General features: G+C 37.3%; 10 protein-coding genes across 22 annotated transcripts in view; 6 read left to right on the top strand and 4 right to left on the bottom strand.

The window, feature by feature from the left end:
- Positions 1-1,903, top strand: part of LOC116724917 (sodium/glucose cotransporter 1-like) — a 2,516-nt gene extending 613 nt beyond the window's left edge. Inside the window, exons 2-7 of the mRNA XM_032570709.1 lie at positions 541-646; positions 764-823; positions 910-1,011; positions 1,100-1,197; positions 1,482-1,552; positions 1,665-1,903. Of these exons, the coding sequence (XP_032426600.1) occupies positions 541-646; positions 764-823; positions 910-1,011; positions 1,100-1,197; positions 1,482-1,552; positions 1,665-1,903 (676 nt within the window). The remainder of the gene's footprint in view (positions 1-540; positions 647-763; positions 824-909; positions 1,012-1,099; positions 1,198-1,481; positions 1,553-1,664) is intronic.
- Positions 1,904-9,769: 7,866 nt separating this feature from the next.
- Positions 9,770-18,663, top strand: LOC116724386 (sodium/glucose cotransporter 1-like). The gene is made up of 15 exons (XM_032570041.1): positions 9,770-10,041; positions 10,351-10,422; positions 11,784-11,888; positions 12,025-12,084; positions 12,173-12,277; positions 12,366-12,471; positions 12,888-12,968; positions 13,064-13,272; positions 14,326-14,461; positions 14,556-14,663; positions 14,749-14,899; positions 14,986-15,154; positions 15,950-16,165; positions 17,369-17,483; positions 17,596-18,663. Exons 1-15 carry the CDS (start codon positions 9,904-9,906, stop codon positions 17,811-17,813), a joined length of 1,989 nt encoding a protein of 662 aa, XP_032425932.1. The 5' UTR covers positions 9,770-9,903; the 3' UTR covers positions 17,814-18,663.
- A 3,865-nt stretch (positions 18,664-22,528) lies between these two features.
- LOC116724387 (sodium/glucose cotransporter 1-like) lies at positions 22,529-39,038 on the top strand. Of its 4 annotated transcripts, XM_032570044.1 has the most exons (16): positions 22,548-22,662; positions 22,774-22,915; positions 30,485-30,556; positions 31,903-32,007; positions 32,144-32,203; positions 32,292-32,396; positions 32,487-32,592; positions 33,015-33,095; positions 33,191-33,399; positions 34,450-34,585; positions 34,680-34,787; positions 34,876-35,026; positions 35,113-35,281; positions 36,072-36,287; positions 37,498-37,612; positions 37,726-39,038. In XM_032570044.1, the coding sequence occupies exons 3-16, from the start codon at positions 30,488-30,490 to the stop codon at positions 37,941-37,943; spliced, it is 1,848 nt and encodes a 615-aa protein (XP_032425935.1). In that variant the 5' UTR covers positions 22,548-22,662; positions 22,774-22,915; positions 30,485-30,487; the 3' UTR covers positions 37,944-39,038. The 4 variants fall into 4 exon arrangements, with proteins under 4 accessions (XP_032425934.1, XP_032425935.1, XP_032425936.1 ...); XM_032570043.1 differs by lacking the exon at positions 22,774-22,915 and having other exon boundaries at positions 22,529-22,662; XM_032570042.1 differs by lacking the exons at positions 22,548-22,662; positions 22,774-22,915 and adding an exon at positions 29,914-30,175.
- rnf208 (ring finger protein 208) lies at positions 22,598-53,954 on the top strand. 5 transcript variants are annotated; one of them, XM_032570055.1, is made up of 3 exons: positions 42,599-43,238; positions 50,423-50,560; positions 51,831-53,954. In XM_032570055.1, exon 3 carries the CDS (start codon positions 52,810-52,812, stop codon positions 53,584-53,586), a length of 777 nt encoding a protein of 258 aa, XP_032425946.1. In that variant the 5' UTR covers positions 42,599-43,238; positions 50,423-50,560; positions 51,831-52,809; the 3' UTR covers positions 53,587-53,954. The 5 variants fall into 5 exon arrangements, with proteins under 5 accessions (XP_032425944.1, XP_032425946.1, XP_032425947.1 ...); XM_032570056.1 differs by lacking the exon at positions 50,423-50,560 and adding an exon at positions 43,350-43,491; XM_032570053.1 differs by lacking the exons at positions 42,599-43,238; positions 50,423-50,560 and adding an exon at positions 22,598-22,662.
- A 1,470-nt stretch (positions 53,955-55,424) lies between these two features.
- LOC116724389 (serine/threonine-protein kinase phg2) lies at positions 55,425-59,559 on the bottom strand. 3 transcript variants are annotated; one of them, XM_032570048.1, is made up of 6 exons: positions 58,845-59,559; positions 56,554-56,706; positions 56,296-56,452; positions 56,123-56,205; positions 55,914-56,011; positions 55,425-55,824 (listed from the first exon to the last, which is right to left on the bottom strand). In XM_032570048.1, exons 1-6 carry the CDS (start codon positions 59,460-59,462, stop codon positions 55,737-55,739), a joined length of 1,197 nt encoding a protein of 398 aa, XP_032425939.1. In that variant the 5' UTR covers positions 59,463-59,559; the 3' UTR covers positions 55,425-55,736. The 3 variants fall into 3 exon arrangements, with proteins under 3 accessions (XP_032425939.1, XP_032425941.1, XP_032425940.1); XM_032570050.1 differs by having other exon boundaries at positions 59,028-59,559; XM_032570049.1 differs by having other exon boundaries at positions 56,296-56,434; positions 58,845-59,557.
- Positions 59,560-61,322: 1,763 nt separating this feature from the next.
- cimip2b (ciliary microtubule inner protein 2B) lies at positions 61,323-67,253 on the top strand. The gene is made up of 6 exons (XM_032570051.1): positions 61,323-61,766; positions 62,561-62,727; positions 64,334-64,488; positions 65,183-65,309; positions 66,744-66,935; positions 67,070-67,253. The coding sequence occupies exons 1-6, from the start codon at positions 61,705-61,707 to the stop codon at positions 67,153-67,155; spliced, it is 789 nt and encodes a 262-aa protein (XP_032425942.1). The 5' UTR covers positions 61,323-61,704; the 3' UTR covers positions 67,156-67,253.
- Positions 67,248-78,918, bottom strand: LOC116724385 (iporin). Of its 2 annotated transcripts, none has more exons than XM_032570039.1 (10): positions 78,667-78,918; positions 73,900-75,173; positions 73,174-73,384; positions 72,177-73,055; positions 70,856-70,932; positions 70,536-70,710; positions 70,337-70,442; positions 70,197-70,261; positions 68,956-69,607; positions 67,248-68,478 (listed from the first exon to the last, which is right to left on the bottom strand). In XM_032570039.1, the coding sequence occupies exons 2-10, from the start codon at positions 75,145-75,147 to the stop codon at positions 68,367-68,369; spliced, it is 3,525 nt and encodes a 1,174-aa protein (XP_032425930.1). In that variant the 5' UTR covers positions 75,148-75,173; positions 78,667-78,918; the 3' UTR covers positions 67,248-68,366. The 2 variants fall into 2 exon arrangements, with proteins under 2 accessions (XP_032425930.1, XP_032425931.1); XM_032570040.1 differs by having other exon boundaries at positions 70,197-70,243.
- Positions 78,919-80,666: 1,748 nt separating this feature from the next.
- LOC116724399 (liver-expressed antimicrobial peptide 2) lies at positions 80,667-82,131 on the bottom strand. Its single transcript, XM_032570065.1, has 3 exons — positions 81,620-82,131; positions 81,364-81,503; positions 80,667-81,075 (listed from the first exon to the last, which is right to left on the bottom strand). The coding sequence occupies exons 1-3, from the start codon at positions 81,683-81,685 to the stop codon at positions 81,054-81,056; spliced, it is 228 nt and encodes a 75-aa protein (XP_032425956.1). The 5' UTR covers positions 81,686-82,131; the 3' UTR covers positions 80,667-81,053.
- A 121-nt stretch (positions 82,132-82,252) lies between these two features.
- Positions 82,253-93,293, bottom strand: scarb2c (scavenger receptor class B, member 2c). The gene is made up of 11 exons (XM_032570064.1): positions 93,067-93,293; positions 92,409-92,566; positions 91,541-91,685; positions 90,968-91,251; positions 88,983-89,102; positions 88,183-88,361; positions 87,966-88,084; positions 85,707-85,780; positions 84,617-84,668; positions 83,857-84,009; positions 82,253-83,554 (listed from the first exon to the last, which is right to left on the bottom strand). The coding sequence occupies exons 1-11, from the start codon at positions 93,187-93,189 to the stop codon at positions 83,516-83,518; spliced, it is 1,446 nt and encodes a 481-aa protein (XP_032425955.1). The 5' UTR covers positions 93,190-93,293; the 3' UTR covers positions 82,253-83,515.
- A 2,835-nt stretch (positions 93,294-96,128) lies between these two features.
- On the top strand, positions 96,129-138,522 carry rai14 (retinoic acid induced 14). 3 transcript variants are annotated; one of them, XM_032569814.1, is made up of 21 exons: positions 96,129-96,397; positions 98,042-98,126; positions 117,050-117,180; positions 120,241-120,329; positions 120,492-120,556; positions 121,688-121,745; positions 121,927-121,997; positions 126,437-126,543; positions 126,671-126,855; positions 127,364-127,389; positions 129,453-129,539; positions 129,825-129,914; positions 130,508-130,633; positions 131,151-131,246; positions 133,599-134,294; positions 134,439-134,917; positions 135,376-135,544; positions 135,653-135,820; positions 136,056-136,214; positions 136,317-136,382; positions 136,797-138,522. In XM_032569814.1, exons 2-21 carry the CDS (start codon positions 98,091-98,093, stop codon positions 136,881-136,883), a joined length of 2,991 nt encoding a protein of 996 aa, XP_032425705.1. In that variant the 5' UTR covers positions 96,129-96,397; positions 98,042-98,090; the 3' UTR covers positions 136,884-138,522. The 3 variants fall into 3 exon arrangements, with proteins under 3 accessions (XP_032425705.1, XP_032425706.1, XP_032425707.1); XM_032569815.1 differs by lacking the exon at positions 129,453-129,539; XM_032569816.1 differs by lacking the exons at positions 96,129-96,397; positions 98,042-98,126; positions 117,050-117,180 and adding an exon at positions 117,845-117,874.
- The last annotated feature ends 2,802 nt before the right edge of the window (positions 138,523-141,324 follow it).

The following is a 141,324-nucleotide window of genomic DNA, read 5'->3' as shown; positions in this document are numbered from 1 at the left end:
TCATCTCAGTCGTCCATGTCGGTAAACAATCTATAATCTGCATTGCTGGTCGTATGATTTAGTCTCATATGTGGAAATTTTCCAGCATCTCCTGTCTGCATAAGATACGTGGATTAGAAGCTATAAAAGGACTTGCATTTCTTTTATTGCTCTCTGTCCCCGATCATCCCAGAAGCTAATTATTAACAGACAGCTAAAAATAGTTGTTTATCTAGAGCGTTAAATCCCATTATAATAGGGTGAAGGAAAGGTTAAAAGCTATTTGCCTATTTTACACTATTGTACCACAATCTTTTTAGACAATGTTCAGAGTAAAACACAACCAATAAACATGTTTTATATTGGTAAAAACTCAGGACTCAAGATGGCAAAGAAAAGTTAACCCTTCGACTTCCTTTGAGAAGAGATTGTAAAAAGCAAGGTGACTCAAGTTACTCCACTGTACTGCTCATCAGCAGTGTTTCCTTAAATAACAATCTATGGTGTTAAATGAAATTTTCAGTTATTGTAAAATATAAAATTTTTCTAAACTGTCTATAGATTGGAACCTCCCCTCTTTGCCAGCAACATCGGCAGCGTCCACTTTGTAGGCCTTGCCAGAACCGCAGCAGCTTCTGGGATAGCTATTGCTGGATTTGAATGGAATGTGAGTAATTGTTTAAGTGTGTTAGCATAAAAAATAAACTCATAGCCTGTGAGTTAATAGTAGATGTGGTTTGCAGAAGCTAAAATTAAAGCTGGAAACTTGTTTTGTGTGTTTCAGGCACTTATTCTTGTTGTAATTCTGGGATGGGTCTTTGTACCAATCTGCATCAAGGCAGGTGTAAAGAAGAAGACGGAGACCAGATCTCACTAACTATCAATTATTGAGCCTTGAAAAGGCAAAGTATCATTTTTATATTTGTCTAGGTGATTACCATGCCTGAATACCTGAAGAAGAGGTTCGGAGGAAAGAGCATTCGCATCTATCATTCTGTGCTCTCCCTCTTGTATGTCTTCACTCAGATCTCTGTAAGATTATGTGACTGCCTCAAAAAACCTTCAGTTTGAAGAAAAGGAAAAACTTCTTCACCTACCATTTTGTTTCTGTTTGTTTCAGGCCGATATTTTCTCTGGTGCCATTTTCATCCAGCAGGCTCTTGGGCTGAATATCTATGTTGTCGTTATTGCTCTACTGGCGATAACTGTCTGTCACAGGTCTGTCCTAAGGAGGATTTCCACTTCCTTCTCTGATATAAATGTTTCTGTCATAAAATAAGAATCAAATAGTTCTTATCTATGTAAATAACACCATAACAGTTTGTATTCCTTTCAAGGCTGTACGTAAGCCACAACATGTTCAGCAATCATGAATTCACAGCTGAATATACGTTTTGCAAGATAAGTGATAAAAGAACAGTTACATAAAAATACATCAGCTTGTTATCTTTATTGGGAATATTTGAATTTGAATCAGATTTCGTTTCCACTTTGTACCTCAGGTGGACTGGCTGCAGTGACACTTTACAGACCGTCATAATGCTCACTGGATCCTTTATTCTCATGGGTTTTGGTAATATAATGTTTTCTTTGTTCATCATTTCACTTGCAGCTCTTGGCTTTAGTACTACATTTCTGATAAAAAGTAAAAGTGCAAACTAGTTAAAATTTCAACACACCTTCAGCTTTCGCTGAAGTGGGGGGCTATGAAAGGTTCCAGGACCTCTACTGGACTGCAATCCCCTCAGTCACTGGAAACATCAGCGCAGAGTGCTATCAGCCTCGGTCAGACGCCTTCCATCTTTTCAGAGATCCAGTAACAGGAGACCTGCCTTGGCCTGGCATGGTGTTTGGACTCACCATCCAGGCCACCTGGTTCTGGTGCACTGATCAGGTTGCCAAGAAACATGATCATCTGCTTTGAGCATGGAGACCTTCCTTCACTAACTCAGTAACAGGTTTTACAACATAACAGAAACAATGAAAAGTCATAAACTCATTTAGTTGATTTTACATAACTGTGCTTTAAGCCTGCCAGTTTTTAAACTACTTTCATAAGAACCCTTTAAAGGATCATAATCATTGATCTGAAATGCAACTCCCTTGGAAATAATCTCCAATTTAATAATAGTAAAGTTGTCTGCATGCAAATTCTTCACTTAAAATTTTTTTTTTTCTTTTACTTTGATGGTTTTGTTCCTGGGAAAATGGGAAACTGCAGTTTGAGCTCATGCTTGGTATATTTGTTTATGCAAAATTCAATCTGACAAACATAAAAAAAACTCACAAAAACAGATGAAAAATCTGGTTTTATCCTTTTGGTACAAAAATATAGTAACCTCAGCAAAAGGTCACATTGAGGCTAGGTTACTTATTACTTATGGTTATTTAACGCACATGGTAAGCATGCTGTGAAGTGTGCATGTTGTGTAACACAAAAGACTTGAAATAGCCACATCGACCATGCTGCATTAATTAACAGAGCACATAATCAATGTAGTATTCCAACAAGGAATTTTAAAATTTTCATTTAGTCATATTTACCCAAATGAAACATTCAATAAAATTTCACTTTCAGGTCAGACTTTAAATCTATCACTCACAAATGTGCTGTAAGCCTTGCAGTCAGCTTAAAGTTTTCAGTGATTGAAGCTGACCCATTGCTAATAGACCTCTGATCCATCCTATCAAGCTGTTAGAGTCATAACTCCCATAAGATAAAAGTGCAAGACCTGATTGTCGGATAAGTGAGATGTAGTTGTATACAGGCACAGCAGGAAAACAGAGCACAAGTGTAAAAAGACATGCATGTAAGTGACAGCTATGAAGAGATCTGTTTTAGTTCTCAAAAATAGAAATTTAGGCTTCGTTCTATGATTATCACACATTTATTTCTAAATTGTCAATCATTTTTAGCATGTTGTGTTGTAGCTGCATAGATTGTGTTGGAGCTTGAGAAACAGTACAGAGGAGAGAGTGGAAATTGAAACAGATGACTGGATTAATAATGAGGAGAATTAAATGGAAGTAGAAGGTAATAAGCATATTATTACATATATATATATACAGTATATATATACAGTATATATATATATATATTTCAGTAACGGCAACTTCGTAGTGACATATTTACAGTACTTAAATTAGGAGGGTTTTTGAAGTTTTATTAAAAGTTTTAAAATAAAATCTTCCATGATTTGTAGAACCTAAGGAGGAATCTGACTTCTGTAAGAAAGCACTCATGTGTTTTTGCAGATTGGAGCAGAAGAAAGCTGTGAAACCAACTCCAGAGCTGGAAGCAGAGCTAAAGAAGAAGCTCAGTGATACAACAAAGGTCCTTTTTGGAAGAAGGTTGTCAACACAAACGCCGTCATTCTCCTTTGAGTTGCTGTGTTCTTACACGGATACTTCGGTTAGACAAATGGAGAATCAATTATTTCTGGATAACTTAATTTATGAATAAGTGACAAGGTGGAACATGTACATGACTGATCTTCAAAATGCCAGTAAACTTACAACTAAACGCATCTTCATAATAGGGTGCTCAGTATTTCTTTTTATGAAATATGATTATATATTTGGTTCTTCATACCAAGAAGGACAAAGCACAAAAGAAACAAAATAAAAACAAGCTAAATAAAAAATGTTTCGTAAAAGCTTGTATCCAGGAATAAATCAGTACCGTAAGCTTTAATGTAAAACCAAATTAACTAGTCAAAACGATGCATGAATCCTCTTACATTATATGTGCGTAGAAGGTTCTAAGTGAAATTTTCTCTTTGTGTCTTTTGTTGATGTCTTTTTTAAAGGAAAGTAGCACTGCGGAGTAAAACATCTCACAAATATAACGCTAAGTTGACTCTTTTTTATTGCAATTTAAAGAAAACGAATTTGTTTATTTTTTCAACTGAAGGTACAATATAATTTTGATAATTTCACATGCAATTATGTTGAGCTGCACTGATTAACTTGGCTTATCAGCAACTTAAATGGTTATAAATTTACTGGAAATCTATTTATGATGTGCCTCTTTCTTCTTTATCAGTGATTTCTCAGTGATGTGTTCAAAGGCCAGGAATACAATTTCTTCTTATACTTGCATTTTAATGCACGTGTTTGGTGTGGTTGTTTTTTTGTTGTTTTGTTTGGGGGGAGGGGGGTGAAAGGAGAGAAGGGGGGCTAATTTTCTTTAGACTGTTCTCCATGTTGGTGTTTATTAATTTGTAAAGAAAATGTCAAATAAACATGTTTTTTCTGCATTGTATACTTGGGATTTCTGGTTAAAAGTAATCACATTAAAGCAAAGCAATGTGTTAATTAAAAAACAATGATGAAAGCTGGACAGTTTTGGCATGGCCTAATCAAACTCCAAGTTTATAACCCACTGGAATACAGTGGCATATTAAAGATTTTTATGCTAAAAAATCCTCCAATTTGGCTGAATCAAAGGAATTTTACCAACAAGAGAGACACAAAATCAACCCAGAGCAGTACAAATTACCCACTGACCAATATAATTTTACTAGTTATGATGCACAAAGTGTTTCTTTTTTATTCTCATACCATTAGGAATTATGATAGTATATTTGCCCAAAATACCTGTAATAATTTTATATATAATCTGGTACATTTTTAACTTTGATACTTTTTTGTGATTAAGATGAAACTAGAATAGGAAAATAGATAAACATGGACTGGATGTGCTGACCATGTTTGCTGCAGAATGTACTGGAGGCTGAGTAGAAATTTGCAACGTACAAGGGATTAATATTTTTGTATTTATCTTTATTCTTCAAAGATATTGCTCAAGTCTATAATTTATGATTTTCTACAAGATTATGTTTAACCAAGGTATTCATACTTTGCAAACCAATGGATATCTTCTTGAGCTTGACCACCAGATGTCACTAGTTGACATTTTATCGCATCTTTTCAAAAGCTGTTATTTTAAAGTCCTCATCTGACCCCCAAATATCCACTAATTTGTCTAAAAATAACTCAAGAGTACTTTGAATAAGAAATTTATTTCTGCACACAAATATTGGCCTTTTATTATATAAAAAGACATATTATTTTAGGTCTAATATCACAAACAAGACAATGACTACAATAAAATAATGTTTAAAGCAATATTGAACTTAATTTCATGACAAATTTCTACATATTTTTTTTTTCACTTTTATGGTGAACGGCTGTGCTTTAAGGGCATATTTTACTAATACATTTGCATAATCTGAGATCTGCACACAAGTATAAGCTAATCAAGATGGTAAAGAAGAGATGGGGGTTAAAAGTAAGCCTTACTTCCTAGATAACATCCTCTGAACAACAGTAAATTTAGTATTTATCTCCTAAATTATAGGAGAGACATCCTGATATAACCAGGCAACCTTTAATCCTTATGTATATTTAGCATATTTTATCTCCAGCTTGATTCGTGTTGACCTACTAAGACAATTTTAAAGTTAAAGAAAATATCTATCCATAGTCTGCAACTATTTGGGCAAGATGCGAGCTAAATCAAAGCAGTCACACATTCATTTATAAGGGAAATAAGATTAACATACGTATTTTTGACAGTGGAAAGAACCCCGAGTGAACACGGGCATGGAACATGGAAGCTCAATTCAAAAACACCCTAGTCAGGATTCAAAGCCAGGACCTTCTTGCGTCAATGCACAGAGACAACAAAAGGTGCACCACCGAGCAGCCCTACGGTCTCAACTAAGATCTGGCAACGAATTATGTTTCACACTTGTCTTGTTTTGTTAATGAGATAGGCTATAGCTAATATTTATGAGAGTTCCACATTCCAGAGTTTGCATAAATAACCAGCAATCACAATGACAAGTTGAGTTAGGCCTTTAAGGGAATACAAAGGACAAACACAAAATCATGCTCAAGTTCTTTATTTGTTTAAAAACCAAATCATTTTCTTGGCTGAGAATAAGATGAGAGAGACAAAACCTTTGGCTCATTCCTTTATTTCTGGGTTCTTCAGGGAACTCTGACCATCCCTACACCTGAAACATGTTACACTGAATTATTTACTGCATGCAGTCCCTCTACGTCTGAGGCCACAGTCACTAAAACCTCTCATAAGAGCTAATCTGAGCAAAGCACCCAAAAATTGAACCATGACTTGGACCAATTTGTAATTTTGAAATGTAAACAAAAACATATATATCATTATGACAAGAGTTCTGAAATGGTCCCAGAACTTTAAGATAGTACTTTGCTGGTAGACATGGTACTTCATCGTATTTGTTGCACACTCGAACAAAAGTGATGTCGAGACAAGCGGTGGTTGTAAATTTCCTTTACTTTCCTTTTACTATGAAAATACAAACAACATTCATAAATCCGACGTGCGTCACACTATGGCTGCTATGTTCTGCTGAGCTTCTTCAACACAGAGATTTAGGACCCAAGGCTGCCCTAAGCGCCTGTTCAAAACTGATGCCTTTCTAAACTCATTTCACTCTCAGCCAGAATAGTTACCAACATATATATATATATGAATATTCAGCTTAACATGGACAATGAAACACATTGCTTTTTAATAACAAAACAAAATATTAATAGGAAAGAGAATAGAATCATATTTTAATGGAAGGGGTCGGAGGGGGGGTTCTTGATCTAAAGTCCCCAGCAACTGGTCCCCCACATATTACAACAAATATTCTGGTAATTTATTGAGATTTTATGTGATGGACCAACACAAAGTTATGTATAACTCTAAAAGTGTAAGGAAAAACATATTTGGATCAGAAAAATCTGAAAAATGTGGCATGCATATTTATTCAGTTCTTCTCGCAAAATTAAAATCCAGCACAATCTTACAAAGTCAACAGTGAAGTATTTGAGTCAGTTAATAAATCTGGAGTAATTATTTACTGTTATTAGAAAATATTGCTAAAAAGTTAGACAAGAACCTGAAAAGCAGCTTGAAATGCACTTTAGTTGATGATTAAATACATCAAGAATAACAGACGAAGTTGATAAGATTGTTCTGATATAACCTTTGATTTTTAAAAATTAATTTAATGAAACAATAAAATAGCTTCAGAGAAAGAGGGAGCAAAAAAAGTTTTATAAGAAAGGATGCCTACAAGAAGCAAGGGATTTAAATGCTTTTGTCATGAGTTGCATAAACACTTCACTTTATATGTCAAGGCTTTGAGACAGTCCCATAGAATTGGTTTACATGTCTTATTGTCTTTAGCATTGTCTATAAAAAGATGAGGATCATAATGGCCATTTAAGGACCATAATGTCTGTTTATGAGAATCTGCTTTTTTAAACTGAAAATTTTCAAATTGTAATTATTTACAGATTGAGCAAATAAAAGGGTGATATTCAATTTATTCTCATTATACAAAATCAAACAAATATTTTAATTGCTGTTTTACTTTAATTAAAAGTATTAAAAGTCTCAATACTTTTAATTAAAATAAAACAGCAATATAAATGTAATATTTAGCATCTCATTATGCTAAATATTACTGGCTGGAAGGGTTTTTCTCTTTCTTTTTGTATCTTAGCTATCTCGTCTTTTCCACGAGCTAATTATTAACACACAGATAAAATTAAATGATTATCAAGAACAGTTAATGTTCATACGATGGGTTGAAGGTGATACAAGGTGCTATTTGTTTGTGATATACTTCCAAAGTAAAATCCACAATCTTTTTTGGCAGAGCCGAGAGGTATCAGGGAGTAGGCCTGTCACCATAACAAATTTTGCTGAACGATTAATTGTCTCAAAAAATTATTGCGATAAACAACAATATTTTTTGAAGCCCTTTTTACACTGATTTAATGGAAATGATGTAATAATGCATGTGATTTCTTGCCAAAGATAGATACACTTTATTTTCAAAAGAACACTTAGCACTGGGGCTGATAAATAAAATAAACAAAACAACCAAAAACAAAAATAAAATGGATTCTCAGTCTCCATTAACAAAAAATGCACTTGGAAAAAAAACTAAATAACATAAACCCAAAGTGGAAATAAATACTGCATTCAACCAAGAGAGTGCAGATGATGAAGTCTGTATACTATATTGCCCTTGGGCACATCGACTACCTGATGCAATAGTTCACACTACGGTTTTTTTGCCCCTATTTTTCCCTTACGATTTTGTAACCGATCCTCCTGTAGTGTTTGGTGTGTTACGGAAGATCAGGATGCTCAATACGTGGATCGCGGGAAGGTTTTGAGTTGATCTCGGCAGTAGGTGACAAACTGATGAGACCAGCACTTCCTCTACTGACGCGCTTCTCAAAATATTCACTAAGATCCTAAACCTTTGTAGCTTCATTAAAGAAATTTTTTTTTTAAATCAACAAAACCTGTTAAAATTTATATTCTCAGTAATTATTGTTTCAACAAGGTGTTGCGCAATTCAGTGCGTTTCAGTTCCATTAACAAAAAAAAAACAAGGCAACTCAAAGACCGACTGACTAGCAGAGCAGGAGTTTACATTAGCTAATCAACCAATAATGAGAAATAAATATCAAGCCTGGAAACTTGACATCGTAATGGACTGAATGTTACGTTTTTGACGTCGCTGCTCCGTTGCGGGGCGCAGGTGGTTGCCACGGCAACAGGTATGCTTAACGACAAAGAGAGAGAGAGAGAGAGAGAGTAAAACGGTAGGAGAATCTCACAGAGGAAGAAATATACAGCATTAGGTTTTCTATCACTTTATTATTTCTGCTATAACTGATGTATATTCGCATATAAAATAAGTCAATAGAGTTTAATTTACAATTTTTATGTCTTTGTGTCATGAGGTAGATCTCAGCCGGCTGGTGAGAGAAAAAGTAGATCTTTGTCTCAAAAGGTTTGAGCACCCCTGCAGTAGATCGTCGTTGCCGCTCCGATCTAAATCAGGGTTTTTTCCCGACTGGGAGCCCATTGAATGTGACAGGGAGCCAATCAGAAAGCGCGGATTCTCCTCAATGTTTTCTGAGGGGAAATTACGGAGGGGAATCCCAAACAGCTGACACGGCGCAACCCGAAGTCCAGCAGATATTGATATGTGGAAACAACATTAATGTTTATTCAACATTTTGTGCAAAGAATATAGAAATGACAAGGAGAGCAGTTGGAGCGAAATTGCTATAAACCCTGTAACTTTTCAGCTGTTCTTCCTTAAGGTGACATAAATAGGTTATAATGATTTTTATTCAGTCAGGACTGACACTAGCCACATGCAAAACAGGTAGATTGTAGTAAAGCATTGACTAATGCCTTGTTTTAAAATTAGTTCACTGAACTTGTAGCTATTATTTTGTTCCCATTGTTGGACACCACATGGCAGGAACGAACCGATCGAACAGTTATACCAAGGATTTCTGTCGGCTAATGTGTGGTCTGTCAGGTTTTGAAAATGGGCCGACATTCGACAACTCTAAAATCCTGTTGTGTGCGCTGGGCATTTAACTAGGGAAACGAGGAAGGGAGAGTCAGTAGAGAGCACCGGAGTTAAGCCTTTTTTATCATTTAGTGTCATTAACAGAAAGAGAAAAAGACCGGAAGAGACAATAATGCCGATAATTAAAATGACGTCGATAGTTGTAATTTATCGTACGATTAATTGATTTATCGTTTATCCCGACAGGCCTATTGATGATTAACCTTATCTTTTCCAAAAGGTTTACACATTTTGCTGCATTACCATAATGTTTATAACAAAACAGCCTGAAAGTAAAGCTCTGTTTTCACATGCTGTACAACCCCTTTCCTTCCACCTTTCTCTCTTTCTCCACGTACACTATTAACCAGCCCTCTCCCCTCCCTCTTTCTGCCCCACACACAAACAGAAGATATAAAGCTAAGTGTTGATAGTGTGCTTCAGTCACAGTGGACTCATTGCTACAGCTTTCCTATCCAACACTTCCACTCTGAGCAAAATGGCCTGGGAATATTTTGGATTCTCCCGCTCCTTAGAAAACCAAAGGAGTCAATCTCCCACCACCCGCATCAACAATGCAGCTGACATCTCTGTTATTGTCATCTACTTTCTGGTTGTCTTGGCTGTGGGAATTATTGTAAGTGTTGCAAACTGTCAACTTGTTGAAAGTCTGTTTACATGATTTATTTACAATTGTGTAGCTATGAGTTGTAAATTACTTAAGCAAACTGCTACAAAAATGTAATGCTTTTTTTGTTGCTGCTTTAGGTAAAACAAACAGATTAAACAATTTTTTTGCACAATAATGGATCATAAAGGAGTGTCATGGCTAACCTGTATACCACTCCTGGTGTTCTGTGCTGCTCAGTGTATAGAACACTAACTTAGAGCTAAAATATATAAGCTTGTTTTGCAAAAGTTTATGTATTTCCTTGTCCTGTTGCAGGCTATGGTCCGCACCAATCGATCCACTGTGGGTGGCTATTTCCTCGCAGGGAGGAGTATGGTGTGGTGGCCAGTGGGTATCTGACAACAAATGAGAAACATGTTTTGTTCTTTTGCTATTTTTTTTTTGTTTTGTTATTTTGCTACTTCTCAGCCTTGAGAACTATTACAGTTGTGATGAAAAATAGGTATGATTAAAAAGAAGTTCACTCTTCTTACCAGGGGTGACATGTTGGTCACATACACGTTAGATTGGATTGAATGGAAAAGAAGCAGCAAAAATCCAATTTTTTGTTTTTGTTCAAAATAGGCTGGAAACTTTTGAAATGAAGCTGAATCTGTAGCTTCACAGGCCCCAGCATGGCAAATATGAATTGAGGCCTTTAATAGAAGAATTAGTCAGAAGAAATAATGAAAAAAGAAAGATATAAAAAAACAAAAAACAACTACTGAAGCTTGGCTTGTTAGGATGGGCTTGCAGGAGAATGCTGAACACTGAAAAACCAGGTTTGCAAAGTGGTAACAAGAGTGGAACCATGAGACTTTTGTAAAAACTAACAGATGAGACCAAAGACATCAGAAAAAAGAATACATTCCTGTAAACATGACCAAATTAAACAACGCTGTAAATGAGGTGGTTTAGTCGATCTTGTCTACTCCCGAGTTAACTTTTAACCTCATAAGAAAGACAATGATCTCCCATCTATAAAACATAATGAGGTGAAGTTTTTTATTGTCACAGTTTAGAGGAGTTGAATATTGCAACATAATCAAAAAGTTAATTGTATTCAATAATCAAATTAAAAAACTTACTGCATACTATGTATATATGTTAGTGAATAGGGTTCATTATGATGATTTTAGCAATGATAAATGAACTACCCATGCCTCCCACAAAATAAGAAAGAAATAACACCAATAAGAAATGGTTTGGCAAAGTTAAGGCCTACACAATCTTATGGAGGATTGCTGATTTGACAGATGTCTAGCACAATATCAGTCAGGGAAGTCACAAAAAGTTAATGCTAAAGAAGCTGAGTGTTTACAAAGGATTGTATCCAAACAGGTTAATAGAAAATTGACTAGAAGGAAAAAGTGACATAGAAAACAATTTTCCCACAACTGTAAAATCCACAACAACAGGACTGACAAGCAGAGCCTTTTCAATCTTTTTTATTCGGAGATTCATAAGATGTGGGCTGTGGTCAGAGTTAGAGTCTCAAGAGCCTCCACACACAGTCTCATCCAGGACATGAGCTACAACTTTTGCATTCCTTGCATTAAACCTGTCCTGAATGAGATGTCATATCATCTTTTCTGGGCCTTAAAGACAGAAAATGTTCCAAATGTGTTTATCAGCAGAGCAAATCATCTGGTATTTATTGATTGTTTTGGGACCCCTTTGTAAATTAAACAGATATTTCTTTTTTATAGATCGGAGCATCGCTCTTTGCCAGCAACATTGGCAGCGGCCACTTTGTAGGGATCGCTGGTACTGCTGCAGCTGCTGGAATTGCCATTGGTGGATTTGAGTGGAACGTGAGTATTTGTGGTCTGTTTTCCAAATAGGAAATTCAAGATCTCATGATGCAAAAAAATTGAAAATTAAAAATTCTTTTAATGTTTAATATTTTCTTGATTGTTTCAATGTTTTGCCATGTTTTGTTTGTTCCAGGCTCTTATTGTTGTCGTTATTCTGGGATGGCTCTTTGTGCCGATCTACATCAAAGCTGGGGTAAGGAGCATGTGTATTTTCTGTTGAAAAATGCACCCATTACAGTCATTGTGCCTTGATAACGCAAAATATCATCAAATTTGTCAAGGTGGTCACTATGCCTGAGTACCTGAAGAAGAGGTTCGGAGGACAGCGCATTCGTATTTATCTCTCTGTGCTCTCCCTCTTCCTCTACGTCTTCACAAAGATCTCTGTATGTTTTTTTTCTTTTTCTAATCTTTGAAACTTTCAACAACGCATTTAACAAATTAAAGTAAAAGATCCTTTCTGTCTCCTCCCAGGCCGACATGTTCTCTGGTGGCATTTTCATCCAGCAGGCTCTTGGACTGAACATCTACGTTGCTGTTATCGCTCTATTGGCGATTACTGCGCTGTACACCGTCACAGGTGCATCCTGAGGAAGAAATTCACTTCCTGTTTGGAGATCAACATTTTCCTCATAAACCTAGCCTACAAATAGTCTTATCTATGACACCCTGAGTGAGGGTAAAGTCTTCTCAAGGCTGAATGCACTGGGTAGATCAAAAAACACATGTAAAAAGAAAACTCCTCCTTTCCTGGCTTGTATATTTGTGGTGAGTTTGTGGTTAATTGCCCATGGACTACAATAAGACTCAAATAGCCCTCTAATAATTGCTGCTCTGCAATAATCCACACATACCTTCACATAACTTTTACAACACAAGCGGGAAAGGAACACTTACATAAAAACAAGATAATCCTATTCTCTCTAGTGCACATGTTACTGTCTACGCTTCTGAATAAAAAATGTTACATATTGCTAACGCCATGTTTTATCTCAGGTGGACTGGCTGCAGTGATATATACAGACACCTTACAAACAATCATCATGGTTATTGGATCCTTCATTCTCATGGGTTTTGGTAATAAGCAATAATCCTTATTTATCATTTTATCTTGCACTATTGATTTGTTTTATTGTTTTATAGTCTAACCATCTCTTCCTGTCTACCCTCAGCTTTCAATGAAGTGGGGGGCTATGAAAATTTCGAGACACACTACATGACTGCAGTTCCCACAAACACCACTAACATCAGTGCAGAGTGCTACGAGCCTCGGAAAGACGCCTTCCATCTTTTTAGAGATCCAGTAAAAGGAGACCTGCCTTGGCCTGGCCTGGTGTTTGGACTCACCATCCAGGCCACCTGGTACTGGTGCACTGATCAGGTTGGTAAAAATACAATCAGTACATTTGACTGTGTGGATGCTTTACTTCCACTGACTCAGTAACTCAGTTTTACTGCATACCAGAAACAATCTAAGGCCATAAACTCATCCAGTTGATTTTTACATAACCGTATGCGCATTCACGCTCTTTTATCTCGCCTGTTTTGGACAGAATCACTGAGGCGGTCTAAGGTTGCCAGCTGATAGTGAAGAGCCATGTCATATAACAGCCCTTTGGAGTAAAAGAGTGATCTATGAGCTGAATTGCAATTACTTTACAAATATTTTGCTAACCTCCTGAGATTTCTTGGACCTGTAGTTGCCTAGACACAAATTCTTCAGTTCACAAATGAATACTGGCATCTTTTTTTTAACTTTAACACCAACAGTAAATGTAAAACAGAGCAAATTTGACCGATTTTCAGATGAGAGAAAGTACTTGTGTGTGTCTCTGTTGGTTAGCTGTTATTGAAATAATGTTAGTCATAGTGAATGATGTTTATGTTCTGTTGCTATGTAATGTGCACGACAAGCTATGCTAAATGTGTCTAAAGTGTAGGTAAATGGACATACTGTATGATCTAATCTAAAGACTGTCAACAGTCACGTCTGCCATGTTGTTTTTTTTTAACAAAAGATAAGAAATGTCCAGTGCATGTAATTGCATGTAATAGTCGTTACCCTAATATTACTATGAGTCATACTTCTACTTAGCTTTTGTTTTCCAACATTGCCATTTATTAATATATGGCTCAGTTAAAATGATTCATCTCAAAAGCCCCATTTGCCTTAAATTGAAATCACCAATATGTTTGTGCTTTATCTGCTCACATAAAGTTGCATGCACCGAAATAGTTATTCATTTTCAGGCACATCCACCACAACCATTTTCAATTTATTGAAATTACTTTAGAGATTTTCTGAGTGAGGAAATTTAAATGACATAAAGCAGCAACAGCTCTGCTAAGACATTCTAATATTTTTCTTGATACAGTAGAAGTATTAAGTATTTAACACCTCTATGTTCAATATTTTGTCCATCTTTTTGTGCAGGTGATTGTCCAGCGTTGTCTCTCAGCCAAGAATCTCTCTCATGTGAAAGCAGGTTGCATTTTGTGTGGTTACTTGAAGCTGCTGCCCATGTTTCTCATGGTTTTTCCTGGAATGATAAGCAGGATCTTGTATCCTGGTGCGTGTTTTGATGTTTCCAAGTTCTGTTGTCTTGAGGAAAAAATCTGTTGTAAAACAACAATAAAGTCTAAACAATTTCTTAAAACATTCAGATGTGGTGGCATGTGTGGTCCCAGAAGAATGTAATAAATACTGTGGAGCTAGCGTTGGATGCAGCAACATTGCCTATCCCAAACTGGTTGTGGATCTTATGCCAAATGGTGAGCGAATCAACATTGTCTTAAAATTTGAATCAACACATTTGTGTCTTTATGTCTTCTTTAACCTTTGTCTATCTCTCTTCAGGTCTGAGGGGTTTGATGCTGTCAGTGATGATGGCCTCTCTAATGAGCTCCCTCACTTCAATATTTAACAGTGCTAGTACTCTCTTCACCATGGACATTTACACTAAGGTCCGTCCTCGTGCCAAAGAAAGGGAACTGATGATTGCTGGCAGGTAAAACCGTTTTCGCTTGATTCTAATATGATTATTTTTTGTATGCTTGACTTTAGCCATGACTCTTTGTCTATTCTACCTTTCAGGGTGTTTATTGTAATCCTTATTGGAATAAGCATTGCCTGGATTCCTATAGTGCAGTCAGCCCAGAGTGGTCAGCTCTTTGACTACATCCAGTCAATCACCAGCTATCTCACTCCACCTGTGGCCGCTGTCTTCATGCTGGGCATGTTCTGTAAACGAGTTAATGAAACTGTGAGTTTCCTTTTAGTTTACAGTTGATCTTATAGTTGCATGAACTGAGGATATTACCACTTGATAGAAAAAGCACTTTATTGATCCCTTGAATTTAGTCATCTGGACAAAGAAGGCAGCCTCTTGAGACATGAAGAACAGTCAGTCACCATGACTGAGGTTGTTAAAAAGCTTCTTATTGGAAAGGCTCTGCACATCATGGACCTGCAATAGTTGAAATGCCTGTTTAATGCTGTGAGAAGAATTGTAGCTGTGGAGTAACAGAGCTGGATAGTGGTTCTAGTCTTTAAGAGAGAAAACCAATGAATCACTTTTTTAGCCTCCTCATAAAGAAAAAATAAGAAGATATGGTAGTTTTCGTTCCAAAGTGGCCATCAGGTAACAAACTATGGGTCCTATTGGGTTTGTTATTTACTCAGTTTTAAGGCTGTGGACCCACACCAGTCATCCAGAAGTGACTATTTCCTAACGAAACACAACACAAATATACTTTATTGATACTGTAATTTATAGCCACAAAAAAATCTCTGTTTTGTTATAAAGAAAAGGTATTTTTAGTTTCTGTCACATCAACCAAAGATGATGTAACGTTATTTGGGAGGGTTATGTTGAAGGAGGATTTTTGTTATCTTTTGACAGAATTAGATGTCTTACCTGTTTTAGCTTCTGTGTCAAGCCAAATTTATTGATGCAGCATACCATTACAGAGTTGTATTGATTTAAGCTAGACATCAGTAGGTGGATTATTGTTTTAATAGTGTGTCTTCTTTCCTTCTTTCTTTCTTCTTTTTACAGGGTGCCTTTTTCGGACTCACAATTGGCCTAGTAATAGGATTATCCAGGATGATCACAGAGTTTATCTATGGGACAGGGAGCTGTGTTAACCCGAGTGACTGTCCTACCATCATCTGTGGAGTGCACTACCTCTACTTTGGGATGATCCTGTTCCTTGTCTCTTGCATCCTCATACTTGGAATCTCCCTAATGACCAAGCCCATCGATGACAAGCATGTACGGGACAGCTTTGTGATAAGAGTAGCTTAATCTGTAACTTTCCAAATCAGTAATTGTTCACAGGAAGACTATCCACTGTGAACCTCAATCAGCAGAAAGGGAATATGAACTTCCTGCACAAACTCTTTTACATTTTTTCTGCTTATGATTACATTATATCCAAATTCTTGTTAAAGTAAAATAATAGAGTAAAATAAAATGTTAGTATGCAGTTTCTAGGTGAAGTTCAAGATGGTGAAGAAGTTAGCAGCTAAGAATACTGTTCTTTTAAGACTTTTTTGCTAATTTATAGAGTCTCCATGAACTTCAAGATTTTCTTTATTACACCAATCAAAAAACAAAATGCATTTGCAGAAGAATTCATGTTTATATCAATTGCAGCAATCTCCAGTTGCTAAAACGCACTTCACTTACTTTGTTGACTTTGTTCACTGAAGGCTGCAGCATGTAACTTTTATAAAAGTATGTTTTTTACATTTGTTAAAACTGTCACCATGTTGTGACAGTATAATATGAGACAGGCAATCTGTGAAAAAGATAACTTCCTCTTGTCATCTGCAGAAATTCACCTCTTCCAGTCAGAAACAACCAATCAGAGCTAAGAGGAGGATCTAAGCACCGTCAATCACCTCATGTACATGATGCTCAATGTGCAACAGCTTCCTGTTTTATGAAAACCATTTATCTGCCATCATCGATGGCCATGCTAACTAGCCTGAGCATTCATGCAGTCTTTGTTGTGGTGAACCAGCTGTAGTGCATCAGAGAGAAAGGGGGAGTGTGTTAGGGGTGGGTACACAAGGTGTTTGACAGCACCAAGACCCTCCTCTTGGCTCTAAGTTCCTTCTGACAAAGCAGAGTATTTGTTCTTTTTTCACATATCATGTGTCTCGTTCCATACTGTCACAACATGGTGATAGTTTTAACAAATATGTAAAAAAAAAAAAAACATCCAACTTCCCATTAAACATATCATGGATAAACATATTATCCAATATGTCTATCCTTGTGGGGTCAAGAGGGGTGCTGGGGCCTCACTCTAGCAGTCAACAGGCAAGAGTATAAATCCGACTGTTTTATAAAAATTACATCCTGCTGCTTTAAACCTATACAACATACATGATTTGTGCTGCAATAGTTGGACATTTTTATGAGCTCTGAAAAGTTTGTCTCACATAATATGTTGTGTTATTTTCCCAGCTGTACCGATTGTGCTGGAGTCTGAGGAACCGTACAGAGGAAAGAGTGGACATTGATCCGGATGACTGGATTGGGGATCATGATGACGACGACGACAGTAAAATGGATGTAGAAGGTATAGAGAACACGTACAGTTTACACTTCATAAGATTGAAGTTGCTTTAAAGATAGCTGTATGTTTTACATGACTTTATTTTAATACAAAAATCTCTTTGCCTTTATTCCAGAACCTAAGAAAAAGCCAAATTTCTTCAAGAAAATGTTAATGTCCTTCTGTGGCCTGGAGGAGAACAAAAAGGCACCAAAACTTACTCCAGAGGAGGAAGCAGAACTGAAGAAGCAGCTAACAGATACAACAGAGAAGCCTCTCTGGAGGAACATTGTCAATGCAAATGCCGTCATTCTCCTGTGTGTCGCTGTGTTCTTTCACGGATACTTTGGTTAGTCAAACCCCATAAACATTAAGTGGTCCTGGATACTGTATTTTGCATGGATTTAAATTATAACAAAACCATTAACGCTGATCCTGTGTGCTATCATTCTTCCTGTATTGGCCAACTGATCTCACAAAGGACACAGTGTATTTTTCTCAAAGCATCTTCCTTTTCAGTTTACTTTTTCCTGGTATTTGTAACCTGGAGTGAACCAGTAAATAATGTTGTAACATATTAACACATCAAACTTGTTAGGATGTCCAAATTCTCACATATTTATTCTGACTTCCATATCATCTTATCATATTTGTACATATTACCGTTATGACCTGGATGGTGTCTTTTTGTTGTGGTGCAAAGAGAGAAGCTCTCTAATTGAGAACAGCTTGTATAAGTACCTTCAAACTTTCTTCTTTTTATTTTCCCATGAAGTTAGAAAATGTATTTTTTGGCAAATGTTCATTGTGATACTGCACACATTAGGCGATAATTTGTTTTATCTGCAGTTCCCTGTCTTTTGTGACTGAAAATATAAACGCCTTTTATTTTCTTAAGTTTACAGATAATTGCTGTTTATATCACCAGCTGCTACATTAAGTCATTATGAAAGAGGGACAACGTGACAAAAACTATGTACCTGGAAGAAGTTAGTAATATTTAACCAGTAAAGGACAAACAAGATGGTTGTAAATTCCCTCAGAATGTATGTCTGCTACCTCATTCATCGACTTCAGCTGGGTTTTCTCATATTGTGTGCTCAAAGTCCACAAGTGCTGCCACTTCTAACATCCATACACATAACAGTGTGTGTTGTTTTAGGTGTTAATGAATAAAGCCATCTCAGGGAGAGAGAGTTAGGAATTATTAGAAAGTACTCAGACTCTCTTTGCTTCCACCTAGTGGTGTAAAATGATTTGTAAGTAAAAGAAAAATGTAAAATAGATTTTCACTGTTGTCTGTTTTGCATATTTAATTTTTTGCCTAACTGTCATACCACAAATGCTTTTAGTCACCAAAGAAATGTGCATGCCTACGTGACTATTTTTTAATTGCATATATGATGTATCATGTTTCTTAAAAATATATTTTACGGACGTGCCGTGGTGGCGTAGGGGATAGCTCGACCCATATGTGGAGGCCTTGAGTCCTCCACACGGCCGTCGCGGGTTCGACTCCCGGACCCGATGATATTTCATGTCTTCCCCCCTCTCCTGTTTCCTGTCAGCTTACTTTCATATAAGGGACACTGGAGTCCGCAAAAGGCCCCCTTGAGGGGTAAAAAATATATATATATCATTTACAGCATTATCTTGTTCTTTTTTAGCTAACTCTGTACATTTATTCAATGCAACCAGCATGCTGTTACCAAATGCTTTATTACCATTGCCTTGACAGTGGTCACGTTCTTCCATAAGATTTCCTCAGTCATCACCTCCTGATCCAGGAACTGTACATGACTGCATAACTGATAAGACTATCAATCAGATTGTGTTATCTAAGAATTAGCAAGTCAAAGGTCATTAATTAGTATTTATTAGACAGAACATTTTGTCTTTTACCAATAAATCAAATGGTAATTATCAGCTCAAAAGATTTTCCAAATATAACTAATGAGACTTAAAGAGACCAAGTTTACATTTTGATTTTGTTTAACCTCGGAGCTTCCTCCTCACAGATCACCCCTTCCCCACACAGCTCCACCAGACTAGCGGCAGCAGAAATCAGCAAACATTCAGTTTATGGTTATAAACAGCATAACAGAAAGACATTGCTAAGTCTGCATAATGATATGAAGGCAGCGTTAGAAAGAGCAGTAGCTTCTTCAAGAAACGGGCCAATTTCCAGGTGTCATATTATGAAGTCAAATTACTTCTAAGTAATGTTTAATAATTATAGCATTTTTATAGCAATTCAAGGTAACCTAGTTACCAATGAAATGGAAATGTGCGATGAAATGGAAATGTGCCTGGAAAATACATAATACTGTCCCTTTAAAATAATATTAAAAAACTCTCTCTACTCAGCACACAACATTTCTGAGCATGTACAGTTTATGTATATGTTCAGGCACATCAAGATAACAACACTATTATCAGCTGAGTAGATTTGAAGACAAAATTTTTGCTGTGCAAGAATAATTACTAATAAAAATACATTTCCTGCTGTTACACTCAACACTAGACTCCTAGACAGGATTAGCTTTAACCTTGGCTGCCATCTTGATTGTAGGCACCACAAAGCAACTATTTAGGTGTAACAGGTGTACACATATTTGTATCCGTCCAAAACATCTGGTACTGTGCTGTCAGTTTGATAGTTTTTTACAGAAACAAACTTCTTGGTTGAATAAAAATACTTCTAGACCTAATTCTTTCCGGCAGAAGAATTATGTTTTTGGCCCAATTTCATGTGGTAACAAAGCTGGTGAGAATGTGTCTTTACAGACATTTAAAAGAGTCCTGAAACAATGTGGGGTGGAAGTCCAGATTATCCCAAAAATAATATAGAAAGCCAGATTACACTTTACAAATGCACTCAGCAGTAATGTGCTTTTTACTGGACACATATTTTGTGGCCTGATGACACAAAATGTGATGTTATACTTCAGGTAGTACTTGTGCAACTCATGTAATTTAGGAAGTTAAAGCCTTGGATGAATTTGGTCTGTTAAATGCACAATGTTTAGGAATGTCCATCAGAAAGCCCTGACTACAGCAATTTATCCAAGCAGGGTCAGTATATCCTATAAATACAATGCACAGTAAATTTCTTCCTACAAAACATTTAATGATTAATCTTTGTGGGTAAGAAAAGTGTTAACTGTTGCCCCACACTGAGAAGAAATGCTGTATCTGATGTGATGCTGATAATAATAATAAGAAGAACAACCACATTACTAAAAACAGAAAAAATGTGATACTAAAGAAATTCTCACTAAAAATCATTTGAGAAACCTTCAGCATGCTACAGCAATGATGAGTGTGTGCTGTGTCCCTTCCCCCATAACATCTGAGCAACTTATAGAACCAATTCATTGTACTGACTGCTGAAACTCTGAACTGATGCTCAGTTTTCCAGTCGCTCATGACATTATGCAACGGATGTTCATATGTTTTAATTCTGGTTTGTTTTTGTTGCGCTTTGATCTCGGGATTATTTGTTCTGTCGGTGTCAAAGCTTCTTGAGCGGATACAAAACGTAACAAAATCCTCGTTATGCAATGTTGTGGCCATTTATGCTAAAGTTTTGTAGTTTATAATTTCTACCAATTTTGTTTTGTTCTTTGGGTAGTTAGAATATATTTAAGTTAATTTAGAATCAAAATTTGTAATTTTTATATTTGGAATTGTTGAGATTACGTTGTTGATTGTTAGATCCTCCCATTAATTTGAGTAATTAAGAACACACTGGGTGCTTGGTGGAGGTGGATTGTTTGGTAAATGTCTGGTGTGGACGGGAGGTTTTGTAAAATGATTTTTTGACCACTTGTTTGCACTTGTTTACACCTTTTTATACCTTCAAACATTAAATTGAGATTATTTTTCGTTCCGACTAAGTTACAAGACCTTTTTTGGTAATTATTTTATCTCTACATTTACAATAAATGAATCAATTCGGAAGTGTGTACAAATCCAAAACCACTTGTTACCACCCACAGCCTTTATTGGAATTTTTGGCTTTTTTGGAACGAAAGGCTGAGACATGCAACATCCCTGCATGTTTGGATCTGTGAGAAGAGCTTAGGGTGCTGGTTTGAGGTTTTTGAGAAATTTTGTTTCAGGCTTTAGGAAAGATAAATGCTGTCTGTGATGGAGATGCTGGGTCTGTTTTTCAATGTGTCCAGTCTGATACAAACCCCATTAGGTGGTAAGCTTATGTGTCTCCTATCTAAGCCTCACAAGCTCTCCGTGTGCCTGGCTGGTGCTGCTTTACCATATGCCAGCATATAAAGTATGATTCATTGCTTTTGGTTTCTTTTTGCTTCTCAGAAAGGGTTTGTGTGTGTGTATGCATTTGTGTGTTTAGATGGGGGTGGGGAGTACCATCCTGATTGGCTGAAGTATTTTCTCTGGCAACGAGTAAACGTGATCCCGCCTGCAGAGGCACTGCAGTGAGTGCTGCAGTGAGAAAAAGAGAGAGGCAGGCAGGAGGGGGCGGGCAGGCAGAATAAACTACATGAATAAGGACTGAGCCAGAAGCACAGAGGAGACAGAGCACTGTGTGTGTGTGTGTGGGGGTGTGTGTGTGTGGGGGTGTGTGTGGGTGTGCGTGCGTGCGTGCGCATGTATGCATGTGTGAGAACACTGCGCATGTGTGACTGAGCGGACTGTGCAGGAGAAAGAGCAGTAATGAACGCCAGCTGAGGGATGACAGCAGGGGAGAGGGAGAGAAGGAGAAGACAGAGGCTCACCTGAAGAGGAGAAGAAGGAGGCAGTGAAAAGAAAGGAGGACATACTGGGGCGACATTTGAGACATAGAAGAAGCTTGGGTCTCTGCACAGAATAAGATAAATGATGTGTGAGTAGAAGCAGACAAACTGGGATGGAGAAAAGGACACGGGAAGAAAGATTTCAGCTCCAACTCGAAGGAAAAAGACTGGAAGAGTGAAGGAGAACGAGACCAGAGAGCCGATGATGCTGAGCTTGATGAAAGCAGACTGATGTGTCCACCTTGCAACAGCTTCCTCCATCTTAACATTTCCTCCATGTTGTTGATGCTCTGAGAACAGAGATGGACAGGAGAGAGGAAGACAGCATCCTCACCCAGGCAACAAAGAAGGCAAAGCAGTTTGTCATCCAACACAAGCAGCTTGTTGAGGCAGCAAACGAATGGACTATGACAACCACGTAAAGCGGACAGGTGAGAATGAGACAAAGCTTTACATCTCTTTCAATGTGAAGATTTGTACAAACATGGGAAAGAAGGAGGCTTGTGTTTTGTTTTGGTTTGTCATTGCCATGTTTTGCTCAGATGTTTCATCATGTCGATCTGGGTCAAAGGCATTATGTTCACACGCTGATGTAAAAGTGAAGACAAACCAATCACGCCCACCGAGCCACAGCTTCTTACCGGCAGAGATGAAAAGCCTATCAGACGGAAACGATGACTTGAGGTAGCTCATGTGTGAGTTTGGTTGGAGATAATGTAGAGGGTTTCCTGTGGGCTACTGTGACATTTTCCAGATGTCTGCCCAGGCAGATAGCAGAGTTGGGGGGGAAGCAATAGTCTCTTCTGTATTTGTCAGCAGGCACAGATGCATCTCCATAATGGCCAAGCATCGGCGCTGCAGTGAGAGCACCCTGTGCACCACGCTGCTATTGCATAACTGCTGCTTCATCCAAACTGCACCCCTCCCATTTGTGCAAAGCCGTGTGCGGCAGCAGCTGCTTCGTTGCCTAAAGACCCGAGCAGTTTGACTCTGCAAAGTCTCACAAATGCCGTCCACTTTAAAATTGCACGAGACATCCTTAATTATTTGCTCTCATCGATCGAGCCGCGGCCGTTATTGAAAAGCCTGGGCACTTTTCCTCATAAATCTTCAATGAGGTCTGTGTCAGGAAGAGGGATGCGTTGTTCGTGCTTTTATTTTTTTTAGCAGCATGTGCAGCTCTGCCATGTTGGCGTGGGAACAACACAGGCGAGAACAAAGAGCAATTGGCTTTAATGAATTGAGAGGCAAAATGGCCGATGTCTGCTGCCATGAATGACAGCAGACTGTTATTCAAATCAACACCTCGGCAAGATAAAAACATAAACATTGGACGGCATTATACAGTGGAAGTGTGAAAAATCGGCAAGAGGGCAAAGGGTTATACAACTTTAGCATAAAGTCAGTCCTGTTCATCATCGGAATTTAATTATATCCAGTGATGGAAAAACATAAAGTAAATCATGGGATTTATCCTGCTAAGGTGACCAGCAGGGGGGGTCTTTTTAAACAAGATGCACCAGAACATGGAATAGTCCACAATATTTTATTTAAACCATTTCATTAAAACATTTCTTTTTAAAAACATGGCTCCGGGCCTACTACTCTGTCCCTGAAAAGAAAGGGATCATGTGAAATAAGGGACAATTTGAATTATTCCAAAAAAATAAATGAACAAACAAAACATGCAATGCAAACAAAAACAAATTAGTAAATCAAAACAAAAGAAACCAAACTCATTAGTAATTTCAGTAATAAGCAAACAAACTGTAAAAGGAAAAAAAACACAAGTACTTCAGACGGTGGAACAAATTGTGTTGTCCAATTTCAATGCCTTTCGAATGGGGCCAGAGGAGTCCTGCCCCGCTCGCTCAGCCTGTCCGAGCAGCAACAGGTTTCCTTCAGAGCGGCCCAAACCAATACCGGCAAAACAAGACAGCAGAGCATCCAAGCGCTGCAACTCCAAGACAATCCTAAATCAAAAAACTCATTAGAAAACCTGTGGATTCAGGTAAAGTAAATTTAAATCTAAACAGGTAGCTTACCCAGGAGTGGTAGCACAGCCGACCCAGGGAGAGAGCGGATCAGCAGGCGAGGGCTAGATGGAAGCCGCACGCCGCAACAACCTCCAGCTGGAGCCGCTAACGCCAGCCAAGCAACGCTGCAGAAACGCACGGCAGGTATAGCACCAAAACCCAACCACAATCCCAGCCACAGATGGTACAAATGGCACTTACGATTCAGATGAAAGGATCAAGCACACCAGCCACTTGGGCAGCCGACATGTAGTAGGGGAAACAAAGACACATGCACCTTGCAGCGGCCTGCTCAGCTATAAAGCTATCTGACCCGCCCACCAATCAACTGCGCGCTTCTTGCTACACCTGGTGCACATAGTTGGGAGGGTGGAACACCATCCCACCACACTAAGGTCATTACATGTTACATAATGCCAACACGCAGCATTATAGCTCACATAGGTCAGAGAAGAGATTTGTTGACATTTTTGTCTTCCCCAGAAAACTGTTTGAGAACAAATTCAAATGTCCTCATAGCTAACAATCTTGGCATAATGCAGGCATCTTGCATCGGGGGCATAAATGCCCATATCCTCCGCTCCATCTAGGATGACACTGTGATAAAAAAAACAACAACAAACAAACAGTTTTCTGTGGATAATTGATTGACAGGGAGACGACATACTAATGCACACTCCTATCAATGACTCATTCAGAACATGGTGCCGACACAGGCTCCCATCCACACAGGTGGACTCCGTCTTGTGTGATAGAGCTGACCGGGGCAGAGCTGTGAATGTGAGTGAATGCGTGTGAAAGTCTCTAGGGAACATGTGTGGTGTTTTCTTTATCAAAAAGAATGCTGCTTCGTGTTTTTCCTCCGCTCCATCACATGCTGGGCGCCTTTAAAAATACTCATTTTTTATCGTCTCCCATCAGTTTGCTATCAGATTGTTTGTCTCTGGAGGAAAGTAAAAGGGTGGTGCTCTGTACATGATGGAGTTGTCTGAGGGTAAGAATGTTCTAGGATGGATGTGTGCATGTGTGTGTGAATGCAACTCTGTGTGTCTTTAATTGTAAAAGGAATCTGCAGCTGAGAGTGACTCCTCCGACATCTCTGTGGTCAGTTCCTCCTCCTTCTTGTCGAGGTCAAATGCCTGAAGTAATTTCATTAGTAATAATTCCTCTTGCTGGTAGATGACCCACCATGGTGTGGACACAGTAAAACACTGGGGAGCCATTTACACAATGTACAGAGATGAGCTCTTTATATAATCCTTCATCGACTAGGAGGAAGCAGCTCTGAAGCTGACCCATCAGCAAGCTGCCTCCATCAATCATCAGTCATTTTCATACCACCGTAACCAAATTATTGGGGAATTTTAGCTGCTTCGTCTCTCTCTGACTCAATGGGTTCCCAAGCTGTCTGGTGACTTTATTAACAAAATATTAGGCATAATCACAATCAATTTATTTTAACAAACTGTTTGTATTCATCTTCTTAACATATAGGCATACAAACATTTGATCCCTTCTGACCACAATAATAATAATAATAACAAAACACAAAAATCTGATATCCTTCCAGTCACTGTTGCGTAAGAAAACTCAACGATAGCTAATTTCAGCATTTGTGCGGTCTTTTGAAATCAAATCAGGAGACACAGAGATGTAAGAAGCTAATTAAGAGAAGATATTCTTTTCAGACTTCGAGATATTCCAAAGTGAGTAAGTAAACTTGTTTTTCTACACAGCAGCTTTTACAGGTCAAAAATCTCAAAGTGGTTCAAAATGAAAACAAATAAAAGATGACAACTCAAAACAAAGAATAGCTATCAGAATACATACGACGTTATACAGCAAAAAACTATTTAAAAGTCAGGATACTTACTTATGAATCTAATCAAAATTTGAAAAGGTTTCTGTCTCAAATTGAATCAAACCTCATAAAGGAGTCTTTAATGTCAAAATGGTTTAAATGTTATTAAATGCCAATAACAACATTGGCATTTGCTATTCCATGTTATTCAATCCAAACAAATGAAATGGAGCATGTATTATAAACACATATCTAACATTTTCTTTAGTCTAGTCCTGGATGCTACAATTTGTACTGACAAACAACAGCACTGCTGATTTTTTAAATGACTAAACCATAATATTATAATCTATCAATTTGTTCTCAACGCCCCCCCCCAAAAAGAAAAATGTTGTTTTTGTTATTTCTAGTTAATGACTCTAGTTAATGGAATAAATTATACATGGTTTTTCATCATGGGTTCCTAAAGAATCCAAACATTAATAGACCAAAATGTTTTCAAGAGAAAGAAAATCTCTGCAATCCAATTTATTTAAAAGTTTATTAAATCCATAAAAAACTAAAACTGAGAAATATTTTGTATATGTAGCTAAAGTATAAAAAGATTTTGTTTTCTGGTTAATTTGTGGGGTTGTATGCTGAGGTACCCAGGCATTCATCAGTTCTTTAATAGATATGTGACAAACTTTGTCTGTCTTGTGCAAGAAACCTCCTTCAGCCAGAAGGTGAAGCACTGCTTTATAATTTACCCTAGAGAGTCATATTAAATAGTAAAATTCTCAATTTTTTCTCACAAAGATTGCTATGCCTTGATGCACATGCTTAAGATGGTCAGTAGACATTTCATCGTAGAAAAATGTGTTTTGTTTTCACTCTACTTGTTTTCACTCTTGCATAATTTCATGACAAATTTCTAGATATGTTTTTAGAATTGTTCTCTTTTTTTTTTTTGCTTTTATGGTGAACGTCTTTACAGGCATATTTTACTCATACATTTGTATAATCTGAGTTCCACACACAAGTATAAGCTAATGAAGATGGTAAAGAAGAGATGGGGGTTAAAAGTAAGCCTTACTTCCTAGATAACATCCTCTGAACAACAGTAAATTTAGTATTTATCTCCTAAATTATAGGAGAGACATCCTGATATAACCAGACAACCTTTAATCTTTATGTATATTTAGCATATTTTATCCCTACACCTGAAACATGTTACACTGAATTATTTACTGCATGCAGTCCCTCTACGTCTGAGGCCACAGTCACTAAAACTTCTCATAAGAGCTAATCTGAGCAAAGCACCTAAAAATTGAACCATGACTTGGACCAATTTGTATTTTTGAAATATATACAAAAACGTATATATCATTATGACAAGAGTTCTGAAATGGTCCCAGAACTTTAAGATAGTACTTTGCTGGTAGACATGGTACTTCATCGTATTTGTTGCACACTCGAACAAAAGTGATGTCGAGACATGCGGTGGTTGTAAATTTCCTTTACTTTCCTTTTTCTATGAAAATATAAACATTCATAAATCCGACGTGCGTCACACTATGGCTGTTATGTTCTAATGAGCTTCTTCAACACAGAGATTTAGCTTAGCTGTCTCCACTGAGATAATCATATCTCCGTTATTAATACAGCGACATATTATGAAACTTTACTACTTCATGTTACAAACATACAATGCCTTTTGGTAACTTTTTCACTATTTCGGCGTACCTGAAAATACAAACAACATTCATAAATCCGACATGCGTCACACTATGGCTGCTATGTTCTACTGAGCTTCTTCAACACAGAAACTTAGGACCCAAGGCTGCCCTAAGCGCCTGTTCAAAACTGATGCCTTTCTAAACTCATTTCACTCTCAGCCAGAATAGTTACCAACATATATATATATGAATATTCAGCTTAACATGGACAATGAAACACAGTGCTTTTTAATAACAAAACAAAATATTAATAGGAAAGAGAATAGAATCATATTTTAATGGAAGGGGTCGGAGGGGGGGTCCTTGATCTAAAGTCCCCAGCAACTGGTCCCCCACATATTACAACAAATATTCTGGTAATTTATTGAGATTTTATGTGATGGATCAACACAAAGTTATGTATAACTCTAAAAGTGGAAGGAAAAACATACATGGATCAGAAAAATCTGAAAAATGTGGCATGCATATTTATTCAGTTCTTCTCGCAAAATTAAAATCCAGCACAATCTTACAAAGTCAACAGTGAAGTATTTGAGTCGGTTAATAAATCTGGAGTAATTATTTACTGTTATTAGAAAATATTGCTAAAAAGTTAGACAAGAACCTGAAAAGCAGCTTGAAATGCACTTTAGTTGATGATTAAATACATCAAGAATAACAGACGAAGTTGATAAGATTGTTCTGATATAACCTTTGATTTTTTTAAAGTTCAGATCATAAAACTTCTTTGAATGAAACAATAAAACAACTTCAGAGAAAGAGGGAGCAAAAAAAGTTTTATAAGAGAGGATGCCTACAAGAAGTAAGGGATTTAAAAACTTTTGTCATGAGTTGCATAAACACTTCACTTTATATGTCAAGGCTTTGAGACAGTCCCATAGAATTGGTTTACATGCCTTATTGTCTTTAGCATTGTCTATAAAAAGATGAGGATCATAATGGCCATTTAATGACCATAATGTCTGTTTGTGAGAATCCGCTTTTTTAAATTGAAAATTTTCAAATTGTAATTATTTACAGATTGAACAAATTAAAGGGTGAAATTCAATTTATTCTCATTACACAAAACCAAACAAATATTTGAATTGCTATTTAACTTTAATAAAAATTATTAAAAGTCTCAATACTTTAAATGTAATATTTAGCATCTCATTATGCATATCGGCTGGAAGGGTTTTCTCTTTCTTTTTGTATCTTAGCTATCTAGTCTTTTCCACGAGCTAATTATTAACACACAGATAAAAATAAATGATTATCAAGAACATTTAATGTTCACACTATGGTTTGAAGGTGATACTAGGTGCTATTTGTTTGTGATATACTTCTACAATAAAATCCACAATCTTTTTTGGCAGAGCCCAGAGGTGTCAGGGAGTAATAAATATTTTATATAACTGAGAATTTTTTAATTATGGACAAAATCTTTCTTTGAACCATAAATAAGAGTTATTAAATATTTTTATTTCAACATATTAGTTGGTCTTTGGCACATTTCTTCATTCACCTTTGTATACAGATGCAAAATTGTTACAGTGAATCAGTGAATTATGTCAATAGTGTTAATGTGCAACATTATATATTAAGTTAGATCATCAGTAGATTCCTTCCATAAATTTTCTGGAGAATTTTTTGCTGTTAAAAGAACTTACACAATCAGCTGAAAATCACAAAAAGACTGTCTCTACACTCAGCACTGTAAAAAATAATGTAATCATAAAGAAACATCTTATTAAAGTGAAAAATTTTACATCAGCATCTATCTGAGTAGAAAGTGACAAGATTTGTGGAATCACTGCTTCCTGCTCCTTTTTGTTTTACGTAGAAAAGTTAAAGTTAACATTTGCTGTATATTCATATAGTATATAACTAAACTTATACTATATATATGTTTTATGTTAAAGATGAACAACAGTGATTTGATAGCCAGACATCTGCAAGAATCATTGTTAGAGGAACAACAGTGGCTGTTCCTCCCTTGAAGATTGATGATTAGCCTTATCATTTCCAAAAGGTTTACACATTTTGCTGCATTAATATTTATAACAAAACGGCCTGAAAGTAAAGCTCTGTTTTCACATACATCCCCTTTCCTTCCACCTTTCTCCACATACACTATTAACCAGCCCTCTCCCCTCCCTCTTTCTGCCCCACACACAAACAGAAGATATAAAGCTAAGTGTTGATAGTGTGCTTCAGTCACAGTGGACTCATTGCTACAGCTTTCCTATCCAACACTTCCACTCTGAGCAAAATGGCCTGGGAATATTTTGGATTCTCCCGCTCCTTAGAAAACCAAAGGAGTCAATCTCCCACCACCCGCATCAACAATGCAGCTGACATCTCTGTTATTGTCATCTACTTTCTGGTTGTCTTGGCTGTGGGAATTATTGTAAGTGTTGCAAACTGTCAACTTGTTGAAAGTCTGTTTACATGATTTATTTACAATTGTGTAGCTATGAGTTGTAAATTACTTAAGCAAACTGCAACAAAAATGTAATGCTTTTTTTGTTGCTGCTTTAGGTAAAATAAACAGATTAAACAATTTTTTTGCACAATAATGGATCATAAAGGAGTGTCATGGCTAACCTGTATACCACTCCTGGTGTTCTGTGCTGCTCAGTGTATAGAACACTAACTTAGAGCTAAAATATATAAGCTTGTTTTGCAAAAGTTTATGTATTTCCTTGTCCTGTTGCAGGCTATGGTCCGCACCAATCGATCCACTGTGGGTGGCTTTTTCCTGGCAGGGAGGAGTATGGTGTGGTGGCCAGTGGGTATCTGACAACAAATGAGAAACATGTTTTGTTCTTTTGCTATTTTTTTTCTTGATTTGTTATTTTGCTAGTTCTCAGCCTTGAGAACTATTACAGTTGTGATGAAAAATAGGTATGATTAAAAAAAAGTTCACTCTCCTTACCAGGGGTGACATGTTGGTCACATACACGTTAGATTGGATTGAATGGGAAAGAAGCAGCAAAAATCCAATTTTTTGTTTTTGTTCAAAATAGGCTGGAAACTTTTGAAATGAAGCTGAATCTGTAGCTTCACAGGACCCAGCATGGCAAATATGAATTGAGGCCTTAAATAGAAGAATTAGTCAGAAGAAATAATAAAAAAGGAAAAATATAAAAAACAAAAAACAACTACTGAAGCTTGGCTTGTTAGGATGGGCTTGCAAGAGAATGCTGAACACTGAAAAACCAGGTTTGCAAAGTGGTAACAAGAGTGGAACCATGAGACTTTTGTAAAAACTAACAGATGAGACCAAAGACATCAGAAAAAAGAATACATTCCTGTAAACATGACCAAATTAAACAACGCTGTAAATGAGGTGGTTTAGTCGATCTTGTCTACTCCCGAGTTAACTTTTAACCTCATAAGAAAGACAATGATCTCCCATCTATAAAACATAATGAGGTGAAGTTTTTTATTGTCACAGTTTAGAGGAGTTGAATATTGCAACATAATCAAAAAGTTAATTGTATTCAATAATCAAATTAAAAAACTTACTGCATACTATCTATATATGTTAGTGAATAGGGTTCATTATGATGATTTTAGTAATGATAAATGAACTACCCATGCCTCCCACAAAATAAGAAAGAAAAAACACCAATAAGAAATGGTTTGGCCAAGTTAAGGCCTACACAATCTTATGGAGGATTGCTGATTTGACAGATGTCTAGCACAATATCAGTCAGGAAAGTCACAAAAAGTTAATGCTAAAGAAGCTGAGTGTTCACAAAGGACTGTATCCAAACAGGTTAATAGAAAATTGACTGGAAGGAAAAAGTGACATAGAAAACGATTTTTCCACAACAACAGGACTGACAAGCAGAGCCTTTTCAATCTTTTTTATTCGGAGATTCATAAGATGTGGGCTGTGGTCAGAGTTAGAGTCTCAAGAGCCTCCACACACAGTCTCATCCAGGACATGAGCTACAACTTTTGCATTCCTTGCATTAAACCTGTCCTGAATGAGATGTCATATCATCTTTTCTGGGCCTTAAAGACAGAAAATGTTCCAAATGTGTTTATCAGCAGAGCAAATCATCTGGTATTTATTGATTGTTTTGGGACCCCTTTGTAAATTAAACAGATATTTCTTTTTTATAGATCGGAGCATCGCTCTTTGCCAGCAACATTGGCAGCGGCCACTTTGTAGGGATCGCTGGTACTGCTGCAGCTGCTGGAATTGCCGTTGGTGGATTTGAGTGGAACGTCAGTATTTGTGGTCTGTTTTCCAAATAGGAAATTCAAGATCTCATGATGCAAAAAAATTGAAAATTAAAAATTCCTTTAATGTTTAATATTTTCTTGATTGTTTCAATGTTTTGCCATGTTTTGTTTGTTCCAGGCTATTATTGTTGTCGTTATTCTGGGATATCTCTTTGTGCCGATCTACATCAAAGCTGGGGTAAGCAGCATGTGTATTTTCTGTTGAAAAGTGCACCCATTACAGCCATTGTGCCTTAATAAAGCAAAATATCATCAAATTTGTCAAGGTGATCACCATGCCTGAGTACTTGAAGAAGAGGTTCGGAGGACAGCGCATTCGTATTTATCTCTCTGTGCTCTCCCTCTTCCTCTACGTCTTCACAAAGATCTCTGTATGTTTTTTTTTTCTTTTTCTAATCTTTGAAACTTTCAACAATGCATTTAACAAATTAAAGTAAAAGATCCTTTCTGTCTCCTCCCAGGCCGACATGTTCTCTGGTGGCATTTTCATCCAGCAGGCTCTTGGACTGAACATCTACGTTGCTGTTATCGCTCTATTGGCGATTACTGCGCTGTACACCGTCACAGGTGCATCCTCAGGAAGAAATTCACTTCCTGTTTGGAGATCAACATTTTCCTCATAAACCTAGCCTACAAAAAGTCTTATCTATGTAAAAGACACCCTGAGTGAGGGTAAAGTCTTCTCAAGGCTGAATGCACTGGGTAGATCAAAAAACACATGTAAAAAGAAAACTCCTCCTTTCCTGGCTTGTATATTTGTGGTGAGTTTGTGCTTAATTGCCCATGGACTACAATAAGACTCAAATAGCCCTCTAATAATTGCTGTTCTGCAATAATCCACACATACCTTCACATAACTTTTACAACACAAGCGGGAAAAGAACACTTACATAAAAACAAGATAATCCTATTCTCTCTAGTGCACATGTTACTGTCTACGCTTCTGAATAAAAAATGTTACATATTGCTAACGCCATGTTTTATCTTAGGTGGACTGGCTGCAGTTATATATACAGACGCCTTACAGACGATCATCATGCTTATTGGATCCTTCATTCTCATGGGTTTTGGTAATAAGCAATAATCCTTATTTATCATTTTATCTTGCACTATTGATTTGTTTTATTGTTTTATAGTCTAACCATCTCTCCCTGTTTACCCTCAGCTTTCAATGAAGTGGGGGGCTATGAAAATTTCGAGATACGCTACATGACTGCAGTTCCCACAAACACCACTAACATCAGTGCAGAGTGCTACGAGCCTCGGAAAGACGCCTTCCATCTTTTTAGAGATCCAATAACAGGAGACCTGCCTTGGCCTGGCATGGTGTTTGGACTCACCATCCAGGCCACCTGGTACTGGTGTGCTGATCAGGTCAGTAAAAATACAATCAGTACATTTGACTGTGTGGATGCTCTACTTCCACTGACTCAGCAAAAAGGTTTTACTGAATACCAGAAACAATCTAAGGCCATAAACTCATCCAGTTGATTTTTACATAACCGTATGCGCATTCACGCTCTTTTATCTCGCCTGTTTTGGACAGAATCACTGAGGCGGTCTAAGGTTGCCAGCTGATAGTGAAGAGCCATGTCATATAACAGCCCTTTGGAGTAAAAGAGTGATCTATGAGCTGAATTGCAATTACTTTACAAATATTTTGCTAAACTCCTGAGATTTCTTGGACCTGTAGTTGCCTAGACACAAATTCTTCAGTTCACAAATGAATACTGGCATCTTTTTTTTTTACTTTAACACCAACAGTAAATGTAAAACAGAGCAAATTTGACCGATTTTCAAATGAGAGAATGTACTTGTGTGTGTCTCTGTTGGTTAGCTGTTGTTGAAATAATGTTAGTCATAGTGAATGATGTTTATGTTCTGTTGCTATGTAATGTGCACGACAAGCTATGCTAAATGTGTCTAAAGTGTAGGTAAATGGACATACTGTATGATCTAATCTAAAGACTGTCAACAGTCACGTCTGCCATGTTTTTTTTAACAAAAGATGAGGAATGTCCAGTGTATGTAATTGCATGTAATAGTCGTTACCCTAATATTACTATGAGTCATACTTCTACTTAGCTTTTGTTTTCCAACATTGCCATTTATTAATATATGGCTCAGTTAAAATGATTCATCTCAAAAGCCCCATTTGCCTTAAATTGAAATCATCAATATGTTTGTGCTTTATCTGCTCACTTAAAGTTGCATGCACAGAAATAATTATTCATTTTCAGGCACATCCACCACAACCATTTTCAATTTATTGAAATTACTTCAGAGATTTTCTGAATGAGGAAATTTAAATGACATAAAGCAGCAACAGCTCTGCTAAGACATTCTAATATTTTTCTTGATACAGTAGAAGTATTAAGTATTTAACACCTATATGTTAAATATTTTGTCCATCTTTTTGTGCAGGTGATTGTCCAGCGTTGTCTCTCAGCCAAGAATCTCTCTCATGTGAAAGCAGGTTGCATTTTGTGTGGTTACTTGAAGCTGCTGCCCATGTTTCTCATGGTTTTTCCTGGAATGATAAGCAGGATCTTGTATCCTGGTGCGTGTTTTGATGTTTCCAAGTTCTGTTGTCTTGAGGAAAAAATCTGTTGTAAAACAACAATAAAGTCTAAACAATTTCTTAAAACATTCAGATGTGGTGGCATGTGTGATCCCGGAAGAGTGTAATGAATACTGTGGAGCTGAAGTTGGATGCACCAACATTGCCTATCCCAAACTGGTTGTGGATCTTATGCCAAAGGGTGAGCGAATCAACAACATTGTCTTAAAATTTGAATCAACACATTTGTGTCTTTATGTCTTCTTTAACCTTTGTCTATCTCTCTTCAGGTCTAAGGGGTTTGATGCTGTCAGTGATGATGGCCTCTCTAATGAGCTCCCTTACTTCAATATTTAACAGTGCTAGTACTCTCTTCACCATGGACATTTATACTAAGGTCCGTCCTCGTGCCAAAGAAAGGGAGCTGATGATTGCTGGCAGGTAAAACCGTTTTCGCTTGATTCTAATATGATTATTTTTTGTATGCTTGACTTTAGCCATGACTCTTTGTCTATTCTACCTTTCAGGGTGTTTATTGTAATCCTTATTGGAATAAGCATTGCCTGGATTCCTATAGTGCAGTCAGCCCAGAGTGGTCAGCTCTATGACTACATGCAGTCAATCACCAGCTATCTCACTCCACCTGTGGCCGCTGTCTTCATGCTGGGCATGTTCTGTAAACGAGTTAATGAAACTGTGAGTTTCCTTTTAGTTTACAGTTGATCTTATAGTTGCATGAACTGAGGATATTACCACTTGATAGAAAAAGCACTTTATTGATCCCTTGAATTTAGTCATCTGGACAAAGAAGGCAGCCTCTTGAGACTTGGAGAAGAACAGTCAGTCACCATGACTGAGGTTGTTAAAAAGCTTCTTATTGGAAAGGCTCTGCACATCATGGACCTGCAATGGTTGAAATGCCTGTTTAATGCTGTGAGAAGAATTGTAGCTGTGGTGTAACAGAGCTGGATAGTGGTTCTAGTCTTTAAGAGAGAAAACCAATGAATCACTCTTTTTAGCCTCCTCATATAGAAAAAATAAAAAGATATGGTAGTTTTTGTTTCAAAGTGACCATCAGGTAACAAACTATGGGTACTAATGAGTTTCTTATTTACTCAGTTTTAAGGCTGTGGACCCACACCAGTCATTCAGAAGTGACTATTTCCTAACGAAACACAACACAAATATACTTTATTGATACTGTAATTTATAGCCACAAAAAATCTCTGTTTTGTTATAAAGAAAAGGTATTTTTAGTTTCTGTCACATCAACCAAAGATGATGTAACGTTATTTGGGAGGGTTATGTTGAAGGAGGATTTTTGTTATCTTTTGACAGAATTAGATGTCTTACCTGTTTTAGCTTCTGTGTCAAGCCAAATTTATTGATGCAGCATACCATTACAGAGTTGTATTGATTTAAGCTAGACATCAGTAGGTGGATTATTGTTTTAATAGTGCGTCTTCTTTCTTTCTTCTTTTTACAGGGTGCCTTTTTCGGACTCACAATTGGCCTAGTAATAGGATTATCCAGGATGATCACAGAGTTTATCTATGGGACAGGGAGCTGTGTTAACCCGAGTGACTGTCCTACCATCATCTGTGGAGTGCACTACCTCTACTTTGGGATGATCCTGTTCCTTGTCTCTTGCATCCTCATACTTGGAATCTCCCTAATGACCAAGCCCATCGATGACAAGCATGTACGGGACAGCTTTGTGATAAGAGTAGCTTAATCTGTAACTTTCCAAATCAGTAATTGTTCACAGGAAGACTATCCACTGTGAACCTCAATCAGCAGAAAGGGAATATGAACTTCCTGCACAAACTCTTTTACATTTTTTTCTGCTTATGATTACATTATATCCAAATTCTTGTTAAAGTAAAATAATAGAGTAAAATAAAATCTTAGTATGCAGTTTCTGAGTGAAGTTTAAGATGGTGAAGAAGTTAGCAGCTAAGAATACTGTTCTTTGAAGACTTTTTTTGTAATTTATAGCGTCTCCATGAGCTTCAAGATTTTCTTTATTACACCAATCAAAAAACAAAATGCATTTGCAGAAGAATTCATGTTTATATCAATTGCAGCAATCTCCAGTTGCTAAAACGCACTTCACTTACTTTGTTGACTTTGTTCACTGAAGGCTGCAGTATGTAACTTTTATAAAAATATGTTTTTTACATTTGTTAAAACTGTCACCATGTTGTGACAGTATAATATGAGACAGGCAATCTGTGAAAAGATCAACTTCCTTTTGTCATCTGCAGAAATTCATCTCTTCCAGTCAGAAACAACCAATCAGAGCTAAGAGGAGGATCTAAGCACTGTCAATCATCCTCATGTACATGGTGCTCAATGTGCAACAGCATCCTGTTTTATGAAAACCATTTATCTGCCATCATCGATGGCCATGCTAACTAGCCTAAGCATTCATGGAGTCTTTGTTGTGGTGAACCAGCTGTAGTGCATCAGAGAGAAAGGGGGAGTGTGTTAGGGGCGGGTACAAGAGGTGATTGACAGCACTAAGACCCTCCTCTTGGCTCAAAGAAGTTCCTTCTGACAAAGCAGAGTATTTGTTCTTTTTTCACATATCATGTGTCTCGTACCATACTGTCACAACATAGTGATAGTTTTAACAAATAAAACAAATATTAAAAAAACCATCCATCTACCCATTAAACATATCATGAATAAACATATTATCCAATATGTCTATCCTTGTGGGATCAAGAGGGGTGCTGGGGCCTCACTCTAGCAGTCAACAGGCAAGAGTATAAATCCGACTGTTTTATAAAAATTACATCCTGCTGCTTTAAACCTATACAACATACACGATTTGTGCTCCACTAGTTGGACATTTTTATGAGCTCTGAAAAGTTTGTCTCACATAATATGTTGTGTTATTTTCCCAGCTGTACCGATTGTGCTGGAGTCTGAGGAACCGTACAGAGGAAAGGGTGGACATTGATCCGGATGACTGGATTGGGGATCATGATGACGACGACGACAGTAAAATTGATGTAAAAGGTATAGAGAACATATATAGTTTACACTTTATAAGATTGAAGTTGCTTTAAAGATAGCTGTATTTTTTTACATGACTTTATTTTAATACAAAAATCTATTTGCCTTTATTCCAGAACCTAAGAAAAAGCCAAATTTCTTCAAGAAAATGCTAATGTCCTTCTGTGGCCTGGAGGAGAACAAAAAGGCACCAAAACTTACTCCAGAGGAGGAAGCAGAACTGAAGAAGCAGCTAACAGATACAACAGAGAAGCCTCTCTGGAGGAACATTGTCAATGCAAATGCCGTCATTCTCCTGTGTGTCGCTGTGTTCTTTCACGGATACTTTGGTTAGTCAAACCCCATAAACATTAAGTGGTCCTGGATACTGTATTTTGCATGGATTTAAATTATAACAAAACCATTAACGCTGATCCTGTGTGCTATCATTCTTTCTGTATTGGCCAGCTGATCTCACGTAGGACACAAAGTGTATTTTTCTCAAAGCATCTTCCTTTTCAGTTTACTTTTTCCTGGTATTTGTAACCTGGAGTGAACCAGTAAATGAAGTTGTAACATATTAACGCATCAAACTTGTTAGGATGTCCAAATTCTCACATATTTGTTCTGACTTCAATATCATCTTATCATATTTGTACATATTCCCATTATGTACAAATATGGGACGGTGTCTTTTTGTCGTGGTGCAAAGAGAAAAGCTCTGTAATTCAGAACAGCTTATATAAGTAGCTTCAAACTTTGTTCTTTTTATTTTCCCATGAAGTTAGAAAATGTATTTTTTGGCAAATGTTCATTGTGATACTGCACACATTAGGTAATAATTTGTTTTATCTGCAGTTCCTTGTCTTTTGTGACTGAAAACATAAATGCCTTTTATTTTCTTAAGTTTACAGACAATTGCTGTTTATATCACCAGATGCTACATTAAGTCATTATGAAAGAGGGACAACATGACAAAAACTATGTACCTGGAAGAAGTTAGTAATATTTAACCACTAAAGGACAAACAAGATGGTTGTAAATTCCCTCAGAATGTATGTCTGCTACCTCATTCATCGACTTCAGCTGGGTTTTCTCATATTGTGTGCTCAAAGTCCACAAGTGCTGCCACTTCTAACATCCATACACATAACAGTGTGTGTTGTTTTAGGTGTTAATGAATAAAGCCATCTCAGGGAGAGAGAGTTAGGAATTATTAGAAAGTACTCAGACTCTCTTTGCTTCCACCTAGTGGTGTAAAATGATTTGTAAGTAAAATAAAAATGTAAAATAGATTTTCACTGTTGCCTGTTTTGCATATTTAATTTTTTGCCTAACTGTCATACCACAAATGCTTTTATTCTCCAAAGAAATGTAAATGCCTACTTTCCTCCTTTTTAATTGCCTAAATGATGTTTTATTTTTCTTAAAAATATCATTTACAGCATTATCTTGTTCTTTTTTAGCTAACTCTGTACATTTATTCAATGCAACCAGCATGCTGTTACCAAATGCTTTATTACCATTGCCTTGACAGTGGTCACGTTCTTCCATAAGATTTCCTCAGTCATCACCTCCTGATCCAGGAACTGTACATGACTGAATAACTGATAAGACTATCAATCAGATTGTGTTATCTAAGAATTAGCAAGTCAAAGGTCATTAATTAGTATTTATTAGACAGAACATTTTGTTTTTTTACCAATAAATCAAATTTTAATTATCAGCTCAAGAGATTTTATACATAAAACTAATGAGCCATAAAGAGACCAAGGTTACATTTTGATTTTGTTTAACCTTGGAGCTTCCTCCTCACAGATCACCGCTTCCCCACACAGCTCCACCAGACTAGCAGCAGCAGGAATCAGCAAACATTCAGTTTATGGTTATAAACAGCATAACAGAAAGGCATTGCTGAGTCTGCATAATGATATCAAGGCAGCGTTAGAAAGAGCAGTAGCTTCTTCAAGAAACAGGGGCCTATTTCCAGGTGTCATATTATGAAGTCAAATTACTTCTAAGTCATGTTTAATAATTACAGCATTTTTATAACAATTCAAGGTAACCTAGTTACCGATGAAATGGAAATGTGCGATGAAATGGAAATGTGCCTGGAAAATACATAATACTGTCCCTTTAAAATAATATTTAAAAAACTCTCTCTACTCAGCACACAACATTTCTGAGCATGTACAGTATATGTTCCAAAACATTGTAACAGAGACTAAGAAATTATCTTTAAATGTATTTTTACTAATCTGTATTACAGATCCTGCAATGCATTTCACAACCAAAGTATCAACCTCAATTTTGACTCAAATTAGAGAACTCTTGACTTAATGTAATTTGACTATCATCCACTAAAATAAGAAGCGTTGTGTAAAGAGGAGAAAAAGCCAATAATAAAACAAAGAATGGCAAAGAGATGAAGTTGATAAAAATGGTGACTTAACCAAAACTAACTGAATGACATCGCTTCAAAGCTCAGGGTAAGTATGAATCTAATAATCTTATTTAATGTCACTTTTTTAGTATAGTTACATTGCCAGAGGCTAAAAAAAATCAGAAGTTTTTATCAATTCAACAATTAACCATTTGACTTATTTATGCCCAGTTTCAGAGGAAGAAGATCTAAAACTTGACGGGAACCTTTTTGTGTTCCGCAATGCTTTTGTGAGTTGTGAGGAAGTTAAGAAACGCTTGCTTAACAGGAATCCAAACTATTTAGTCACTTTTCTTAATTTATAATCACTGTATAGAGAGAACAGACTGCACTCTCAAAATGGTAAGCAGAAAGGTGAGCTTTGAAAAGTATTCTTGACAGGTAATACTCTGTTTTTATTATGGTTAACTACATTAATTAACCAAAAACGCTTTGCTTTCTGGAACTCAATCATAAAAGAACAAATATATATATATATTTTTTCCTGTAAGAAAAATGTTGTCACGTCCACATAATTTGTAGCTGGTATTGCAGCCTATAATATGCTTGTTTTCATATTCAGCACATTTGATGAATATGAAGCATTTGCTAGACTTTAAAATGTTTATCAATTTAAAATACAGCCATAAATGTGCAAGGACATTTAGTTAAATTGTTCACAGTTGTTTATAAAAAGCCACAGTACACTGAACGCCTGAATGAAGCTACAGTAAAAATGTCGATAAACAGCCTACAGCAATTAAAGGTTTACATTACACGTACAGAAATACATGACAAAGGAACTGACACACCAGCACCTCCTACTGGTAACGAAATCTCACTACAGGACATCCATATTGCCCTCTTTGTAACATCCATCCACTGATCAGCATTATTCAGCATCATTTTGTGCCAGTTCAGGGGCTATTCTTACACTTCTGAGGCCATCACAGATTATATGTTCAGGCACATCAAGATAACAAAACTATTATCAGCTGAGTAGATTTGAAGACAAAATTTTTGCTGTGCAAGAATAATTACTAATAAAAATACATTCCCTGCTGTTACACCCAACACTAGACTCCTAGACAGGATTAGCTTTAACCTTGGCTGCCATCTTGATTGTAGGCACCACAAAGCAACTATTTAGGTGTAACGGGTGTACACATATTTGTATCCGTCCAAAACATCTGGTACTGTGCTGTCAGTTTGATTTTTTTTTTACAGAAACAAACTTCTTGGTTGAATAAAAATACTTCTAGACCTAATTCTTTCTGGCAGAAGAATTATGTTTTTGGCCCAATTTCATGTGGTAACAAAGCTGGTGAGAATGTGTCTTTACAGACATTTAAAAGAGTCCTGAAACAATGTGGGGTGGAAGTCCAGATTATCCCAAAACTAATATAGAAAGCCAGATTACACTTTACAAATGCACTCAGCAGTAACGTTCTTTATACTGGACACATATTTTGTGGCCTGATGACACAAAATGCGATGTTATACTTCAGGTAGTACTTGTGCAACTCATGTAATTTAGGAAGTTAAAGCCTTGGATGAATTTAGTCTGTTAAATGCACAATGTTTAGGAATGTCCATCAGAAAGCCCTGACTACAGCAATTTATCCAAGCAGGGTCAGTATATCCTATAAATACAATGCAGAGTAAATTTCTTCCTACAAAACATTTAATGATTAAGATTTGTGGGTAAGAAAAGTGTTAACTGCTGCCCCACACTGAGGAGAAATTATGTATCTGATGTGATGCTGATAATAATAATAAGAACAACCACATTACTAAAAACAGAAAAAATTTGATACTAAAAAAATTCTCACTAAAAATCATTTGAGAAACCTTCAGCATGCTACAGCAATGATGAGTGTGTGCTGTGTCCCTTCCCCCATAACATCTGAGCAACTTATAGAACCAATTCATTGTACTGACTGCTGAAACTCTGAACTGATGCTCAGTTTTCCAGTCGCTCATGACATTATGCAACGGATGTTCATATGTTTTAATTCTGGTTTGTTTTTATTGCGCTTTGATCTCGGGATTATTTGCTCTGTCGGTGTCAAAGCTTCTTGAGCGGATACAAAACGTAACAAAATCCTCGTTATGCAACATCCCTGCATGTTTGGATCTGCGAGAAGAGCTTAGGGTGCTGGTTTGAGGTTTTTGAGAAATTTTGTTTCAGGCTTTAGGAAAGATAAATGCTGTCTGTGATGGAGATGCTGGGTCTGTTTTTCAATGTATCCAGTCTGATACAAACCCCATTAGGTGGTAAGCTTATGTGTCTCCTATCTAAGCCTCACAAGCTCTCCGTGTGCCTGGCTGGTGCTGCTTTACCATATGCCAGCATATAAAGTATGATTCATTGCTATTGGTTTCTTTATGCATCTCAGAAAGGGTTTGTGTGTGTGTATGCATTTGTGTGTTTAGATGGGGGTGGGGAGTACCATCCTGATTGGCTGAAGTATTTTCTCTGGCAACGAGTAAACGTGATCCCGCCTGCAGAGGCACTGCAGTGAGTGCTGCAGTGAGAAAAAGAGAGAGCCAGGCAGGAGGGGGCGGGCAGGCAGAATAAACTACATGAATAAGGACTGAGCCAGAAGCACAGAGGAGACAGAGCACTGTGTGTGTCTGTGTGTGTGCGCATGTATGCATGTGTGAGAACACTGCGCATGTGTGACTGAGCGGACTGTGCAGGAGAAAGAGCAGTAATGAACGCCAGCTGAGGGATGACAGCAGGGGAGAGGGAGAGAAGGAGAAGACAGAGGCTCACCTGAAGAGGAGAAGAAGGAGGCAGTGAAAAGAAAGGAGGACATACTGGGGCGACATTTGAGACATAGAAGAAGCTTGGGTCTCTGCACAGAATAAGATAAATGATGTGTGAGTAGAAGCAGACAAACTGGGATGGAGAAAAGGACACGGGAAGAAAGATTTCAGCTCCAACTCGAAGGAAAAAGACTGGAAGAGTGAAGGAGAACGAGACCAGAGAGCCGATGATGCTGAGCTTGATGAAAGCAGACTGATGTGTCCACCTTGCAACAGCTTCCTCCATCTTAACATTTCCTCCATGTTGTTGATGCTCTGAGAACAGAGACGGACAGGAGAGAGGAAGACAGCATCCTCACCCAGGCAACAAAGAAGGCAAAGCAGTTTGTCATCCAACACAAGCAGCTCGTTGAGGCAGCAAACGACTGGACTATGACAACCACGTAAAGCGGACAGGTGAGAATGAGACAAAGCTTTACATCTCTTTCAATGTGAAGATCTGTACAAACATGGGAAAGAAGGAGGCTTGTGTTTTGTTTTGGTTTGTCATTGCCATGTTTTGCTCAGAAGTTTCATCATGTCGATCTGGGTCGACGGCATTATGTTCACACGCTGATGTAAAACTGAAGACAGACCAATCACGCCCACCGAGCCACAGCTACTTATCGGCAGAGATGAAAAACCTATCAGACGGAAACGATGACTTGAGGTAGCTCATGTGTGAGTTTGGTTGTAGATAATGGGTAGAGGGTTTCCTGTGGGCTACTGTGACATTTTCCAGATGTCTGCCCAGGCAGATAGCAGAGTTGGGGGGGAAGCAATAGTCTCTTCTGTATTTGTCAGCAGGCACAGATGCATCTCCATAATGGCCAAGCATCGGCGCTGCAGTGAGAGCACCCTGTGCACCACGCTGCTATTGCATAACTGCTGCTTCATCCAAACTGCACCCCTCCCATTTGTGCAAAGCCGTGTGCGGCAGCAGCTGCTTCGTTGCCTAAAGACCAGAGCAGTTTGCCTCTGCAAAGTCTCACAAATGCCGTCCACTTTAAAATTGAACGAGACATCCTTAATTATTTGCCCTCATCGATCGAGCCGCGGCCGTTATTGAAAAGCCTGGGCACTTTTCCTCATAAATCTTCAATGAGGTCTGTGTCAGGAAGAGGGATGCGTTGTTCGTGCTTTTATTTTTTTTAGCAGCATGTGCAGCTCTGCCATGTTGGCGTGGGAACAACACAGGCGAGAACAAAGAGCAATTGGCTTTAATGAATTGAGAGGCAAAATGGCCGATGTCTGCTGCCATGAATGACAGCAGACTGTTATTCAAATCAACACCTCGGCAAGATAAAAACATAAACATTGGACGGCATTATACAGTGGAAGTGCGAAAAATCAGCAAGAGGGCAAAGGGTTATACAACTTTAGCATAAAGTCAGTCCTGTTCATCATCGGAATTTAGTTATATCCAGTGATGGAAAAACATGAAGTAAATCATGGGATTTATCCTGCTAAGGTCATTACATGTTACATAATGCCAACACGCAGCATTATAGCTCACATAGGTCAGAGAAGAGATTTGTTGACATTTTTGTCTTCCCCAGAAAACTGAGAACAAATTCAAATGTCCTCAAAGCTAACAATCTTGGCATAATGCAGGCATCTTGCATCAGGGGCATAAATACCCATATCCTCCGCTCCATCCAGGATGACACTGTGATAAAAAACCCCAACAACAAACAAACAGTTTTCTGTGGATAATTGATTGACAGGGAGACGACATACTCATGCACACTCCTATCAATGACTCATTCAGAACATGGTGCCCTGACACAGGCTCCCATCCACACAGGTGGACTCCGTCTTGTGTGATAGAGCTGACCGGGGCAGAGCTGTGAATGTGAATGAATGCGTGTGAAAGTCTCTAGGGAACATGTGTGGTGTTTTCTTTATCAAAAAGAATGCTGCTTGGTGTTTTTCCTCTGCTCCATCACATGCTGGGCTTATTTTAAAATACTAATTTTTTATCGTCTCCCATCAGTTTGCTATCAGATTGTCTGTGGAGGAATGTAAAAGGGTGGTGCTCTGTACATGATGGAGTTGTCTCAGGGTAAGAATGTTCTAGGATGGATGTGTGCATGTGTGTGTGAATGCAACTCTGTGTGTCTTTAATTGTAAAAGGAATCTGCAGCTGAGAGTGACTCCTCCGACATCTCTGTGGTCAGTTCCTCCTCCTTCTTGTCGAGGTCAAATGCCTGAAGTGATTTCATTAGTAATAATTCCTCTTGCTGGAAGATGACCCACCATGGTGTGGACGCAGTAAAACACTAGGGAGAGCTTCAGCCATTTACAGGATGTACAGAGATGAGCTCTTTATATAATCCTTCATCGACTAGGAGGAAGCAGCTCTGAAGCTGACCCATCAGCAAGCTGCCTCCATCAATCATCAGTCATTTTCATACCACCGTAACCAAATTATTGGGGAATTTTAGCTGCTTCGTCTCTCTCTGACTCAGTGGGTTCCCAAGCTGTCTGGTGACTTTATTAACAAAATATTAGACATAATCACAATCAATTTATTTTAACAAACTATTTGTATTCATCCACTTAACATATAGACATACAACCATTTGATCCAATCTGACCTCAATAATAATAATAACAAAACACAAAAATCTGATATCCTTCCAGTCACTGATGGCTTCATATAACCAACAACACTCTTCAGTGTTGGCGCAGTTACTTAAGATTTTAAGTAACTGCGCCAACAGTTGTGAGGCATTTGTGAGGTCTTTTGAAGTCAAATCAGGAGATACAGAGATGAAAGAAGCTAATTAAGAGAAGATATTCTTTTCAGACTTTCGAGATATTCCAAAGTGAGTAAGTAAATTTGTTTTTCTACACAGCAGCTTTTACGGGTCAAAAACCTCAAAGTGGTTCAAAATGAAAACAAATAACAAAAGAACTCAAAATAAAGAATAGTAATCCAAATACCTATGACGTTATACAGCAAGAAACTATTTAAAAGTCAGGATAAATTAGTTTTCAAGTGCTTCTTAAAAGTCTCAACTGAATTAAGACATTGCAAAGATGAAAGCAAACCAAACCACAATCCAAGGGCCAGAACTCTAAAAGATTTATCACCTCTGTTCTTGAGATGTCTTTGAGGAATCAACAACAATTCTTCAGACTTGAAGATCTCAGACTGAGAAGAGATTGCAGATTCATTCAGGGTATAAGATAAAGCTAAGCCTTCAGCAGACAACAGGAAGGCTACATCAAATGCAGAAAATTTGTTTTATAACTTAGAATTTTGAGGTTTAATTCCTGATGAGAAACATGCTAGATTTGGAAGTTTTTTTTAATACTTTAGAGTTTAGTAGGAAAAAAAGGGGAAGACTGCCGTTTTAATAATACTATTGATTCTAATTGCTAATGTGAAATGGTGAAAGTTAAGTTGCATGGTTATGCTGTCTTTGTTCTAAATTAATCATTGTATTGCTGTTCTTATATTTTCTAATACAATTTTTAAAAAGTAGAAGTTCAAAACAGCTAAAATCAGTCAGATATAATGAAAACAGGAGGTCAGAAACATGGACAAAATCTGCCACAAAGTTTTGATTCCTGCAACTCAATTGAAATAAATCCCAATTCTTAATTTAGTACAGATTTCTGGGCGTTTTTCATTTTTACAAATTCTTTAATACTCATCAATAACATCAAAACTCATGTTTCAAATCCCTCTGAAGGTATGACAGACAGTAAACCTTTGCTTTTATGGGGTGCGGCAAACAATGTGAAAACAATGAATGTGAGGGCCTGTAACTCTCACTTGTATTTGTAAATCTGATCCTGAGTTTTTTTTTTGTCTTGTGGTCGAATCTGTTTTCTTCATCTTGTTGTGTTCAGTTGTGTGCCAAATTAACACCCACATGACAACCTGGACCTCAAATTTAATCCAGCATCTAGTTTTAGTACAGATTTTAGATTCAAGTAAAATGGAAATTCAAACATAAAGAGAAGCACTTAATCTAAACAGGAGACATAGCCATACTTAAGTTTCTATAAGGCCATACTGATCTATGAATGTAATCAAAGCTTCAAATTTGAAAAGGTTTCTGCTTCAAATGGAATCATACCTCAAAGGAGTTTAATAGTCTTTAATGTCAAAATGGTTTAAATGTTGTTAAATGCCAATAATAACATTGGCATTTAGTGCCAATATTGTTATTGGCATACATAACAACATTTTGTATTCAATTCATGGATCTGTGAGTGATTCATGAATTGGCCAGTTTTTCATTGATCAACTCCAGTCAGTAGGACAAATGCTAAAACAATCTGATAAAAAAAAACAACTGATCAATGCATCTCTCGTAGACATCACATGTTTTATTTATGATTGAAAAAGATAACCTCACTTGTACTGTATGACTTTACCTTCATCCTCAACACATGCAAGATGGTAAAGTCACAGAAAAGTCATGCTACATGCTTAGTTATTCTGCCCAGCCTCATGAAATGTGCATGAAAGCTTCCTCTGTGTGCCCTGCACACGGTGTGCACCAGAGGATGAGAGGGAAACAGGCTATTTTGGGGAAGTGTTCCAGCACTGCACTGCTGCTTGGGCACATTTTGTGAGCTAGAGTGATTGGTAAAATTCTGAGTGGAGCTTGCAAACAGCGGTTTATGCCCGAGTGAAGAAATATGTCAACAGACTAATGAAGAAATGGGGGGGAAAGGAGAAGCTGTCAAATGTGGCTTGCTTCATCACAAAGCACTTCCGTCTGTTGAGAAAGGGGGGATCTTTCTCACTCAGTGTGACTCTTCAGCAAAGGTTGGGGGCAGGAAACCACAGAGAAGTGCGCAGCTAAACAAACCATAAATAGACGGCAGGACCTGCGCTGGTTTTCATCTCTTCTGTCTTTTTTTCTCTCCGTCTCTCTTCGTCACTATGTAGGTTACCTCCTCTGCTCAGTGCGTTATTAATGAATCATCGCTGTCGACAGCCGAGCACAGAATGGGAATCGTGCCAGTCGCTATCCGGCAGTTATTGTTTTGGTCGAGTCAAAAACGTTCATCTGAACGTTCGTTATTTTTTCACTTGCCCACTCAGAGTATGACACAAACCCTCCGCACAGATTGTGACCTCTTCCCACGCATGTCAGAAGCAAAACCGGAGCAGTTTGTATGAGATGGCTGGGTGTTGACAACGAACAGGAAGAAATGCAAGTGTAGCACCACAACTATGTCACAATTACCTGCCCTTTCCACACAGTGTGGAAAAATACATCAACTGCATATTCACAGAGCTCAATTATTAGAACAGTAAAATAAAAAGTAAATGTCTGTGTTCATAATCATGTTTTAGTTCCTGGATTTTCTCAGTAGAGAAAAGCAAAAACAATAAATGGACATTTGAATTACACTTTTAAATACAAAATAATGCAAAAAAAATTAAAATACAATTTCTTTCTTTGTGGTCAAAGAAATCAGAGGTAAAGAGAAACAAAAAAAATGGCTTCTTATATTATATTTAGATGCTCTGCGACTGTAGGAGCCGATGTTTCTTCTCAACATATCGAAGTTGCTGTTCCATGTACTAATTCATCACAAACAGATGAAATGGAGCATGTATTATAAACACATATCTAACATTTTCTTTAGTCTAGCCCTGGATGCTACATTTTGTACTGACAAACAACAGCACTGCTGATTTTTCAAATGACTAAACCATAATATTATAATCTATCAATTTGTTCTCAACGCCCCCCCAAAAAAGAAAAATGTTGTTTTTTTATTTCTAGTTAATGGAATAAATTATACATGGTTTTTCATCATGGGTTTCTAAAGAATCAAAACATTAATAGACCAAAATGTTTTCAAGAGAAAGAAAATCTCTGCAATCCAATTTATTTAAAGGTTTATTAAATCCATAAAAAACTAAAACTGAGAAATATTGTGTATACGTAGCTGAAGTATAAAAAGATTTTGTTTTCTGGTTAATTTGTGGGGTTGTATGCTGAGGTAGCCAGGCATTCATCAGTTCTTTAATAGATATGTGACAAACTTTGTCTGTCTTGTGCAAGAAACCTCTTTCAGCCAGAAGGTGAAGCACTGCTTTATAATTTACCCTAGAGAGTCATATTAAATAGTAAAATGATCACATTTTTTTCACAAAGATTGCAATGCCTTGATACACATGCTTAAGGTGGTCAGTAGACATTTCATTGTAGGAAAATGTGTTTTGTTTTCACTCTACTTCTTTCCGTTTTGTTGACAGAACAAGGAAATACACAAAGTAATTGCCCTTTAAAACTACTTCAGACCAACCCTGAGCAATTTGTGATTATAATCTTCCGACTTGGCAGCAAATTAATGTTATGTGCTGTGTCAATAGAACGGCATGCTCCCAGACTGCCTCCAGAGTGTAGCTACATGGTTATTATCTCTCATATTTAAAGAGGCAAAGTTGAGCAGAGGCCAAGATGGAACAGGAAATGGAACAAAACATTTTCCCCTAATTAATTAAATGCTCGCCTACCGTATGAGGCGATAAAACAAAGATGTTCAGTCAAACAGGAAATTTGATGTATTTACAGTTGCTTGTAAAACATGTTCACATTTTTACATGTCATGTTTAGCTCATGTGGATTTCATGAGCTAAACCAACAAAAAGTAGCCCATAATTTTCAACTGGAAGGAAGATTAAAAAAAACAAATATGATGACCAGTGATGTCAGCTCCTGCCATACATACGCAGGGGTCTGACATAGTTCTTATTGAAAGATTCTGTACTTTTTCAAACTAAACTTTCTAGTTTTGAGCCTTGATTACAAATTATTCATCTTAAATATGCCTGAAATGTTTTCAGGTCTCATTATTAGTGTGGAGTATCTTTTATGGAGTGTGGAATAGCATTGTCTCACTGTTTGTTTGTGCCTTCTGGAATAACTTAGGCCAACAATGCTTCAAAATTTATAAATCTTGGGAGTTATCAATGTTAGTAAATAAGTGAGTTTTGGGTTCTTTGCTTCAGTATACTCTCTACTATTTAATATGAATATCTCTTTAATGCTTTTGGATCAATCAACATTGAACAATACTACAGTAAATTACACTACACACCATGTAAAGTAGACCATAGTAACCCTCCTTTAATTAGGCAAACAGAAAAAACCAAAAAAACAGAGCATTGTTCCAACCGCACAATGAATCTGCATATACAGTGTAAAACACCAGTTATATAACCCACTACTGTAAAACTAAACCTAATGCCGGCAGAAAATATATCCTACGTTGCAGGCCTGTTCAGATCCTCATGAATGTAGGAGACCCACCGACTCCACGGTCCACAGCCTCAAATATTAAAGTACGGGGCGTGCCGTGGTGGCGTAGCGCGACCCGTATTTGGAGGCCTCGACGCGGCAGTCGCGGGTTCGACATTTGCCGCATGTCTTCCCCCCTCTCCTTCCCTGTTTCCTGTCAGCCTACTATCACATAAGGGACACTAGAGCCCACAAAAAAGACCCCCTGGAGGGGTAAAAAAAAAAATATATATATATATATATATATATATATATATATATATATATATATATATTAAAGTACAACTCAGTACCTTGTGTAATCGTGATTTTCCACAGATGAATCCGGGCAATACTTCGTCCTGTGTCCAGAAGAACCTCAAAGCGATCCGAAGAAACAGCAGTTCAGGAGTGATGCAGTTGTGTGGTTTCCACGTGCTCCACATCTACTGGCCCTCAGTTCCCACGTTGCCAGAGGTACTCTGAGCGACGCGGGCGCTCAGAGCGACTATCTGGAGTCCGTCTCTCGTTATCCAGTCCGGTAACGATCTTCTGTAGCCCTTTAAGTTCCACTCTAGCAGCCAAACAGCGGCCTACATTAGCCCATGTTAGCGAACAGCTAGGTTAGCTTCGTTCTACCTCTCGAGTAAATACGGCGGCAAAGAAACAAACATACAGTCCGACAGCTTCTCGTTGAAACTCTACTGTGTCCTGCTAACTTGCATACTTTATCTTATAACTTCTCCTTACGATAAGTCTGAGCTTACTCACTTCGAAACCAGCTAACTCTGCTATCACCTCTCTCGCTCAACAAATTCTTCTTTTTCTTCTTCGCTGTTTTTTTCTCTTCCACCTGTGCTACCTTCAAAGACCGTGCTCCTGTAGGAAAATACAATTTTCGCTGGCAATTCCCCTCAAAGTAAAGATAACTTATTTTAAACAATGCAAACATATTTTTACTAACTTTATATGAACTTTGAAATGTTAATTGAAATAAAAGGATGAACTTATCCTTGCTATTTATTATCTTATTCATCTCTTATGTTTTTACTATCTGGGCTACATAAAGAATAGAGAATCCCAAGCTTAATACAAATTATTAAAAATAAAATGTTTTGATCTTTAGAGCGTTTATTTTTATTTTATTTTACTTTTTTATTTTGTGCAAAAAAATAATTGAAAGCACTCGTGTGTTTTATTGGCTGCACAGGAGAAGATGAAATTGAATTAAATTATTATTATTTTTAGGAACTCTATTGACCCTATTTTGATTTCTAAATAGGGTACAATGTGGGTCAAAAAGTAGGTGTGAGTTATAAAATCAAAAATAAACCATATTAAATTAGTACAAACCATTTCAAAATCGTCATGATTTTTATTAATCATGAAATTTTCATCTTCAAAAATTGAAATAAAAAAACAAAGTGCTTTGTGGTGTTAAAACTTGGAACATTTTATGGTGGTTTCTGAAAGTTATTGATTGAACAAAATTTTATTTAGCGGAATCATAGGAAAGGGAGCTGAATACCTATAAATGCCACACTTTTTAGATTTTATTTCTGTAATAAGTTATATTTATTATTTTCCTTCCTCTTTACAATTATGAACTAATTTATTGGTCATGCAAAATACAGTGATTTTTGGGATTGCAACATAACATCTTTCAAAAAGGTTTAAAGCACTTTATCAATATGTTGTTGTTTTTTGTAAGCTAGAACTAACACTTTTTCATTTTCACTTTTCACAGATAAATGGACCAAAGGAATCTGTCACACTGAAAAAGGAAACACCATAGAGGCATCTGTAAAACTGCTATTTTCCCTTCTGCATAGTTATGATGACTGTCTGAGAGTTTAAATACAAAGAAGTTCGTCAATCCCACCTGTGAAAAATTCAAAGCGCTGTTCCAACACATCTCTGGAGCATTATACAAAAAAGACCTCCTCCCTACTGCTATCAAGAAACTAAGAAAAGGGGTAAAACAAGCTCTTCTGATCAAACTGGAGCAACAGCAGAGACAGACAGAAGGGCCTTTTTTCTTTCTTTTTTTCTTTTTATCTTTCTTACATACTCAAGTCAACATCTGACATAGCCAAAACACACAAAGTTCAATAGTTGTTTAAGTGAGAAAAAATGTGTTTCGTTTTGCAAGTCACAGGATAAATTGCTAATACTTTTTGACTTTTATGAACTGCCTGTAGTCAACATACTGAGTGAATTTAAAAATTCTTAACCTGTGTTGTGTATGTATGTGTATTGACCATCTGGGTGCAGTGATTGAAAACATATCTTAGTGCTGAAGTATTTACAATTCCTGTGTACTTTGTAGATATCAGAGGGAACACAGGAACACCAACCTAAGTACTGTTAAATCACAAAAATCTGACTGCATATAGTCAATATTTATCAAGTTCTGTGAACTAGACTGTTAAATAATATACAATAATTATAAGTTTATTTATATTATAATAGGTTTGCTGTTACAGAGTTTGAGGTACATGTAGTGTTGGCTGAGTTCTTTCATTCATTGACACTCAGACTGACAGAAGCACCTTGAAGGGGAGATCGTTGAAGGGAACATGGAGGCATCCATCCGTCCCCATGTCCCGTCTAATGGCTGACTTCAACGGAGGATATTAATCTTCTTCCCCTTGTGCAAGAGCAAGGAGTGTCCAGCGCTGATTAGAGCTACAGCCCATCTATCTCAGAACTCCAAAGCCTTGCGAATGTCCTGCCTCAGGCGTCAGCCGCTGGCCATCCCCATGGACACAGTCAAGATCATCCAATCGGAGAAGTTTCCCAGAGAGTGCCCTGTTCCAGTCACCCAACCTCGGTATGCCCCAGCTCCAAGAGTGGCGTGGGATGGTGGTGGTGAGGGTGAAATTATTGTCAACCAGGCCTGCAGTGACCTGACACTGGACATAGCACCATCTCCCAGGCCAATGGTGTCTCCTCCGGCCCCACTGATGCGCAGGGAACACAGCTTCCTGGCGCAGCGCAAAACCAGTGCCAATGAAATCTGCTACCACCAGTTCCACTACAAGATGGAAGATGTCATAGTCAACCAGTACGTGCTCCGTTCCTCCTCCACTTCTTCCTCCACTTCCTCGTCCTCATCTTCAGGCCCCGTCATGCCGTGCGAGCCCCTGGAATGCCCCACCTGTGGTCACACATACAACTTTGCGGGGAAGCGTCCGCGGATCCTCTCCTGCCTGCATTCGGTGTGTGAGGAGTGCCTGCAAATCCTCTACGAATCATGTCCCAAGTACAAGTTCATCTCTTGCCCCACATGTCGGCGCGAAACGGTGCTGTTCACTGACTATGGCCTCGCTGCTCTGGCCATCAACACCAGCATTCTGAGCCGCTTGCCCTCCGACCCCAATGGGCCCGTGCAGTGGGGCGGGGAGGCCGACCGCAGCTGCTACCAGACTGTGCGTCAATACTGCCAGTCAGCCTGCACCTGCCAGATTGCCAACCCGTTGTCCTCCTGTGGCATCATGTAGACAAGAGGGAGGAGGTGAGGACACTGCAGATAAGACTTGATGCTGCTCCCCACCAACACCACTCTTTTCATCTATAAGCTAAACCCTTTCTGCCAAGCCCCCCTCTCTCACATGTACAGTAAATAAATCCCTTCATAGATGTTATCTCTCTATATTTAATAACACAGATGGATACTGTGTGGGACTTATGGATGCTGGTGATCCAGTACGAAGTAAATAAATGTATTTTATGTATGGACTGGAAAAATATTCACTGTCTCTCATTTGGTTGGATGTGTTTGTCATGACATCTCTTTACATGGGAATGCCAGGGGAGGTATGTCCCCCCAACCTAGGAGAATAAAAATTAAATAAATGAAAAGAATATCTCTGAGTGGCCTTTTTTTCAGTGCTCTGAAATATATTAATTGCAGAAAATTGTAGAACAAAACTATCAAATACTTTTAATAATGCACTCTTATGGGTTTTTAAAGGAAGTATAAATCCATAAAGAGCGACTTAAATATGTTACTATAGTCTGTCTATCCTGAGATCTTAGTTTTTTTAGTTACTTTTACTGAAATATGAGCTCTAGGATGGAAACCCTACCATGCCACACCACCTGCAACATTTTCCAACTCCTTCAAATGTAATCCAAGCCATTCATAGGACGAAAGGCCAATTTCCTCCCAACGAGTTCTGGGTTTTTCTCTGGCTTTGTTTCCAATGAAAGACACCTGGAAAATCTACAAAGGGACTTTAGAGGCTTCCTTGTCAGATAATCTGAATAATTGCACTTAATGCCTGGATTGGTGTTATATACGTAAGCTCAATCTACATTTTCCTAAATTATTTCTAATCAAAGTCAAATGGAAAGTATGACTTATTTGGACAACAAATGGTTTTGGTTGATTTTATGACACTAAATTTAACTCATTCAAGTCAATGAATTATATTTGGGTGCTTGTCATTTTCTCCTCCATTGATACTATCACAGCTTTCTTTGTTTTGTACTTAATTTCTTTGCGCACAAAAAAAAATTGTCTCCCACAGGAGGTTTTGTGCCAATGCTTTAACCTTCTCTGACCTTGGACCTTGACCTTTATTATTTTGGTTTAATAAGATGGCATTGTACATCCATTCATTGACAATTCCTGCTAATATTTACAGGCAACTAAAGATAGGTGGTTGCCTATACCCAGCAGTTATTGGGGAAGAGATGGTGAACACCCTGGGCAGGTAGTTAGTCATTCACAGGACAACACAGAGACAAACAAAACAAACAACAATACATACACACCCTCATACCTAATGACAGATTAGAGGAACCTTTCAACCTAACAAACATAACCTGTTTTTTGACTCTGGGAGGAAGCAGTAGTACCCAGATAGAATCCATGCCTGACCAGGGAAAACATGCAAACTCTATATAGCAAAACCCCAGACTAGGATTTGAACCCAGGACATTTTTGCTGCAAGGTAATGCTGCCATGTTTAATAATATCTCATGTTTCATGAGATAATACCTGTTTCTAATATTAAACGTTAAGGAAACTGTATAATACATGGTTAACTATAAGGATATGCATAAGGAAACCTAACGGGATGTCATTTTTAAGCATATTCTCTTTGGTTCCTTCTCAGTACAAAGGCTGTAAATAAATAATGAAAGTACATATCCTGACATTTCCTGCTAACTGCCATTTTGTGGCGTTCTCACAACCCCATCTTGATTTCTGGGATTTTTTTTTATCTCACTGCTAAAAACAAGTAATCTGCTTAACAATTTAAGTTATTTTCTCCACTATTTAATACAAACATACATGCATATATACATACATTAACACTTTAACACTTTATATTGTGGGAAAAGATATTTTTATTTCACAGAATAAACAATAGTGTTAATGAACATTATTCTATAAATCCCATAGCTTTGAATGTAAAAAAACAACTGTTCAACAGGATATTTTTTATATTTTGAAAGTAACAATATAAAAGGTAATGCATTCAACTTGATGTATGAGTAAATAAAAATGCCTTATATACAAAACACGTTATTTTGCTGAATAATGAAAGGTTAGGAAGTCATTTACAAAGCAGCATCGACGCTGAGGCTGTTTCCTCTAAAAACCCCAAAATATTAGCTAATGGAAACCGACACTGTTAATTCAATCAGGCGACACTTTCCTTGTCCTCCTGAACAGTTGGCTCAGCCGTCGGCGGGTTGTGGTTTTCTCTGAAGACTGCGTCTGTGTGCTTCACAGATAAAACATTCATTAGTTTGACAGCATGCACTGGAAATACCAAACAAAAGAAAAAAATAAAAACTTGATTTAATGTCTCACCTCCTACTGTCTGACACAGCAGACGCCACTCTTCTCAAAGACCCAAGTTTTAGCCTCTGGATTATATTTTTCTTGCTTGATTCTTCTTTTACGGATTCCTGTAAAGATATCAAAAGCTTGAGTTACAGCACAGCAGAAAAATGAAATACATTTCAATAAGTAGAGTCCAGCTGCATTGTCTTCAGTAGCTACTTATGTAAATATCTCACCATCGGCAAAACGTCTTCCTCCTCTATCTCTCGTAGGTCACTCGTACTCTGTCGCTTCCCTCTGGAGCTTAAGTTAAACTTTTCTGCACCAAACACAAACCCTGAGTTAACCAGCAGTTCATTTCCAGACAAGAACAACCACAATATTACCACTGAAGCGAAAGATGCCTTACTTAAATGCATCTTTGAAAAAGTTGTGTCCGAAGCTGATCTCTGTCGGAAATAGCGAGGTTTTTGCTGCTGAGGTTCACTGGGAATTTCCTGTGCATTTTCAAGCCTGGGGTGGTTCTCCTGAGCATCTGCTGCATCATGCTGAGAAACAAGAACAGGCTATAAGAAAATAAAGTTGTAGTTTGCTATGTTAAGTATAGAACTGAATAAATGCATATTATGGATTCAAGACTATCATATGAATTCCTTGGAAGCCTCACCTTTTGCTCTTCATGTTCCTGGGGAGTATCTGTCTCTGCCTGCTTTGCTTGGTTTTGCATTTGATGTTTGGCATACAGCTCCATCTTTTGACAGACCCATTCCAAGTAGCACAGACCAGGACTGAGTTCCTTTCCCTCAAAAACAACAGAGCTCTGTACAAATAAATCCAGGGGAAAAAAACGTATAAATATAACCATAGATCTTGTGAAAGCTGACTGAGTAGATCTACAGTCAGTATTCATATACATAGATGCCAGTTTCAAAATGGGTGAAAAATACCTTTAGAAAAGGATGTATTTAGATGATTTATGTTGTAAATCATTTTTATATTTTCTGACCAGTTATAGGATAAACATAAAAATCTGATGGATCTATTATCTATGCTAAAACTGTTTGGCCATTATACTTAGCACTAATTTGTATACTTAAGTCTAAGAAAGCTTTCAGTAGAAAAGACAAAGAAAAAGCAGTGAGCAAAACTGGGAAAACAACATACCACTGAACAAGAATTTGGAGGAACCTAATTTAAATCTACTGTAGCTTCTGTCTTTCTATAAAAGGTAGATATGGCCAAGTTTTGCTCTGTATTTTTCTCTCCAATTGAAAGCAATGCTGGCTTAGACATTCAGAGTTAAACTGTGCTATTCAGACTTGGCCATTTAGAGAACAATTGTAATATTTACTACTCTTCTGATTTTTTTCTCTATAATGGTTCCTTGGCCAAGTGGTTCTGCGCTATTGTTCTTCTTGTTGATGTTTTTGTTTGCTTACTGTCTTTGCAACCCACTGATTTAGCCTCATTCAAGAGAAGGGATTGGACCAAGTTGTTGCGGCAATGCCTGGGTTCTGTTAGATAGCTAACCTTTTACCAATTGGCATTAAATGATTAAGTGAATCTGACAGTACAGTAATATAAATCATTCTGAAGGGAACAGCATCTATTTGGAGCCTGAATCTACTGACACAAAATGAATCTGCAGGATTTCAAGTGGCTTTATATTTATAAAGTACTTTGGTTTTACTGAACAGTCATACTGCTTTTATAGTTACAAGACTCATTCACAGAACCATACACACAAATAACCATATATTTATACACCAATGCAAAGACAAATAAGCATCATGGAGTTAAGTACCTTGACTAAAAACTAAAAAAATCAACAGATATCAGGGAGGAATCTGGAATAAGGTCTATAATTTCCCTTCTGTAAGACTCTTCAAAACAAGTCACTGTTGCTGACGACTATATAATTGGATATGAATTGGACTGGTTTGTCTAGAAAGTGACAAATTAAATTATCTCCTAAATGAAATTAAAGTTAATTAGACAACATCTAATAAACCAAAATAACCTTGCCAATTTGTAGTTTGTTTGTATTTACTTCTGTTTTAACTGTCAGGACAGGTTTTATTTGCTTGTATAATGTTCAAAGGACCATTTTACATAACCAGTCAATGCAGACGTTCATGTTGGTTTCCAGACTCTATTTTTCATAGGGTGTCAGCAACAAGTTTTCGCAGTTAGGTCAGTTATCGGTTCACACTACCTGATTACGTTTCTCAAAAAACTTCAAACACGTTTGTTTTACTGTGACTGAGATCGAGTCATACATACATATAACAACCACAAAGTGTTTGAGTTTACTGCCGTAGGCTGACATAACTTCACCAGAAGAGCATAAAAGACAGGATGACACTTTGCAATCTTCCTGCTTTTCATGCTGAGCAATTATTTTAGCCAGGCAGCAACAATAGAAGAGAAACCTCTGCAAGCACACACCCAACGACTGAAATATTAACATATAAATAAATAAAAAGACATAATCCCATAGTTTCAGCACAACTTCCTGCTGTTACCGATTTTAACTCAGCTCTTAATCAAATTCCAAATCACAGTTGATTTTCTCTGACTGCTGGTTCAGACATGCCCGACAAACTCTTCAGCGTCCTTCGCCTTGTTTTCATTACGCGCACGTCTGCTCCCACCTAGTTAGACTGGTTTTGCATCCATTCCACCGTCACAGACTATGACAGGTTGTGAACATGAAAGATGTCCTGCATTGGTAATACCATGCTTGGCTTAAGTTTAGGAGCGACTTTGTAAATAGGTGTTGCAATCGTTTCAACTGAAGACTTTCCCGTAACATTCTCAAACTTGAGCAATGCAAGACCGTACATGAGGCTGATTCACTGATGAGTGAATCAGCCTCGCTGACACAATCTGCCCTGCATTAAAACTAAACTCTAAGGGATTACAACAGTTTGAATCATGAGTTTGAAAGAATCGTACCTGTGAGATCTGCTCGACCGAGCCTACTAAAAATGGTTTTCTCTCCGTTTCTGACATTTGCCCATTGCGGACAGGTGGATCGAACCTCCTCCTCAAATTAAAACTCGCTGACCTTATACACCTTTTTAACTCAGATGTGTGCTGCTTGGGCAGGGAAGAAGTTTTAGGCTGTTGACTGAGCACCTCATAGACTTGCTTCCACCTCTTGGAGTCAGTCCTTTGTAGTTCTGGTTCTTCTTTTAGGTTCAAGGTTGTGGAGGCCTCTTCTGCTCTGCTGAGACGCAGGTTTGGAGAGGAAGGCGACGAGGAAGACAAAGTAGACATGAAAACAGGTGGCTGAGGTGTTGAAGCAGGAACGAAATTGTCACTTTGTAGGAGGAATAAATCCATTTCAGTGTTGTCTGTTGACAAAGAACCAGCTGTGGCAAAATTTGGTGTTTCACAGCTGGCCGACTCCACTCCAGAGTCCACAGATTCTGAGCGTGGGTTTACTGCGATGTTGGAGGCAGGTGCATGAGGCCCATCAGTGTTATCCCGTCGCCATTGGGACTCCGGAAGAGTTCTCTCCTCATATACATAAGCCTCCATAAGGTTACTAAAGCTCCTGTATAAATTCATCTCTGAAAAGGTTCCAGGTTTCTCCCTCAAGTCGTTGCTGAATGCAAAAGGAAAGTGAGCAAAGCTCACAGTGAGGAAATCTCCACAGGTAAGGCGGTGATGTAGGGTTAAAAAAAATCCCTGTGACCTACCTCTGTTGTTTTACCACGCCTCTTAACATCATTACATGTAGATACCTGCTACTACCCGTCACTAGAAATAAGGAGGGAAATTCAGCTGTATCTATAATTGAAGACTAATTTGTCCCTTCAACTGGAAGAATGCTACAAGAACAAGCCTCAACCCGTTTACGGGGTTCTGGGAAGTTTTTGTATTTATGGAAGCCCATAAGAAGGAATGCTAACGTCAAACAGAAACCATAATCTGGAGATCTGTCGCTTATCTGTGCTTCAAAAGCTAGACAGCATTACAGAATCCTAAATACATTTCTCAGGGCGATACATTGTTGTCACATGCAAGGGAAAGAAAACGTTGAAAAGGTTCAAACTATTTTGTCAAATCTACAAAGTAAACAAAGCAGGATTTATCAGAAACTGTAGGAATGTGCTGAACTGACCCTCCTGTCCACTGACATAACTGGCATTCCTCAGGTTAAACTCGTGTTAGGTTATCTGGTCCGACGCACAGACTCATTCATATTTTGTTAAAACAAACAAAAAGAAAGATTTTTATTGTTAAATGGAGGAAACGAGTTTCTGTTTGTGAGGGACACATCTATCAGCTATTTTCATTCGTAAAAGTATTGAGACCACTTGAACTTTAGCACATATTATCATTTAACAAACCACCAACATTAATGTATTCTGGGTGGGTCTTATGTGAAAGACAAACACAAAGTGCCACATAATTGTGAAGTAACAGGAAAGAATACTTGGTTTTTCAAGTTTTTTGTAAACACACAATATTCTGGAAAGAGTGGCTTGTGTTTTGTCCGGTCCCTTTTAAACTGATTTCCGCACGTTGTGGTGTAACCACTTGCCATCTGTTTGCTAATATACTCCTTTAGTATGTTACTTAAGTTCAGTAAAAACATAATAGTTTTATGAAGGTATCATAGGTTTGTTTGAGAATATTACTGAAAGAACACTGACGTTTAAAGAACAAAACAAACAGAGATAAAGTTATGGAGAAGATTAAAAAAGGAATTGGTCATAAAACAATAGGCAGTAGTAGAAAACAACTGTTAACGTACAAAGGCATGGCTTTCTTCCAAAACTGACGCGTTGGACAAGACGAATTACAATCTGAGAAGCAGTTAAGATGGCAATGTTAACTTTGGTGGAGCTGCTGGGATCCACAGCCCAGGTAAGAGAATCACACGGGAATTATTATTTTAAAATGTGCAATGCACATTTTCCTGTACATTCCATTTCCCTGGTGGTGGCAGCATGATGCTGTGGGTTTGCTTTTATTAAGCAGAGACAGAAAAGCTCGGCTGATAGGAAAATGTAGGGCAATCCTTGAAAAAACAATATTTCAGACTGCAAAAAATGTGAGATTCAATTAGAAGTTTACTTTCCAGAAGGACAAAAAGGTTTGATACATTTTTGGATTAATCTTCATTGTTCATTCTTCATGTGAATATTGTCTACCTTATTTACTGATGTGCTAAATGTACCAATTTTTATTTTACATTTTTATTTGGTCTAAAACACTATTCAGAGCATAAGTAAGCATAAGAATTTGCTCAAAAACAAGAAGTTTTAATTTGAACTTTTTTATTTTTAACTATATTACTAAAAGTTATGCATATAAAAGTACTAATATGATTCTCAATTCTTGAGGCAGATGGATTTTTCTTACTTGCTGTTTAAAGCCGAAATCCACCAGGGGTCGTAGCTGAGTAATTTTCAGACATTTCTTTCCAAACTGGTTTCCTGTTTGTGATGTCCGTTTAAAATGTACATCAAATATATAAAATTGTATTATTTGGAAATTGAAACTTTGTTTTAGAACTATTTGCTAATACATCTGAATACACCCCGAAGAATAAGAAACTAACAACCTTAATTTGAGTGGAACTCGAGAAAATGTTTATTAAAATTACTAAGGGTTTGTCAGATTCCCGAAATACTAAATAGTCCCTATTTGCTTCATTTAAATTTGTTCTGTTCTGTTCTTGTAGCTCACGTCAGTTGGTCCTGTGACCCATAGGTCGATCCGTGTGTTTGGGTTTAAATTCCTCTGTAGCAACCAGTAAACGGCGAAGAAAGGCTGGGATCCAAACACCTGTTGCTCCAACATGTCTGAATATGCCCGTGAAGTCAAATCTTTGCTGTCACCGGGTCCCTGCTACATCCCGGGGTGAGTAAATGTCCCCTTACAAATAAGATCCGACTGTAAGAATATGATTTGGCGCTCCACTATCAAAACTTCATCAAAACAACGCGCAGTAATAGGACTGAAGGCAGTTACGGTAATTTGAAATGAAAAGTTTATCCGGATACATTTTTAGGAGTGAATTGTTTTTTTTATCTCAATAATTTGCAAAGAAAAAACAAATCACTGGAAAGCATTTAACAAATAGGCTACAACAAATGTATTTATAGTACCTTGACCTTTATCTCATTGGTGTTGGGAATGATCCTACAACCTTGTCTAGTTCGGCTCAGTCCCTTCATTGATGAGATGTCAAAGTACAAATGTTTCGGGTGTCTTCACAGACTGAGTTCTGGTTTAGATTATTTCAGTGTAGGTCAAAGATTTACCCTGAATCCTCATCTAAATTTCCTTGGGGGGTATAATACGTGCAAGACTTTGTTTGTCTGAAGGCCAGAGTTTACAGTTGATACATTTTAGTTGTGAAAATCACGTCTTCTGCCTTGATTTACACACTCTTCAGAGCAATCTGAAACCATCTTCTGTGGATTTTAGGAGGGATTCTCCTCTTGTTGGAGCGATAACAACAGTTGGCCTTCTGCTAAATTCTGACACAAAAGGGAATCTGAATCTCATTTGCTGTTTGTCCAGAGTCGTGCTTTGACAATTGCCCCAACTGACCTGTCAGAACCTAAACACTTGAAGGGATCTAAGAATAAATTCCCTGACAGAAAGATGCCAAAAAAATTGTTTGTTTGTTTATTTGTGTTATTAATTAGGTACACAGGGCACTGTCCTGGACTCAGGTTCAGCATGGGCAAACCTTACGGAATGCTTACAGCCGAACTGATGTCTCAGAGGAAATGGTACCCAGAGTCTGACATAGCTCCTCTGCCAGAAAACATTCCTGATGACGTGTGGCGGAAGTCAATACCAGGATACACAGGTACTGAATGTGTCACACACACCAACACTGAGGATAAGTTGGCCAATTTGCCCTGCAAAGTGTAATGATATTGGTGGTTAAAATGCACAAACTATAGAATGTGTTTCTCTTATGCTTGCGATAAGTCTTTGAGTTGTGAACAGCAACATGAGACCAAAGTGGACATCTCTAAGCTGCTTAATTATTCAGGAGAGGCGACAAGTGAAGTGAAATAGTGATACAGCAGAGGGGATTAAAAAGGTCACACGCAGGTGGTTAACAAAACCTGCTGACGGAGGTGAATCATTATGATAAAGCAACAGAAAATATGTCTGCAGCATCTAAAAGTCCCTCAATTTCCCAGATGCTGTCGACTGAGTGGACTCAAATTCACTATATTGTCCTTTTTGTTTCAAAAGTTCTGGTTTTAAATCAAAACAACATAGAAAATAGTACATTTGAATTTAATTTAATTCAAAAATACTTTATATATTCCTGTCATACAGAAGCATAAATAAATAAACAAGAAAATGAAACAAAAAGGAAACAAATAATAATATTGGAAATAAAATTAAAAAATTAAATAACAATCATGTTAAGTTAATACTGTTGGAAATTATTAACAAATGTTAATTTATATATAATAAAATAACCTGGGAAATATCTTGTTTTTTATTTGTTGGATGCAATATTTGGCACATACATTTTTTTATCAAGCTATTTATTTATTTATTTCTATGTTTATTGTCAATTATGTCATAGTTAGTAAGAACTAGTCCTCATTTGCTTTCGCTGCTCCCCCTTAAATCCCTGTCTGGTTAGACAGCCGGGCAGAGAGATGTTGGAGTTGGGGGTCTGATCAATGGAGGAGCTGGCTTGACCTTCTTCTCTGTGCTCTGTATCCATGACGCCTCCTTTTTAACCCCCTCTAGGATTTAGATTCATAGTTCAGGTATTATTGGAGCTCATGAGATGCTGATCATCTGCTCCAAGTTGTAAAGCTGGCACCTTGTTGCTATGGTTACGCATCAAAACAATATTCCTGACACTGCATGCTGCCCTTTGATACAAGCTTTCTTTATATGCTCATTTAGTTTTTTCACGCTGATGCAGTATTTCATGCAAAAGGAGCCTCTGCCAAGTATTCAGTGTAAAGACTATCCAAGATATGACATTACTATTCAGAAAGCTCTCGTTTTGTCGAAAATAAAATGTTTTATTGGAAGTTATTCACATTTTTCTTAGAAATATATTTTAGTAATTGCAGAAAACCATAATAATAGAAATTAACACAAATTTATTGGAAATATGTAACTTTATGAAATGAATGTATATATGTAATTTTCACTTTTTGAATTAAATTACAGAAAGAAGTTAATGTTCTAGGGCTGCACCGTGGTGGAGTAGCACTGCTGCCTTGCAGCAAGAAGGTTGTGGGTTTTAATCCCAGCTTGGAGTCTTTCTCCATGGAGTTTGCATGTTCTTAATATTCAACGATGTTGTATTTCACAATAGAATTGGTGTAAAATTAGACTGCCACCAGAGTCCATATACACAAATCCTTAATCTTAGCAAAACTTTTGTTGACATAGTTGAAAACTGAACCCTTAATGTTGATGTTTGCTAGGTTTTATTCCAAGAAGTCGGAACTACTACGGCTGCAACTATAACGTGACCTGTAAGAAAGCACAGTGTGAAGTTTATCTGGCAGATCAGGTGAAGCGCAAGCAACAATCAAGGCCTCTTCCTACCATCAACACCAATGGCAGTGAACATCTTGAAGTAAATAAATGATCTCTCTTACACACAAATCTTTAGCTTCACTTCTCTCTTCTTGTCTCGCAATAATGTTGGAAAAAAAGCTGATTCATTTAACCCACAATGCAACCCAAAAAACTTTTGTCAGATGCTCATAATGTAGTCTTATGTATCCATGAGTCTTTTTTTGTGCTGGACTTGTCTGACGCTCCAGCAACTGCCTGATTTCACCATGGATCTACCTCACTTGCTCTCTGGTGCCTGTTTTAGTCATAGCAGCTCCCTGCAAATTGAATCATTTTCATACATTTTGCAGATCTGCATTGGTACTGAATTGCATCTATGTTGGACATTTCCCTTTGGTGATAATTGCATTTCAAAAGGGTTATTGGTGCGATCTGTTTAGTTTATCATCAGTTAATCCCAGCACTACACTTGGATTTAATGGTTTACAAGATAGATTTTTTTTCACTTTTTTACATTTTTGTTACCACTTTTTCAGAAATTTTTAAAAAAGCATACACTGATCAGGTGTAGCATTATGACTACCAGTCTAATAGTGCTCTAGTAGTCTACCTTTTGGTGCCAAAACAGCTCACGTCAATCAAAGCATAGGCTCCATCGTTCACCTGAAGGTGTGCTGTGGTACCTGGCACAAAGAATTCAGTACATTTGAAAAGTCCTGTAAGTTGTTAATTTTCCTGTAATTTTCACCCAGAGAGCTAAATCTCCGGTGACAGCGGCGTTGGACAAGGTGTTTGTCTACAAGTCCTTAAAGCCTTTCATACCTCCAGGAAGTCCATACCAAATGGAAGATGATAACCCCAAGAAGTACTTCATCCCAGGTACAGAAGACAGAAGAATTTGATGACACTTTATAATTATTCAGACGAGTAGCTCTTCACAATCTTAGAGTTTGATTGTTTTCTTTCTTTCTTTTTTATGGCTGATGCCAATCCTTTAAATTCTAGGCAAATTTTTAAGCCATTTACAAAAAGAAATACATTTATACACACACATACATTTAGAACTGGGAATTTTATGTAAATGAGGACACTTCTATCTCTGTTAATATTAATCTAAAGTTTTAAAGTTTCACAAGTTTTTGATATAGGCCATATCGGCAGTTACCCTGGGCAGCATTAGAAAGGGCCGTCGACCAGATAAAAACAAAAAAAAAAAACATAGCATCATTTGTGCTGTGGAGAAGTTTTGTGATGAATTTGTTGAGTAGACATGCCATTTTTTTTGCTGAGAATGGGGGCCCTATTTTACTTGCTTTGTGTTAGATTAGATTTATCCCATTCCAAAATAATATCAGACAATTCCCTGTATTTTAAATAGAGGACAGGAGTTTGACCAGGAGGCCATTTATGTAAGTACTGTCCCTGGTTTCTCTCTAGAAAATGTACTACTGAGGAAGTTGCACAATATTCTGGACATTTCCTTTGGGGTAAATGGGTCCAAAAAACCAGCCTGTTGTGAAGGCATAATTACAAAAAAGGGCATTTTGGCAAATGCAGCAACAGTTATTATTAACACATATGAATAATTATTTTATAGCAAAAGATAAAACTTGGTCAACCAAATAATAATTTCTCAATATTAGCAACTCACATTAGCACACTTCTATATTTTAACATTAAAGTAGTTTATAGATCTCAGTTGAACACAACATTACAAAATATTAAGTTGATTTTTTTTATTTCAAAATTACATATAGCTATGCAGATTTGAAGAAGCATTCACAGACATTAATATCAAATAATTTTTGGACCTGTGTCTATGCAATTAAATATATTTTTAATGTTATTTTCACAGTGCAATAATCATATAACAAGTAACTTCACTGAGTTTTAAAACAGGATTTGTGTGACCATGCCATTTATTTTCTCTTTGCAGGAAGCTTCTGACATTATATTTGACTTGTCTCCTTTGCAAAATTGATATAGTTCATTTAAATTAATTGGTTTTCCTGGACTTAAACTGACTCTTAAGCCAAATTCAACAATTATCAATATGATTTGCTGTAGGGCTTTTAAAAGGCTACACCAAATGTCTGATTTGTGAGCTTGGTTCAGTCTTGATGTGTATTTGGGCTTATTGTTCTGTGGGAACCTGTTATTTTATCCAAGTTTCAACCTTTCGACCTAAACAGTCACCCTCCAATTAAAAACCAAACTGTTTAGGGCATTGCTTCAAACTTGCTCAATAGGGTTCCCTGGACAAGAGATAAGGAGCCATTCTCCTCTTACTTACAGAGTGATGTCTTTTCACAGGGTTTACAGGACATGTGCCATTTTCCCACAACTTCTATGGCAAAGGATTTTCCATCACCACCAATCAAGCACTAAAAGAGTATGGGAAACATCAGAGACGCTTGAAGGCAGACGAAAGGGACCGAACACACCTGCCCACGTTCTATTCATCCAAAAAAGGCGTGATCCCGGGATTCACAGGGCATATACCAGGTCTGTGCTGCAAAACCTTCTTTTACAACAAAGTCTTAAGGTTAACTTTAAAACCTTCAGACCTTGATGTAGAAGCCAATGAAACTTACTGGTGAGCTTAAAACATGATGTATGTTTCTCCAAAACCCCCACAGGATACAAGTTCATGGTGGGAAGTACGCTCGGTCGGCTCTCTGAGATCACATATGGAAAGAACTTCAGTAAAATCACCGATCCATGAAAGCCTCCCGCTTCCCCCGGAAAAAGCACAACAATTCTGTACCATGAGCAACGTCACGGAGCAACCTCCTAGAAAAATAAAACTGATTGCAGTTTAAAGTGTTTTAGGTCTTTATTGAGAGACTGATTGTCACAGGGCATTAGAGGAAGCAACCATGAAATAACAAAAACACTGAAGATGTGAAAAAGAAGACAATGTGAAAAAAAGTTTCACATTAAAGTCCTCTATTTGCCAAATGTTAAAAAGAAAAAAAAAACATTTTTCTTCCCTTAATAAAATTTATGAACACGCTGTTAAAACATAGCTGGCACACATTTGATACATGAATCAGCCACCAGGGGGCTTACTGTAGTGCAGCAAAACAACAATAGAAAAAATAAAAATAAACAGAAAATTTGCAAAACCAAATGTACATCTAAGCTTTAGATCACAGAAGGATAAGAGCACCTACTGCATGTTTCTAAGTTCATGCACCTACAATGAGTTCATGCTGGGAATATAATAGGAAAGGAAACTGGTTAGAGTAAAAGTTGCTGGGTTTGTTATTTTTGGCACTGACATAAATATTTTAGTTTGTTTGCTTTACCTACTTTAGAAATAAAAACCTAATCTGTGTTGTGGTTTATAGGAATACAAGCAAATACAAAGAAAAGATATATAAGCATCAAATCCCGATTATCCAGATGGCACCTGATTGAACCTTATTCATAAGAAAAATGTTTGCATTTGTTTTTATTTATTTTACCAAACTATGATCAGAAACTGCACAGGAAAAAAGGAGAAAATACACATATGTGTGTTTAATCATATTCTGTGATTCACAGAACTTGGAATAAAATTGTAATTTATTTCTGTGTTATACACTTAACCTGTCAGATTGTTCTATTGCATGTAACTTTAAAAATTGCACAATTAAATTTTACACTGACATTTTTTTGAAACATCCAACTTTTAAACTGAAAAACAATTAGAAAAACATCCTTACCTTACAAATAATAATTGTTTCATAAAATCACTAATGGAAAGAAATATTGGTATTCCTGCTGGACAACATTTAGTCTTCTCCCATTACCGTGGTAATTATCCTACTCTAGTGCTTTTTTTGGTGCAGTTTTTTTGCTTCAGAATAAAAAGTTTAATTGGGCTTTGTAGAAGTTGTTCTGCATATTAACACTTTGTGTCATTAGAGTAAATAGTCGCACACGTATGATTTAGTTTTCAGCACCCAAGCCAGTCTGAGGTGGTCCCAGCTTTATGGATCTAATGGATTGAGCCAAAAGTCCAATCTGAGATCTGTCCAACTGCAGCCACTGAGACGGTAGCCTGTGCATTTGGAAAAGAAAAGCATAGAAGGATGTTAATCAGAGTAGGAAAAATGACAGACGCTACTGACAATTACAGTTGAAAATTAATTAAAATTAAAATTAAGGCTGGGCAATATTGCTTAAAAATAAAATCTCAGACCAAATCCAATTTTCAAATTTAATTGCCTTTTTCCCTCCCTTTCTTTTCCTTAAAAGAAATTACAAAGGACATAAAATATTTTCAAAATCTGGCTTGTATTTGACTTGAATTCAATGTCCAAATAAATAGAAGCTGTAAAACACACTCATCAAACAAGAAGGTAAACTTTGGTTGGGCTGACGTCACTCTGAACTATTGAAACCCATTGCAGCATTGGTTAGAAAAATCACATTTTCCAAAAATGAGATCCTCAAAAACAGAAAATTAGATTCATAAAATGGATTTATTGCCCAGCGTTATTTAAAATGTAGTTTTTCGTTCATTACTTCTCATTACCTTCGTTTTTGTGCTTCAGTGTGAGGGTGGGACCTTTTCTCAGCTCTGCTAGAAACACCAGCTGCTCCAAACAGCTTGGCCCACCGCAGGCCGCTCTGACAGGGACTGTCTTCCTGGACGGAAGCTGTTGCGTTTTGGCCTCTGCTGTCTTTTTCCACTTCTCTCTCATTCTCCCTACCATCCACATTGGTTTGAAACAAAGTACTTCTATGATCTAGGCTGACGTTCACAGCTTTTGCTACACTTTGCACAAAATCTGGCTTGTTTGACAAAGAAGCCAAAAGCAGATTTCTGTTGTTTTGCATGGCCCCATAATCCTGCTTGCAACAACTTGAACTCTGAGACCGTAGAAACTCCTGCTCTCTCCAGTGTGATTGACTGTTACGCCTGCTGTATTCCGACTTTCTGTTGGCTTGTATCTTTGGCCAACTGGTCACAAGCAAGGCAGAGCACGGCTGAGGTGGGAGAGCATCACGCTCCTCCGAACACAGCTGTCTTTGACTTAACAATCGTGGCTCCAGGAGAAGATTTAGGTCAAAGGGCAGCACTGAGAGCGGCTGAAGGAGAAGAAGCAGCTCCTGGAACAGAGGCCGACAGCGACTCAGTGACGTGTACAGGAACCCCCAGGTGTGGTAGTACGCTGTAACGACATCTGTAAGAAAAAACCCCACAGACATTCCATTGGCTCTGAAAGACGTTTCAAGTCAGAGTCAGAGTTTATGTGTCTGGTCTTGCTTTACTTCTAAACACCCAAATTACAAGGATTATCAACCAGATTCCACACATTCATCGCAAATAGAGTTTGTTTATCTGCAGTAGTACACATCTTACAATTATGTTTAGTTTTTTGTAAAGCTCAAGATTGATTTGTGCTTAATCTGAAAGTATCTTGCAAAAGTATTTCAATCACTCCTTTATTATCTTTTTTTGCATTTATGTTTTGCTGTAGAGATTCTAAACTTAGTGGCATAGGAGACACTCCATGCCAACCTCAGGACAGCATCTCTGCCTGAGCAGACTGACCAAATGACAGACATCTGCTTACTGGTCTGGCCCCTGGTGAAAATAGAAGAACTGATTCTGTAAACTGGTAAGCTTGGACAGACTAAAAAGCTGTTCATCAATACCAGTTTAAGATAACAACGCCTGTTTTACTGAAAGCTAGAAGTGGTTGTAATCATACGGGCAGAAGGGATCCTTTGAGTCTTACATTATGGTGCTGTCCCAGTTCATTGGCTCACCTTTTTGACTCTGCAGGTGACTAAGCCAGAATTCCAAAGCTCTCAAGCTGCAAGACAAGAAATAACCACAGGAAGTACAGGCTGTAGATCAACTTTTCATATGGTTCACCAGAAAGAGCATAAGTGACTTCAGCTCTTACTTGAGAAGGCCCATGAGGAAGGCTCTCAGTCTCATACAGTGGCTGGTGAGCTCGGTGCACCGCTTTATTTTGGAAACGAGGGTGTGGAGGACCTTGGTGGATGAACCTACAGCAGAGATAACAACATCTGTGAATTTATCCCTTAAGCATCTACAAGTATTCAGCCAATCGAAGCACTGGGAAGCAAAACTGCAAATACCCATTCTTGTGGAGATCTCCACCACACTCCAGGAGTGATTGCGGCGCTGCCCAATTATGAAATCCAGCTTGTGGTCCCTCAGTCCATCCTCTAAAATGTTCTGAATTGCAGGACACAAGTGTTCTAGGACGAGGCCAGCTATGGTGGGACTATAAGAGCTGTTACCCAGACGCATCTGAACCACCAGAAAAAAAGGGACACAGGCTGCTGTAATGTGTGTCCTGCTGCTGACACGAGTTATTTAACTCTTGTGCTGAATTATTGGTGTCATGCTTTTTCTTGGGACGTGTTGTTCTTAGTGCTTAGTTCTGCTGACTCACCTTTTCTTCTGGGTCTCTGCTACTTCCAAAATGAGCCATGATCAGATCCACTGCCCTGCTCACAGCTCTCAGCAAACCTGGACACAATGTACAAGAAACACAAATCTAGACTTCTTTACAGTTTGCTATTTCTGGTAACATTTTTATTAAAACTTCTTAAAGTATTTTTCCATTTATTTCTAAAAGCCAGTACTGGTTGCTGGGATAAAACCAACATGGTTCTGACACAAATATTTTAAATATTTTCCAATTATTGATTAAAACATATAAGAAACATTCCTTATTTAGGCAAATACAACTTAATTTTAGAAGAAAAACAAAAGATTGTAGTGTTTTTTTCTTTCCTTCTACCTTCATTTCTTCATAAATTTAGTTTCATGTCATTCTTTAATTATGGAACCTGCAAAAACAGTAAGAAGATGATTGATAGACAAACAGATGGACAAACAAATAAATGGATGTAACATTTAAACAGTGAATCACTGTCACTTTCAATCAGTGACAGTGACTGAGGTTTGCAAGTGTCAGTATTCCCTTTTTCACTCCTTTGTTTTTTTCCATATTTATCTAGAACTGGAAAATGCTTAACCAATTCCTGACTTATCAAGTCTGCATAGGAACCCTATATTTAAACCTGACAAACTGCCTCAATAATGTTCTTAATCGTTTTAAATGTGAACTCTATCTGAACACAGAGAGTCAGTTTTCCATTTCAGAAACGTTCCTCTTTTCTGTGCTTTGCTCTGCCTCTCCTCTTTCATCTAATGCAGAGTAGCCCATGCAAATGTCACGGTAAATTCTTTATGTGTGTTGAAGCTGCCTGCAGTGCCGCAACCACTCTTACTCTTTGCTGCTGCTGCAGATGCCTCTGACTATGAATAAATGCTGTGAAAGAATCCAATGTATCTGATTAACTTTGCATTAGGTAGCCCTTGAGGTGGCACTAGGGCAAAAATGATTAGGTATGATTTAAATATTTATCACTGCTCCATCAGTTTTTGTCTCATCTTGGAGTCTGCAGTCTCTCTCTGTTTTTTTCTTTCACACACACACTCAGGCTGGGGAGCAGAGAGCTCAACCAATCCTGAGCAGGGATGGTTAAAAATAGGTCATGTTTGAGAGGAAGCCCCTTCAGGGTATTGAAGGCACTGCTGCAGCACACTGAGGTTTTATGCTTTTTTTAGCAGCTTATCCCTGGCAAGATGATACCAACATTGGGCAAATTTTGTTACACTAACAATTGTTCATTTTCATATCTTCCAGATTCAAATTTAACCATAACACATCATTGATGCTTGTTTGTGCCTGAGGTGACCCTCACCTTTCCTCTGCAGATGACTGATAGACATTGACTCGTATGATGTATCCGGCGAGAGGCAGAACTCTGCAGGCGGCCTGTTGTTCAGGATCAGCGACTGACTGTGCTGACTCTTAGCTGGCTTTGGGCTGAGCCTCTCAGGCTCATGGTTTTGCTTGGAATGCAGGTCTGAGGAGATGAAAGTGCTTAAAGAGGAGAGGCGAGCTGCAGCAATGAGGGGTTGATGATGCTGGAGCATCAGCTGTGATTGTGAGGTTTGGGGAGGCGACAAGGACACTCGAAGGTTCGAGTCAGGTTTTCCAGGTGTTATGTGGGAGGCTTTTGAATGGAAAGCAGTTTTTTTGGGATCCTTGTTAGTATTTTTGGATCCAGAAGTAACTTGCTTTGACTCTGGCTGCAGGGTGATCAGGTCCTGACAGGTGTGAATCCTAACAACGTTGGGTTGATTGTTCGTTGTGCCAGAGTTTAGGCTTGAGCTTTCCTGAGACTCGGCCATCAATTTTAGATTAGCCTCTTGTGATGTTCTTTGGGACTTTGGACTCCACATGTGTCTGCGGCTGAAACATTTTGGACTCGGAGTGCAGGTGGAGCAGGTATCGGAGCTGGATGCAGCCTCCAAGAATACTGGGCAGAGGCTCTCCACTGGAGATGGCTGGAGTTCGGACAAACACTCGCTTCTTTTCTCCTTGGACTTGAGTCCGTTCGGGGAGCTAGCAGGCTTGCTGCTCTTTTGGTTTAGGTACTGCTCAAGCAGGCCTCCTAGGTGTTGAGGCTGATACTGTGGCTTTTCTGCAGGGAGCAGAACGAATGGCTGGATGGGCAAAGAAGTCGGCCTTCGTAGCTTACTGTAGCGTCCCAGTTCCTTGTCGCAGCACCAAACACCTGAGAGAAATTAGACATTATCATCAGCAAAACACAGTATTTTAAATTTGGATTTTGTATGTTTTTTTTATTGTTTCTCCCACAAAAAGAAGAAAGATATCAAACTTTCTCTCCTTACTCATGTCAGTGGCATCTACATCATTGTAATCCCGCTCCTGAATCACAGATGGCTGGGTGGATTCAGCTCCTGTTTCTTGGCATTTACTACTATGTGGGCTACGCTGGCTGCTGCACAGTGAACAAGGCATGTGGGAGAAGCTCTGGGGGCCCTGCAAATGTTGCTTCCTCCAGGGGGCAGTGGAGGTGGTGGCAACCTGGTGGTCGCTTGCCTTAAAAAAGAATATGTATTTTTTTACTAAGCAAGCTTTTGTCATAACTTAGCAATTTACCTGCTGTAATTTTATTTTCATTTTTACCTGTTGTCTTTAATGACATGTTCTCAACATGTTTTCACAGAGAATCCTGTTTTTACATCAGTTTGCCTTTCTATAAAAATTATTTTTCTTAAAAATATTTTTGTAGCAAGTGTTTGCTGTCAAGGTTACAATTTTGCTTTACCTATTGTCAGTTCAAGGTTGTCATAGATGCATTACCCAGCGACTGCAGATTTGTAAAAGCATAACTGCATCTAATGTGTTATTTTGTTAGTGCAATACATGTTCTTAATTTGATTTTCTGTACTTGCAGTTTAACAGTTTGCTGAGATATAATCTTCTAGAAATGAATATTTATTAATTACTTGCTAAGTTTTACATAGTGAATCTGACATGAATAAAGTATGTTTTGATGTTGATCTGTGTCTCACTTTGGAATTTTGAATCTAAATATATTTTTACACACAAACCTCCATGTTTTCCTTGGTTGGTCCTTCCTTTTCAGAGTCAAGAGGGGGCAGAATGGTGCTGCTTCTGTCAGGCCCTTCGAGACAGCTGGTGAGACTGGACCAGGCGGGGCTTGGTGACTGGGATGAGAGGTCACAAGTCACCAGCTTGTAGTACTTCTGGTTTGTCCCCATGGCCAGCGTGTCCTGACTTCGTATGCAGGCAACCAGATCTGTAACCTCCAGCGCAGAAAGACCAGGAGCCGATGGCTCCTGGGAGTAAAGGTTGCAGTTTGAATCTAGGCCGGACGGTGTCGACCCAGCTTCTTCTCTCTGGGCCTGTTGAGGAACAGGTTGGAGACTGAGGAACACAGACCCCTCAGATGACCGACAGGGGTCAACAGCAGGGCTGCTGAGATCCTGAGGTGTGGCAGGATTGTTGCTTTTGTTGTAGATGGTACAGAAATTAACCAGCACACCGTCTGAGCTGTTACAGGAGGAATCACTCACATCTTCTGTGTGAATGTTGGGCAGCTGCTCTGGGGAACATTTGTGCTCCCTGTAAATGTTCTCTTGCAGTCTGTCTGAGTCCTGCTCCAAACAAGTCAGAAGAGCGATGCCAGATCTGCTCACAGCAAAGCCCTGGCATCCTGACTGCAGCAAGTCCATCTGGTTAGACAGCCAGTGTTGGTTCCTTCCCATTCCCAGCATTAATCCTTCATTAATCCATTCACTGTCCAGGTCCTCATGAAGCAGTGCGTCATTACCACCGTTGTTCAGCGACCAGTTGGAGTTTCCATGCAACACGAAAGATGAATCCTCGCGATATCTGTGGAGATTGTCTCCATCACTGTCTTCGTCTTCCTCGTCCTCATCTAGATCTGGGTTGGGAAGGAACGAGTTGTGTGAGCGCTGGGTGGTTGCAGCTCCGCAGCTTTCCTCCTTGTTGATGGAGCCCGTTTCTTCTGGCGATGAGTTGGAATCGTACCTGCCGCTGCTGTCACTGGTCCCCTCTTCCTCCACCCGATCCTCACGGAGACTGCTGTAGCTGCTGGAAAAGGGCCTCCGTCCACCCGTAAAGCAGTGTTCTCGAGTGAGTGTGTCCTGCTCTGGGAGGGACACCGCCCGGGTCAGACCCGACGAGCAAAGCCGGCTGGGCCTCTTGGCGGAGCTGCACAGGGCCTGGACCGGAAGCTGCCAGGTGGGAAGCTGCACCACTGGGAAGTGGCACGCTAGCAAGGTGTGACCCGGGAGAGTGGATGCTCCGATCATGCTGTCCCCATGTTCCTAAAACTATCCTGCAGAAGTAAAAAACATAAAGGCTTCCATTTAAAAAAATGCTGAGGTTATGCACACTTTTAAGCCAAACGAGTTATCTTTAAGTAGCTTGTACGGGATGTTTGCATCTCTATTAGAACAAAAACAAAAGCTTTGGATCAGCCTTTTAAATTTTCATTTGTGGTTCACGCCTCATAGCAGATCAGAAGGAAAATAATTCCTGCGAAGCTGCTAGGGTTGTTTTTCCTCCCGAACCTCAGATCTGTGACAGATCTATACCTTTAGAATTTATTCAGGTGCTTTGAAACCTGAATAAAATAAAGAAGAAAGCATTGTTAGAAGCAAGCTGAAAAAAACAAGGTGAGAGATGAACACTAAGCAGAACTACAGGATGCTGCTATCACAGTCTGCACCACCAGACCTCAAACTCCCTCTGTGATGTGTGCCTCTGGGTCTCAGCCGAGTGTTGCGCTCCATAATTCAGTCGACCACTACCAAACCCCTCCTTTCTGTTCCTCTCTGCTTGGGCCAACCACAATCACACAGAGTTAGTCAGCTGCTCTGTAACTAGGGCAGCTGCACTGCAGAGATGCTCCGCCGACACTGCTGAAAAGTAAATGCACCTTCACATCTGCTCGGCTGTTTACGAATTTTTACGTTGCAGGATATAACAAAACACCCAGTTCTTTACCAGGTTCTAGAGTTGATTAAATATAAAATGGAGTCTACAAAATACACAACAGATTACACACGGTCACTGTTAATTAAAGAAAAATGGACCCAAATTAGCTACAATGCCTTGCAGCTTCCATAGGGATTCAGCAGGAATGTGATGCTGATAATCAAATGAGTGAGAAAAAAAGATTTATGTTTGCAAGGTTGTATCTAATTCTAGAGACTAAATATTAAGTTAAAAATGTCATAAGACAAAATAAAATCTTAAGTTATGTTTAAATTCTAGTATTTTTAAAAACTAAAACTAAAAAACACAACATAATTACAAATTAACATATTTTAAGCAGAGGACACTTTTACAAGTAATTTAGAACTTATGACATTTATACTTACAGTAGATAATGTGTATTTATGTTAGAACAGGATAGATTACTTTCAGTGCCGATTTATTGTTTACTGCATATTCCAAATGCTTCTCAGTAAACATAAAATAATGTCAGAATAATGAAGCTTGTTTAGAAACAAGAAGCCTCGCTTTAACATATGGTAGGTGTGTTCCTATTGCATTTTTGGTTGAAACATATTTGTTCGTGATTCGGTGAAGTTACTTCTAGCCAATAGAGTATCAAAACATTTGCTCAAGTAAGAGTAACAATACGTCAATAATATAATGAAGTAAAAAGTATGATGCAGTAAAACCACTATTAAAAAAACCTTTTTCTTTTACTCAGTTAAATGCAACTGGTTACTACCTACCTCTGCTTCATTTTAAGATAATTTACATTTGCTCATACATGTTTGTTATATGAAAATGGATGGATTTATCCTATCCCTGCTAATTTACAGTAGAGTTTGATTCAATTAGAAAGAAGTAGGCCAGCTACTGAGGAGGAATTTCAGGATCCAAGTGGATTAGTCCCGCCTTCATCGGGTTGCAGCACAGAGATGGTTGTGATTAACTGGACTCTGAATGTCTGTCGCTTCATGCCAGCCATTTACGACAGACTGGAGTCACAGTTAAATGGAAGCAGAGGCTGAAGCCCGCTGTGATTATAATGTGGCTTATTATCTCTGATTTCAGCCTCTAATGAGACAATATCATCCCAACTCAAAATAGTTTGCATTTACTGTGTAATATTGAAGAGGATAAGGGCTGACTTTAGAACAATTATTTGTCTGGAGAGACATTTGTCTGACATGTAGTGGAAAGTAACTTCTACAATGCTTTGCAAAAATGTTCCTTGAACATTTTGTCATATTATAATCACAAATCATAATGTTAGACTTTGAAGGTGAGCTTTCTCTCCAGGCTGATGTCTTTTGCAGCATCTAAAAGATTTTCTACCAGGATTTTCCATAAGTATGAATAGTTTTCCTATGGAAATGAAGAAAGTCATTTCCACAGTATGATGCTGCCGCCACCATATTTCAGTGTGGGAATGGTGACATGTCCCTTGTTCTTCATAAAACTTTGTTTTCTAATATTCCCTAAAGAAGAAATGTGAGTCCTAAGATTAAATTACACATAGGCTGAAAGCAATTGTTTCCCATGAATTTTACTGAAGACTATCTAAAAGAAGGGATCTGGATATGTAGACCACAATTTTTAGATTTCTAACTCTATTTTTTTTTACTTTGTCTTGTATCTGTAAATTTTCACAATCATGTATTACTTCTCTTTTACTATACATGAAGGCATGTTAGCTTTCAGTATTAAGTTTAAAAGTCGCTTACATAAGTTCATAATTAATAGGAAGCGTGCATTTTCAATCAATTTTCTCCACCAAAACATTAAAACAATTACACTACTAGAATATGTGACCACAATGTCTAAATTAAGAAGTGGTGACTGAAAAACATAGTACACTTAATGATTTTTAATTTGGAGTGCTTTAGTCACAACATTCCTCAGCGATCTCTTTGCCATTGTGATTGTTAAGGAAATATCCACTTTTCCTTAAAACAAATTTGGAGTTATAAAGGTTTTCTTGGATTTTTAATGCCCAGCTCACTCTAAAATGTCCTGCCTTGCAAGGACATTTTAGCCAGGTTTGACATCTAGACCTTAATTATTTTCATTATACAGCTTTATTTAACCTTTTCCTAATTGCACTTTCAATTAAACAACATTAGAAGAAGCTAGCACATTTAGCTTGTTTTCTGAAATAGAACAGCCTGGGAGATTAGCAGCTGCCTTATTGTTCATTTGGAAATATCCTTCAATTTTAAAACTGGAAAATTCTGTGCACCAATTACATTTTCTCACTCCTGCAGACCAGTTGCTTCTCTAACACCACGGCTGATGTAATTTCTTATAAGAACTGTCTTAATATTCAACAAAATGCTTCAAAATGGCTAATTGTCAAAGCGAGTCTTTTGAAATAGTAACTTCTACTTGATGAGCTGTTGATCACACACGTTTGATGAGTAGCTTTGAGATAGATTATCAGATCACTAAGACACATAATTCCTTTAAATGCCCCAAGGATGAGCTTCCGCAGTATTTTTTCTTGAGTTTTAATAAAATATGATACTCTGCAAACATTGATCATAAAATATATATTCCTCCGTTATTCTGCCCCGATTTGAAAAGCTAGCACTTAAAATAAGTTATGTTTGTTTTTCATCAGGAAATTATAAATAGGGCAACATGATAGATAAAAGAGCGTCTGTGCACACATGCATAACCAAAGCATCCATGGCAGCAGCACCATTTCCGAAGCAGCTCGGATGCACAACAATTTACTAGCATTAGAAAACAAAAGGATTTTGACAAAAAGAAGCAGATTGCAGCACGTATGCACCAATGCATTAACAACAACAACAAAAAAAACCTACTTGAAAACAGCCGTCAGTCACAGTAGATGTGCGTCTTCCAATTGCAAATTCCTCATGAAAACATTTTACAAGCTTGTTTCTCTTCCAGGTTTACACAAAACTGCATAGTTTCTTAATAATAATAAAAATAGAGCATCCACTTTTAAAATCTCTCCATGCTAACTGTGTTGGAGAACCACATGAACCCGGTCCGGCATGTAAATGCGGACACACGCGATCATCATCGACCCCCACGCCGCCACATCAGCACCGCTCAGGCTGCCGGAGATGTTACGTCACGGGGTCTTCAGCCAATTAGAAGAGAGAAGAAAGACTGCTACTAAAAGTATCCAGGACACAAGGTAGGATAAATGGCAACACGTTCTTTATAAAAAAATAGAATAGAATAGAATAGAATAGCATAGAATAGCCACCTTGTCGTTGAAAAACAAGCGTCAATTAACCATCAGCATGAAACTTTGTTGCATTTACTCACCACTGCTTAATATCTTAACTATGTGAAGCAGAAAAACAGTTAAGTTTTAAAAACATGAAATATGTCAATAGGAATAATTTTCAAAAATCAATAAATGGGGGATGAAGGACGGACGGACGGACAGACAGACAGATAGTTAGTTAGTTCTAAATGGAACAGAACTAATGGAATAGAAATGAGTAGAGAAACATAAAACCTCCAGGTCCGTGGACCCTGGGGACCCGTGGACCCTGAGGACCCGTGTTGGGGACCACTGCTTTAGTTGACAGTCCAGTGTGTTCCACCACTCATTTTTTAATTGGCCTATGTCACCCTCTACTGGTAAAGGAGTGAGATAGAGGTGAATATACTTCCAGATAAGTCACATAAGAACAACCAGCAAAAAAAGTGTCTTTACACATGTCTCAGCAATGAAAGGAGTTTAAGAGTACACCTCCTACTAGCCTATAATGCCACACAAACCCTTGGCATATCTTATCACCACCACCTTCAGCCTAGTCCTCCTCTTTAGATCTTGTCTTATGCTTACTATCCTTTGTGCAGTATGTCTGTATTACTGTTTGAATGACATGTTTTTCTTGTAAATGTGCCACATTATAGACTCTTATATACAAGCAGAAATATTGTTCATGTATGGGGCAAAGAAAAAGGAAATCCTCAGGAATATTGTTTGTTTCATCAGAATAGTTCAAGAGCTTGTGGAAAGCTCAGGGTTTTCGGCTTTACTTGCAGAGTTCAGTTTGATTTGGTGTAAAGCAGCTGAGAAAGACACAGTCCACACCGCTTACTGGTTGAAAAGCATAATCGAGTAGATGAAAACCAAATCTTGTGAAATTTCTTTCAACAGTGTGTTCAAATCGTGACTTCAATCAAAGGGAGACATTTAGTAGTTGGTGGTGGGAGACAGAAAAACTCTGGTTAAAACATAACATCACTGTTGGACATTGTCTGTCATGCCTTGCATGAAGCTGTTGCTGAACTGGAGAGCTCCTTCAGTCACAGACTGCAGCATCCCAGATGCTCAAAATAGCATTATCGAAGGTCCTTCCTCCAAGTATCTGTTAGACTCTATAACAATCTCTACTCCAAACAAACTCAATAAGTGTTTACATAGTTTTACTCATAAATAGCATCTCTGCTTGTATTCTACATTTTTGTTTTTCTGCAGTTTTTATGTTTCACAAATTGTAATTAGAATGTTGTATTTTTAATGCACATTATATTTACATGCACATTATGATTTTTTTGTGGCACATCCCTCAGATAAAAGTGAACCGTTTCTGATAGCTGCACAGTATTTTTATGTTGTAATCCTCTAAAATATAATATTCTTTATCTTGTTTTTATAGATATAGTTTTCGGATATTTTTGTTTTATTCTATTCTATTATATTATAAAGTTCATACTTGGTAGCCCAGAAAGGCGCTACCCAACATAATCTGGAAAACATGTACCATGAAACGCATAGGGATAGATTTGTATCAAAGAATAATTAGCTTGTTCTTTTTATTTAAAAACTGGCAAGAACTGTGGGAGTATTTTAATTTGCTGTAACATTGAAAAAAAATGTACAAGCTCTTGAAAAAGGTAGAGTGTATTTGAATATTTACAAAGTTTACAAAATATACAAATAAATATATTAGAGGAACAACATGTGCCAATAAATTCAGAGCTCACAGACTGAGGGTGAACGTTTGTATTTTCTTATCAAACATACATTCAGATTACACAACCAGCCCAGTGATGAGGCTGATGGTGGCAAAGGTTCCTCCATAAAGGCTCCTATTTAAAATAAAAACAAAAGAAACTTCCTTCACAACTTTTAGTTTGACCATATTAGAGGAGGAATTTCGCATAGGTGGCTCCATTTGTTTCAGAGTTGTGGTTGTGGGTCTGTTGTTCAGATGGAGTGTCAGAAGGAACAAATGTTTCTCCTGCAAAGATAAGCAGAAACGTAATTACAACTTGAACTTTGACTTAGACTTTTATCACGCCATGCAAAATGCATGTGGACACATCATAAAACCCTCTCAGAAATGTGATCACATTCAGATGTATAAATCACATTAAGGATTCCTTTCTCCTTTAAATGTCATATTTGCTTTCAAAAACAGCTGGAAACGGAAGGGGTACACGCTCACATTCAGTATCACCGGGTGGTGAAAGTGGTGAATAAAAATCATTCAAGTAGAGGATTATTGAACTTCACAATTCAGTTTTACCTGCAGTGGTTTGTGCCACACTCTGAAGGATCTCTGCAGCTAGCTCCAACAGGTTTCAGACTGTTCCAGCGCCACAGTAGCGATCGCTTTGTCCTCTGGATCAGAGTGTCCCAGTTGTCAGGAACAGGTACTGAGTTGACCTGCAAAAGTAAATATTTGACCATTTAGAAGCTCTTTTATTGATTTATTTTTTTTAAAAACCCGATACAATTATTCATTGTTAACTTTAAAAATCATAACAGGCATCTCAACCCACCTGAGAGAGACATATAAGGGACAGAAAAACAGAAATGATGATGACTTTTTCCTGAAGCGTCCTCATGCTGTTTGCAGATGAAGCTTGCGGAAGATGCTGCTTTCCAGGCTTTCTTTGCTGTCTCCTGTTCCTTGTATTAAATGCTTTAATTGGGTTGGGGAGGAGTTAACCTCTAAGTAATTCACTCAATACATTTGTTACTGTAAAGGTGGACGTTTGGCAGAACCGGTGGCCTGAGTCAGAGTCAGTGATCCTCAAGCACTTATCAGTTTTATAATGACAACCAAAGTCAAAGTTTATCTGGAAGCATCCAAAGTACACTTTAATCTGGTAATGTAGGACAAGTCCACGTCAGGGGTAATATAAACCTTAAAGGGGCTGCACAGTTTCTGGTAAGTAGATTTTAATGAAAAATGTCCAGAAATGTATGAGTAAATTGTTTTTCAGATAATATCTATCTTAATATCTACTTCAGCTTAGCTAATGCATTAATCAAAAAATTTATGACTTATTTCTGGTGGAAATAAAAGAAGATTATATTTAGCAATTCGTATAATTTTCACTTCAAGTTACCACTTCTCGTTTCCATGTCACTGAAAATTGTATCAAACAATATTGTCGACATAAACTGACGATATTTGAATCAGTTTATTGGTCATGACGAATAACAAGACAAGATGCCAATAACACATACGACCTTTTCTGTGAATTTAATCAGTGATTACATATTATGTTTAGACTGTTAAGTAGTAGTGCAAACAGTCTCTTACATAAACAGCACAAAACACCAACATCAACTGTTAGTAAATGGTGACATTTATATTAAAGAAATTTCACAATAATTTTATGATGTTGAATAGAATCAACCGATTTTTTAAACAAATAAGCAACTTTGAAAGTCTCAGCCCCGCAGGACTACAGCAATTCTCAAGCAACTTAACATTTCAAATAGAAAACAAACTTAAAAATGCATCAGATACAACACTTCCATAAAACCTTTTGTACACTCCTTTTAGCAAAATCCCCAAGAAGCATCATAAAATAAAATCAATACACAGTGTTGAATTGAGCAGGATAAAAAACCTTTTTACCTTTCCATACCAACACATTCACAGCAGATAAAAACCGTCCCTTTATCCTCGAGAAGCAATACTGTTTGGGGTTTATTTCACGTATTTTTTTATTATCAGGTTCTGCAGGTCAGCATCGTTTTAAAGCAAGTAAATCCCCATTATGATAACTCTTTAAGAAACTAACAAATTCGAGCATTGTCGTTGAATAAACAACAAATGACTTTTGAAGCCTTTTTTAATAAAACACATTTCATTTATAAAAACATACTCATTACTTTAACCTTTCAGTGATCAGTATATTTGCACATGTTTGTAGTTAACACAAAACCATAAAACATTTTTTTTTTTCTGAAACTGGCATCTCATAGGAGGCAGCTGATTTGTCGATACATGAAAGTAGCAAACACTTTCAGGTACCATTTATAGCATATTTATGCACAAATATAGCAATGTATATTTGTGGATATATAAATATACATTGCAAATAAATGCAACTACCCATTGCATTTATTTGCAATGAAGAATAATAATTAGGTTTAATACTGCTCAGTTCTGCTTAGTTTCCTTTGCAACCCCATAATTAGTGGTTAGAAAAATAAGATTTAATTAAAAAGAGAGCAGTTTAAGCAACATTACAGCATGAAAACAAACAACTTAAGTGCTTGTTATAAACACACAAAATTCCTGAAAGCATTACAATATTGAAAAGATGAGATTCTGGTTATGAGTGGCTGCCTAAAGGTTAGGAGTCTAGATGTCAGATTATTTTATTCTAACGTTATGCCAGTAACACCATGATCGTCCTCATAAGTTCTGCTTGGTGCTACGATGAGATCAGGGGCTGACGTTCTGCTTCAGTGCTCTGAAAAACAGCACACATTACAGAATTTGTGAGCAAACAACAAACTGTTAACATACAGAGTTAGTTATTCTGTGTTTGATAATTGTGATGTCTGCTAAACAAGTATTCAGTGTTTCTGAATTGCTACAATTTTGTTTATTTTTTAATTGCAAACCACCAGACAGGAGTTTTTGCACCCAACTCCACTACTCCTGATTTCCAGATTTGTAATTTATTTGATCATATAAATACATTTAAACAAGATCATTCTATTACCTCTTGCGATGACACAACTGTATTGATTGTTTGCAGTGCAAACTCACCTCTGGGACTTTCTGTCGACACATCAGCAACATAAAGATTCCTCCCAGGATGATGCCAAGAGCAATCACAAGAAATGGAATATTCTCCACCACGTTCTTCTGGATATTAACACTCTGCAGCTTCTTGGCTGATGCATCGTCAATAAGAGCGCTCTGGTGGTCAGTTGAAGGTAAAACAATAGAAAATCTTTACATTTCCATAACAGTAAACTAATTATTCAGATAATACAATGAGTAAATGAAGTTCACTGAAAAAAAGCAAATGCCTAAGTTAAAAGTTCATGCAAAGTGAAAACATAACTATAATTAAGCATAATATTGTCTTGAGGTGTATTCCTTACCACACTAATAAAACTGACTGATGGAATTTTTCTTCTTTCAAAAGTTCACCCCAAATTAAATTTCAAATTACTTCCCCACATTGGATTCAACAGAAATTAAGTTATGGAAGTAAATCTCATTGTAGCAGCTGCTTTATATTTGGTTAATTCAAAAATGAAAGGAGCCGGTCACTACTTCAATTCTTAGGAAATCAGAGGCAAACACTGAACATTACATTGATAATAAGATTATTATAATTAGAAATATTTTTTGCAAGTTCAAGGTTGATAATCAAAGTAATTAAATACAACCAGGAAACACGATAAACTATAAAACAGAGTAACTGTCTTTCAAATCGTTCCTAAACTAATATTAATTAAACTACATTTCTATTCAATTACTTCAAATACCATGCTGGAGTTAGAAAGTGTGTTTTTACCTCGTTGAGATACACCACAGGGAAAACCACTGTCCTCACATTTCCTGTTTCACTGAAAGAGAAGGAAAAATACAGTATATATATATACATACAGAGATGAGGGTGATTTTGTTCCCATATCCAAAGTGTGAAAAAAAGAGAAAATGTAACAGTTAAGTAAAAAGATAGCCAAGTGGCAAAAGTTGCCAAAATGATATGACCAATGGAAGCTTAAACTTATGGCGCAATACTCCATAACAAAATGCCTTCCCAAGATACAAGTAGTGATACTTAAGTCCAGTTCCAATCTGAGACCAAACCAACAAAGAAGATTTACATCAATATTTGTTCAGTAACTAGAGAGGATTGAAGTAGACGAAGAAATAGGTTTTTATTTCTCATCCATTGAGCAATAAGAGTCAAAACATTGGTCAGTAACAATGTTCTGACCAACATTGTTACTGATTCTGAGTCTGCCGATGTCTGTGTTCCCAGACCACATAGTATGTTAACAAGCTATGCATGTGTAAAAAAACAGCTGCATTAAACGGAAGCAGCTACATCACCTTTTACCCTGAAAAAATTAATTTCAAGCTAATTTGAATTAATAAGGGATATTTTTCAGTGCATCTTTAAATATAATTTAAACTTAGGGGCGTTATCTCTTCAACTTTCTGAATGACACCGGTGTCTTCATGGACCCATCGGCTGCCGGCTAAGCAGGGAGGGTTTTTGAGGGTGATAGTTAAGGGGTTAAGAGATTTGCAAATCACAGAGGACTTCTACATATTTAAATATAATGTTTGCATGTAGAACAGCTGAAACAGAAAAAGTGGCGAGAGAGAAGAAAAAACAAGAAAGTTCTGAAATGATCCCACAGCTGCTTCTATCAGATGTCATATAGACTCATAAACAAGTCTGTCCAAAAGTCCACTAATCATGATGATGGTGGCAAAACTGCTTTTTATCTTACTGGCAGGCGGCTCCTCCCAGCTATGAATAATCATTCAGGTGTGATGATTTTATCAAAAGTCAGCATGAAGAACATTGTAGTAACTCAACATCTAGTGAGTCATAAGTGACAGACAGCTAAAGGAAGTGAGTGGATTACCTGAAGCGTGCGATTTTCTCCACATAGACATTGATCTGGATACGTTTGGCTGCCTGTAGGATGATTCCTGTCAGCTGTAAAAACACAATCAGAATTTGTCAGGAGGACATGGAAGAGACAATTAATGCTTATTATCATATCTACAGGGTGAAGACGCATTTTTATATTAAAATTCAAATTTTTTTCAGACTCAGTTTCCCAGAAATGCCACTCTTTTATGTAATAGTTCAAGTATGAATACAATAGTTCACTACAAATGTATGCCAGAGATTACGCTTTAACTGAGAATCAGAAAATACTACAACAGGGAAAAAAGGGAGTGAGCAGGAGGAAGGGAAGAAAGGATAAATGAATTAAAGATCAATAGATCCACAAATGGATGGATGGATGAAAAGAGAATCAGAGACAAGTGGGCTGATGGGTCCATCTTATTGGCAATGTAACAACAAATAAAGTCGAGTAAGACCAATAATGTATGTACGCCTTTCGGCTTCCATATTTATCCAGATCTGGAAATGGAAATTCTATAATTTTCCCAATTGTATATTAATCCTTGAAGAAAATGTATGTCTAATTATTATTTCTTTTAAATATTCGCTATTTCTACAAACTGTTCTCCATTGTGTTGTAATTTTTTTTGCTTTACATTATAAAGGTTGGTTGGCAGACAAGAGAAGTAAAACCATCAGATAACAGATTTCTCTAATATATATTTATATTGATAAGTTGAGGCTCAAACCAGCAACCTTGTGAGTAAATGACAACCACCATACATCTTCAGCTGCAAGCACCTCAATGTTTCAGTCTTTCATAGGAAAAACAGCTTCATGGCTCTGAATGTTCAGAGGACTTTGAACAAGGATTCAAGTACAGAAAGGAGGCCAAACAGGGAATAAACAGTAAGTTGTTTACAGAGTTCAGACGTGCAACTCACACTATAAAAGCTTATGTCACAGTTACGTGCAGGTTTCCTTTGTTCTATGCCTGTGCATGAATATGCATTTTTCATTTAGCAGATCTGAAACTTTGCATCAGTGAAGAAATTAATAAAATTAAATCAGAATAACTCTCTAAAAACTGAACATGAAAAGCAGTAGTGACAAAAAGGAAGCTACGCAAGATGCCAAAAAAAACATTTTAAATCAGACCAATTTTTTGTCACAGTTTGGTTGTGTAACCAGACAAAAGTTCACATTTTAGAGAAGGTCACACTTCTATTTTTAGAAGTCATGCTTCTATTTTTAAGAAATATTGGTCAATGTCCCTTGATAGCTTTGTAACTAAAAATGTTTGCAGAACTTTGTACTAGTAGATTATTTCTGACAAATTTGCATTGGTCTCTTAGATAAAATCCCATTAAAACACATTAAAATTGGCAATTGGAACATGACAAAACAATACGAGTACTTCTGTGAGGTACTGTGTACCTGCAATGTTTCCTGCCTTATTTACATGCAATACCCACTAAATCTATAAATTTCCTGAGCTTACAAGTAGGTATATTTTTTTGTTCTAAAATTGTTTTTCTACCCCAAGTCCCACTAGGTTATTACAGTACAAAAAGCTGATATCACCTATCAGAGTTTATCTTTGGTGACAGGTTCGTACCAAGTACCACTACTTTAATTTTTAACCAGTTTCAAGGCTCACAGTAAACAAGCTGATGCAAAACTGAGATATTTCACCACCCAGTGTTATCATTTTGTACTGCACACAGGGCCGAGTTTAAAAGGATGTGGGCCCCTGAGCTGGAGACAGTTTTACTGCCATATCCACCAAGGAAAAGTTATTTTACAAAGGCAGATTGTGTCAGATTAAGAGGTAATCCTATACATAAACTGGGTATGAACTGATAATACCAACTGATGAAGGTAGGTTTAATATGTCACTTGGCCAGTAGCTCCATGTTGTTCCCAAAAATAAAAATACTATAACTTCATTATTTTCTTAAATATTTGAGAACTGCTATATTCTTAAAAATCCCTAAATCCCCTTTATATTATTACAACTCACCTGTAATGGGCTTATGACTCTTACATAAAAGTACAATGTTTTCAAAACACACATTTATTTTAAAAATTAATAAATAAAAAATATAAAAGATAAACACCTGCTTGCCCTGGGCTACTGAACCTGTAAGCACGTATTAAAAACACATTTATTAAAGAAAGATACTCTATTAAAGACTGCATTGTATGTAAGCGGTAAGTAAAAAAATACAGTGTGCCATATGTTCAGTTAAATAAAGTTAAATCGTACTGGATTGATATCGATGGCAGTCTGATGCTCGTCCTTATTGGGCCTCATCCCAAACACATCCTGCACAAATTTCTCATCAGCCTGGTAGAAGTGCGGTGAGGACATGATGATGGGAGCCCCTAAACACCACCAAGATAAGATTATGGAAGCAGATTATAATTAACCAAATTTAATCAAGAACCGAGACTCCATATAATTGATAGCAAAACTGCATCACCTTGTTTACACATGCTGACATTGAGCAGGCCTGAGCCGAGGCAGTTTCCAGAAGGAACACAGAAGCCTGCGTTGGCCGGGTTCACAGTCATATTGGCGAAAACTTCGAAGGGGGGAACGAAGCGATAGCCAGGGATATTCTTCACAGTCACATCATTGGTGTACACGGCATACAACGACCTTGAAAACAATAATCACACGCTGGATCGTCTTTGGTGGCAGAGATAATTATATAAAACTGATATGCAGCACAGAGGAACAACTGCATTTATTTTGCACATTCAGGTTTTCAGGAAATAAACTTAAGAGTACAACAGGTTTTACAATAACGTTCACATGCATATTGGCACTTATTGTTTTAGTAAACAAGCTAAGCAGGTTGTAGGCCCACATGTTGCACCTGTTGGGGTTAAACAAAGCATTAATAAGAAGGTGCCAAGAATTGTGCTGCACATAAACACTTCCTCTTACTGATCTGAACTAACTCAAGATGAAGTGGTATTCTTAATTCTTAATCCAATCCTCACACCAAGATAACACTGTGGATAATAAGGCTTATGATGTCTAAAGAGGGAAACATTTTACTAAATGTCTTTAGTCAACAATGGGGTCAGAGGTTAAAACCAGATATGCTGCATGAGTAGAATGGGTCATGAGGGAAAGCAGAAGCTATTTTTTAATACAGAAATGGAAACATAAAAATGAAAATTACTTAAAGATGCACAGTTAATTAAAAAAAATATATATATATATATTGTTTTATATATTTTAAAAATCAAATTTGCTGTGTCAGCACCTCACCTGCACAGGTCAGAGGAGAACATGTGGAGGACTTCATTCTTACTGATGATTGGGTGGAAAGAGGCTCCGTTGGTTCCATTTATCATATTGCACTCGTCAGACGTCCACCAATCCAAAGAGCTGCATTCACAATCCAAACGTTTATTTTTATTATTTTTCACTGTAATGTTTTGTCATTTCAGAGGTTAAAAACAGTTTGGAGCTCTTAGACAGGTAGACCCTACACTAAGAAGGGTTAACATACATACAGCATCCTCTGCTATAACTGGCACATCTAGCAAAGATGTATGAAACTCATCTAAATAAATGAATATTTTATGGCAGCAAAATTCCAATTCCAGTAAAATAAATGTAACTGAAATATTTATTTTTAATTTTATAAAGTTGATCAGCGTCCAGAAACATTTAACAAGTAATCCATGGGGTAAATGTAATGTGATGGGCCAGTTTCTCTTAGCAAGTTTTTTTTTTATTTAAAAAAGTACTGACCTATAAAAGAAGCAACAGCTGCATATTTTACAACTGCTGGAACATTACAAACAAGGCTGTAGGAGGAATAAAGTTTTTTTTGCCACTATGTAAAGTAAGAAAGACGATAAAGGAGGCACAAACATATTTATATGATGATTCTGATCCACTCCAATTGCGCAAAGCTAATTAATACTAGAGAAAAAGGGCGGAGGTTGAAGGTGTCTTGCTACACTATGACTGGGTATGTTATTTTTCCATGCCATCAGCATCTCATTTTATGTATTCTTTTTTTCACCATAAGGGTCAAATTAACAGCTTAAACTATTGCATTCTTTGAGGAAAGTGAAGCATCTGCAGTGTGGTGTGAAATTAAGTTACTAATGTGTTGGTTCTAAAATAATGGATATGTGGGATTTAGATGAAAGAGCTAGGGCGCTCATGTGGAAGATATTCTGGAGATCAAATTGTGTACTCAAAACGACATTCAAGCTTAAATGGGGTTTTAGGAGAAACTTGAGTGTTATTTTCTTATGTCTTCCAACGTATGTGTAAAGGGTATGTGTAAAACAAAGGATGAATGTGGAAAATAATCTTCATTACAAAATGTAAAGCATAGTAAGAATCTGCGGGTCTCTTCCTTTTCTGATCCTGGGAACCTTGCTAAGATTGCACAGTACCATAGACTCTAACGTTTCAGAACTTTTTATGCATAAATTATGTGGCTTCTGACAGATCATTGAAAATAGATCATTGTTTGAGATTTCAGCACAATACTAAACTAAAAAAAAAACAAAAAAATCAATACCAGACAGAAAATAAACCGTCTTCTATGGCCCTTTCAGTCACCAGACCTAAATCCTCTGAAAAAATGTTAAATAATGGGCTGAGTTGGTGAGAGGATTGCGTAACAGAGCACCAAAGACTCTGGACAATTCAGACATATTTTTCAAATAAATTAGTCAATGCTCCCTCCCTCTTTCTGTCTGTATGTTTAAAACTTGTGCAGTGATATAGAAGACAAAAGGCTGCCTGCTGGCAAAAGAGGAGGGAGGTTAAACAAAGCAATAATAAGAAGGTGCCAATAATTGTGCTGTACATGAGTGCATACAAAAAAAACCAAAACAACAATTATTTCTAAACTAAATAAATGTACTTAAATTTAGGTTAGATTTTTCAGGGTGAGATTATGCTACTATAATAATAATAAAGAAAGTTACACTGTGCTGTAAATGTTTTGAGATCATAAACTCAATATATATCGCACAGGAGAACAACAGCTGTTTTCACTCAAATGACCCACTTCGTTTAATACAGTCAACAACCTTAAGATTAGTGACTATGGAGACAATGTGGAAAAAAATAGCTGGAAAAAGAATTGTAGAAAAGTAGTTGGATAAGTATTATTGGATCAATAAGTACAGATGCAATAACTTGTTTATTTAAACTTCAGTGGATTCATTGGTTTACTGATAGATGAATAACTGTTGAACTAAAATAAAAAACAAAGTCTCTACCTTTTCCCATTCCATGTGTCCACTCTAGCAAAGTCCTGGTAGTTTTGCTGACCAGTAAAGAAAGTATATTCTCCATCATTTGAAGCATTCGTCTTATAGAAAAGTCCAAAAAAGTCATCCAGCTCAGGATAAAACATTTTGAGAGCTTTGAGAAGGCTGTCTTCATATCCCCATAGTAGCTCTCCCACAGTGTGGGTGGTGAACAGGCCGATACCAGTGGATCGCATGTAGGCGGAGATCAGATTGGCTACAAACGCATTGTCCTTAAATCTTTCCATTACTGTCTATTAGAGAAAAAGTAGAAAAATTAATGAAAACATCTTTGAATATTCCCTTCAGCACGCTTGTAAAGGAAAGTAAAGGTTTAATTTTCACTACAGGTAAAAAAAACTGCTATATAATAAAGATTTTTTTTTTACGCAAGTGATTTGTTGTTTCTAAAGTTAGGTTTTTTCCTCTAATTTAAAAAATACATACAATCTGCAGGTATTTTCATGTAGCCACATTACTGCACAAACAAAATATTCCTAGTATATTTTTTTCAAAAAATAAGAGGGGATTTCTTGAACTCACCAAAGCAGGGATGTTAACCGTCCTGATGAGGTCACTTTCAGGACCTCGGGACATGTTGCGCTCAAAAATGTAAGTTTTAGGATTGACTGATGCAACTCTTGTGCCGTTTTCCTGGAAGACCACGTCCTCCATGGGCCGATATTCTCTGTGTTATGAAAAATTAGACAGACATATCACATTATGGTTGTAGTTTGAGGCCAAATAAATGGTAATACCTTCAGGCTGCATTTTAAACTTTAGCTACAGTGTCACGCAAAATATTCATATTCCTTGTACTCATACACATTTTCCAGTATTTCCGTGTTAGATTAACAGAAAGTAGTGTAGAGGTATAAAGTCGCCTGAGTCGGTATTTTGTAGAACTACCTTTCACTGTAGTTACACTTGCATGTTTTTTAGTATGTTTCTACATTAAACCAGACACACGTAGAAAGCAAATAAAACCCTGACTGGAAGTACACATTGTTTCCCTAGACAGGTTTCTTTGAATTTTGCTACAACAATTGGTAGGAATTATTGAATCTAAAGGAAGAGAAACAAAATGTTACAGACTGTGGCGAACTTTCTTTCACTTAATTGCTTGTTGCTTTCCGTTTCCTGGCACTTCTTTGCTTTCAACTTGTCTTCTTGTAAAGCACGTGCTTATAAAAGACTATCATTTTTGGTCAACCAATCAAATAGAACTTATTTTAAAGTTTAACAACTCAAGGGACTTATAAAATCATTGCTCCATTTCCTCTTTCTCTCCTATCTATAGTTAGAGATAAAAGTCTGTTTTGGGTATTTGTGTATAATGTTTTATTACCATTTCTCAACTTTCATACTATACCCTGGTAAAATAAATAACAAAACTAAGCCATCTTCGCACCTATATGTGTAAGGTCCAATCTCAGTCACAGCTGGTCTTTCCCCACTCATGACCTCCGCTGGGTTCGTCAGATTGAAGAAGTAAAACTGCATGTAGATCGGAGCAGGAGGATCAACCCAAACCTCAAAGGCCTCTGTTCCATTTCTCAAGACTACTTCCTAAGCGGGACAAAGGGCAGTGGATGAAATGATCTGACCATGGATGAATGATCTGCACATGATGAATTGCTCTCGTCACATGACAAGGAAAGAGTGAAAATATCCTTATCACCATCAGGTGTGCATGAACAGGTAGCATGATGTGAAACACTGAATCCTGTTAAAACTGCACGTGAATTTTTTGCGACTATTCACGTGAGCTGCGATGCTGTCATTAATCAACATTAGAACGGCTTACGTACAGAATCAGTCTTAGAATTAACAAGCACACAAAGTTTAAATATTACTAAACGAAACTGATTAAATGCGTGCAGCATTAGCCGTAACACAATTGCCCATAGCTTTTAAAAGCATTGCAGTATAAATTAGCTAAAGCACAAACATACTGACAGTCATTTTTCGCAAATCTACTGTTTACAAAGACATGCGTGAGTTAGTCAACCTAGGCTCTTGCTTATTTTTAAGCTAAAAATAAGCAAGAGCCTATTTTAACTCCTTACCGTTTTAACCTTCGACTGTAGGAAATTTGGAAACGCGTTGGATAAAACTAAAGATATCCCCACGATCAGCATTAGTAAAGAGGACGCCCCGATGATGTAGATTAAACATGGTTTCAGCCGCATATTGTGGCAGCAGAGGAAAAATTATTAGAGAGTGAGAAGACAAGCCAGTGACGGAGCTGTTTTTGTTTTGGATCGGAAGAAGCTCCTTTCCCAGTAGGAACCGGAATGAAAGTTGCTCTGATTACCACTTCCGCTTTCGTCGACAGTTGCCGGTTCCTTTCGATCATTCGGGCGTCGTGATCACATTGCAGCAACTCCATTAAATGTGTTTGATAAATGTCACATTTTAGCAAAAGATGTAACATTTCTTGTGGTTTTTAGTGATGGAAGAAAACTTTATCCTTCTTTAGTAACTGCTGACTGTAGAAGCAAAACAGGGTTAGTGTTCATCTTGAGTACCAGCACTCTTTGTTTCCAATCCTGACCACACCTTTATTCTGCGGTTTGTCATGTTTAATGACAAACCATCCCTTTGTCATGTTTAATGACAAACCATCCCTTCCGCTCAAGTATTGTCAAGCCTCCCACACGCATTCTCCCTAAACTGTCATGTATTTGACTCCAATCCCAATCCAATCTGGCTTGTTTAGCCGATCCTACTAAAGAAAGATACCTGCCCAGTATTATGCTTCACTGTGCTTTTTCTACTTGTTTGTTGACCAGAAAGTTTGTTGTTCATGGCCTGACCTGTCACTTTAGCTGAATGTTCATGTCTTGCTGGTTTGCATTGAGCCACACTTTCTATTTTTAGATGATTTTTTTTAATGTATTTGTTTTTACTACAGGGTCAGATTAATAACATTTCTGTAAAAATGCCATGTTAGCCAGAAGGCTACTTTTCACTCTGGCGCCTTACCGGTGGTAAAAGTCACCCTAAAGGAATAAGAGTTTGGATTGTACAGCATTCCCTGAGACAAAGCTTCATGTTTTTTTCAAAATAAACTTAAACCTTTTTAAAAGGACTACAGAAGTACATGGTGACTTCTGAAAGATTTTTGTTGAACTACATTTTGCCACGTTTCTCAGCTTTTTATGTTATAAAAACATTTGCAATGACTAAACATTTTATGTTGGTCTATTACATAATATCCTGCAAAATGCATTGAGGGTTGTGGTTGAAGTTGATGTAACAAACTGTGAAGTAGCTGAAGAGGTGTGAAAATGTTCAAGGCACTGTACAATGTTGAGATAGAAGACACATTCTTTTCATTTTTTGATTTTTTTAAAAATACAAACTAGTACATAAACAGTAAATGAGTGAAATAACGGAATGAACAACATCGTTACCTAATAATAAGCAGCATTAAACCATCCTTCCACTAGATGTCACTGTCATATGTTTTTCTGGACCTTCTTTCTTTGTTTCTAGCTTGTTAGTTTACTGGAGTTATTGTAGCTTTTTGAGTCAAGGTTCCCTATGAAACTGACACCACATCAGGTAATCAGACTAACCAATGAGGAATTGTTCCATCCATCTTATTCTGACAATGTCTTTCACTTGCTTTCACTGATCATAACAACGTTTTAGGATTGACACAATTCACACTTGTAAAAAAAAAAAAAATTAGTTAAACTTCGAGCACATACAAATATGAGTTCACAGATACTATTTCTTTGGTGTTGACTTTTTTGTAATGCTCAGTTACTGAGTTACCTTGGATACATTATCTCATGTTTCCACATGATACCAACATTTTTGTAATGTTGACTAACAGTACTAACATGTTTGTGCTTGCATTATTAAGTTTCATTGCAGTACTGTTTCAACATGGGGCCGTAAAATGACTGTGACTTGTGCAAATAGCAAAGGTTTTCAGCTTACATGTTGGGACATATTACATCGCAAAAGCCAAAGAGCACAATATATTTATTTATTTTTTTTATGTATGAACAAGCTCAGTCATGTGGCACATTGCACAAAAAGTGAACAGAAAATAAATAGAAATTGGCCCATGTTGCGAATGCATGTTTGGTCAATCCTAAATAACAAATGAAAGATGTATATATTTTACAAACTTTGTTACATTTATTCAATTAGATCTGGTCAGATTTAATCCAAAGACAAAGTACAATTGGATCCAAGCCGAATTGTAATTCCAAACCATCAGAATTAGGGCATTAAGTAAAAAGTTGCCTAACTGATCTAAGAAAACAATTATGGAAAAGAATGAGAATAAGTTTATTTGGATAAACTTCCAGCGAAAAAAGGATCAAGAGGGATAACCATCCTATGTTTGAGTTTGCTTGCCCCAAGTGAACAATCTCTAACATTGATAATTTTTTTCTCTTTATTTTATTTTACTTTTTTTTTTTTGCATTATCGCACCTCTTTTGTGTGTTGTAATGTACAGTTATTTGGTCAGGCTTTGTTGTTTTAAACATTCACCACCAATACATTTAATATTCTGACAAACACCTCCATCTCTACCCATTAAATTTCTCTATTTGTGCAATTTAAATTTAATGTAGGCAAAGGCATTTCCATCAGAGCATGCCACTATATGTCCATGTCACACTCTGCCCAGCACCCCTCTGTATAAGACCGCATGGTTCTTTATTTTGCTGTGACGTCACCAAATTAATAGTGGTGTCCATCTGGTCACCCATTTGAAAACTTTCTAGCGACACAGGAAACAATTAAACAGCGACTAGACTAAAAGAAACTCAAAATTGGTAACAATGACGATTTTTTAAAAAGAGAAAGAGAAAGAAAATGGTGATCCTAGAAATATACTGCACTGTTTTTATGTGTTGTAGGAACTGAGTAATATCTAAACTGACAGCCTCTATGAAAAAAAAAAAAAAAAATCACGTAAGTCTTGTAAATCACTAGGGTCCTTCAGGAATTAAACTTGTCGCCTTTATTGGTCCTGTGGGATTTTTAAAAAAAGAAAAAATTTTTTTTTTGGCGGAATGCTCCTTTAACGGCAATGAATGGGACACAATGGAGAACGGGGGGCGTGACGTCACTTTCCTAAACCGGGCTTCAAGCCGAGGCAGCCGTTGAGTTCAGTCCCGAGCCAGAGGAGGGACGGAGTCCACGAACGGCTCAACTTTTAATGTATGCGGGCCGAGAGGAACCACCGTGTTGTCTCGGACTATTTCTTTTGTAGCTTTTAAATGCATCCTCCGCGTTGATTTGGCTTCACCGCCGCTCGCTGTTGTCTGTGTTGTTCAAGAGCTGATCGGTTTTTGTCCTGAAAAGAGGAAAGAAAGAAAGAAAGCTGCTGTCTCTTTTTATTTGTCCGTGTGAGTCCAACACAGTAAGGTAAGTGTCTAATGGCTTCATAACCACATTGGGTAATTTAGTTGCAGTTGCGGACATTGCTTTAACCAAACCGCACATAACTAATTGTAAGTAAATCTCAGCGGAGCCTCAAAGAAGCTCCCGTTCAATCCCACGGCGTTTAACCTGATCCAGCTCGGTGCTGTGCAGGGATGCACGCCTCATATATTGGATGTGTTCAGAGGGAGACGAGTTGCAGCTTTGAACGGTTCACATACTTTATGTAGGGAATTGGAAACTGTAATCGTAGTTGCTTGTTGTCTCTTGAACTTTGATAAGAGAGCCACTTTTCTCCCTTCTTGACACGTTTTACCTCAAGTCTGTTATGTTTTGCGTTTATTTTGCCAAGTAATGGTATTCTGCTGCTTCTTCTTGATACGAGTTGTATTGTTGGATAGATTTGCTCTCTCTAGTTCAATAAGACGTTCATGCTTTATGACATGCATATAGATATAAATGAGAGATGGAAAGTATAGAGAAAGGTGCTCTGATATATGGTCTTCTTGTCCTACACACAAAACATGTGGAAAAGGTGACCCTGCAGTACAACACCTTTAACCTGCTAAACCTTCAGTGAGGTACGGTAGAGGCAGTATCTTGCTGTGGGCATGCTGTTCATTAGCAGAGACAGGCTGATGGGAATATGGATGGTGCAGCTCAGTACAGGACAGGAAAAACCTTGAGAGTCTGATGGAAGTTCACTTTCCAGCAGGACACTGAGCTGCAGTGGAATGCTTCAGTAGATATATTTATGTTTGAATGGTCCAGTCAAAGTTCAGATCTAAATCCAGTTAAGAATCTGTGAAAGTGATGCTCACAGACACTCTCCTTCAACCCCGGCTAAACTTGTGCTATTTTGCAAAGAGAAATTGGCAAAAATGTCCATGTCTTGTTGAGTGGTGGGAATGCATGCCACACTTTTTAAATATTTTTTTATCAGAAAGCAAAAAACAAAACAACCTCTTTTGATCCACTTCATAATTATGCATTGTTTTGTGTTGTTTCAACACAAAACATCCATTTAAGATATATTGAAGTCTATGCAGCATAGACTTCAAAATGCTCTATACTGAAGTTGATGTTTTTGGTGTTTAATGTTCTTTTTTACATAAGGAAAAGCACAAGGAGTTAGAGTACGTTTGCAAGGCACTGTATTTTTGCTTCTTAGTTGAAATAAAACCCTGTTGCTGAAGTAATTAACATGCTTGGATGCTTAAAGAACTGAAAACTGCTTGAGGCACTTAGGAAACAAAACTTTGGTTCCCTGGGGATTTTTTGTGATTTATAACATCCTTTTTGGGACAAATGGAATTTTCAGCCACAGTTGCTTATTAACTGAGGTGAAATAGTTGGATATTAAACAGGTTTATTGCCTACTGAGCTTTTTGTTAATGAAACTGTCATTTTTAGACATTGTAGTGTTGTAAAAACTGTGTTGATTTACTCAATGTGAAACTCGTGGCTCACCGCTGAAGCATGATATATTTTCAACTCATATTCATCGTTACCTTGTGGAAGAAACATCCCCGAAGCACTTGATGAGTCAGAAATCTTCAGAGTCACAGTTAAAATAGGAGGAAGCGTCACTGAGGCCGTGTTTAAACATCTGTGTTTTGTTCTTTGCAGGAGATCAGCGAAGCAATTTGAGTGACTGACTGCATGGATCAGACTTAACATGAAGAGCCTTAAAGCCAAGTTTAGGAAAACTGATGTAAGTATTCAGACATATGCTCCTGACTGTATAAACTGTGTGTGTGCACATGTATAAGTCTGTGAGTGGTTTGACTCACTGTCTGTGTATGTTTGGCTCAAGGAAATCGTGAAGAATTTTTCTGGCAGAATCTCTCAGCTTTAAGGCCAACAGCAACCTATGGCTTATTGGTAGAAAAAGCAAACTGAGGTAGAAGGGTAAATAAATACTCTTTATTGATGAAGTCTGTGTATTTCATTTGGAGCTCCCCATAGAGCTCTTATAAACCAAAGACAGTTTGCCATGATTGATTTCTTTTTTGTGTAGCAGCTTTTCAGTTCATACGGTGCATGTCATTAGACGTTTTGACATCCTGGCAAGGCAAAGCAGTTATTTATGGCGCAGGATACAGACTCATACACCAGGCTTGTCCCACAAAGTTCGCAACAACTCCTTAAACTGCTCACTATTCCAGGCCAGGATCTTATCCTGTACACTATGAATCAGTCTTTAGGGAGGAATTTCTCCCTGTTGGTACAGTCATTCATTTGGTCCGGGTTTGACATGCTCTCTTACAGCCACAGGAAGTGAGGCGTCTCCACACCGTCTGAATCATCTGTTGTCATGTTGACCCCTCATGACACAGAGCCAAACAGCTAACAGGAAAAGTCTGTGATTCTGACAGAAAAAAAACCCCAAAACTTTTTTTTTGTGGGGGATGGAAGGTGTGTCAGATATAGAGGAGTCAAAGAAGGCTGAGTAAAAGGCACATTTGGTTTATGTAGACAGTTTCCAGGAGATTAGAAGTGTGTGGGGCGCTCTGCTTAAATGGCATGTGGGAGAAACTATCCAGCAGAACAGGAATTAGATGGAGTACACCCTTCCTTTCATAGTTATCCCCAAAACACACAGCAAAGCATTAGTGGAGCCTTGATTGCTGTTTGAGGGAAAAAGCCTGCGGCCCCACATGTTGCAATCACTGTGCAGCCACTGCTTGAAATTTGTAAACTTTTTGCAAATCGAGTCAGCTTTGTGGAGGAGTACAATAGTGTCCATTGTTTTCGCAAATGTCCAATGCACGATGGTAACGTCAAATAGTTCCCTCTTAACCAGTAAAACGAATTCTACTTCCACTTTTACTACTTAACCGTTTTACTGCTATAATCTGGGTTGCAGTTCTCAGTCGGTTGAGCTGGTGCTGAAGCAAAACATTCGTCCTCATGAAACCAGTCAGTCGTAGGCGGCAGGAGAGGGGAACAGGAAGACCTGTGGATGTTGATGTTGCTTGGAAACGCAACTGATGCCACGTTAGGCATGCCTTTGCAGCCCACCCACTCGCACATTGTCGCATTTGCTCACAGAACTGTTGATGCTGCTTTTAGGCAACATATTATTTTTATATCCAAACATTAACATGATACAATGTGGACAGTAGTTGCCAAAGGAAACTAAAATAGAAGCAGTGGTACTTTAATCTTTTACAGAAAAAAACAAGTTAGTGTTGTGATTTCAGGTTAAGTATGGTGATGGTTTTCACTGTGCTTATGCAATAGTTCACTTAAGATACATTATGCAACTTAAAAATGAAGTAACACATTAGGTCAAAACGATACAAGAAATAAAAAAAAGAAGAGAACTTGATTAAAGGAAGTACAATTCAGCTGTCCTGGGAGGATTTCATTCACATTTATATCCTTTACCTAGAGCTTTTTAGAGGTAACAGAGAAACGATTGAATTGTTTAAAGGTATCTGTCAGGAGAAGGGCATTATATCAAAACATCTGTGGCACATCAGAAAAACTCAAGTTAGACCTTAGTCAGAAAGGTGGCCAGCATGGCCACAGCAACTCTGGAAGAGCTGCAGGACTTCCTGATATACTGGTTGAATGTCTGGTTGAATGTCCCTTTGTCTGAACTAAGAAATTAGGTTTCAACCAATGTGTATTTCTCTAAAAGAAAACATCCAGGTCTGAAAATCTTTCAAAACTAGGAGGAAAATGTGTTGATTCAACCAAAGATGATTTTTTCCCTCCTCAACCCAAAAGGTATTTTTTTTGACAAAAACAGCACTGTGCAGATCATACCCTCACTGAAACATGGTGATGGCAGCTTCATGCTCTGGGGTTACCTTTCTGGTGCTGAAAGGTAATTTTGTAAAAGGGATGAAATTTCCAACTGCCTGTTAAAAATGAAAAGGGGTTAAATTTTTTCATACATTGTGAGTCCAAGCATATCTTAAATCAACAGTAGAATTGCTTCAACGTGAGTCATGTAAAAAAAAAAAAAAACGTCTTGCAGCAGTTTTCTGTAAACTTTTAAGATCCACTTGACGTTCAGAAAATATATCCATCTGCTTCTACACTGACAAACTACATAACATTCAGTCATCAGTTTTTAGATAAAACATCAGAGACATTGTTTTTCATTGAAAATCAGTCTTTTTATTGGAGTAAAATCTTGCCAGTTTTGCGGTCCACTCTTACATAATTTAAATGACTGGATATTTATAAAGACAAAAAGGTTTTACAGGGTAATGTGTTTATCCTAGCCAATAGTCATTCCACAGCTTTTTATAGAGAACCAGAGCCACTTTAATAGAAAGAAAACATCCCATGGGTTCTATTTTAGGTTTTGTGTGTCAATGACAGATTACTTAGGAATTTATCCGTCTCCCGACCTCCACTACCACCCTAAAACAATCCCTTTATTTATTTCCTTTTACAAAATAATAGAAACCCAGTACCATTGTAAATAGCTTTTTGATTAAGTAAACATATTCCCAGCCAGATAACTGGCACTGGAGTCTGTGGCTGAGATTTAGAAATTAATGAAATGTTTCACACTAAGTGCCCTCTTCCAACACAGTGAACTGAGTCAAACAAGCTGCCAAGGCTTCACTTGAACACCTCCACAACATGAGGTCCAAGCGGAGCAGACATTTAAAAAGCAGGAGACTGTGGGAGAGAACAAGATGTGTTATTTTTGTAAGCGATATGGACGGATAACAGCGCAGTGATAACAGTAGAAAATAACATTGGGGTTTTTTAAATGACTACCAGGGAGAGCACAACATAATTCAAGTCTACTTGTATATCAGACGACTCTGGTTAGAATAGAGTTCTACTTGTATCAGCAAAAGCTCTGGATCCATTTATTAATTCACAGTCAGACGACTCCGGGCCCAGGCAGCTATCAAACCAGAGGCCTGGTGAATCCAGTCAAATGAATTCTTCAGTGGAAAATGAAAATTGCTACATAAGCACAAACAAAACTTTTTAATGATGCATATAACATGTTTTTGCATTAAAAATTAAATGAGTTTTTCTATTTTAACGTCATGAAGACCATATTATTTTTGGAGGTCTAAATAAATCAATTGATTTTTCTCATATTTGGGCTTCAAACATGAACTAATAGACTTGTATTATGGAATAGACTTATTTTTTAAGGATTTTCATATCAACATACATATTTAGTCTGGGTTTTATAATTTTTTTAAAATAGACGTATATTCATATTCATATCAAGCATTTCATTTCAATTAATTTTGTTGTTTTACCTCCACACGTGTCTGACAGGGAACATTATCAGTGCATCATGCAAAAACCCGATGACTTTAATGATATAAGTGAGAACAAGCTTATTCGCACATAATTTTAATTAAATTTCTGATTTAATGTAAATACAGCAAATTGCAAAATTCTAGACAAAGATTTAGCAGAATTTGAAAATGCAGCTTCTCTCTCTCTCTCTTCTTATATGTCTCTCTCTCCCTCTCTCTGTTTCTCACAACATATTATAGAAAATACAGCTTTGGCTTTTATATGCCTTTTAAAATCTCTGGGTTTCCTCTGACTTCACTTTAATGACTTTTCACTGATGCCGAAAATGGCTAACTCTAAGTCTTTAGCTTTAACTTCCACAGCAGGTGGAGTGTTTCAATGATTATTACTGATTATATTTTTCATGCTTTGTCAAGGTTGAACAAGCTTAAGAGAAAAACAAAATCATATTTTATTGTATTATCAATTTTCAATCTACCTGCACTAATGTTATACATTTCATCATATTTCTGCCTAGCAATATGTTTGATTTTGAGATAATACATTTAATATAAGAACAATGCATAGTTGCTGTAAACATTGAGCAGAATTAGTAAATCAGCTTTCACTAATGCTGGACTGTGTGCTGTTCAGCTACAGAGTGTGAAAAGGCTGCCTACGCTTTAGGTTGGCGGCTTTGTCCAATTTAATTTTTTTCTGCCCAGATTAGGTGAGAAGACAGCTGGCTAAGTGAGCACGGTCCCACAGTCATCATACACGTCTTGTGGACTGACCTTTGACTAAATGTATTTTCCCACTGAAATTCTGTGCATACCAGAACCTATGAGGGAGGTTGGTTTATCAGAAACTTTGAGCAGGTGTGTTGTTATGCAAGGACAAAGTATATCAGAGGAATTCTTCAGTGTGTCTCAGTGAATGTCTCCTGTTTGTCAGCTCTGTTAAATCATTTCCATACAAAAGTGTGTTTTTTTTCTTTTGTTACATTTTCCTTTGTTCTGAATTTGCTCTAGTTTGTAGATTTGTGTATTATTTCGGATTACCGTACAAAGGCAGACAAACAGCGAAATGAGCTTCTCTGTTTGTGTCTGCCTCTGTGAGTCTGGTGGAAATGGAGCAGTGTTTAACAGACACAGACAGTATAATCTGGATTCTGGGAATCAGTTTGGCAAATAGCCATAGAGAGACTTGCAGGCATTCTTGCTCTGTCCAGCACAGAATTTATCCATAAATTATCTGAAGAGTGGAAGAATAATTAAGTACATTTGTATTAAAAGATATCCCTTTGCAAAGAAAAAGAACATTATTTATTCCAGCCCTACATTACATTACTTTTTATCTGCTGCTTCAATCAACAGTAATGAAAGTAACATGACCTGCACTTTTACGACTCTCTTATTCTTGGAACTGCAAGAGTGACCACAGTCGGAAATCAAGTAATATGGTTATGCATATATAAAAGAGCCTCTCACATGGACCCTTTACAGTTTCCTGCATCTTGTTGCAGTTTAGGAGCAATAATAAATATTGCCTCGGTGGTTTAGACTAACTTTTTGCAGTGGTGCATGTAACTGTTTTTTTAAGTTGTTTTTTTTTTTTTTAAATCACTATGAAATGTGAACTTATAAATGATAAACAGTTTAGTAAGCATAAAGTTTTTCATTTGAACACAATTGTACAAGACAGATAACCTACTGAAAAAGTGTCGAAAAAGTCCTATTTAAGAAGTGTTTTGATTGAGAACAGGTGTGGCAATAATCAGGCCTGGGTGTGGCTAGAGAAAGTGAACTCATGTGTGATAAACCACAGTTAAGTTATATTTTAACATGTTTGTTGTTCCAGTTGTTTACATTTTGCTCTGGCAAAATATCTAATTTTTGTAGCCATTTCTTGTCCATTGAAGATAGACACACATTTGCTTTACCTGAAATGCCAGTTCTCTTGTCTGTTCCATTTTGAAGAGCGGCAAATAGAAAAGGTCTTCGTCCCTTTAAAGTTAGAATTAAAAGTTATGGACCAGAGGTGTTTCGAGTGCGTTCTGCAGAATATTTGTAACCTTTAGGCAACTTTGGGTGATCCAGAGTGTAAATTAAAAAAAAAAAATAAGGGTGAGATTTTCTCTGATAAACTAAAATCTTCTTGAAAATGTTGATTTCAACAGAAAATGGACATCTTTTTTTAATCACGTTTTTAGATTTAATTTAAATTTCATAGTGAGGGGAATCCCAAACATCCAATGATCTAGCAGCAAGTTTTGCCAGAGAACAAGTGACCTATATCCTGCTCCTGTTACTGATAATCAACAAAACACACAGACACACACACACACACATATTGCATTATTCATAGAAAAATTACATTTTGTATCCTGCTTTTCGAAAACCACTCTTCTAGAAATTTTAAATATATGTAAATTAGGACAGAACTCTTTTGATGCATATATTTTATTGGAAACATTGCACACTACAAATCTACTGAAATTAAAGATGGCATTTTATAATAAAGGAAGCTATTTTAATGCTTTTTACACATCATTTTTAGTGTGCAGTATTTGTGGATTTTAATTAAAAAATCATAGTAATCTTACCAAAATCTGTTTCACAACTATTTGCTGGATGACTTATGCGTGATAAGCTAAAAATGTTGTACAACATACTTATTCCATTCCCTTGTGGCCGTTAGATAAACATAATTAGCTGTGCTGTTGAGAAGAAACATGTACACACTAGAAATTTACTGAATCGTCATTATGCTTTTGTCTGCATTGTGATTTGGATACATACTCAACCTGCACTCCATCCTATCACACTGCTGAACCTACTCCCCCAGCTGCTAGACTTAGCAGGATTACTCAAGGCTTACACACAGACAAACTCATGCATAGATTAGTAACCACAGCAGACACACACACACACCCTCCCCTTTATCATCTCCTCTGTGTCTAATCGATGTGTGGATTATGCTGTCTCCTCTCACGCCCCACAGCTGCTTTATGGTTTCAGTTAATCAAGACAATAAACCCTAAACTGTGTATTCACTGTGTGGCTCAATTTGTGGCATCTTAAAATTGTAAAGGCTATCAATTTGTTTATGTGAACATCTGAGGAATGGAGTCCTCCTTATCAGGAGTTATGAAATGTGTCTGTTGTGAACTGGAGCAGAACAGAGCAGAACATCACATGCTGATCATCTGAAAACATTTCTTAAAAAAAAAATACAGTGCCTTGTGTAATGTTTGGATAAAAAACATTGAGCCTCAGTTTCTCAGGATTCTCTGTTCGGCATATCAAGGAATCATGAGAGAAAAAAATCGGGGGAAAAAACACCATCCATTACAATTTCAGATATGTCTAGTTAGAGATATATTTTTTTCTTGAAAGTTCAACTTGTATTGTTCCGACATAAGTGTGTTTGGTTTGGCCAAATCTGACTTTAGTTGGCATGCAGTGATTTATTCTGTCTGGGGGCATTGGAAGGGCATTAGTGACAGTGAAACCTCTGGGGCAACGTCGTGTTAATCTGGCAGAGGAGGTGGAGGAAGGGTGTGTGTCCATGTCATCATCAATCGTCAACAGGAATATATCAGCCCAACGGATATTTATGACCCTTTCTTCATTCAGTCAGGATTCCTGCACAGTCTTTGAAAAGGGTGGAAAACTTTGGAATGTGCTTTTAGTCTTTCCCACATCTGACAGGGGACATGTTTCCAAACATTTTTGTACCTTCCTTTTTTAAAAGTTGAAAACCTGAGTTTTGTATTGTAATATGTTGCACATTGTATACCCAATTTATTAATTGCTTAACATGCAAAGGACTCACTTGAATTTGCCCTCTTAACATCCCTGAAGAATGTTGTAAATGCAGATGTGAGCTGTATGTTAAATGAAGAGCAAGGGGAGACATGGTAAAAATGACTCGGGGAGTCCTTGAACATGGATCCAATTAAAGCAAAAACTGCCTGTGGGACATTTTTTTTTTATCACCTGTTTATATGAACTCCAGAGCTTCAACCAGGAAACCTGCACATCAGCAAATATACTCAATGTTGTGGGAGATGGGCGTACTGCTGCTGTCTGCTCATATTTGCATGCAGATTTGTTTGTGCATGTTTCTTGAGAGGCCACTGTGCTATACATTGTGGAAGAATTATTTTGAGAATACTTGTCTGCTTAGAGTTCTTTTATGGTATAAAACGTAGAATGTCTTTATACTAGCATTGCTGTAAATGTAGTTATTTGAACAAGGTAGTGAAAGACTCGCTGCTGCCATTTGCTTTTCATTGTGGTTACAGATTTGTAACTACTTCCTGGAGACATATTGCTTAATCAGTTTAACCCAAAGTAAAATGAAATATCTGCACTAAAACAACCAAGAGAGACTAACATAACAGATTATTCCACGTATTTTTGAAATTTCGCCAAAGCAGCATTACCGTGCTACACATGTAAACACACATTTGCATAGCACCACAGCAGAAGGGGAATATTTAGGCCTAAAGACTCTTTAGAGGATAATCTGAAGGACTATTATAGAGTTGTAACAGTAGAGAACATGAATATGTTGAAGAAAGAAAGGCTGTAAACAAGACACCTTGTTGAACTAAGCAAAGCAGTCAGACTCAAAGGCCAAAGTTTGATTTACTGATGGTGAATGACTTTGAGCGTTTTGAGCAACGTGGCCTGCATTTACATCAAGAGATGGATGGATTGATGGATGCTGAGACCCATTTCAACTGGAAGAACTAAAGCTTTCCTTTACGTAAAACACACTGTATCAGAAAATGCTTAAAAGTGGAGTTTTTAGTTCTTTGTGGTGTAAGAGGTGACAGGCTGGTTTATGGAAACAACTCAGGAACTGTTTAGCAGGCCAAATTCCTTTTTTTTTAATGTTTTCCTTTCAGCTTGACACAAGGACCAATGAGTCTGTATAGTGCTTTGTTTTAATTGGACTCTAGTGCTTTGCTTTGCGCTATGCTGGTGTGTGTGTGTGTGTGTGTTTTCAAAGTTCCTGCCTTATCTTGACTTAAATGAGCGCTGCAGTGTTTTTCCCCCCTTCTCCAGTGACTTTATAATCAACCCTGGAGTATAATGAGACTGGTTGCTTTCCAAGCCCAGCAGTGTTTATTTATAGAGCCGGGGAGGCTATTTGTATCTTGAGGAAGTTTTGTGTGAGGCTATTTTTTAACTGCACCCATAATGGTAACATTGGACATGTGCATCAATCCTTCAGCTGTATGCTGGAATTACGAGGCAGATCATTTATAAGCCTCTTTTGCCATATCCTGTGGAAGTGACAATGTTAAATGTGTAATTTATGCACAGTAACTACCTCAAATATATGTGAGAAGAGTAAAGTATTACAAGCCCACTACTAATCTTATTTATGAGTTTCTCAAGAGTTATTTCTTTAGTTAAGAGAAGGAGCTGAGGGATAATGGCTTGATTTTAATGTTCCCTCTCCTCTGTTGCATCTGTGATGGACTGGCAACCTGATCAGGGAATACTCTTGCATGTTGACTGCTGGAAATGTTTCCTGGTCCCTACTGACAAAACCCTAACAGGATTATGCAGATAGATGGATGGAAGAATGCAGGAATGAATTAATAATCTGCCAAAACAAATCCAGAGGGAGATGTTTCAAATAAAATAAAAAATCTCCTTCTATCTGCATTTAATTACAAAGCACTGCATACAGCTGCCCTGCTGTTTTTTAAATAATTTTTAGTCGTCATTTTCTTTAGATGCTTTTTCTGTTTTAATTTTTTTTTTGCATCAACAACTCAGATACTGATAAATCAATTTTTTCCCTCTGTTCATTAAACAGGACCTCCTGCCATTGTTAGTCTCTAAAAACATGAACAGGGAACATGTGTTTGATCCACTTTGTGGGTTTTAATTAAGACTCAGTTAAATGTAAGAGGGGAATTCTCTGATCCATAATAAGGATAATTTTAAAATTCCTGAATTTACTGTTGTTATGAAAAAAAATGGCTACCTTTATCCAAGAACTTGCAGCAAATTTCTTTGTTTTTTTGTGTTTAAAAAAAAACAACAAAAAAACGTATCTGAACTGTTCAAATAGAAATTGTCAGGTCAAACGACAAAAAAAGTGTAAATCAGTATTGACCAGGGAAGGTCTGATAGATGCATCACTGAATATGCACACTAACTCTAATGAGAGGGGAATCCTCATGACACAGATCTTTTTATTGTTGGAAAATTTTACTTTGCAAAAAAGAAATACATTTTTAGACTGATGTAATCCTTCAGCACAGAGGGAAAAACCCCTAAATATTCTATTTGGAAGTTTCAGGTAAACACCCTAGGCAAAGATGGAGTGATGTTCTGGAAAACAATCAAACAATCATTTGAATGCTGGCTTCAAAACACACCTCCCAGAGCATGAGATATGTGAATTACATAAGTTAATGGTCACGATTTAGTGCAAAAAGAATGTATTAGCTTTAAAAAAAGTGGTCATTTTTCCTTGTATCAGCTTTATTCTAGTGGGTTGTGGTAACAATAACCGCATTGAGTATGACACGTTCAGATGGCTAACCTGATTATTAGTGGTTGAGTTGCATTGTGGGTAATGTGAGGACCAAGTTCTGGCAAGGAGAGGGAATGCTTGGAATGAAAACCACAACTTATTTGGTTTGGCTGCATTGATTTTTCAGCTTCTTCTTTTTATTTGCTGTCAATCGGGAATTCCACAGTAGAAACAGCCGTGAGTCGTTTCATGTAAGGTTCACTAGTTCACCTTATGAGGGAGGCTCAGGTAGACATACTGTCCATTTCTCAGATGGGGAACAATGTTCCCATGATCTGAATTTGTTTCATCATCTAACTGGGGGCCTACATTGGCCAGCATTGTGAAGTAGATGGCAACATCTTTCATTCTAAGAGCAACCATCTGGTCTTTGTTTAACTTTTCAGAGTGCTTACTCTTTTATTCTTGGTTTCAGACTCTAAACTGTCGCGGTGTGTGTATGTGTGAGTGGGTGTTTGTAGTACACAGAGCAGTAAGCAGTTTCAGCTGTAGCCCGACAGAAAGGATGTTTTGTTCCAGGAGATTCGAGCATCAGCTTTGCAGCAGATAAGGGGTTTGAAGTGAACAGCAACCACTGATGAGGGGAGGGGGTGGGGATACTGTACATGTGTCAGTCTCTGGCTTCTTATCACTTTCATGTTTTATTCTATACAGCTTGCACATTTTGTGTTCATTTCCGTTTTCTCTCAGTACTTCACTCCTTGGTCTCTTCGGCTTTTTCAACCTGCATCCATGTTCCTCCTCTGTGGAAGTAAATCTTTTTATGGCTGCGTCTTAACTCCTGTCTAACCTACTTTACATTCTCATTAAATCCCATAGACTGCATAATTCTAACTTCTCTAAAAGACAAATGTGGGTTAGTGTGCGATTTAGAAAAGGGGATGGTGTTTTGTTTTCCTACCGCCTGATAAAAGATGAAAGGACTTATCAAAGTAATTTGGGATGGCTTTGACTTTCTTGCTCTTATCTAGCTGATATAGGGAGGTCTGTTAGTCTTTTTTTTACATTCTTTTTTTTTAACCCAGGCAGTCTTTTTTCTGAATTGTATCCTATTACTTCTTCTTTATTCCTAATCTATGTTTGATTAGACACATACAGACAAACCGAAAGTCCTTGATTTTCATAAAAATGTGTCATGATAACCAATTATTTTATCCTTTATAAACAATTTTCAGAATTTAAATTTTAGTTTTACACAAACAAAGATTTACATTTTTATAAAAGTTATAAAATAACCCTCCAATTTCTTTGCTTCGTGTGTTAGTTTTATTTTCTGGACATAAATCCATTGGGGTAAAATAAGCTTGACTTAACATGACTTAAATTAATTATTAGTGTTAATTTTTGTCATATTACTTAATAACTATCCCACATTAAAAGCATTGAATAATCTCTTTCAGTCACTGAATGCTTGCTAATGTTTTTGTTCTTAGTATTGAAGTTAGGCCTGTCGCGATAAACGATAAATCGATTAATCGTACGATAAATTAAAGCTATCGACGTCATTTTAATTATCGGCACTATCGTCTCTTCCGACCTTTTTCTCTTTCAGCTAATGAGACTGAATGAAAAAAGGCTCAACTCCGGTGCCTCCCTTCCTCATTTCCTTAGTGTAAAGCCCAGCGCACACTGCACGATCTTAGAGCTGCCAGCCGATTGTCGGCGACAGAAATCCTAGGTAAAACGGTTCGATCGGTTCGTTCCTGCCGTGTGGTGTCCAACAATGGGCACAAAATAATGGCTACAAGTCCAGTGAACTAATTTTAAAACCAATCATTAATCAGTGCTTTACTACAATCTACCTGCAATGCATGTGGCTAGTGTCATTGTAAAGTCCTGACCAAATGAAAATCATTACAACCTATTTACGTCACGTTAACGAAGAACAGCTGAAAAGTTACCGGGTTTATGAACTGCGGTAGCAATTTCGCTCCAACTCCTCCTCTTGTCATTTCTATATTCTTTGCATGTTGAATAAACATTAATGTTGTTTCCACATATCATCTCCAATTTCCGCTGGACTTCGGGTTGCGCCGTGTCAGCTGTTTGGGATTCCCCGACGTAATTTTCCATCAGAAAACACGGAGGAGAATCCTCGCTTTCTGATTGGCCACCTGTCACATTCAACAGGCTGCGTTAAGCTCCCAGTCGGGGAAAACCCTGATTTAGATCGGAGCGGCAACGATGATCTACGTAACACACCACACAATCTTAGAAAGACCAACGATCTAAGATTGTTGTAAAGGGAAAAATAGGAGCAAAAAATCATGTAGTGTGAACTATTGCATCAGGTAGTCGATGTGCCCATTTTCTCTATTTAAATCTAATTATTACTGAAGGGCAACATAATATACAGACTTCATAATCTGCACTCTTTTGGTTGAATGCAGTATTTATTTCCACTTTGGCTTTATGTTGTTTAGTTTTTTTTTCCAAGTGAGTTTTTTGTTAATGGAGACTGAGAATCCATTTTATTTTTGTTTTTGGTTGTTTTGTTTATTTTGTTTATCAGTTCCAGTGTTTAGTGTTCTTTTGAAAATAAAGTGTATCTATCTTTGGCAGGAAATCACATGCATTATTACATCATTTCCATTAAATCAGTGTAAAAAGATCTTCAAACAATATTATCGTTTATCGCAATAATTTTTGAGACAATTAATCGCTCAGCAAAATTTGCTATCGTGACAGGCCTAATTGAAGTAAAATGTTACATGACTTCCAGATTTTCTTTTCATAAATAACCTTGAACGTGAGGCATCCATAAACACCTTTCAATGCAAATAGCTGTAGAACCTATGGAGACATAAATGTTTAAGTTGGATTTAGGGCTGGACTTTGACTGGGACATTCTAATACAGGCTTTGATCTAAGACACTGAGTTGCAGTTATGGCTGTGTGGTTTAATATCTACTGAAAGGTGTCTCATCACCCCTGACCTTTCATTTATCTGTGGAAGAAACACCACAATGCTGCCAACATTGTGTCACAGTGTGAAAGGTGTTTTAATCTTCACCTTCAACATAATACATGCTGTGGTCCCTACCTTTTTTCCATAAATGTCTGATTTGTAAGGTAAACGATTAATAATTGTCCTGCTGACAGATGTTCCAATCTGACCTGTGGATTTGTTCAGGTCAACTGCTTGCTCGGCCTGTTTGCTTAGACAGATGACTGTGTCTTGTTAAGTTTGTCACACTCTTTTTGATTTCGATGATGGACTGGACATTGCACTCTGGGGCTTTTACAGCTTGGGATATTACTTTATAATCTAACCCAGCTTAAAACATCTTCACAATGTTTTCTCTGAACTGCTTGTTCCCTGACCTGCTTATTATGCTGTTTATCCATCAATAACAGACCTCAGAGGTCTTCACAGAACTGCTCTAATTATACTGATATTAAATCACACACATGTCATGAATGTATTCATTCGGTGGCTTCTGATTGGACTGGGTTTTATGGAAAAAAGTGGTCTGAATACAAATGTACACCACACTCCTCATATTTTTCTTGTAATATCATAAAAGTCAACCATGTATTTTTTTGTCGTTCCCCTTCATAATTCTATTTATCTTCCAAGAACTGATAACTTTCTAATTAAAAGGGTCAGTGCAAAACAGGAAGAACAAGGTTAAAGAGGAATAAACAGACTGCAAACAGTGGGAATTAAAGCTCTCTGCTATCTCTTTCTCTCTCAGTATGTCTTTCCAAACCCTTGAACTGCCTTTTTACTCCTTATACACAGTGGCTCTGTACTCGCTTGTCCTCGCAGACAGCCCTCAGGCCTGGACAAACAGGAAACACTTAGTGTTATCAGCTCACTCTTTGTGTGTCCTAATGAGCGTCAGGCTAAGGACAGAAAGGGAACACACACCCGATTCTAATGTAAACACACTGTGGAGTACAAAAGGAGAAAGACAGGGATAAACTTGAAATAGAGGCGTGAGGGGGGAAAGACAGAACAAGAGGAAACAGAACTGACAGCAGCAGAGGAAGGGAATTTTACTTCCTTCTGGTAGACTCTGATCTGAACAGTTAGCTTCTCAGGATATGTGGTTTAAATACTATATATAATTATGAGCAAAAACCCTAACCTTTTTCTCCAAAAATAAAAATATTCAAGTTTGCAATGTTTTTCTTTATGAAGATAGCCAACTGAGAAATAACTACTGTTAAATCCCTTTTTTTTAGTTGAAAACTGTGCTGGCTTTGCGCTGTCGGTGCCAGCACATTATATATTTTTTTCATCAGCCTCCCAGAGATGACACTTACTTTGTATGTGGCCGAAAGTGGAGCAGCGCATTCCGCTCCACTTAAACCTGTCTACTGCAATGTAGCTGGGTGCTGTCAACGTCATTCTGCTCCGTCCTGACTGTCCGTTATTTCTTTTGTTCAGGAGGGTCACGTGATCATACTACTGTGTACTTCAGTTTTTCCCTATAAGTGCTTATGCTGAGGATCTCATCAGTGTTTTGATTTTTATGTCAAACTAGTTTTAAAGGAAATAAATCTGATGCCCAAACCTTATTCTGAATTATCATAGCTTCTAATAACCTAATACTTGAAAATAGATAAAGAGAAAACATGCAACATAAACATGACATAAAAAGCAGAATTGTAGAGCACACTGTTACGGCCGGTGGCCTTGTATGTTTCCTTTGTCTCTTTCTTTTCTGTATATCTGCAGCTTTCTAATGAAATTAACTCCATTGGGAACTGGCTGCAGCCCTAATCCTCCTGTGCCACTCCCTGAGGTCTACAGCAGAGCTGATTGGCTCACCAATTATCAGCTCCACCAATCCCTGATGAGGCCTCCCTTTTTAAACCCAAGACTTCCTGGGAGAAGGTGCAGCTGATTCTTTACTGAGACAGCTTGCCACTTTGCTGAGTGATGGTTGAGTGCTGTATACTGCATTGTCTTTTTGTGAGCTTTTGTAAATCTTTGTTACCTGTGATAGTCCCTGTGGGGGCTTTGTATGTAAGCTTATAGTAGCCTACTAGAGTTTTGTTGTTTGTTGTTAACCTTAGATTTTGGTCCTGTTTTGTTTGGTTAAGACCTTTGGTTCCAACTCTGGTTGTTTTGTGGATTCTTGTTTTATTCTGTGTTTTTCTTTTCGGTTATAACATCTTAACTTTTGACTGTAGAGTTTTTTTTACCTTTTATTTTGTTAAACCCAAACAATAAATTCCAAAGTGATAAACCTTAACATCTAGGTTTCTTTAATGTTACTTCTCTTTCCCCCTGGCTGAGCTGGGTTGTAACACACACATTAGGAAATTAGGCTGGTTTTCCTTTCTACAGATTATCTTACACTGTTTATAGATATTAACAATTTATTTCATAAAAAGAAAGGGACTACTACCTCCCCATATAAGTCATCATGGATGTTTGGAAGAGGTGTATTCTTATGAATGAACAGCAAACGGTAGCAAATGTTGCTGAAGAACATAGTACTGCTAGTGTTGTTTATGTATGAAGTAATATTTCCAGTATACTGTAGTATTACTGATAGACTGGATATTAATTAACATTAAAGTATTTGCATAATTTTGTGTTTGGCTCACTCTTTAAATTAATAAGTCAGAGTATTATTGTTTTATGTTAGCAAGTTTTGCTGCTTAAGAGATTTAAGAAACGACAAAGTCTATTGTTCTCCTGGCATATTTAGCTCCATTTTTACATGTTAAACATAACCAATATAATTCACATCACTTGAAATTCAATAGGCACGACTGAATTTTTCCCAGAAATGACCATTTGAGCAGCGGACCTCTCGGGTCGCTGACTTTTTATCACTTATTGGTTGAAATCAACTTGACAAGTCCCCACTCAGTCTGGGTGCTTTACATACATAGGCAAAGAAAAGTTTATTTTAAGGGATAGCTTGTGGAAATGAGAAGATTAAGATTGATTTATTCCTGACAGGGTTATGCAAACATTACAGGATCAGATGCAGTATTAAAGGATATCAGTACGGTATATTGGTTTGAGCCATATAAGGCACACACTAGTTAGGATTAAGCAAAAAATGTTGGCCAAGTTTTAGGTTGAGGGAACAATGAGTATAAATTAACAATTCCTATTGTAACTCCCTGTGTTAATTAGTCTGTCGTTTATGGGGGGGTGTTTATTTTGTCACCATTTCCGGATCATAAAGGCACTCAATTACAGCCGTTGGATCTGCCCTTCCTGGTATCCACAAAACAAGATAAGGGGAGCGTTGGCTTCTGTTGAACAAACGCTGCATATTTTTCAATTAGAGCAAATGAATATTGTAAACAAAATTCCTTTGATGTTTCTTTATTTATGTCCCATAGGATATATTTCAGATGTCCACATTTCATTCAGATTTCTTTATTCTTATGGAAACTTTCACTATTTTAGTGAAACATCCCCTCTGCAGTAAATGACAAACATATGACTAAAAAAAACATGAGGCTCTTTATTTATTTTTTTTTTACAGGCAGACAGAGGAAGAAAAGAAACCTGTACTCCACAAGGAGGTGTAGCAGGGATATTTCCCACTGTGTTGTGTTTCATTGCCTGCCACTCATTGTTACAGATTCTTCTTTTTGGGAGGTTATTTAGAAAAGTGCCAGTTTTTTTTCCTGTTGAAGTCAAGCTTAGTTTTTTTTGGTGCTATTGAAACTCCGCTTTTTCCAACAGGGCGTCAACCAGTCTTCTCTTTTAGTGTAATTTCACAAAGTTAGAGCATACAGAGAGAAATAGATCTGCGACCATTGCGTTGTACAAAATCTCTTCGGAGTTCTCAGCCACCTCCTGTATTTTATTCCCTCGAACTCACCCCACATCTTTTCTGTATCATTTAGGTGTAGAAACTGAGATGAGCACAGACGAAGATTGTTTTCATATCTAATAAATCATTTAAATTTATCAGATTAATTTGTGCATGGAAATTCATGCTTTTATTTTGGTAGAGATTTTTCCTGGGGAGAGGCCAGTCAGCTAGTCAGTGAGATAAAGCTGCAGTCATTTTCATTGATTATGAGAATGAATTCAAGTGTCTGTTTTCCTTTGTAATCTGAGAAAAATAATGGTTACGCACACAGACTCATGGGAGAAACAAGCCCACAGCATCACAGATCCTCCGCTGTACTTGGCAGTGGACATGGGACTCTTTTCCGTATATCTTTCCTTTTTTTCACACCGTATCCATCTGGCATGTTTGTTTCTGTATAGCTCTTTAAACTTGAGACTCTTATATTCCAAACTTGAAAATTCTCCTCTGCAAGCCATATTTTTAATTCCAGTATTCATGTCACTTTTCCATATTAGTGACTTTGTGTCTTTGGCAGCAGAGGTCAGTGGTGGTCACCTTAGCTGTCCCAGTGATTGAGGGGATTTTTATAGTCCTCCAGTTTCCACCAGCTATGCAAAATGTACTGCAGTGATCGCACTTGGGTGTTTGCCCTAGAGGCTATTTACACCCTGTAGTGATAACTTGGCATTTTGCTATTTCTAAAATAAGCTTCAGCACATGCATCAATGGAGCCAGAGCTCCACCAGCTTCCATGTGTAGGTTAGTGGGCTATCAGGTCAGATACTAATACTGGACTGCAGACTAATACGCACAGGTGGCTGCAGGGAGAGCTGACTAATGAACTTATGTTACCAAGTCAGTGGGCCAAGGGTTCAGTTTTCCTTCTTTTTCAACCTGCTTTCATAAAGTACTTCAAATGGAGTTTCTCTTTTATTCACTTAGTTCTCCAAATAATTTTACATACTTTTTTCTATGCCAAATCTCTGCTCTGTGGTATTTTATTCCAACAAACTTCATTTGACTGTGTTTAGCATGAGATGTGAATGAGGTCATCCTTAAAGCTTTCCAGTCCATGACTTGTTTTGGTGTTAATGGCCTGTCAGTGACGCATTATGTGGCCATTTGGTTTGTGTATGTTGTTGCTCAGAGCTCATTCTTTCTGGAACTTTTCCCAGTGTGTGCTCACTATATGAAAACAAATGGTGCGTGTTGGCGTGTACATGCAATAGCAGAGTGAAATAACATTTTGTTCTCTCAAAGAATTATTCCTCAGGTTTTGGATTTCTCAGCCTTTTAGATGTTCTTTAGATTTATTTAGATTTTCAGATGTTTAAATCACAGTGACAGATTGTCAGAGCTTCCAAGGAAGTTAAAATAAAGGTAGGAAAAAAACCCATGAATTAAAACACCCATTGTCATACAGCACCCTACTCATTTATTATATGTGGTATATATGTGTTAAAAACTTGCAAATTAATGCATCCTCAATATAGCAGCATATAATAATAGCATCTTATGCTTAAACAATATTTTGAATTTGGAATTAAATTGTAGATTATTTTGATGGTGCCACAGTTATTAGCATCCCTTGCAACTCTAAATGTAACTGAAGCATTTTTTTATTGAAGTTCTTAAAGTTTATCAGAGTATATAGTTCAGAATTTCCCAACTCTAACCCTAACCCTATTTAAAATAAAAGAAAAGATGTCATTCAATATTGGCAGATGTTTGTTGATATTTACGGTAGAAAATATACAGTAAAATATTTGTGTGAAAACAATAATTGGGAAGCTCTTCTGCAATATAAACGACAATGTGACATGAGCTTCTGAAAAACATTTTGAGCAACTTTGATCCTGGTTAATTTCCCAGGTCAACAAAAACATGACCTATTTTGTGAACTTCTTGTTTTCTCAAACATAGTCATGTGCAGTCCTGCATCATTTTCACTTCCACTTAATACATTCTGTTTTTTGTAATAGTTTTTTTGTGAATAGTGTATTTTTATGCTTCATTCAGGTGGCTTATCTTCTTTCTTCAAATTGTCCTTTAGGTAAACGAGTGGAGCAAAAACGACGAGCGCCTGCTTGCTGCTGTGGAGCATGGCGAGGTGGACAAAGTTGTGTCCCTTCTCACTAAGAAAGGTGCCAATGCTGCGAAGCTGGATGGCGAGGGGAAATCAGCGTAAGCTTTCTTTTGATCATTTGCTTAGGTTTGATTTTGTTTGTCCTTTGGTTGTGTGCCTTTGCTTTTAAGAAATCAACACAGGAATCTGATTATGCCAGGAAAAACATACAGTTATGTTTTAATGACTGTTTAATTAATGCACAAGAATCCCATTCTAGTTTTATTTTTTTTCTCATAGAAAGGAATTCTTCAGAGGGAGTCATTTACATAATAAAAGACAGGGAGGGATTTCTGAAGAATGAGCATACAATGTTGGACTCAGCCTCGAAGAACTATCTGGAAGTCCTTTGGACTGCAAGACTATTAGTCTGGTTTTTCTTTTGTTTGTTTGTTTTTCTTTTTAATTAAGGAGTCAACAGAAAACTGCATTTCCAAGGTCACTAGCTTATGAAAGTGCTTTTATGCTCCAACACACAACATTAAAAATGAATTCCTAAAAATATGTCTTGAAACATTGGCCTTCATGCAGCCTAGATCGCATTCATTGTTTCAAAAGTAAATAATGTCTGCAGTATCAGGGAAGCTTGTTTCCTCAGCACTTGAGTTTGTTGATAACACAACAAACTCAAGTTGTTTGAGTTTGTTGTGTTATCAAGGTGTTCATATTTGACCTCCTTTTTTTTTTTTCCTTTTCTGCAGCATGCTGAGCAGTTCACACAGAGCTAGGTGCATGGAAACAGGATCAGATGCAGTGAGAAACAAATATGCAGATTTTCATGAGCCGCTGCAAACACACAGCCTTTTCATTTCATGGCCAGCACTAATCCTTGACCTTTTGTCTATATCCGCTCAAACGGATGTACACTCACAATTTTGATACATCAACATGATTGTGATGGTTTTGAACTGAACTTCTTTACAGATCACATATAGAGTATCTCTATGGTAATAAAACCTATTTGTAAGCCATGCAGAGCTTGTTGTATGCTGCTTTGTGTGTGCACATCCTACACGTACACAGTAAGGGGAGGCAGGGCATGTACACCGGTTGTTATTTATTTCATTCTGCTCTCAGAGGTGGAAGGGAATTGTATTGATTGACCTCTTCATACGTATGCTTCACATACTGCTTGATAGTTATTGTATTCAAAGGCACGAGGCAGTATTTTAAAACTGTAATTGGTCCAAAGAAACCCAGTGGAACAAGACTGTCAAAACTGTAGGTACACAGAAATTGCTAGAGTGTTTTACTAATCCAGCTCCTTCGTATTTCCTAAAACAGTGAAAGTGCTTATTGATGCAACACACTAAAGAAACTTAATTAACTTATTTAAACCTAAAGATTTAATGTTGTAATGTGAGAGGTGCTCACATGTGTTTTCTTTTATATAACTTTCAGTTAAAAAATAAAAGCTGGTTCTTGAAGGTGTTCTACAACATATCTAAAATATTTTTAAATGGACTGGGCATTCATCAGATGGGTATTCACGACTGTTACATGTAGAATATGGCATAACATCTGAGAGGCATTAAGCGCTGATGATTTTAGGCTTTTCTTGTTTTCTGAGCTCTGCTAAGACGTTAATGCAGCTGAGCCACTGCTTTATCATTTTATCTTAGCTGCCAGAACTGCAACCCTGTTTATCTGGATACAGAGCTAGTGAGGTTTCTTTGTAGTCTGTCAAAAGCAGAAGCCCAGCTTTGTCCTACTTATGAGTCTACATGGTTTGTGTGGGCTTGCAGCTGTGAACGATCTATGTTGCTGTCGATGGAACAAAAATAAACAGGAATTAGGTTGGAGTGAGTTTGTTGTGTTGTTAACAAATCTGCTAGGAGTTGCCTGGCCCATCCTCTGGCACACCATATATCCTCCCTGCTGTAGCTGGCCAGATGACTCCTCCTCCTCCATATCAAGACATCTTTTATCTTCAAGACACCATTGTTTCCAATGTCAGTTGAAAACACTGAACATCTGCAGTTTTGTCCATGGTGGCAAAAAATAAGACTTTTCCAGCAGCAAGAACAATCACCATAGAGATCCCTATTTCATAGGCCTCTATTAATCACTTCACATAGAAAATGAACAGACCTACTATTCCTTTTAGGCTAACATTTTTCATAACAAAGAGCCATACATGACAATATTTTTTTACTGGTTAAAATCCATTCACCATTGTCTTCTCCATTCACTGTATTGGCATCTTGCTGGGTGTATCAACGTCCCTCATCTGTGGTTCATGCATACATCCTCACAACTGTGTTATTGTTCTTTTCATAAAAACATATTGAATCTCAGCATAAATTCTCAATACATTCTGAATGTATGCTATTATAGGGGTATTTCTTGTTACCTTGATTTCAAGAAATCATTCGATAATTGTGTTTTCCTCTAGGCATCTGTTCTATTTTTTTTTTTTTTAACAAGTGTCAGTATCTTAATTTATTAGATTTAGCTTCATGGCTTCATGGACTAACAATAAGATATCTTATTGTAAGAAACAGGATGAAAAATCTTTGTTCTAAAAGCTAAACAATGGGTCTCTAATTTAGACAAGTGTGAAAAGCAAGATCATACTTTAAAGTTTAAACAAAATTACTGATTATTTTCTCTATCAAATAAAAGCCAAAAACAGTAGACAAGATGTCATTTAATCTGATTAGCAGTGAACATGGCCATAAAAGTGAAAGGTTGCTAAAATATATATATAAAAAAACTAATTACAATTTGTAATTTGTAAATGAAGACCTCCAATATGCATGTTTTTAAAACTGCCATACTCTCTTTACACTGAATCTACAGTAGCCAGAGTAATGCAGTTGATATGATTTCCATATGATTGAGAAATGTTTTGGTTCTGTTTCTACTGACAGCCGCTTCCCTGACACTTACCTCATGTGTGTAAAACCGGCACCAAGCTTCATTGCTCACCGGCACGTGGCTGTAATGTGGTCCGTGCTGCGGCTGAGATGTGCAGCTGCTGTGGATTCTGTGAGACAGGAATAGAAATAAAAATCCTTACGGAACATCAGACTTTTGTGTTACAAATGAGGTGTCATGTAAACATGCTTGTTGTAATTCTGTAACTAATTTGTTCCTCGCTTTGGATTTGTGAACAGACTTCATGTAGCAGCTGCTCGTGGCCTAACAGAATGCCTCGCCGTGATGTTGGCTCATGGAGCTGACCTCTCAGTTACAGATGCTGCTGGTATGTACTGTAGTCACAAGTTACATTCTTGTAACTGTAAAAGAAAACTCTTAGAAAGAATTCATATTATTATCTCTATAATTCTCTGTAGCTGTATCTTGCTCTTCTTTTGTGTCAATTAATTCTGTCTTAACTAAAACATTTTCATTACTCTTTGTTAAGGCTTTACTCCCTTACACCTGGCTGCCAAAAACAATCACCTGGAATGTTGCAGGAGGCTTATTCAGGTAATGTTCATAAGCCAAGGTTTTAAGAAAACATAGTTCATCATAGAATAATAATGTTTAATGACCTAGACTAAATTCATGTAATAAACCCTTTAAAATATTGTGTCAGAATAATTTCAGATTTGTCAACACGTACAACACGTGTGTGTTTAAAACCAAATTGAGCTTTATAACACCTTGCAAAGGTATTTGAACCAACTGTTTACCCCTTTTTTTCATATTACAGAATCAAATTTCTGTTTATTTTATTCAAATTTTCAACACAAACTGGTGCATATTTATCTAGTATAGTAAAATGAAGCAAGGCTTTACAACTATTTGTACAAAGAAAAATAGGGTTGCATGCATTTGCATTCAGACCAACTCCAAAACAACACTTTGAACCAGCATTTGTCCCAGACGCTAAAGAGAAGCTATATACAAAGTATCATAATTTTCCTTCTACTTAACTTGTGCTATTTTTTAGTTGGTCTATCACATAAAATATCCAAAAGTACATGTAGTTTCTAGTTGTAAAGTTATTTAACAATTTGAGTGGGATGAATACTTTTGAATGCACTGTAAATTATAGGTTTAATGTCAACAAATATAAGCATCATCTGACATTTTTTGACTTAAATTCTGTGTTACAATCTGAGAACATAAAATGTATGACAGATCTGAACCAAATGAAGCTTATTGTCTGAATTGTTGTTTGGTGCTTGAAACCAGACAGTTTAAGGGCTTCATTTCTTTACCCTGCTGAATATGTGTACAGATCAGTAGGTCAGCAGGACAGAGAGGCAGTAACACACATTATTCCCACTCTCATCTGCTGACTTGACTACCTCATGACAGTCTGCAGCATCACCGCAGCACACTACCCTGCCTCCTTGCTCAAACTAGATTCTGCTGCATAGCAGATATCTTGAATGCTCTTTCTGTCAGATTGCATAAACTACCAACTACTTGCTGTCTGCTATTCAGAAAAAACAGTCAACTAAATGAAAGACCAAATGTAACAAAAAACAAAGTGAGTTTTTTTTTCTTCCAGATTTTTTTCAGTGTTTTGGGGAGAAACAATAGCTAAAAACTCAGCTTGTCCACTTTGAAATTTTGCATTTGCTAAATAACGCTCTCTTCTTACTCCAGAGTAAATGTCCTGTTGATCCAGCGGACAGCTCAGGAAGAACTGCTCTGCATCATGCTGGTAGGTATCTCAGCAGCCTTAGAATTAAATTAATTATACAGAGGAACTTTTATATAGACTTGGTCTGAACGTGGGAATGTTTATTGCAGGATTAACTTTAAGCTGTAATTTCATTTGGATAAAATTCATCCTCCAAATATGGAATTAAATGATAAAGAGTTTCTTTTCATTTGATCCTCAGCTGCTGGTGGGAACGTCCAGATTGTTCAGCTGCTGTGTGAACTCAAAACCCCCATCAACCAAAAAGATATAGTATGTATTTTATAACATCTTCTGCTCTATCTAACCCACTGTTACTTTTTCTTTCCAACAGAATTAAAATGCGATGTGACATTGTCATCACATTTGCTACTTCATCCATTTATCTAGATTCCCACAAAGGACCATTCAGAATTTCCTTCAATTAAATTAAATGAAAATAGGTCTGGAAAATCTAGAACATAATTGCATTTTAACAGTTGATCAATGTAAAAAATTAAAAACCCATCTTTGCTTTGTATCTCATCAAAGGATTTGAATCTCGAGGGACAGTGTGACGGGGCAGAAAAATGTGTAGTTCTGAAACTGCAACTGGTGAAAAACCTTGGTGCATACCTTGATAGTGCTCAGAGGTGCTCTTCTAGGGAGCGCCTCTTTGTTCATTTCTAGACTATGTTCAGAGAAAGAAAACACTGACATATGTAAATTAGCTGCAGCAAGTGTGCTTCAGTAGAAGGGAGCCTCATGAGCCAACATTTCCTCTCATTTGTCATCTGTTTGAAGATTAATTTCCGTGTGTGCGCTTAAGGTAGAAGGTCAGAGTTCTGTGGGAACTTATGGTGCAGACATGTGGTCTCCATTGCAGTGACAGACCATGCCTGTGGTTTTTATCCAGCTGGAAAGTGAAACCATGAAATGGCATGTGTGTGTTTGTGTATGTGTTTAAATAAGAAAGGGGGGGAAAAACAAGTTTATTTCCATTTTATTATGCTCTTTCTGGCTTGTTAGAAATAAACTCATACTATATTATGACACCCACTAAACTGTCATTGAACCTAGTTGTAAATTTGATAATTTATGTCCAGGTTAAAACAGATGTTAGCCATGGTTTTATACATATAAGTTCTAAATTTCATAAAAAAAACATAGTGCCTCTCTTTGACATAACCATTCAGGACTTTGAGGTGAATTCATAGCAGGTGTCTGTAAATAGAACTGTATTATTGCTATAATAATTACATGTAGATGTAAAGCTAGTAAAACTGTTAGCAATTAATCATTAGCCTTCACTAAAATTAGTTTTTTGAAGGCAGCCATATTTCTCTCTTTAAAAGCAAAAACCTACTTCTGTCTTCTGTTAAAAACCAAGAGAAATCATAACGTCATGTTCACTGAAGATCATTTACTTTTCCAGCCGTAATTATCTGCAAATGTGTATGAGCAGTTTGAGCCTCTCTGTCTTCTGTTAGTGCTGGTGAACCGGTCATCTGGAATACAAAGTTTTTAATGCTGAACAGAACATGCCAGCTTGTTGGCCTAGGGCATACATCACAGCTGTATCATATTGCTGTACCTGGATTTGACTTTAATGAACACACAGTGCAAAGTAAAATGAAACAGAGAAACATCTGGCCAGTCATACATATTTGAAAAACAACTGCAGAAGTTTAACAAACAGAAACATTAATCGTTCTTTGTCATCCATGTTTCAAATTCAGTTGATAAAAATATATTTTAAGGCTTCTTTAGCTTTATAGCTTTTTAATAGAGTGTATAATAACATCTAGTATGCCCGTAGAAGTAATTTATAATCCTCAGCATTAGTATGAAAAACACAATCTGTGTTTGGGATTTTATGTTGCACCCGCATTAAGCTGTGCTACCTTTATTTGCACAACCAGTTTTTATATATGATGGCCTATGTTCTCGTGTTTCTTGAAGACGTTTTTCCTCTCATCCAAAACCCTTTGGCAGGTATAATTGCTGTTGATAGGAACCCATAGTTTCTAATTAGAAACATATGTAGTGCTCATTTAATGTATGCTAATCATGTGTCACATGTCCTGTATTGTAAATGATATTTCTTGTGGAATAGTACAGAATTGTTTTACTGCCAGTACTTTGTAGTTTATTGGTATTTAGTATCTAGCAATGATTCAGTTTGAGGTTAAAGGTCTTGTAGATTTGGGGGTTGAATGACAGGGTGGCAAACTAAATAAAACATTACTGACCTATGGAAATATGTTAAAGGGATATTCTGGAATATTAAAAAAAAGCGGATTATCTCCTCCTGGATTTATGAAAGCCTAACTTCATGTGAGAAACTACTACTGACAGCACAGAAAAAAGAAACCTTTTAAGAAGTCTGAAACATTTACAAAATAAATTCAGTTAAAATGATCAAACGCCAAAATGTTCATAGCATCTCTGTAAAATAAGAGGGAATAGCACAATATAAAGATCATTTTAATAGTTGTCCTGAATCCAGATCAAGTTAAGCTTTGAAGTAAGCATTTCTAAAGCCTCAGGAACTGATACAGTGTTTTAGTTACTGCCTGTATTCCTCTCACCGGCTTTCTTTAGCTTTACACTTTTGCCCAAATGTGGGTAATTTGTCAGAGAGAATGCCTCCAAGTTATGAACATATCTAAACTTACACATCTAGGCCAAATAACACACCTGTATAGTAATATACACACACGCAGACATGCAGGGGTGCACGCGCACAAACGTACTTAATCTGTTGCCCAGAAAAGGACAAAATAATTTTGCCGTTTGGTTTCCAAAGTAGCAGCAACACAATCTGGGCAGAGCCGGCAGGCCTGCTAAAGTCTTTAACAGAGCTCCAAAAAAACCCAGAACATAGTTTTGTCCTTTTTGGTCTGTGGAAACAGCAGCAGCCTTGTAATATAAAACACCCAACTATGCTGACGTGGTTTGCTGTTTCATGTAGTTCCTTTGCTTGTTGGTCTGGGCCTCTTTTTGAAAATCATGTTTCAGGGTTATTAGAAATTGCCATTGGAAGGACAGTTATTCACAGAATTTGCTTTTGGAACTCTTCATGTGTGGATAAGTATTTTTTTTTTAAATAGAGCTTGGTGAAACATTTGGGATTCTAGACTCCATTTTGCAAGCATAGGAAACCAGCTTTCTTAAATTTTTGTAGTGTTGATACATAAAATATGTATCCAATCCAAGGTGGGCCCTACCTACCACAATCTAGTCTGTTAAAGATAGCCAGAAAAAATTGTTGAGATGTTCGAAAATGTCAGAAATCTTGCCTCTTTTAACCATGTTGGCCTGAACATGTGAGTAAAAACAACCATTCAGCCATTCAGCACAGGGCTATATTTAAATGGTTGATTGGGGTTAGAATCTGTCAGTCCAGGTGAAGAAGGTGCTACATTTCATGAAATACTGCTGCTGTTAGTCAGCTCTGACAGCTGTGTGTTAAATTCTGTAGAACCCACTCATTAAAGCTGCAGCTTTGCCATTTTGGAATTTTTTCCCTACAAAGACATGTGAAAAGGATTGAAATGTTACTGAGAGACATATGCTATTCATTGAAAGATAGCCAGCAGCTAATGACTAAATGACTACAGTGAACCCTCGCTATAAGGCGGTCCACCTTTCACCGCCTCGCTGCTTCACGGAGTTTTTTGTGCAGTTTTTTTTTTCACAGTGCATTGTGTTCTGCGTACTGATTGGCTGAACAGTCTCTGCACTTCTTCTCTACCTGTGTGCCAATAACGTTACGGTATTTAAATATACAGCTTGGCAAATGTTTTTGCCCAGAAGAAAAAAGAGCGACAACAACTACCGATAACTATGTTCTTCTCTCGAAAAAACACACCTGCACCGCAGGCTTCAGAAGAAAAAGACACTAGAGAGTGGAGTCAGGCTGCAGCGTCACAGTCAGAGGAACAGTGAAATACGCGAGTCACAATTTCTCCTACTGTACGCATTGATGATTACAATGATTATTTTACTGTAGTTATTTGTAAGAAAGCGTTCTATTTGTTAAAAAAAAATGCTTAGGCCTGAAAACAGGTTTTGTTCTTTGGTTTCAATGTAGAGTATTTAATTATGCTGTATAATAATTGTAAAAAAAATAAAGGTAACTACTTCACGGATTTTGCCTATCACGGGTTCTTTTCGGAACGCAACTCCCGCGAAAAGCGAGGGTTCACTGTATTTCCATACAACCACATAGAGTACTAATTTAAAGTTTAATACACCTAACTATTTACTATTTATTACAGAGGAGGACAGTCAAACTCTTTTCTGTACTTTGCTAGACAAAATAATAGCAAAATTACTTTGTTTTGTGAAAAATATGTACATTCCTGAGCTTATGAACTAGATTTTGTTCTAATAATTTTAGAATATGCCAATTCAAATAAAAATAACACAAAAGTTAAAGGTGTTTCCTATAAATTTGCAGAATTTAAGATTGAACAATGTCCAGACCATTAAAAAAACAGTAAATTTGACATGTGAGATCTGTGATATTCATTTACAACAGGTCACATTGATTCTTTTTCACATAGCTCTAGGTTTTCTCGCCACACAGACAGTTGACATGCTCATGACAAAGACCACAGCTATGCATTGTACACAGCGGTTTATAGATGTTTGCATTTAGCAGTTGAAATCTATAATATGTTCAGTGTGACAAGGTTCAGTGTTTGCAATGTTTGTCTGTCTCAAAGGATGGCCTCACTCCCTTGATGCTGTCAGCCAAACACAGTCATCCTGAGGTGTGCAGCACTCTGATAGACTGTGGTGCTGAAATCAACACTCCTGACAACTGTGGCAGGTAAAGAAATAATAATTTAACACACACTTGGAAGCAGTTTAGATATTCATAAAACATTTTCTTGCACATAGCTGGAAGTTTTCATTTGCACTTTCGTGCTTTGATACAAGGTCTGTCCATGTTGTAGGACTGCTTTGATGCTTGCAGCTGAATCCAACGCAGTAGCTGCGGTAGAGGTTTTAGCTCAGAAAGGAGCAGACCTGTCCGTTGTAGATTCAGAGGGCCATGATGTTGTACACTATACCAAGATGTTGGGCAGCTCTGAAGCCCAGACTGCCCTCTTGGCTGCTCTGAACAGACATCCACTTTTGGGTAAGACTTAAGAATAAAACTACTATTCACAGAAAAATACACAGGCAGTGTGCATACAGTATTTCAACTTCAATTTTTAATGTAACCTGGCCTAATTGGTATTTTGCTTTCATTGACTGTTCTTTAAATAGAACCAAAATTTAGGTTTCAAGCTTTTCCATGAATCAGGAAACTAAGCTCAGATTTTTGCTAAGGTTTCAACATGATAGCAACACTGCCATCTACTGTTATACTGTGGTTACTGTTAGTGTTTCTAGTATGATTTATTGAAGTGTTTGCTTAAACTTTCAGCTCTGGATGCCAAAACTCTGAAATTTGTGACCCCAACCCCTGGTTACGCAAATAAGCATTTTTGATAAGCCAAATATACATGGGCATAATGTCAACAAAAACACTCTCATCTGTAGAGGATCTCACTGTCCTGTGCTTTGTGACTTCTCTACATACTGCACTTTCTCCTCCTGTTTTCCAAATGCTCATTTGTTGTTTTTACTGACCCCCCTGACAGATTCCAAGTCTCCAAGAAGTCCTCAGGTAAAATATCTGTGACGTTTAACGTCTGCTCATTTACACTACAAAGCTACTAAAATATTTGAACGTGCATAGATTATCAAGTACAAGTGATAATCTGCTTGCTCTAACCTACCTCTAAACACTTCAGTGCTACGCTGATTATAACGTTCTTATAAATGAAATTTTAAAGCTTACAGAAATGTGTGATTATAGAGCTCATATTTACATCTGCATCAAGGGTGTAACTGTGTGTTGCAAGCTGGTGGGGACGAGGAGGAGCGGGAGGGCGGGGGGTTTCTGATGCACCCAGTTACTGGAAGGCCTTTTCTTTTTTAGTGCTAAAAATAATGCCAAAACTTACATGTGAATGCCATACAGTCTTATTCAATAAATTAGGATATATGTCTTGATCAGGCTTGTCAGATTAAGAGTACCTTTCAAAAATTACTTTTTAACAGGTATTAAACATACTACGAAATATAAATATGTTAAAATGGACGTAATCCAATTAATCTATATAATGTCTTTCACATGGTGATGGCATTACTAACAGTCATATTCTAATTTATGGAATGAGTCTGTATTTGCGGAATATATTTGCTTTAATATAGCTGATAGGTTTATTTTGTCATAACCTGCAAAGAATCAGCCAGAGACAGAGATTAGGTTTCTTTTGATTTCTTTTCTGCAGAATAGGAGAATTGAGAACAGACGCGACGAATCGCTGTCAAACACTGTCTGGACTCAATTCTGCCAGTTCTTTCTTTGCATTTCTCTTTATTGTATAGAAAAAGGAGGTTGGGCTTCTCTTCACACAGTCACACAGAGAATTGACCAACCGTCTTTACATTCTGAAACCTCCTATGGACATGCCCTTATAAGGGCATGTGGCTGACCACAACTAATCAGTTACAGATGGAACTAATAACACATGAATGTTTAACGTTTTTAGCTTCCAAGCAAACATCCTAAACAAAGTTAATAACATACTACAAAAGAAAGAGAAGTTAAGTAAATATAAAAAGAAGAATAATATGAGAGTAATAATAAAAAAAGAATAATATAAAAAGAATAATATGAAAACATAACTTGTAAAATAAACTCATGAGTAAATGAACAGGAGGATAATTTTTCTAACAATAGCAAATAATAAAGAGGCGAAAAAATTTATTTGGGTCTGGTTGGGGTAGTTGGTGAGTAGAGTGACCATCGATGTTACTGGATTCTATAAAATGTGGCTTAAAGTTGACATGCTGATGTTTGGATATGTAAAAATATATATTCTCTCTGCATATAAATCTATAAATAGTTTGGTTTCTGTCAGTACTGTAAAGATACAAGAGAGAACAAAGCAAATTTCTCTTTCATATTGGCCAATAATTTAATTTAATTTAATTGTCGCTATAGGAGCCATGGTTTAAAATTTAACAAACTTTGGCTCCTGTTCTTTATGAAATATGTCATCCTATTTGATGATTGCTCTGAACATATTGTTATCTTGCTCTCGTAGTATTGACAATATCAAAACTATCCGTCCCTTTTTCGGATTCTTTGCTTGATTGTGTCATTTCCCCACCACTGATATTCCTGACTGAATGCAAAACAATAGCGCATGTAAAGCACTGCCGCTCACAGTGAGTCACGTGATGTCCAATCCACTAGATCAATGAACGGACTTGCCATTTACGTTTTACAAAGGAATTACGTTTTACAAAGCATCAACTGGCTGCTAATGCTTTGAATACAGCGTGCAGCTGCTGCCGAGTTACTGTCCGCACATGGATGCAGGCACATACAAAAAAAAAAAAAAGGAGAACAAAATATTGGTGGGGACTGTCCCTGTCAGGCCAAAGTTGGTGGGGACATGTCCACACCAGTCCTTCAGGAAGTTACAGCTATGAATATGTAAGTTTCACTTTCTGAAATGAGTGATAAAAATTTTCTCCATGATTCACCTCCTGATTTTTCAGAATAAAACTTAAAACGTGTTTGACCATTCTTCTACTAACCAGCACTGAATCCCACCTCTGATTTTTCTTTCTCCTTTTGTCAATATCTGTCTGATTCTTCTACTGGCTTCTTAGCATGATCAGGTAGCTAAGCTAAGTGATGAGCGGATCACAACTCCCAAAAAACGAAAAGCACCTCCACCTCCTAATAGTCCACTGCAGGTAAATGCATGTCTTTCTGTGCATGTCTGAAGTGAATTAATAAAAAGAATAATGAATTACAGTCATTGATTTGTTGTTGTGTTTCCTGTTCTGTCCCCCTTTCCGTTTTCTCAAAGCAATCCAGCTTGTTATTGTTTTATTTGTGTTGCTACTGACCATCATATTAGAAAAACTAGTTATTAATGATGAAAATTAATTCTCAGCCAAGCTTGGAGCTTCTCTAAAACTGGTTTTATACAGATAGGAAAAATTTATCCTAAAACTATGTATTTGATTGTCCTTCAGCATTCTGGACCCTCCTCTCCTTCTGTTGTTACGCCTACCAGCACTCCTGCTTCCAACAAAGGTGACACTCCAAAGAGATTTAACTATAAGGTAGGACTAAACTGAAAAGGTTGTGCTAAGAACTTTCTGTTTTTTACTTTATTGTTGTATGCCATCAAAGTTATTCGTACCTCTTCAATTTTTCACATTTTCTCAGCCTGTTTGATTAGAATTTTATATAAAAAACCAACACAAAGTATCACATATCTGTGAAGCAGGTGGAAATTAACTAGTCGTTTTCTACACATATAATATAAAATATTTGTGCATTTTGTTATTAAACAGTAAGTTGTATGACTCGAGTCAAATGAAAACTGCTTACTAAGTAGGTGACCATATAAGGCAGGTGTTTTTTTTATCTAGATGTATTTTTGTTAAAGGAGTTAATGAACACCTCTTTTCCAAAAGTTAACTACAAATATGTGCTACTTTGTGTTTGTCTTTTACATGTAGTCCTAATAAATTGGATTAAAGTTTCTGACTATAATTTGATAAAATGTAAAAATGTTTAAAGGCCGTGAACTATATATATTATATATACACTATATTTGTAGTTGTGGGTCAGCCTGCCAAAAGTTTTTCCATTTGTCTGTTCCCCTTCTTTGCCACAACCCTTCACTTTGTCTCCTCCCCTCATTGCAAAGGAGGACGAGTTTACAGGATTTCCACTGAAAGAGGTTGAGAAGCTCCATGAAGAGAGAAACATGTTGCTGGAGACAATCAAAGACCTGAAGCAGACAGTGGAGACGGTGACCGTTCCTCAACTGGAGGTGAGGGTAATGATTAACAAACGGACGGTGTGGGGCTTGTTGACTTTGCTGCTTTAAAACCAGGTGGGTGAATGAGACTGGAAGAGCTAAACAAAGAATGACATAATTGCGGCTGCAATAATACACAGTGTAGAGAACTACAAACACATACTGAATGTTTATTAAACCATACACTTGGGAGCTATACCTCTTAACGCTTTCTAACTGGATCAAGATTTTTCATTGAGTTTAAAGAATATTTTGACATTATTTACCACATCAAAAGACTTTTTGACATAAACTATTTTAAAGATAATCTTCAAAAAATAATCTTAGTTAATTTGTTTTGTCATTTTTGTTTTATTTGTAGTTCTTTTTCTAAGTTTAGTATGTTTCCGACTCATCTGCCTTCTTAAAAGGAGGTCTAAGCTAAGCTTACAACATGCCACAACTTGTGTTGTTTTCCTGACGATACCTGGAGGTCCCTAATGCTACCTTTATGTGTCTCTTTGGCATGTGAATATATGTTTGTTGGCAGGTCGAGCACACAGCGTCTGCAGCTCTGGTTTCTGCTCTGCAAGCCAGGATTACTGCTCTTACTTTGGAAAACCAGGAGCTTGCAAACAAACTGAAGGTATGTGTGTCTTTGTTGTTTACTTTCATGTTTAAGTGGTAAAGCCTGAATAGATTCTCCAAATTTACTCAATTTTAGATTGTATGACTAACGTTACTGTATTTGAGGATGTACATAGCTGGAGAATAAAGAAAGCAACCACAAGGTAGCATAACCAAACAAATTGGTCAAGAGCCTCCAAACTAGCCCTGAAAAGGAATTTTGTAACATGAAAGATTTGATTGTTAAAATCCCTATAGGTTATTGAAAAAATCTTGAATCCACCAAAAGCAATGTAATGGAAAAGCTCTATAAGTTTTGATTTTATGGAGCCAAAATATCTTTAAAGTACAATAGAACTTTGTTGGTAATACATTTAAATTGACAGGGAAAATATGATAACTTTTGATGGCTTTAAGAGAGACACGTTTTCTGAATTATTCTCTGAAGAACGTTAATAGCAGCACTATAAAGTAACTGGAATATCTTCTGTCATTTTTGTGAACTGCCCAACTTGTTCATCTTAGAAATAAATATTTGACCAAGTTCTTTTTTCCCAATTTCTGAAAAGTGTTTCAAACTTTGCCCTACTTAATTATTTATGTTTCTCGAACCTTTCCAGTTTGGAAAAAAAAATATGTGTAACAGTGAAGAGAAAGGAAAATCATACAAGACTTTCAACATTGTTGACAAAATTGAATATTCAAAAAGCAGGTTGTGCATTTGTATTGATCCTTCCTAGTTTAACACAGTTTAGAACCACTAAACTCTACACTGTTATGGTTCCCAAATCTTTGCAAAAGAATTCATAAGATTAGACATAGACTGTCTGTTAACATCAATTTGAAAGTCTTGCCACAGATTCTCAATTATTTTCAGGTCTAGACTTTGTTTAGATCAAAATGCTTTGATCTAAACCATTCCATTGTCGTTTTGGCTATAAGCTTCTCTGGCCACTAACAGGTTTTCTTACAGGATTTCTATTCATTAGGGTGATGTGCAGTGTTGGTGTTCTGTCACACATAGTCCAATAAAGACCCAAGGGTAAAACTAGTAGATGTCCTGTTGACAGATTCTCTCACCTGATGGTTTCACTTCTCGTCAAGAGTTATCTTGGGCCTTTTGGCTGCTTCTTATTAACGCTCTCTTTGTCTGCTTTGTCACTTTAGATAGGTGGCCATGTTTAGGCTTGCAATAATCTTTCCTCTGTTGGATGGTGAATTGAACACATTTCTGGCAGATGTTCAAAGCTTTGGATATTGTAACCTAACCCATAAACTGCTCCACATTATGCTGGATGTGTGGAGTTTGTTCATAATTCTGTTTGTTCGTTGATGTTCCCTAGCAAACCCCCATGGCTTTCACTCAACATCTCTATTGTTTCTGAGATTACATTACGCAGAGTGACAAGAGCTGATTACAAAATCTACACTGCAGATGTATTATTTTCCTTCCACTTCACAATTCGGTGATACTCTGAAGTTTGTGGTTGTGGAAAAACTGTGAAAAATTATTCAGAAGGGATAAACAGTAAAATGTTGCATATCCTGGGTGAATCTGAATACTCCACAGTTACTGAAATCCCCCCCCAAAAAATGCTTTCCAGAGAAGCTGCACAGTTTCATCTGTGTGCTTCTGAGGCATCAATGGCAAAAGTAATCAACCTCTGTGTTATCCAAGTTTAGAGAAAGAGAAACTTAGTGAGTTATTTTGACCTTCTGGATAAATACAGCAGTGTCATCTGCATACCGAATGAGTTCTCAGTTTTGACTGAAGCTCCTCAGGTGATGTTTGGATAAATGGTGACCTGAGTGATTTGAAGGAGATTTTTAAAGAAATTTGAAATTATGTTCATTAAAAATAAAAATAAAAACCACCATATTTGCCAGTAGTCTTTTTAGGATGCGTTTTGAAAGACACATTCATGGTTTACATGAGCCTGTTGTTGCTTCTGAACACGAAGAGACTCAGCAAATCAGGTTTCACTACTGTTTTTAAAGCTTTACATGATATGTAATATATTAATTTAACAATGCATTAGTGTTTATTAAAGTTTATTTTTATTTTTACTTTTTTAAAATCTTATTTATTTGACATTTTATTTGACAAAATGCTTTGATCTGAATCAAAAATCAAAATTTTCTGCTTAAAGTTTAACAGTTTTGGTTGTACAAAATAAAAAAGTAATTAGTTAACCAAGAATGGTTAAATGGTTAAGAAGCCAAAGCTTCAGATAATACAATTATTAACTTTCCTTTTCAGTTTACAAAACAATATATCTAAAAATCTATTATAATAACTTTTTTTCCCCCCAAAGAGATTAGAATAAATAATAATCATAGATTTTTACTCTCATGTCCTCTGAACACACAGAGACTTCCGTCACTACCAGGAAATGAGCTAAAGGAGAACAGTCGTCCGAACAGCATGGCCTCCAACTCCTCCTTCCATTCCACACAGGACGAGTTTCATTCACCGGCACAAGTAGCCTCTACAACCCAGGTGGAAGAGGGAGAGCATCCCGTCAAACTACAGGAAGAGGGGGGTGAAGGCGGGAGCAAGGAGGAAATTGGGATTTTGAAACAAGCACTTGAAAGCCTTCAAATAAAGCTGATTGAAACCAAGAAAGAATACTGCTTGCTTCAGGCTCAGCTGAACTCTGACAGACAGAGACAAAGAGATGAGGATGGAAGCGTTCGAGAGAAAATAAGGGAGGAAGAGTTGATGGAAAGTTTAGCAGAGCTGCAGGCAAAACTGACAGACACTCAAGAGAGATACCATCAAGCTATGGAGGAAGTGGAGGATCTGAAAGCACAGATGGGAAGGGGAGAAGAAGGGTTCACAGAGAAACTGGAGGTGGAGAAACTGGAACATGAGATAAAACAACTGAAGGTGCGGCTCGTCCAGTTGGAGTCAGAAAAAGACGAAACGGCTCAGCGAATCAGACTGATGGAAGAAGCGCTGCAGAGGACAGAGGAGGAGAGGAGGACAGCAAAGGAAAAAGAACAGAGGTCGGCGCAGATCGAAGAGCTTTACAAGGAGGCACAAGAGGAAGTCAGAATGCTCCAGGTAAAAACAAGATACAGCCCTATCAACAAAGTAGAAAAAAGAAACGGGTCAAATGTCTTATTTTAGTTCTGAATGTCATTTTTTTCAAATTACATAAACTGTGCCATTATCTCAGTTTGCAATCTCCTAATTGCTGTTGCATAGGAGGCCCTGAAGGGAACGGTCCCCGTTGAAGCCGCAGCCAAAGACTTTGAGGAGATGAAGTCTGATTTAAATGAGGTCATTGCTGGGCAGCAACAGCGCCTGCTGGAGCTGTCACACTCCTACAGTGAAACCAAAAGCCAGCTGATTGCCGCTCAGAAAGAACTGGCCGAAGCCCATGCTGAGAAACCCTCAGCCTCAGCCGTCTCTTCAGAGCAACAAGTCCAGATGCTGAGCAGTAAAGTGGAGGAGCTGCAGACATTGCTCGCTGAGACTGAGGGGAAGCTTTCTGCTGCTCAAGAGGACATCACACGCCTGAGGCAGGAGGCCGAGGCTCAGACACAGAGCTCTGTGACCCTTACCGACCACACACAGGTTGTGTCATCTCTGGGAAATGCCATCAAGGAGCTGGAAAGTGACTTGGAAACCCTCAGAGAACAGCTGCATCAAAAGACAACACAAGTGGAGGCTTTTCAAAAGAGGTACGGAGAGAAACTTAAAAAAGAAAAAGGTGGGTGGGGACTAGAAAATGTTTTTAACTGCTGTGCGTCACACTAACCAGTTAGTTGTTTTGAAGGAAACCAGCTCGGCTGAAATATCAGACTTCATCAAGTATTGCTTGGACTTTTACTTATGTGTGCAGATTTACTTTTTATGTTTCCGCATTTAAACATTTTGGTCAGGTACCCAATCTTGTGAATTTTTGAGTCATTCAGTTGTCAATATTCAATCAAACTATTATTAGTTAAAATAGTTTCCAGATTGTGTTATAAAATGGCACTTATGTGCCTGAAAAATACATCACATATAAATACATCACGTATAAAAATACCCTTTAAGATGGTCTTCCAAAAACAAAGTTTTGATTGCTAAGCACAACCTACCAACTGAAGAAGCATACATGAAGCCTAATTAATTTTCTTGTATTTCTGTCATACAGGTTGAATGCAGAGCAAGACGTTACCTCGGAGGATGCAGTGCCCCGTCTGGATCATGAGGCCATGCGAGAGCAGCTGGAGGGTGAGGTGAACCATCTGACACAGCTCCTTCAGGCAGCCTTAAGGAAGCAGGATGAGATGGCTCTGGAGGCAGCGGATGCGTGGCAGAAGGTAGCAGGAAAAGAAACAAAGACATCCACATAAGAGCAGTCATTGTGCCTCTATGCTTTCCTGATATAACTTCTCATGTTGAACTTGTCCCTTTCTTCCATCCTTTAGGCACGAGATAATCGTGCAGAGCGGGAAGCTCTGCAGGAGCTCTTGATGTCACGGGAGAAGGAGAACCAGACTCTGACCTCCAAACTTGCTGAGGCACAAGATGCTGTGTGTCAACTCAAGCAGCTGGTAGAAAATCACGTGGCATCAGAAAGAGAAAAGAACAAGAGGGTCAGTAATTATCTGTTTATCTGAACCGTCTACTTCAGAAAATCAGTTCAAAGAAAGCTTAATCAGAAACTATAAAAGTAAGAATTAACGATTGGAAGTTCCTGTTATCTTATAATGATAGATTTCCTTTAGCTTCATATGTAGGTAAACAAATCTTAATCAGAACACTTTTTAGCTTCTTTGTTGCTTTATAACGTTTATTATTATATAAATCTTTGCTTTCTTCCGTCTTCAGATAGATGACTTGTCTCGTGAAGTAGGCAAACTAAAGGAAGCCCTGAACAGCCTATCACAGCTCTCCTACACTTCCTGCTCCCCGTCCAAGAGGCAACAGCAAAACCAGCAGATGGAGACGCTTCAGCAGCAGCTAAAGCAACTTCAATACCAGCTAGCTGTAAGATTCATTTTAAGTCATACGTAGCAACTCACTGTCGATGCTAATATTTGATCCTGTGGTGTACTTGAACTAAGTTTTTACCTTGTGTTGCCTCTGAAGGAATCAAAGAAACAGCATGATGAAATAGTGTCAGTCTACAGGATGCATCTTCTCTATGCGGTTCAGGTAAATCAGTTAATATTTGTAATTTTCAATAATTTCACCAAGTGCAATGCCTGCAATCTATCAAATCAGTTTTTATAAATCTGGATTATTCAATGTCCAAACAATGTGGACATTTTGATATAATGTGGAATTTGATTGAAATGTATTTGAGTATGGAAATTAGTCAGTTACTTAGCTTACTTACATCCATGATTTTTTTAAATTTAATAGTTAGATAAAAAGCATTGAGAAATTTAAAACTGGAACGTTTAATATGAACACTGTGAAGGAATATTTGTGGTAACAGTTAGACCTCAAAAGGTTGTTAAGCTGCAGTATTGTAGAAAAGATCACATGATTCTTTGGAGTTTAGATAATTCAAAACTTTAAAATAAGTTAACCAGTTAATAACTGAGCTTGTGCTGTCTCTCTCAGGGTCAGATGGACGAGGATGTTCAGAAAGCTTTGAAGCAGATACTGAAGATGTGCAAGGTGCCAAGTCAAGCCAAGGAGGCCTGCTAAGAGTCATCTGGGAGTCTCCACAAAAGCACATTTATTTTTAGATTGAACACACATTGTGCCTGTGTATAAGCCCAGAGTATTTGCTTATAAGGAGTTGGTTTACAAGCATGTGTCTATTGCCTTTGCTAAGGTCATTTTGAACCTCTAAAACCCTCTGCTCTACATACATGAAAGTATTTTCTGTTAATGGATGACTCGCCTGGGACTTGCATCAGAAGCCACATGTGAAAGGAATTCAGCCAGGTGTTAGTCTGTAAAGCAATTCAGTGTAAAGAATAGGCATCAGTTGCAAAAATAAAATATTCAACTATTTTTTCCTGTGTTAATCTTGCAGTTGTAGCAAGCGTTGATGTCCTTTAAAATGTATTCAGCCAGGTTCCCGCATTGAGAAATATTTCTTTTGAATGCAGAACAGTTCAAAGCAGGCGCAAATAGCAGCATTAAGGTTGTAAACACAGATGTGGAAGAAACACTGTGTAAAATTGCTGTGTACAAACTGATCTTCAAACCTGCCAAATAAAAGCATGAATAAGGTTTTCCAACAATAACAATAGACACAGAAAGGGTCTGGTTGTCCTAAAACCATCAATTTGGGCATTTTAAATGTGTCTTAACTGTGACACAATCACAATGCAGTGTAGAATCAGCCTCACTGACATTTTTTACTGTCGATAGTCCCAATTTTTTATAAAATAGATTTTAAGTCGCTCATGTCTGTCCAAATTGCAGAATTGACATTATTAGGCCATCTGAACAATTAATGGAGCTATACTGAAAAGAGTGAAAATGAAAGCTTTCTTTCAGTACTTTCCTACAGAAAAATCTGAATTCTTCCCAAAATAGTGACAAAAAAAAAATACTTCCCAAGTTACTGTGCTGTAACTGTATGAGGGTTGTACTTATGAGTTTTTCATGTGACAGAAGATTTTATTTGTAACAAAGCACTATTTGTTGTAGTTGTTTCTAAGCTGTAGATCTTCCTTTTGTCATCCATCTAATAGACTTTAACTGTTGTAGAAAAGAAAAACATTTCACTTGTGACAAATGCGTAACTGTGCATTTGATATTTATATGTTTTTATCTCGGTTTAGTTTCCATACTGTTTTGTCTTGTTTGCAGACTGTTTTTTTTTTACTTGAAAAGCATTGAAAGCATGTTGGCTGGAAATGATTGGCTGAGTTCTGCCATGTGCCTGTAAATCATCAGACTTCTTTTTAACATCTCGATTATTTATTTACATTTACCCAATTGTATTTTGTAGTTCCCTTGTTTGATCCAACGTTCGTCTGTAGGTACACATTAAATTCACTGTTTTCATTCTGCACTCCTTTGCCTTAGCACTGATCTTAGGGAGGCCACATTTCTACTGAAAAGCGTTTTGTCTGTTCAGTGTCCAATCAACACTAAAATGATTTTGTTTGGGTGAGTCTCTCAGGTAACCTTTTACACCTGACTGAGATGTTTGACAGATCTCATATCTGAGATTGTAGGAGACAAACTTCTTCGCTTTATGCCTCGGCTCACGTTTTGTACCAGGAAAGGGAAATCCGAGAAACTTTGTTGTTTGGTTTACTAACGGTTTTGTAGTGACAAGAAAAAATTGTTTACCATCCACTTTATTAAATTTTAAAGATACGCCGTGTTATTTTCTGTGTCTCTTATATTTGCCACCTGTCATGGTTCAGATTAGTCAACTGGTACTTGGAAGAAACATGAACATGCAGGTAGAGGTTAACAGGATTTTGGTAATATAAGCTAAACAACCTGTTTTCCTATTTTTGAGTCACAGTCATTACTTTCTCAAACATAAAAACATTTTTGTTCTGTCTACACACAAACCCCTCCGTGTGTGTCCATCCATCCATTAATTTTCTTTACACCCTTGTCCCTAGTGGGGTCAGCAGGGTTAGGGTTAGGGTTTTGCCTATCTCCAGCTAACGTTCAAGGCGAGAGGTGGGGTATACCCTGGACAGGTCACCAGTCTGTTCACAGTCTGTTCGGTGTGTCCCTTTCTTAAAATATATAAAATTTTAAGAAAATTTTGATATTTCCCTTTCAGATTTGTTCTCTTTTTATTTTTTGTCACTCTTAATTCTTTTAAAAAAGAATTAAAAGTGCAAATTCTGACTTTTTCAAAAAATGTTTTATTGACTAAGGGGGAAAAAGCCATCCAGACCCACTAGCACACCTGCACTAGGTCATGTGTGGAAAATAAATGCAATCCCCACCTATCTACTTCATTTATTAGCTGTAAGTAGTCATAGCTACACCCATGAAGAATGTGAAGAAGGATAAATGTTCAAAAAAGCAACAACCTGATATAAAGAAATGTAAGAACAGGTGATTAACTTAAACATTCATCCTGAATTTAAATCTCAGCAATATGATGCATTTATTTGAAACTACATGGTAACAACTGGCTAAGAGTCAACAAGGTTAAAGTACCCAGATATTTTACTCCGGTAAGCGAAGCACTACTTCAGCATATTTTTACTAAAGTAAAAGTAATTGTCTAAGAAAATACTCAAGTAAGATTAAAAGTGTTTGACAAAAAGGCTACTTGATGACTGAGTATCTGACCATAACATCTAATTTCATATTTAACATCAGACAGCAAGAAATTACAGTTATGTGCAAATCTTGGTATTCTAAAGACAAATAAAAAAAAATATCAACATGACTACAAGATATAAAATTCAGGGAGAAGAAACTGTTTTAGATCATATTGTTTTTCAATAGACATAAGACCTATGAAATTCATTCTTGCAATAGGTAATGTATTTCAGGGTAAGGGACTTCCAGTGATAGATACAAATGTACAGAACAACAAAGCTTGTGCACAAACCAGAAATCTCCCTTTAAGATAATTTGTTGGTTTGTCACTGAATGATCATCATTTTGTGAAATTATTTGCTGTGGATCGAGTAGACAGAACTTTTTCTTTAAGAGTATCAATATTTCCTAATTATGTTTCTTCAATAAAATTAAAACTACGTTGTAGTAAAACTACTCATACATGTAAATTTTTCTCCCATAAATACATGTAACTAGTTACTACACATGTCTTTCTAAAAGGCAAAATAATCTTTTCAAAGTGGTCTTTCAGTAGTTTGAGATGCTTTCTGAATGAAATGTTATCACAACTGCCACATTGTGAGATCAAAATAATGAGATTGATACCCGCTTTTTCAGTTTAGTCAAAGTGAAATTAATCTTAACAACACTGAAGCACTCACAACACTTTTAGTCCAGTATATGAAAACTGTTGCCTGATTTTTAGTGACCAAGCAGAATGCAGAGGCAGTAAAGTGCCACCAGATGGCAGCACACACCAGGATGGATCTTTGCGATAAGGTAGTTTGTGTTCAAGGACATGAAAAAACAGAAATGATGGCCTGTAAGACACAATATATGGTGATATTTCTTGGAGTTGTAGGATTTCCTTCGCTCAGGAAGTTTATCAAAAACATATTGTACTCACAAAATGTATGTTACTTTCTGCAAGTCACAGCATAAAATAAGATTGCTGTATTATGTGATGTGCGATCTCATACTTTCTACAACTTAGAAGTTGCCTGATTACTTTTCCAGACTTTACATGTAAGTAAAAATAAGTAAATTCTGCAAAAGAATATAGTAAATACCAGAAAAACAACATTTAATTTCTGGGAAAATAATCTGTAAAATCCATAAAAATAAACTTTAAAATCCACAAAATCAGCCTTAAAGTTCTTCAAAGTCCTGTGATCAGACCTCGTAACTTCTGGAAGGTAATTTACGTTCTGGGAATAAAATCTATAAATCCATTTACATTCTGAGATACCCTATTGTGTTGCAAAAGACAATGTAACATTGGAACCTCATAATTTCTGCAGCTTAAAGGGTATTCCCTGGAATTTATAAGTTCCCTAAGATAAAAGTAACACTCTATAAATTTCAAATGGAGGTTCCAGGAGAGTAACTTCACAATTTGTGTAATATTAATTAGCAAGTTTTGGAAAGTACTCTAGTAGAAAGTGACCTATAATTCTTCAAGTAATTTATAATCTCTAGGTACTAAGTATCAAGTTCTATGAATGTGACCTCTGACTTCTGGATGCAAACCTTTAACTGGCAGAAAATACTTGATGATATTTGTATTACCACCAAATAAGAATATGTAGGATTTATGAAAAACTTCAGTGATTTTGCTTTGGCAGCTCATGGTGGGTAAACATCGCTCTGTTTTTTTAAAAAAATGTGTCCCTTTGCCCATGCTTTTTCTTGATCATCTTCCAAAACCGATGGAAGAAATGAAGAAATGTACCCTTCTGAGTTTCAAACACTCTGGATAGAAAACTAATCACATGCATTGTTTGTTTTCCTGTTTGGTTAGGCTCACCGTAGCGCATGTCAGCACTTGGTTCTCCCTCTGCGTCCACTCAGCGTTGCCTCTCAGAAG

The sequence above is a fragment of the Xiphophorus hellerii genome, chromosome 8 (assembly GCF_003331165.1).
Source record: "Xiphophorus hellerii strain 12219 chromosome 8, Xiphophorus_hellerii-4.1, whole genome shotgun sequence".
Classification (NCBI taxonomy): Eukaryota; Metazoa; Chordata; class Actinopteri; order Cyprinodontiformes; family Poeciliidae; genus Xiphophorus; species Xiphophorus hellerii.
The sequence above is the reverse complement of the archived record's forward strand: the minus strand, read 5'-3'. Positions and strand labels throughout refer to the sequence as shown.

What these genes read in the sequence shown, in the direction of transcription:
- LOC116724386 (XM_032570041.1), top strand. Translation starts at nt 9,904, where the DNA reads ATGGCCTGGGAATATTTTGGATTCTCCCGCTCCTTAGAAAACCAAAGG. An exon ending in TCTTGGCTGTGGGAATTATT is followed by an intron (nt 10,042 to 10,350) that starts GTAAGTGTTGCA and finishes GTCCTGTTGCAG; the next exon opens with GCTATGGTCCGCACCAATCG. An exon ending in AGCCCATCGATGACAAGCAT is followed by an intron (nt 16,166 to 17,368) that starts GTACGGGACAGC and finishes TTATTTTCCCAG; the next exon opens with CTGTACCGATTGTGCTGGAG.
- LOC116724387 (XM_032570042.1), top strand. Translation starts at nt 30,038, where the DNA reads ATGGCCTGGGAATATTTTGGATTCTCCCGCTCCTTAGAAAACCAAAGG. An exon ending in ACGTCTTCACAAAGATCTCT is followed by an intron (nt 32,397 to 32,486) that starts GTATGTTTTTTT and finishes GTCTCCTCCCAG; the next exon opens with GCCGACATGTTCTCTGGTGG. An exon ending in TGTGGATCTTATGCCAAAGG is followed by an intron (nt 34,788 to 34,875) that starts GTGAGCGAATCA and finishes ATCTCTCTTCAG; the next exon opens with GTCTAAGGGGTTTGATGCTG.
- rnf208 (XM_032570053.1), top strand. Translation starts at nt 52,810, where the DNA reads ATGTCCTGCCTCAGGCGTCAGCCGCTGGCCATCCCCATGGACACAGTC.
- LOC116724389 (XM_032570048.1), bottom strand. Translation starts at nt 59,462, where the DNA reads ATGAATTTATACAGGAGCTTTAGTAACCTTATGGAGGCTTATGTATAT. An exon ending in TTTTTCAAAGATGCATTTAA is followed by an intron (nt 56,206 to 56,295) that starts GTAAGGCATCTT and finishes TGTTTGGTGCAG; the next exon opens with AAAAGTTTAACTTAAGCTCC. An exon ending in GCTGTGTCAGACAGTAGGAG is followed by an intron (nt 55,825 to 55,913) that starts GTGAGACATTAA and finishes TTATCTGTGAAG; the next exon opens with CACACAGACGCAGTCTTCAG.
- cimip2b (XM_032570051.1), top strand. Translation starts at nt 61,705, where the DNA reads ATGTCTGAATATGCCCGTGAAGTCAAATCTTTGCTGTCACCGGGTCCC. An exon ending in GTCAATACCAGGATACACAG is followed by an intron (nt 62,728 to 64,333) that starts GTACTGAATGTG and finishes GATGTTTGCTAG; the next exon opens with GTTTTATTCCAAGAAGTCGG. An exon ending in ATTCACAGGGCATATACCAG is followed by an intron (nt 66,936 to 67,069) that starts GTCTGTGCTGCA and finishes AAACCCCCACAG; the next exon opens with GATACAAGTTCATGGTGGGA.
- LOC116724385 (XM_032570039.1), bottom strand. Translation starts at nt 75,147, where the DNA reads ATGATCGGAGCATCCACTCTCCCGGGTCACACCTTGCTAGCGTGCCAC. An exon ending in GCAGAGACCCAGAAGAAAAG is followed by an intron (nt 70,711 to 70,855) that starts GTGAGTCAGCAG and finishes CTGGTGGTTCAG; the next exon opens with ATGCGTCTGGGTAACAGCTC. An exon ending in TCACCTGCAGAGTCAAAAAG is followed by an intron (nt 69,608 to 70,196) that starts GTGAGCCAATGA and finishes TTTTTCTTACAG; the next exon opens with ATGTCGTTACAGCGTACTAC.
- LOC116724399 (XM_032570065.1), bottom strand. Translation starts at nt 81,685, where the DNA reads ATGAGGACGCTTCAGGAAAAAGTCATCATCATTTCTGTTTTTCTGTCC. An exon ending in CCCTTATATGTCTCTCTCAG is followed by an intron (nt 81,504 to 81,619) that starts GTGGGTTGAGAT and finishes TTACTTTTGCAG; the next exon opens with GTCAACTCAGTACCTGTTCC. An exon ending in TGTGGCACAAACCACTGCAG is followed by an intron (nt 81,076 to 81,363) that starts GTAAAACTGAAT and finishes TTATCTTTGCAG; the next exon opens with GAGAAACATTTGTTCCTTCT.
- scarb2c (XM_032570064.1), bottom strand. Translation starts at nt 93,189, where the DNA reads ATGCGGCTGAAACCATGTTTAATCTACATCATCGGGGCGTCCTCTTTA. An exon ending in CGGTTAACATCCCTGCTTTG is followed by an intron (nt 91,252 to 91,540) that starts GTGAGTTCAAGA and finishes TTTCTCTAATAG; the next exon opens with ACAGTAATGGAAAGATTTAA. An exon ending in GTCGACAGAAAGTCCCAGAG is followed by an intron (nt 83,555 to 83,856) that starts GTGAGTTTGCAC and finishes GCTGTTTTTCAG; the next exon opens with AGCACTGAAGCAGAACGTCA.
- rai14 (XM_032569814.1), top strand. Translation starts at nt 98,091, where the DNA reads ATGAAGAGCCTTAAAGCCAAGTTTAGGAAAACTGAT. An exon ending in TGACCGTTCCTCAACTGGAG is followed by an intron (nt 130,634 to 131,150) that starts GTGAGGGTAATG and finishes GTTTGTTGGCAG; the next exon opens with GTCGAGCACACAGCGTCTGC. An exon ending in AAAGAGAAAAGAACAAGAGG is followed by an intron (nt 135,821 to 136,055) that starts GTCAGTAATTAT and finishes TTCCGTCTTCAG; the next exon opens with ATAGATGACTTGTCTCGTGA.